Source organism: Colletotrichum tamarilloi, assembly GCF_030869305.1.
Source record: "Colletotrichum tamarilloi strain Tom-12 chromosome Unknown Scaffold_66.1, whole genome shotgun sequence".
In the NCBI taxonomy this organism is placed as follows: Eukaryota; Fungi; Ascomycota; class Sordariomycetes; order Glomerellales; family Glomerellaceae; genus Colletotrichum; species Colletotrichum tamarilloi.
Window position 1 is genome coordinate 1 of NW_026849448.1, and position 132,720 is coordinate 132,720.

The window sequence follows — 132,720 nt, forward strand, 5'->3', positions numbered from 1 at the left end:
CGAGCTTCAAGAGCGTCGATGTTAGCTTGGTTAAGGGTGCGCGCCAGGCCAACGGCAAGATTGTGGCGAGCAACTTCTTGATTCCTACCTCTGGTGAGGCCATTGGTGCCACCACCACCTGGTCCTAACCCTAACCCTAACCCTAACCCTAACCCTAACCCTAACCCTAATTCTTTATAGCTATAAATCTTAATAACGAGCTATACGGTCGCTCGTAATTAATTTTTTATAATTATAAATCTTAATAATAAGCTATATAGTTACTCATAATTAATTTTTTATAATTATAAATCTTAGAAAAGTTCGGTAGTTATGCGCGCGCTAAGGATTCTTTATAACTATAAATCCTACTTATTACTTATAATTTTTTATAATTATAAAAAATTATATTATTATTATACCTATATTTATACTTACGTACCCCTATATACCCATACCTTAGTAAATAGAAAAAGAGAACTTAAAAACTCCTAAGTACGTACTTTAATAAAATATAACGTTTACGCTTACCTAAGACTACATATACCTAGGCTTTTATTATAATACGTAACTTTTAATTATAATACTAAAGTTTTAATTATAATACTTAAATACTTCGGCTATAGCGCTTAGCCTTTAGCTATAATACTTATAATTTTTAACTTTTAATTATAATACTAAACTTTTTACTTTTAACTATAATATTTATAAGCTTCGGTTATAAAGCCCTATTATACTTTTAACTATATAGCTAAAAAAGCTTTAACTATAGTACTTAATTATTACTTAACTTTTTATTATAATACCTTATGAGCTTTAGCTATAGCCCTATTATACTTTTAGTTATATAACTAAAAAAGCTTTAGTTATAATACTTAACTATTACTAAACTTTTAGCTATAACGCTTTATAACCTTTAGCTATAACGTCCTATAACCTTCGACTATAACGCCCTATAACCTTTTACTATAACGCCCTATAAGCTTTAGCTATAGCCTTATTATACTTTTAGCTATATAACTAAAAAAGCTTCGGTTATAGTACTTAACTCTTTACTATAATAACTAAAAAACTTCGGTTATAGCTAGTTAGCTTTAGCTATAGTACTTAACTTTATATTATAATACTTAAAAACTTTAGCTATAGCTAATTAGCTTTAGTTATAGTACTTAACTTTTTATTATAATACTTAAAAACTTCGGTTATAGTACCTAACTTTTTATTATAATACCTACTTAAAAGCTTTAGTTATAATATTTAAAAACCTTAGCTACGGCGCTCTAACCTCTTATTATATAATTAACTAGCTTCGGTTATAGTACCCTTTTATAATACTTAGCTTTTTATTATAATACTTAAAAGCTTTAGTTATAATACCTAACCTTTTATTAATTTTATTATAATACTTAAAAGCTTTAGTTATAATACTTAACTTTTTATTATAGTACCCCGAGCTAGCCCCTAGCCGTTATATATAGCTAGCTAGCTAATTAATTTTTATTATAGTAGTATACAGGGCTATTTATAATATTACTTATGCCCCTATTGCCGCCTATACTTAGCTTTTACTATACCTATGCACGGGCTATATCGATATACCTAATTAGCTTTAGCTACCGCCCGACCTTCGGCCGCGCCGCGTATTAGGCCAAGGGGGGGTACGGAGCGACCCCTGGGCCCACGAGTAGAGAAAAAGCCAAGTCTCTTACTTTAAAGTTGAACCCCTAAGACAAGGTATACTTAGCAGACCATCCTGGCACGTCGGGTCCATCTTCCTCGGGAACGTTGGTGCCCCAACGTGACCGTCCTTGCATACACTCTGTGACCAATAAAACACCGCGGCCTCCGTCACTTACTTCTACTTAAAGAGGCGCATTGCGGCACGGTCAGGCAGCCAATGTTCCCAAATTCAGCCCTCAATGAGAGCCGAATCACTCATTTGCTATATTTGGGGCTCACGTTACTCCCTCGCTATCCCTTACCTCATCTCTGCGGTCCACACAGTTTAGAGTACCGGCAACATGGCTGAGCCGGCCGAACACGACTCCGACGATGAGAAGATCCTCACCTCACCTCCTCCCGAGGGATTCAGTCCGGAGGCCGTACGGAGATTTCTCGACCTCTTTCGCAAGGAAGACGCCCAGGAAATTCTTTTTCAATACGACGCGATCCTACCTCATAACGCCGAGTTCGACCAGCTGCTACGCTGGGTGACCGACCCCACTACCGGTGACACTGCCGTCCACGTCGCTGCTTCTGCTCGAAACATTGGTGCCCTCGGCAGCCACATCGAGAGCTTTGGCAGAGACTGGAGCGCCAATCCCTGGCTCTTGACGTGCTTCAGAGCCCCTTTTTTCCTCCGAAACAAGGCTGGGGATACTGTCTTTCACGTTGCGGCTCGCACTGGCCGTTTAGACGTCGTGAACGGAGTTTGGCGCGTTTTCTGGCTGCATCCAGGATGGAATCAACCCTCCTACGAGTCTGGGTCCGATGCCTACGCGCCTGTTTGCGAAGATTTAGGGGAGTTCGAACACGATCCCGAACAAATATCCGTCCCCGAGTACATGGTGGCCATTGTCCTCTTGGCCAGGAAGAACGGCAACGGCTACACCGCTGCCGACGAAGCCGCTGCGGCTGGCCATCATGACGTCGCGCAGTGGCTGCGGCTGATGCTGGAACGTCTCACCCTGGGCAATAAGAGAGCGACCGAGAGTAGGATGGCGAGGATGGAAGAGCTGGTTGACAACCGCTACGATATTGATGGACATCATGTTACGCCAGACCAGCTTCCGTATATTAGAAGGTGGACGCAGTTTCTTGACGGACGTGTCATTTCAGGTGACTATTGAGGAGAATTTGATGACTTGTATTATTTAATATTGCCATGTTTTTCCGACAGTAGGATAATACAAATCCGGCGGCATCCGACATGGGCGACTTGTACTCTTAGTATCCTCCTGAATTTGTAGACTGCAGGGCTATCGGACCACCCGTTGGGAAATGACCAACTAGCGGCTTTAACGCACTGATTTGACCTAAGACACTATAACTAACTCTATCGTAGACGCTGAATGTCTATGGCTGACTACTAAACAGGTGTCCGTGAGTAAAAATCAAAAATCTTGACCTGAGGCCTTTCATAATACAATTAGCCAGTCTACCCCTATTTCTTTAAGGTCCTCGATCCAGTTCCTACTCTCTCTGGTATCTTCACTATGCCTCTTATCCCAAATCATTTCTAAGGTTTTAAGTGCGTCTCTCGTAAGCCCCCAAGGCTCAGCTTCCCAGAGATCATGGAATCTTCTCACAACCCAGGCACGCTTTATACAATCAAACGTTTCCAGACCAGTAACGAAAGCTGGCCACGCGGTCGCTGTGAATAGAGCATCTCCCGGAGGAATTCTCAAAAGGTGGGTGATCACTTCCTCTGCTAGAATTTCCAGATTGTCCGGAAGTACTGCGTTAGGCCATAAAGCAAGAACAACGCGGGACAGATAGATACAGACAGCTGCCCTGTGTGCCGAGGCAATTTCAATTCGCTGAAACATGTCTGCGGCTGGTGAGCGTGACTGTAAGTCAATTGCCCAGGCAGTTGGCCTGAACGACCTTGCAGCTTGCAAGAGACCAAGCGCGTTGTGCCGTTTTGATTTGATAAAATCATCTGAAGACGTGATAGCGTCATCAGTCCTTAAGAGTTGAGAACCTGCTTGTATCAAAGGAAGCAGAGCAGCTGGAAACGAGGAGCAGTGATTGCCTTCTGCATCTTGTAGCAGTGATAAGGTAGTCATTGATAGCCAACTTCGTGGTGAGTAAGAATTTGCGAATGATGACCCAAAGAGATCGTATCTAGTGTACATCAAGTCAGCAGCCATCGATCAGGAGACATGGCGACTTACACTAAGCAGTTTGATATCAAACTGCTGCAAAGTGGACTCCATGCAGTCTCCGTTGCCATTGCAGTTGCAATGAGCTTCTCAATGATCACTCTGGCACCACTGATGTGAAACATCCAGTTGCCTTGCCCAGAGTCTATAAGCTCGCACGAAATGAGGAGGAGCACCACCGCGAGGATCAAATCAACGTTTACTGTGGCCATATCTTCCAGAGCAGACTGAAGCATACCGAGTGCCTGCTGCTTAGCCATAAGTGCGTCGTGGATAATCTCCGGCAGGTCCGGCCCGCATCGCTCCGTTAATAGAGATCTCCGTAAGCTTGTGCTCCTCTGAGTCGAGACTATCATGGCTGACATAACTGAAGATTGTGGCAGCCGTTGATAAGTGTTTGACATGTGCAAAGCTGAATTAGCGACGATGGTCTCCATTAAGATTGGCTGCTTATACGCAATCGCAATCAGCTGGCGGAACGGGTTTCGGTTCGGGATGTCATAGAGAACGAGGTCCCTGCAAACATTACTTGCGACTTTCAACAAACAGTATCAGTACGATGAGCAGCTGGAAAGGCGAATGCGACGTACAATAGGCCATATATCTCCTCGATCGATAGTCCAGACCTTCCGCAAGCGGGTCTATCAACGAACGAGGTAGTGAATGAGAAGATTTCGGCTCCGAACTGGCGGATGGTAGCTGGCGTGTAGACTCGATAGAACCCCACGATGCCTGTAGAGTTGAGATGGTATCTCTTTCGGAGATCTGCCTGGTTTTGTCGGATGCATCGGTCGCCAATTTGCCACGACTCGCCATTCCGTTTCCCCATCGTAATAAGACGCCATATCCAAGACACTTTTGATCTCTACTTGTGCACTTCAGGCAGTGCGGAACGGATCGGTCACATTTCAAGCGGCTACGCCTACAGTTATGGCATGCTCCCGATCTTGAATTCATCGCTTGACTTCAATCTTAAAGGGAGAAGAGATAGGTTTCCAGATTGAAAGAGTGGAATGGCCATTCGTATTTGCAGAAGAAGAAGAAGAAGATGTCGTGCTGAGCGTGAATACAGGTTCGAGATTTAGGGGGTTTTCCTTTGCTGTGCGGGGTACTCTTATCTTGCCGAGTTTGAGTAAACAGCTAAACTCTCACTCGTGCGTCACTCGTGCCGCCCGCAGTGTGGGGCACTGATTTTGGGGCCTCATCGCTTCTTCCTATCAGTCCCTCTCGTCGTCTAGTGTTACGGAGGCTACCGGCAACGCTCACTTCCACGCAGTGCCAGCCACCCACTAGCCATAAGAGGCGCTTTCAGAACCATCCAATCTGGGTGTTCATGAAGGCCAGTGCCTCAGAGGAAGGGCTGATAGAAGATCCTACTGCGTATTACGGAAATGATACATAGTACGTGGGCAGTCTATCACGATTCTGTATAGTCTGCAACCCGCTCTTTTGTCTTGAAAGGACGAGACACGTCTACCTCTACCTGCAATCAAACCATTGGAGTCTTCAGCAAAGGCACAATGAGCGTCAAGGGGGGTGGTAAAATTCCAATTTTTCAGTGGACATCACGTATGTGCGCTGCTGAAGCCGAGCTGTGAAATCATTCAACCCGAAAGAGCTAGCCATTTGCGCCTGTATGGTCTCGCTTTTTGTCTTAATTATGCAGTGACACTCGTTTCTGAATCCGGACTAATTCTGTCGGGTCTTTGCAGCCCCTGTTTCTCCCAGTTCTCCATGGCCTGCTCAAATAAAACCGCTTGCTCATCCCAGCCCGGCATAGGGTTGCACTTTCCCCTCTTCAGTCGACTGTCCATCGTCTCCGTGATCATCGCCTCCTCATCGATATCTTTCATCACGTCTTGCTTGAAGATGTAGGACCGGGTCTCGCAGTTCCGCCATCCCGTTCCAGGATTGAGCCAAGCATCCTCCCAATCATTGGTGAAGTAGTGTAGAAAGCTCCCGTGGCTGACGAGCACAACTTGAGGATCCGCATTGCCTCGCTCTGCCAGTTGGCGAATCTTCTGCCGAATGAAGATACGGACTTCGCGAGCTCGGTCTGCTATTGCGTTGCTTTCTGGGCTATAGCGAGTCCCCAAATCCTTCAAGTTCCAGTTGTCCTCAACCAGATCAAGGTTGACAGGCCACTTGGTTTCCGTTACTACATTGTAGAGGATTGTTGTATCACTTCCAGTGTCGCACGGGTCGTCCGAGGTTTCTTGGGCATCAGGAATGGCAATGATTTCGGGGTGACACTTCCGGTTGGTCTTCAGTGCTGGCTGAAACAATAGATAGGCGGACTGAAGAGTTCGGCGCAGCGGAGAAGCAAGGATGAGAGATATCTTCGACTGGTCTGAAAAGGTCGTCTGTCGCAAGGTCATGCATTGCTCTTCGCCCAAGGTGGTCAGGTAAGGGTCAAGAAGAGTGTAGCATCCACCGCCAACATTGTGAAATCCCTGTCCGTGACGGACACAGTGGACAATTGGTGGCATCTGGAAGGATTGAACAGTCAAGATCTATGTGGTGGAAAATCAAAAAGAAATGTAAGGATTAGATAAATGTCATGATGAGGCGCACTCCTCTTCATCAACGCCAGTCCGATGAATATATACAAGTCTAAACTGCTGAATAATCTTAATCTCCGCTGATACATCGGGATCTGAGTGAATGATAACAACACGCTCTGATATCACAAGGGCAACAACGGTGATTTCCGATCCGATGACTTGGCTCAAGGACGCCGTTTTTGATATGGGGATCTTGATCTAACACGAAAGCGCGATAAATCTTGGGCCAATTGGAAGGCAGGCAGATTAGTTGAGCTAGTACAACATAGGCAGCCAAGACACAAGTCATGCATTAGCGTTTTCTTTTTCCCCGACGTCTCTCTGAGAGGTTAGCTAGACTGCCACAGGTATTGGCCTGGCCAACTTCTGATGATGGCTATCAATCAGCCTCAAATCCTGGAGTTCCACCTCGTCAAATGTCCTGATTACAAATAAGCATGGTTACCACTTTACTTTGTGAAGATTTACAACGTGTAGTCTCTTTTATCTAGTATCATGTGAGGTTTCTTGTTCTGCTCTTCTTTAGCGATTGCTTTTCATTAGAGACATCCAGTGGCCAATATCCCAAAAAGTAGGGCTCGCTCATGCCTACCTCGACATTCGTCTCAATGCGCCCTCAGCGAGATGCCAACAACACTGGCTTTATCGTCGAGCGGTCGTAGCTCTAGAACTCTGGCGAAAATCGTTTGTCCCTTACCAAATGGCCGCCCGCGTCCGCAGCTGCATGACGCTGCCGAACATGTATCTGCAGTTGATGAGTCTTTCAAGCAAGCGTTGAGCGCCTCGGCCGTGAGCTTCCCCCGATCTTGACAAAGTGCTGTAGCGGAATATACCACGAAGAGAGGATTTAATTGGAAGACATATACATGTACAGTTGAGAACGGCTTGATTCTTCTTAGTGATGGACCCTTAAGGGGTCGTATCTCAACACCGTACGAAGCGGGCTGCCGTCTCGCGGTAAGCAGTATTGTCCGGCAGCAAGTGGGCAGCACCACGTGTGGCGCTGCGATAGAATACTCTCCATCTCCAGCGTACCCATGTCCCAATTCTTGATGCAATACTTCATCTCGGGCTTGACCGTCATCCTCCCAGAGCTGATTAGGGAGCTTGATATTCCACAAGGATCCAGTGTGTGGCCAGCGATCGTCATTCCCTCGTCATCGCCAGCAACTTACGCATCTTCGGCAGTCTTAGGGATATGTTGAGGGGTTAGGGGGATATCACGTCGTCATATGCTGTCTTCCCTAGCTTCTTGCCTGGAGTGTAATAAGCGGATTCAGCATCAATCCGCTGATGCTAAATTTCTGTGGTGCTCTACAAGGACTAGGCGTTGCGGCATCTTTGCCTACCGGAGCCATGCTCATGGGGTCGTTACATCATTCTGAGCCCCGCAAGAACCTCGTCTCCGCACATAGTGAACGGCACTTCAGCAATACTTGGTTTTTTGGTCGGCATTCTTGTGGCAGGGATCGTGGGTCAGTCCAAGCTATAGGGGTTTTACTTCTGGATTGGCGCCAATCTTAGAGCAGTGGCATTGTTAACTTCAGTCTTGTTCGTTCCGCGTCTGTATTCAACAGACCAAACCCCCAATCGAAGCCAAATTTGACTACCCTGGTGCCATAACCATTTCGTGCGGCCTTATTCTTGTCATATTCTTTATCTTACAATCAGCAAACACCCCTGCGGGATGGCGAACACCACATCTTTCAATTGGTCTTTTACTTGGTGTCTTGTCCCTCCTTGCTGCAGGCTAATCCACCTATATCGAAACGCGCCTCTCTTCTCAACCTCTCTTACCGGCTTCGGTCCTCACAACACCTGGGATGAGCCCTCTTCTTGAGACCCTCTTTCTGCTATACGACACTTGGGGGATCTTTTCTATATTTAGCACACGTTACTGTCAAGACATCATGACTGCAAGTCCATGACACGTGGTAACGTGGTATACGCCCCTCGGCGTTTCTGGTCTCACACTTAGCATTGTCGAAGGTTTCATCTTACACCTACTTCCAGTGTACGTGCTATTGGTCATATCCGGTCTGGGTGCTATAGGTTCGCAGTTTCTCATAGCCCTAATCCCGCCTAGAGGAAGCTACTAGGCATGGGTCTTTCCTGCAGTCATCTTGAGCACCGTGGGAATTGATCTGTAGACAATCTTGATGTGGTGACACCACCAGCAATGAGAGCTACGTCAACAGAGTACGCCGAGGACCCTATATAAATCGAGGCTGCCTTATGCCCGAGTCGTTTACAAGCGAATAGAAGCACAGTACTAAATACAACGGGAATAACCAATTGAAAACAGCCCGTGCCAACAAAAACACTGCAAAGTGCAAATTATTTCTAGATATGGTCTCCCTATTTTTGATCTTGGAACTAGTAGGCCTTATCCCCACGGCCAAACTGCATACTATTGATTTCACTGTGCATAATAACCCTTGGCTGCATCATTTACGCAATATTGAGGCGCCTTGAACCAGTGACGTGGCCATTGAGGTCGAGGTTGATTCTTTATTGGAGATTGGCATGCAGTTTGAAGGAGTTCTCGGAGCCAAACGTACGCAGTAAGTAATTGTACTCTACTCTTCCCCTCAGGTGTTAGATCCGACGACGCCTTTGAATTCACCGGGCCTCCATTAGATCGGTAATAAAACCCTTTCTGCACCTTTTCCGACCCACATGCTTCAGTAGTTCTGAATGCGCCGCGCCACGTAAGGTAAATCTTGCTTTTATACATAGCTAACGAATGACGCTCAGTTCCGACCCTCGATACTGCGTCCCCGCGGTCTGCCAATGCAGTAACGGTAGGAAAGAGGCATTGGAGCTCCCTGCTTCGACTCCAACATGAGATATTTACAAATAGATTATCTCAGTTTCGTCTCTTGCCCCTCGATAAGACCTAAGCTTGTAAATATGCCGGTGTTTACAAAGTTTATCTCCTGAGATTCTGCCTCAATGACTTGTAGTTCCCCTTGGTAATTGACGTTCTCGGGTGCCGGGCATATGATGCACAGGACCCAGTATGAGAGGGCCGGCAGAAATGTGCACACAAACCAATTCACATCATAAATGCGACGAAGGACCTCTGGTAGTGAGATTGAAGTGTAGATCTGACCGATCACTCCTGGAAGCGTGATTCCCATGAACAGAATCTGGACAACGACCGCACGCCAGTTGAACCCCGCAGAGTAGCGGTACCGTCCGTGGGGGTCGTACAGGCCCGGAACGTCCAACTTGCGCCGTTTGATGAACCAGTAGTCCGTGATCATGATGCTGACTATGCAGCAGATAACGCTGCCATACCCGTTCATAAACTGGAGGAACTGCGCTGCGGTGCTAACTAGCTTCCACGGCGCCAGACACCACGTTCCGATGATTAAGCATATGAAAGAACCTCGCCGCACGTTGATGTAGGACGGGAGAATATTCATGGCATCGTGACCGAAGGGTATCGCGTTGGCGGATATATTACAGGAGACCTGCGACAGGATCCAGAGGCAGCCACACAAGAAGGCGAGGAAGCGGCCGCCAGACCCGGTCCAGAGAGACAGCAATTCGACCGGGCTCCAGATATCGCGCGCATAGAGGGCGCGGCCGGCGCCGACCGTAGCTATGCCGAGGATTGCATAGATAGTTTTGACGATAGGGATCGTAAGGATCTGCGAAAACGGCGCATATCTGCGGGGTGGTATCATGAGTGTTAGGAATCTTGTAACCTTGATTTGATTAGGTTGCATAGCCACTGACCTGGTTTTACTCAGCCTAGAGTAGTCCGACATATTGATGGTCATCGTGAGCCAAGAGTTGGTATTGGCACACAAAGTCGACAGCCATATCCACGTTCGTGCAGACCCGTGAATGGTAGCCTCCTGCGAAAAGATATCTTTCACATTACCAGCCCGGGCGCATATCCAGATGACGGTGCCCACGGAAGTGGGAACGAGTAACACTGCTTTCCAGAAGAATAGCGTTCTGTGCAACATGTCAATTACACGCGTAGAGCCAAGGCGCTGGAGGATCTAGTGACAAATTCCTAGAAAAGGTCTTACTTGAGTTTATGCAGTGGAATGCAAAAGAATGGTACTTGAATGAGGAAGAACAAGAGATAAGACATCATCTGCAAGCTGGTAATACCGGCGAATGTAGGAAGATGATTCACAATCAGCCGGTATTCTGGCCATAGAGCGGCTACAGTCTGGTTCGTGTCAAGATGTCGATTACTTCCATCATTCTTGACTGATGCAACATGGATGCTTACCTCAGTCACTGCGAACGAACCGATCCAGCAATTCACAGAAAACCATATAATGCCCAAAGCGCCACGGGTGAAGACTACAAAGTAACCGAGATAGTATCCGTAGCTCGACCTGACAGCGATGGGGAATGGGATGTGGTAGTCCGTTCCCGGCGCGCCGCTCATCACTTCGGGTCCGTGTCAGCACCTAAGAGTTGGTGATTCAAAGGAGCGTGGCATCCACTCACCGGTCGGGATACTATTCAACACACCAGAAAGCAAGGCTATGATCACGGCATCAGAGGTGCTTAGTCCCACAATCATGGCTGAGGCTGCGATCTGCCAGGTCGTGATGTTAATCAGATCCGACATCCAGTAAGTGGCAAAGTCCCAACTGGTCCATGTGCGGAGCTCGGGGGGTATAGGTTCTTGGTCTAGAAATAATTAGCTCGACATGGCTCAAAAAGAAATCTAGTAGCATACAAGTGATGCTGTTTTTTTTTTACCTTTGTTCGATGCAACGCCTGGGGGCGCAAGTGAAGACTCCTCAACAGGCAGTTTCCACTGGATCTGGGAGACCCGACTCTTGATAAAACGATAGTGCTCTTTGCCGGATGCATAGAAGTTTGCCATCTTCAATGAAAATGTCAATTATTCAAACGAAATGCCGACAATTTCAAGCACGACGTCAGGACAACACCTACGCCGGAGTCTGTTATCGCATCATTTAAATAATAGTTGTCAATCCAGCCGTTGAAACTCAAGGGGGGAATATGATCGGAGAACACTTTACGCTAACTGATTGAACCTCGTATCAAGATTTGCTGTTTGCGTCCGAGAACGTTGCTGGATAGTCACCATGTTGATTGTCTGCTCTGAGGTCATTTTGGCCCGGGCATCGTATCTGACCCGCGGCCGAGATATTTTGGACCCAAAACTCGGCCGTGGTGACCCGCGGCCAACGACTAAAATTCCCGTATCTTCAGATAGCATTGATACGAAGTCTTATCTCGGTGTTCCAAATTGGGCATGAAATGAGTATATGTTAAAACGCAAGACTCGTAATGTTTGCTGACGGGCACCGCGCTCAAGTACATCACCCTTCAGTCTTTTCACCTTTGATCACGATTCTTTCATCATGGCCACGGACAACAGCTTTCCCGTCATAAGCTTCTCCTCCTATCATAATGAATTCGATGCTTTTGCTAGGGAAGTCTTCTCGGCCAGCCAGAATTGGGGTTTCTTCATCCTGACCGACCACGGGATCCCCCAAGTGGACGATATGTTTGACATGGTATGTAGGCGAATCGAGAACATGAAACCTGTGGTTCTTTTTGGCATCAAAAGTCTGACCAACTCCCCGTAAATAGTCTAAAGAGTTCTTCGACCTCCCCATGGAACAAAAAGCAACGCACATTATTGACGGCACACTAACAGGCTACGATGGCAAAAAGCTCACCACGTGAGGTTGACCCCTTGATAATTAGCTCTAATATCTAATCGGACTGAGCCTATAGATTTGCTGCATCTGAAGGCATAAGCTTTGGCATGCCAGCCGGCTCGGTTCTTACTCACACAAACCTGCCCAACTGGTGGACTGCGTCCAAGCGCCGTGATATCGAGAGTTTCAAGAGTAGCTGCTACGGCCTCAGCCTGGCCATCATCTCCACATTTGCCTCTCAACTGGGCATCGAGAAAACTAGTCTCACGAAGTTCCACAAGCAAAGCGCACCAGGAAACGTGTTGAAGTTCATCAAGTACCCCCACTTCGACGAGAAACCTGATGCAATCCCCCGCTTGTCGGAGCACACCGACTGGGGCAGCATCACTTTTGTTTTCACCGAGAAGTCAGGCCTCGAGATCCGTGATCCATCGAACAACTGGTTCCACATCCCCGTCATACCTGGCGGTGTTGTTGTCAATATTGGTGATGCGTTGTCGCTCTGGTCCAATGGGGCTCTCAAGTCAACAATGCATAGGATCAGTTGGAAAAATCTGGATATTGCGGAAGATCGGCTTAGTATTGTTTACTTCACCCATCCGAACAACGGTGAGCCTCTGAGACTTCTCTACATTATTTGGGGTGTTCCTACTAAACAATCCATGGCCCGGTAGACGCAATTCTTAGCTCATTGACCGAGAGCGAAAAGCCTGACGCCGAGGCCCTCCCGCTGACGTACGAGAAGTACCTCAAGATCCGATCGGTGTTAACTTACGGTTCACTCAGAGAGCTGAAAGATGGTGGGGTTCCATTTGAGGATATTGATCCGAGGGCCCTCGAGCAGGTGAGGGGCCTTTGTGTTGCCAACTCTGGCATCTTAGAGTCCCACGCTAGGAACAAGGCGGCGTAGGATTGAGCTGAGTTCCAGTCTGTTGTGAGAACGGGGAATCGTTTGTAGTACGAGACCCTACAGTCTCCTGCAACCAACAGGGGTTTGTGTGAATCCCGACCAAGGGATCCGGTCATTAGATAAAAGATTTTATATAGGATAGTAAATGAACAGAATCTATATACCATATCCTTCCAAGAATTACTCAAGACTCATGCACATACATGCTCGATAGCTTGAACTCCTAGCATGAGTATTTGACCTCTCTAACAACATCGGATTGTTCCGGACTTAGTTGAAGATGCTGACCCTAAGTTTCGACACTGAAATTAGCCGACCATTGCATCCAAAATATCGAGCTCTGCCATATCAAAGTCATATGCGTCCCATGGAAACAGAACTCCTTCAACGCCCAGTTCTTCGACAAACTCTTGACCTTCCGAAACTTCCATGGACAGCAGTTTTCGGACAATAGTCTTGAGGTCTAAATGCGCTTCCCCGGCAAGATCACGATTTGTGTCATCGAACTTGAGGAGTGAATCAATTAGAATGACGCCGCGGCGCGCGATGGAGCTAGAGAACTCCAGGTTCTGTAGCATATCTCTTCCAATCTTCGCCAAGCCATGGACCTTTGACCCATCGTAAGATAGTTCGTTCTCGCGGCGGAAGATGGATGCAAGTGCAAGAATAATGCAGCACGATACTAGATGAGTTGAGAAGGTCCACATGTGTCTCATGGGTACGGTCGATGGCTCATTCTGCCAGTTCTCTTGGTCAAGAATGCATCGTTCAGCTATCGCTAAACACGAGAGCTGAGTCATCGAACAGTCAGTTCACATCTGTGTCAGTCTTAGTAGGAAGTAAAAACATACCTGAGTATACGAGAAGCGTCTATCAGTAAAGCTCCGTAGTAAGAAATGACGATGAATAGAAAACACCTAAGAAAATTAGCTGTGATCTTTTATGCTCCCGGGCGGATTGCTCTCAATGTCTTCAGGATATTGGTCACGTACCTTGTGCGCTATAGAGAGCAACTTCGTTGACGCGACTTGTCTGATATACGATGGTAGTTCATGTGTCGACAGGTTGGGTCGAGAAGGGTCTCGAATGAAAGAAGGAAAGCTGACGTAGAGCTGCTTCAGCTCTCTATCGGCCCAAAGAACCTGGTCATAGAGCTTCTCCAGTCCGTCAGAGCTTTCTTCAGGGCTTCCGGTTCGGCACATTCGATCTTGTTGTTTCCAAATGATGACAGCAACTAGCGTTGAGTGGTATCTATCAGCTTTTGCCCGTGTGTGCTCCAAGTGTTTCACATACTCTGGGACAATGCATTCGTGTAGGTGCTCTGGGTGTAAACATTTCCTGGCTGGGCGACTATCGTCCCGTCGCCCGCAGGAAACTCCATTCGGTCATGACAGTTGAGAGCTTGTGGTGTATTGAATTGAGATGGATGGAGGAGGTATGTGTTTTGGTATGGAATTTGAAGCCAGTCCTGGCGAACAAGAAACCACCAAACTCTCTTCTTGATCTCCCTATTTATCAGGCTTTTCTTGGAAGTCTCTTGAGTGATCTCTGCTGCTGGATCGTGGTCTAGTCGATCTGGCCCGAGACGATGCATGTTGAGACATTGGGAGATTCGGATGCCGCTGGCAATCATGACACTGATGAAATCAGATTGGTCTAGGTTGTGGGCCACTTGCATCAATATGCAGATTGTCTGGACGGAATACACAGTGTGGATGGCCATGAAATTGGCATCGTAAAGGCTTCGTAGACTGATATCATACTGGGCACGAGCAGAGTCCCATCTAGCTGCAGAAAAGGTCAGAAACTCGAACATTGGTCCCGGACGGATGTATGGGCATCCAAGAGCATATCGAACCTGCGGCGTTGATCCCCAAGCTAGCCATCTCTGCTTCTTCCATGTGAAAGAATGTCGTCTAGTTTAAACGTTAACGAACAAGAAGACCCCTTTGCCGCTACCGAGTTGAAGGACTTACGCATAACAATGCGTGATACAGGGCCACCCAGGTGCGGTCTCGAGGCTCCTCTTTCAAGCTATCTTCGAACTCATTCAAAAAGGTTGGCATATGAACTACATTATGCATCCATGCAAGCCTCACTTCGTGGTAGACGAGTAGGCGGCGGGCTTCGTCGGGCGACAATATGGTATCCCAGGAAACATCCGAGGTGCCAAACTCAATTCCAGTGGCAGTGGTGGTACACGACAAGCTTCCTGGCGAAGTTGATACACGAGTTGTTGATGGCCTTGGTGGGGCTTCTGCCAACTTAAGAAGGCTCCGACGACCATGGGTAAGGAACTCGAGAGTCGCTGTTGCTTCTGTACTAGGAACGTTCAGAGTGGACTCTTGAATACTGAAAGCGGGTGTAACCCTCTGAGGGCTATGTGACGGTTCGAGAGAAATCTGGCTGCCCATGAGACGATGGTCCGACCCGTTCGGGTTTGACAGGCGAGTCTGGCGAGTCTGATGACTACCAGCGGGGGTGTTTTCCGCCGAAGTTGAGGGTTCCATGGGCAAAGGGTCTGAACAATCCAAACTGTTGTCTTTGCTGGCAACGATCACGGTTTCGCGATGGCATTTGGTCGCAATCCTTCGATCGATGCAAGAAGAACAGGGTATGGTCTTGGAGCAGCGAGTTTTGCGACGCGCACACTCAGTGCAGGATAACGCCTGGCGCTGACTTCTACGGGCGGACATGATACGAGGCATCACCACAAAGAATGCTTCTATCCACACTTGGCTTTGATACTCGCAAAAAGTTGGAAGGTGGGAGCGATTGCACGCCTGGGTTGCTGTGAGGTGGTTGGAGGTAATTACGTGTTAGAGGTCGGGAGGGACCATATCTCTTATCTTATCTTTGACTAATTGACTAAATCCCAGCTTAGGTACCTCAAGGTATCATCCGAAACCCCAGCCGTTCGCCTAAATGCTTTGCTGTTTGAGGTCCAGAAGTCGGAACTGCAATGATAACGATGCGAAAGAAATATTCTAGTAAATGCCCAGTTTTAGCGGAGGCTTTGGTCCTTGATCGTACACTTTTCTTGACTTGCTTTAAATCCGGGTATTGCGCTCGGGAGTGGGGTGATGCCGACTTTCGGCCGCGGACCAGATCTGGCCCGCGGCCGAGATTGGGTTGACCCCTCGCCCACCGATGCTTGCCTAAACCGCCTCTCGATTCTGCACAGTTATATATACATGATGCTGAACGGATAGACTAGACCGGTCGTACAGCTTTTTTTCGAGGTTATTTATCAAAGTGTAGTTTACACCCTTACTCTTCGTATATTGTCCAAGATGCCTATTCCCAGTATCGACTTCTCCGGTACGTTTCCGCATGCTCTACACAGCGTTCGCTCACTTAGTTAATATTACTTTGTAGCTGTATTCGCATCAGATGCTGGCGCTAAGAAGATTCTTGTGGAACAACTCGAGGCCGCATGCAGGAGTCATGGCTTCTTTCAACTCACAGGGCACGGCATTCCCCAATCTCTTCTAGATGCGGCTTTGGACCAGAGCAAAGAGCTATTCTCGCTACCGCTCGAGGTGAAAGAAAAGTATGATAAGAGTGAGTCTAGCGTTTTTTTAATTCGTTGCTTTCTTGCAGTCAACAAAACGGAATCCGAGGATGGGGCGCTAACGGGGCCATGTCCCTCTGGCTTCTAGATCTAGGCGGCTTCAATCGGGGATACGAACGCTTGCGATCTCAAAACTTCGAGGCGTTAGCACAAGGAGATCTGAAGGAAGGGTACTACTTTGGCAAGGACCTACGTATCGACAACCCTAAAGTACTCGAGCGCAAATTCAACCTAGGCCCAAACAAATACCCGAAAGACGTCACGGACCCCGTCCAATTTCGAAAGGTGATTGACGACTACCACGCCGCCATGTGCGTTCTCGCCGAGATCATCATCCGTACACTTTGCGCCACCATCGGAAATGATGATGACTGGGTTTCAGACTTTATTGACACACCCATCGCTGTTCTGCGTCTGTTGCATTACCCGCCTCAGGCCCCAAATGCCTCCGCAACGGAGCGAGGTACGTTTTGTTCTCTTCTTACGGAGTCTCTCTGTCTGACTCCGTTGTTCCTTGACAGGTATCGGCGCTCATACCGACTTTGGGGCCATAACTATTCTACTGCAGGATATGGTCGGTGGCCTGCAGGTGTGGGATCGCGCCTCCTCGGAATGGATCGACGTCAAACCCACAGAGGGTGCTCTCGTCGTGAACCTTGGGAACCTAATGATGCGCTGGACAAACGATAGGTATTTATCGAACCTGCACCGCGTCATCAACAAGTCGGGGAGGGAAAGATATAGCATTCCATTCTTTTTTTCGGGGAATCCTGATTTTGTGGTTGAATGCTTTTCGAAATGCAGAGGCGACGCAGGCCCTAAATATCCCCCGGTGACGGTTGGAGAGTGGATATCAGGTAGATACGCTGACACGTACGGTACCTCAAAAGACAACGCCTTCACAGAGCTGTCGTCTATCGATGCGAGTGCAGCATCAGCGTACAAGCCGAAGGAATAACGTCTAGAGAAAGTAAAGAGTGCTTGCTTCCTACACAGTTGGTCCTGTCATGGCATGGCTATATGTATGTGTATATAGACAGACATATAGTTGAAGGAACAATGATTAGCAGGGTCATCATGATCGAGGCTTTTGCTTTGTGTCACAGTTGATTGCCTTGACCATAATCTCAACGTCAGCTACACAATAGTCTACACATTTGATTTTTTTATAATGTAGAAAGGGTCGACTAGTCGGTTATTAACGTAATTCTAAGTAAAGTATTTGCACCCTGGCTGAGCTCCTCTTCTAAGTCCACGCTATGCTGTAGCCGGTGATGCACCCGAAGCCGGACCCAGAGCTGGTGCTGACTCTTGCTTTTCTTTGACCGGTTTTCGCCCAACGAGAACATGCCTATGCAAGTAAGAATAAGCCAGACGATCTTATAGCGGGAGAACTTACTGGGGCCAATAAGCGTGGATATTTCGGTCGTTTCCGTTCTTGCGGACTTCCATGAGAAAGACTCTGACCTCTTCGGGGCTCCAGTTCAAGGCACGTGTGAGGGGTGCCATCGTGATTGCCTCCATCCCCGTCATGAAATTTTCGTTGTTCCATGCTCCCAGCTCTTTGAAGTGTTTTTCTTTCGGCCAAGGGTTCGTCGGCCACTTGAAAGTACTTAGCGCCACATCTTCAAAACCGACCTCAACCATAAGTCCCCTCAGCTCGGGCGTATCAACCCATGCTGCTCCAAGCTTGATCGACGCTTCCATGAGATACTTGGACCAATCGGATAAAGCATGTTCGGGCTTCAAGGTTCCATCATCAGATTGAGCAAAAATAGCGGTTTCCTGAAGCTCAACATAACCACCAGGCTCCAGATTACTATGTTCGCACTGGTCAGCTCCAAGCTTCGTCGTTTCGTCTTGTGATCTACAAAGTGATCAGGCTTACTCGTAGCATCTTTGTAAGAAAATTCTCCAGTCTCTGATGCTAGACGTCATGAACCGGCTGTGGATGTATTGAAAGGGTTGTGAAAATGTCCACTCGTCTTCGATATCATCGACCTCGAACCTCACATTAGGAGGCACACTGAGATATTGGCATTGATGCTCGCTACGGAGATACCGACTTTGATTGAAACATACCTGCTAGGCTGAGTGGGAGAAAGGTCGATACCCAAGATATCGGCCTCCGGGTGGTCATCGCCAAACTGAACCGCCCAGATGATACCCGTGCCTGTACCGACATCAAGAACGCGGCCAACTTTGGCGTCTTCTCGACAGAGTGGAGCGATGCCAAGCTCGCCATCCATCGTGAGAAGACATAGGTGGTTAACCAAATCTATGGCACTAATTAGCGGAATGCTGACCCACGATCATGGTTGGAAATCAATACCAAGTCTATCAAGCTCGCGTTCATCGTTCGGGAACTGATATTCTAAAGAACAACTTCAGCAACCAAACTAATTGAGTCAATCTCAAAACCCACTTCCATCCTTGTATCGATGATAAGTACGACCATTCTCACGGCGATAGTCTAGGAGTGAGCTGCGCAGACTAGTACTAGAGGACGCAATGCTCTGTTACAAGTTCAGTGTCTGCAGCATCAATAATTTGCAGAAATGGCCATACTCACAGTCCCCATCTCTGAACGAGAATCATCTTGCTATAGGAATTTCATCAGATACAAGGTATGCCACTCATGGTGCGGTGTGTTAACGAACCTCCTCGTCAGCAGCGATCTGAACCTCAAAATCCTGAGGTGGATTAGCCATGATAGGTTACGGTGCTGAATCTCAGTTCAGACAAAAAGCTCCGAGTTTGGAAAAAGGGAAAGATAAATGACAGAGGAATATGACAGATTCGTCATGGCGGGTGGACTAATATAGGGTCAATGTTGGACCTCTTTTTGGCGCATGCAGCGCCGCCTTTCTGCACCAAACACTCAAAAAACCCCATGTCCATAGGCTGCTGAGTGGGCACGGATGTTTCCCCGCGCGAATAGAAGTTTAGCCGCCTGATGCACCACCGAAGTTCGCATGTTTGTCACATTCGATATTGGCGGGGCTATTTTTTGTTATTGGTCACAGCTTGGCCGGGGTTATAAGTCGTACGCAGGTTGGTGTGGAGTTTGTGTCTTCTTAATGCGGCATTGTTGTCGTACATAGTGCTGCCATGTTAAGAAGACCCGCGTCGATAGGCAAAACAAAGCAGGATATAATAGATACTACTGCCCGGTGTTAGAGCCAAGTCCAGCATTGTCCGACAATATGACATTCCCAGGATTGGCTCTCCCCCCGAGTTTAATGGGCCCAGTAATGAGGCTACCTAACCTTCCAAAAAAGAAGAAAAAGTAATCCTCTATTCGTTGGCAGAAACAAACACGAACAGCCTATACCACGAGATCATAGTCTATGTACTGCCCACTACCAGAGTATCTCCATCTACTGACGTATGCTGCTGGTTTTGGTTCAATAGCTTGACCATTTGTAGTTCCATATACTCCAATGACAACTCCCGTGTATCCACCGCTCACTAAAATTGTCCCGGCATGCCCAATTATTGTCATGTCAACAGCTTTCTGGTTGCATAGAGTCGGAAACCCAGCCATGAATGTGTAATGCGTCGTGTCCGATGCCACAATCTCCAAGCGGATTGGCGTGCGGTCTTGGTATTCTGGTGGCAGGGCTGAAATAACCGGTTGCGGCACGGTGACATTCTCGTTGCTACTGTATGATTGAATTTGAAGTAGTTTGCTGCCGTTTGTCTCGTTGTTGTACGTCACACCAAAGTCAATGTGTCTTTTCTCGTCCAGGTAGACAGAAATCCCAGCCTCTTCTCCAGGCAATTGAGGCTTAAAGTCTAGATCGACGCTGAATGAGAAGAGTGTTTCTGTCTGCCTGCGACCGACAAATGTGATGTCCTTTGTCAAAGTGCTATTCGGCATAATCACCGACGATAAGTTTCTTGATGATAGCTCAAGTTGTAATGTATTTGCATGTCCCTGGGGAGAAATCGAGTACGCTGACTCCCTTGGGTGTCGGATATGCACCCAATGTGAGGGCAGGACCGATCCAGGCGCAAAGTCGACCACATCAACGCCATGGTCAATCCTAGGTATACCACTGGAGTTGATATATGTGCCAGGAAGTGATGCCATCATCTGTCCTCTAACGGGTTCGAGCAGACGAGGCCACAGCCCATCACCAGCTGGCCAGGAAACCGGGAATAAGAACGTCTCTCGGCCCATGGGGTACGTCTCGAACTTGGCTCCTGAACGCACCGCTAATGCGACACCCCACCAGTGGCCGGTTGCTTTATCTTGGAAGATATCAGCATGGCCAACTGTTTGTATGTATGATGAGTTCAAGTGCTCGGCGGCAACAATTGGATTTGCTGGGTTGCCCTCGTAGGGACCATAGATAGCGCGGGAACGGGAGACAGAGCCGCGATGAGATTCTTTAGTACCTCCTTCAGCAACAAGGATATAGTACCAGTCGTCTTTCTTGTAAAGGTGTGGACCTTCGGCGGTTCCCAGGCCGGTGCCATTCCATGCGTACGAGAGATCCCCAAGAACCCCTGTTTCGATGTCAATGGTAGCCAGCGCAATCGCGGTGCCCGTAGATGAAACAGCAGCCCCAGTGAAATAGACGGTGTCATTGTCATCGTCGAAGAAGAGAGAAGGGTCGTAGCCGGTGAAATTGAATTCAGTAGGAATGCTCCATGATGATGCGTTGAAAGGATTATTTGTCGAGAATATGAGGTTTCGCATGGCGAATTCCTTATATGAAGTGATAGACACGAAGGTAGTCGTTACATAGAAGGTTTTGTTGTGATGGCGAATTGTTGACGCAAACAAGCCATCTTGGCCAGTTGGCGCGTTTTCCAGCTGTGGAAGCTGCTCGCGTCGATTGAGGACATGACTAGCAAGCGTCCAGTGGCGCAAATCTGTGCTTGAATAGACTGGGACACCAGGAAACCATGTAAAGGTTGATGTTACGCAAAAGACTGTCTCATCGACATGAACACAGCTTGGATCGGGGTGGAAGCCAGAAAGTACGGGGTTGAAATAACTGGCTTCAACTACCGCAACCAGGAGATAAACCAGAGCTATTATTTTCATCTTGATAAGGCCATGCTCGGCTCTCCGTCAGAGCGATTTCCGAAACCAGTGGTTTTGCACGCGAATTTATATTTGCTGAGCTCTGGAAGGCTGTATAAGGTAATACGAAAATGGATGGATACGAAAATTGAGTACGAATGAAAATACGAGTGTAACATCAGCGCGGGGCACCACACTAGTAGTACGCGGGGTTTGTTGAATCGATATTCCTTCACAGCTGCCGAGATGGGAACTATAAGGCGAGGCTAGCGCATGAAATGGAACTCGGCACAGAGAGTAAGATCGACCCGGATTCTGAGGAACCTCCGCTACGCGCATCCTTGAATGCTAAATCAATTTACCCTTCTCTGCATCTCCAACTAACCGCGTGCTACTGTAGCTACCACGCTATATTGACAGCCTCTTGTACTCGATGGAATAGTGCATGTCTTTGGGGGACGTAAGCCAGTGAATTAGATTTCGCATTCGAATCACACAACCAGCAGAGGTCTGAGGTCGACCAGAAACCCGCGCGGATTCAAACTTTTACCGCCACTCTACTTCTAGGAATACATAGCTAGTACAGAATGCACATACTCAAATGAAAAGATCAGTTTCTCCAGCCGTTGGGGCCACCCCAAGTTCCTTTGACCATGGAGGTGTAGTAGACCCACGGGAAGAAGTCCTTTTTCAAGTGGTAAAACGCACGTCTAGGAACTGCTTGGTCAAATCCAATAAGGTCGCCAAAAGTCTCCTTGGGAACTCCACCATACTTGAACTCGGCAAGCAATAGTTTGCCATACTCGGTAGGAATTGGGCAAGAGGTGTAGCCATCGTACAAGGGTTGAGGCTCGGCGCCGTCCAATGACCGCAGCAGGTTGCTGACAAGAATCGGAGCCTGAGATGTGATTGCTGCAGCAGTCTTAGAGGTGGGTAGACTAGATGCATCACCTGCCGACCAGACATTGGGGAATTTAGTGTGTCGGGTTGTTGCTTGATCAACACTGACATAGCCGGCAGCATCGGCGAGAGGGCTGCTCTTGACAAAAGCATGGGGGCCCATCTTCGGGACGACATGCATGAGGTCAAACTGCTTTGTGACCTTTTCCTTCCCGTCAGGACGGCCGAAGGTGGCTTTGTTACCATCCACGGAGAGGAGATCGTGCTGAAAGAGTCCCTCGACGCCCCTTTCCTTGCGCAATTCTTCAAGCTTTGCGCTGTATTTGGGGACACCAAACATGGTGGGAAGGCCAGTGGCAAAGCTGATCTTAATGGACGAGCTTGCAGGGTCGTTGGGGTTATACAGGCCGGCACGCTTCCAGTGGTCGAGGGCAAGCCACATGATCTTCTGGGGAGCGCCAGCACACTTGATCACACCGGCGGGTTGGGTAAAGATTGCGTTTCCCTTCTGAAGTCTTCCGAAAGTGCCGAATACCTTGTCACAAGTATCATAGCCGTAAATAGAAGACACAAGGGAACCGGGGTCTGCAAGAGCCTCGGGTAAGCCCTTGACGCTGCCGTAATCGATGTTGATACCAGGAGCAACAACGAGCTGCTCGTAGCCAAGTTTATCGCCATTCCCAAGCTTGATGTTGTTTTCCTCGGGGTTGAAGGAGCTTACTCCCTGCTGGTAGAACTTGAGTTTGGGGTCGACCAGGCTCTCAAGGGGCCTCCGCAATTCTTGTTTTGACTTGAGGCCACCGCCGACCAACGTCCAGCCTGGCTGATAGTGGTGCCATTCGGCCGGATCAACAACAGCAATGTCATCCTGAGAAAACCGGCCGGACCGCAACAACTGGTGGCTAATGGTCAGACCTGCGCTGCCTCCTCCGACGACAACAACTTTGTGGTTCCGAGCAGCGGAGCTCACGGGGGCTACTGTCGCGAAATTCCGAATCTCAGAAGCCTTTGCAACAATCCGGGCGCGGCTGGCATGGCGCGATGCCAAAGTCGCGCGACTAGCAAGCATTTCGAAGTAAATGAAGAAGGAGTGCTGTGAAAAGTTTGCAGAACAGGTGATGGCGGTATTTTTTTAGGGGAGGGTTGGACCACGAGATGTCGTGATGATAAAGCACAGAGATGAGCCAACTCAAGTAAGTATGGCGCCTGAAAAGAAACGGGGTGCGCCGACTGGAAAATGAAAACGCCGAAGCTTAAAAAGAGGTGCGGGGCCCACTCCACTGTCGGACCCAACAGACGAGTTAAATTGTCAGGATTGCAAGCCGCGCCGAGCATCCCCCGACAGCCGTAAGTGTCCGCTAAAGAAACTTCCTCATTCCCGGGCTTGACATCCAGTTGGGCTTCCTTCAGTGAAAGAGCCGCACCGGCCGGCCGGCTTGTCGGTGAGACTAGTCGGCGAGAATGGTCGCCGATTTCATTTACAACTCCCCGACCGGCACGGGCAACCGCCGGGTTGCAGTGGGGATCTCGTTCGATGTTTAAACTTTCTTTCGGTTGCTCCCAGTATTAAAGGTTTCGGCTGATTGACCCCCCACCACTCGGTCCATTTACATTGTGCATCCTCAACTTTTAGTTGCATCATTGCCTCCAGCAGCTTGCATCGCCAAACCCCACTCGCTCTCTCCTATATTCACTGTCGCGACTCACCTTCGAAATGACACCCATGCGCGCGTGTGTGAATAAACAAGTCCAGTCGTGCTGTCTATCGTCACCAGGGATTGCAAAATCACCACTCATCCGAATAACTTGCAGCACTCAGGTGCGTGCTGTGCATGACACCAGGGCAACCAGGGCCGTCCATCCAGATGCCTTCCCTGCGCGTCGGCCTGCCATGTTACCAAGTGGCGGCTTTGCAACCCCCCTCTCTAAACGGCGGAATATCTCAAATGCGATAAGTCAGTCCGGAAGATACTCATACAGCACAGCCCCTGTCGATACCACACAGCCTGTCATTCACGATGTCTTTGAGTCAAGGACAGGAACCTGGCAATACGTCGTTGCAGACCCAGCGACGAAAGCTGCGGTCATCATTGACCCAGTCCTGGATTATGACCGCACAACTCAAATTATCACCACTTCTTCAGCTGACGAGTTGCTTCGATTGGTCGAAGAAAAGGGCTACCGAGTCTTGCGGATCCTAGAAACTCATGCACATGCAGATCACCTCACTGCAGCTTCGTACCTACAGAAGCGCATCGCAGAGGAGCATGGTAACAGGCCACAGATTGGCATCGGACGGCGCATCGGACAGGTACAGGACTTATTCGGCCAACGATATGACGTGCCTAGCCAAGAGCGTCATGGTGCTTTTGACAAACTCTTTGAAGACGATGAGAGTTTTAGCATCGGTAACCTGAGCGCGACTGCCATTCATCTCCCCGGGCACACGCCTGACCATCTGGGCTATAAGATCGGAGGTAGGGCCCCTGGGACGCCACGTTATCATATTTACTTTTGCTGATGTTCTTGACAAGACAATGTGTTCTGCGGTGACTCCCTTTTCCACGTGGACATTGGGACTGCTCGATGTGACTTTCCTGGGGGAAGTGCCAACAACCTTTATCACTCGGGCCGCAGGCTTCTTAGTCTTCCAGACCACGTCAAAGTTTGGACAGGCCATGACTATCCCCCGGACGATCGAGAAGGCCCAGTGCCATGGATGACAGTCAGCGATCACAGAAAGCTAAACAAACACTTACGGGACGGTATCACCGAGGAGGAATTCGTTGCGCAACGCAAAGAGCGCGATGCTAAGCTCGGTGAGCCAAAGCTACTTCACCAGTCTCTGCAGACAAACATCCGAGCTGGCAAGCTGCCACAACCAACGGCTTCTGGGCACCGTATGCTTCGTGTACCTATGAAACTTGGAGACCTGCAATGGTGACCAACAAGATACCGCTGGCCGCGGTCGGGAGCGTGAACACTGTGTCAGTTATCTACGGAGGCTAGCGCCGCCAGAATGGGCGGTTTTGAGTGTGATGGGGATACGAAAGTTGGTGGCGATCATCGAGAGCCTCATTCCCGGCTACATGTAATGGTGATTGGGTTGTTGATGTACCATTGTGGCATTGCCTTGAAAACTATTGTACCTAGAGGGGAAGGACGCGCCCGGGGCGCTGAGAACGTAATGAGTGGGCTTGTAAGGAAACCCGATTGGCAAGGGAGGGGAGTGGTTCTTTGATCGCACTGGCCCAACTTCTTATTCCGTCGTCAATGTAATACAAGCAGATAAATTCAATTCTTTTGGTATTTGTGTTGTTCTCACAAAGGCAACGCAGAGAGTAAGGCCAAATGCCACAACAATGGTCGAAGCTTAGGGGTAAGGTTTGACACGCGCTTGATACACCTATTGTATAAGGCACGTGGGCCACTGTCAATGTAACAACACAACACAGGCCTACAAGCGGGGAGGCACAGTAGCTAAACTCACTGAGCTTAAAAGTGATGAGACCATTCCGGTGGAAGCAATTCTTGGCCGAGCCGGTTCACGCTTGGCCTTTGCAATTAAATGCCCTTGTGGGGGAGTAGCCTTTTTCCATGGGCAAACAGACGCTCTGGGCTATACTACAAGGAAGCCTAGCGCAAGGAAAATCATGTCTAGCAGTGTTTTGAACCCCGTCGAGGTGACCCCTGTCAACAGAATCAAAGACAACCTCGAAACCATTGAAATTGAGTAAGGGCAAAAGACGCCCAGTGTTGGGTACTTCAGGTTCGTCTCACCAACGGCCCTACCGAGGCGACCGACTTGAATGAAAAAATGGGAGGAGACGAAAAGAATCAATGAAATCATTCGTTGCAGCGTTCGATCCGGCTACCCGAAACGTTCTGAAGTCTATGCGCAGCCCATTTGCTGTACGTGAGTTTGGGCCATTTCGGCCATCGCATTGTTTCACATGCCGGTGCGAACATCAGATGAGAACCGATCACACACAAAGAGACTCAGTCGGCATCCATGCGTCGGCTAGATTGCCGGGGGATGGAACCTCAGCAACTTCGGATTGTGCTATTGATCTCGAGTCTGAACGAGGCGACACGTCATGCTCACTCCAGAAACTCAGATGAATCATAGCTAATTTATGTGGCATGTGCAAACAAAACCCCTCTCGTCCGCTGTCCAGCTGCAAATCAAGCCACACTCACGGAGAATTATCACGTTTTTACAAGGTTTCAATGTCACCGTTGGGGTTCAGGCAACACTGCCTTGTGTGATCGCGCTCTCCGACGCTGCTGAGTCAAAGTCGATCGTCAGTGGCACCCGATCAATCCGAGTCTTCTCACTACAAACACGGGGCGACACCGGATAACACTATTGCGTCGTGTGGATGGAATCGAGTACTAATGAGTCAGCACTATGAGGACGCGACGACTTCAGTGCCGCCGCTCGCATTGCCACCAAAAACAGCCCCTCAGAAAGCCAATCGATTGTATCCCGTACTGTCTCTTCTCTCGGTAATACTATTATTCATTTCGGCCGGGGCTGGTATAGCTTTATCAGCTGTGGTCTTGTTCCAGGATCTCGAGTCAACAGAGGTCCTCGATCCTCTTAGCCGAGCTGTTTTCTTCGTTGCTTCCTGCATGAGTCTCGTCTACGTCTTCACGCATTTAGTCGCTGGACGAACAGCGTACATCAAGAACTATGGATCTCCAACTAAATACGGCAAATATGTTGCCGGCTTTGCCTTTTTGCTGGCTAGGCTAGGTCTTCCCGTTTGGGTGGCAGCCATCACTTTGTCGATATTTGTGGCTGTGAACATTGGACTGGATCTTTCCAAGGGGGTTCAAGAAAATCTCCCATGGCTAAATGTCATAATCAGCATATCTTCCTTGTGAGTGATTGAATCCAAAGGGACTGGATGGTCAGAGCTAATACCTTCACAAGGTTTTCTCTCGCAGCAGTACTTGCAGTTATTGAGATGGCAGATCGTCCATTCGCGACTCTAGGCATTTCTCAAGCTTGGTTCATTCGAGGCGAGGATCCACTAGCATGTCCTGATGATGACGACGACCTTGAGCCGGGAGTCGTCTATATGACGCCGAGCCTCCAGGAGAATATCGAGAAGCACGCCGAAAAGCCCCGTGTGCCAAGCAAACCCCAGAAGCGAAAGCGCAAGACTCTGACGAAAAGGAATCCTCAAGAGCCTCAGCGAAGAGCTTTGTAAGTAACTTTACTTCTGTTCATAATATGACTGAAGACTAACGAAATTGCTAGACGCCATGCCAGAAGCATATCCATGCCAACTCCCTTGAATGCTGTCTTCGGGGACCGCCCTGGTGCCGTGATGCCCGACTCTCCGGTGTCCTCCAGTGCATTTGCATGGAAGCCACCGACGAGGGATGGCGCGACACCAAAAGCAGCCGGGAGAGTGGCACTCGATGATTGGGTTACGTGGCGTGAACATGCCAGTATGCGACAAGGGGATTCCGACATATCCACCAATGCCTCGGCACGGCCTGGCGAAGTGATTTTGCCATCCATGCCTCGGCAAGCTGAGTACTCTCCGCGTAGTCAGGCTCTACTTGAAGAACAGGGGAGGTATGATTCAAGAAGATGGACTGCTATCGGCATGCAATCACCTCCCATCAACGGTCGATTTCTGGATATTCCATTCAGAAGGCCGCTGACTCCATTGATGACCATGGAAGAAGAAAACAGACTCGTAGGGCGCAGACCTTCGACCCGGGATGGGGATTGGGAGGCAAACTATCATTTACAGATGAGGCAAGCTAGCCAGCCAGCAAGTTCACGCACCACGACGACATTTAGATCGTCTCGTTATGGTCTTGAGGCTACTCCAGACCATCCTCCTTCACTCCCACACATTGCAACCCTCGTAACCAGAGCGGATGGCATTACCAATAGCATTCGACCTGACAGCAATGTATTGCCAAACGAGGGACGACGGAGGCGTAGGATATCAAGTGTCAGTTCTCTTGAGGGGCGACGTCTTACGTACAGGACAGAGAGTCGAGTCATATCTGAGCAAAGCTCACGGCCAAGCACACGTCCGCCGAGCCAACATCCGTCTATAGCAGCACTAGCTACACGACCTGCGAGCCCGACATCGACGGTCCGGTCCATGAGATCCGATGTGCACAACTTTTCCAGGCCTCGAACCTCGGCAGCTGCTAGAATGCAGTCAAAAGTTGCTAGGCGTCTCCGTGCACTCAAGCAGCAGGAGACCGAAAATGCCAGGCGGTCCCAGGTGGAGGGACCTCTCCCGGCGTCTCCCAGCTCTCCGATTTCTCCTGCCACACCAAGAACAGTCCGAGCCGCAGCGGTGAGAACTCTTCAAGACAGGCTCGGTAAGAGGAATCTCAAGAAGCAAGCGGAGGAAAGCCCCCGCCCCGCAACTCCGGAGACACCACGAACAGCCAGAGCCACGGCGGTCAAAAATCTACAAGAGCGGCTGGGAAAGCGAATGATGCGGCGAAATGGAGAAGAACTTGCCCAAGCAGTATAGTAGTTTAGTCGTTCTCGGCAAGCACCTGGGTTTTGTCGAAATAAACGTAATGCAAGGTGACGTTAGAAGTATATGAGTGGGCGCAAAGTAATTAGTAACTAGATCAATTACTTCTTGGAGACTTAGAATCTCTTGAGATTGTATTGAACAAAATTAGAAGGAATCCAATAATCATGTTTTTGCTATGCTTTCTGTTGTACTCATTCAAGGGGCCACCAGGGCTCCTTGTTGTTTCTTCCAAGGCCAAAGTTCCCAAGCAAGCAACCCAAAGTCTCGTCAACGAGAATGAAATAATCAGAACGATAAGACACAGCCACTAAAGAGGAGCACTTTTACAATGCTCGCCTCTCCTCTAGAGCCCCAGCATCAACCTGCACACCTGACTACGCACCCAGCTCATCGCTATGGAGACCCTTCTCGGGGGCTGTAGTATGCTCTTCCCTGGAGTCCTGACTTTTCGTCCCTAACTGCAAAGTCTCTATCCCATAAAGCCGCCTCTATGGTCTCATACGCAACATCGACGTGCTCTGGAGTTGAGTCGTCAACCTCGCGGTCTTGAACAATCTTCCAGCCTGCGCGAGAGAATCTGCGGCGGGTTTTGTTGTTCATGCCTACCAGCCTAAGTGACATCTGTTTTCCTACATGCTGTTTCGCTCCCTCCTTCAACTCAGAAAGTGTCTGTACACCGGTTACGTCGATAAAGGGGACATGTGTCAGGTCCCAGACCATGACAGCCATCTGCTTGCTCGAGGGCATCACGTTGTCTCGCTTCCGCAACATTTCGATGCGTTTAGACGATGCCACACTCCAAGACCTATCGACTGATTTGCTCTGTGACTGATCCCCAACCTCTTGTCGTTCAAACTGTACTTTAACGGACTCAAGCACTGACTTCTTGATGCGGCCGGCGTTTGGGAAGAAGATCGAGTCGGTGAAACTGACCAGCATGGCGTCTTCGGGAACGAATGTATCTTCTGCAGCAGAAGACACAGCCGCCTGCTCTCGCTGAATCGTGCGATTCTGGCCACTTGTAGCTGAGAACGTCTTGACCTTCGGGAATGCGGATCGAACCAAGGTGTATCCTATGCTGAACAACACCGCAAAAGCAATGCCCATCTCTGTAGACACAAAAAGTGTGACCCAGAAAGAGAGCATCGAAGCTACAAAGTCCATGAACGAAATTCGCCAGTAACGGTAAAACACGGAAACAGGGCCAATGATGTGTATAACGGCCATGATCTGGTGAAATTCTGTTAGCTTGCGCCGATATAAGAAAGGAGGGGCATTTCGAACGTACGATAATTGCGGAAAGAGTAGCTTTGGGGATCCAAAACAGAGCTCCTGAAAGCTTGTACAAGGTAAGCAGAATAAACCCAGCGGTAAAGGCGCCGCTGAGCGGACTCTTGACACCGCACTCTGAGTTCACAGCTGTTCTTGACATGGCACCGCCCACGCTCATTGCTCCAAAAAGGCTGTTGATTGTGTTTGTGATACCGAGATAACAGAGCTCTTGGCTTTCGTCGATTGCGTAGCTGTTCTTTCGGCCAAAAGCCTTTCCGATGGCCAGATGCTCGAGGGCTGAAGCTACGAGAGGGGCGATTGCTCTGGTGGTAACCTTGGACACAAGGTCTCCGGCAGGAATCTTTGGCGCTTGAAGACCGTTGGCCTTAACCTTGCTGATAGCCCACAAGGGGTCTGCTCTATCTTTGTTGACTAGGAAACTGATTGTCGTGTGGATGAGCAATAGGATGACCGCTCGGCTACTGCAGGCGAATTTGATTATTGCGCTCTTCTTTCCCCACTTCTTTCCAATGAATTCGAGAATGTACAGCATTAAAATGCCACTGAATCCAATAGCGATAGTAAGAGGCTCCATCTCCGGGATACGTGACAGAACGTTACTGATGATAGCCGAGGTGCCGGAGGGAACATCGCTAAGGCCAACAAGCGAGCCAACCTGGCCCAAAAGAATCGTAATAGCAGCTGCAGACAGAAATCCAGAAAGAACAGGGACTGAAATGTATTCCAAGATAAAGCCGAGTTTGAGCAGTCCAACAATGAGCGAGTATATGCCGACCATCAACGCGACGGCTGATGAGATGTCCTGAGCAGCAAACCCTTCCGTCTTGAGATCCGTTATAATCTCGGCGGTAAGGAGGCCCATGATGGAAGTTGGCCCGGTGGAGAGGTCTGAGTCAATGTTAGAAAATGAGTACACCTGAGCATATTGGCCGTACGCACCTTTCGAAGTTCCCATGAAGACGTAAATAGCAGCTGGTAGCCAGCTAGAATAGAGACCAAACTCCCCGGGGATTGTTGCTATCTTCGCATAAGCCAATGCTTGGGGAATCATCATGACACCAATCGTCATTCCTGCAATAAAGTCGGATAGGAGCCATTTCGGGTGATACTGCGGAAGCCACTGAACAATCGGAACTTTCTCGATGAGATACTGTCCGGTTGCTTGGGGCAATCTTGGGAGTCCTGAGGCCACCTTTCTCCGAACTGTATTGATAGTGCTGTCTGTCTGGAAATCAGACTTGGCTTCCTCGAAGAACTTCATGATTATTGCCGTCAAAGGGTGTCCCCCTACAAAAACGAATTCTGGCAAGTGATCAAAGCAAAGAGAGAGAATGTGTCTGTTTTGTAATCGTCAAGGTCGAGACAGCACACCTCATCAAACGAACCATGATCTTCGACGGTAAGAGCTATACCTTTTATCGGATGTGTCTGCGTGAACGGCTTTCTTGCCGTGCGGTCAGACTTCATACTTTCTAATGGTAGACTGCGGCAATCTACTACCTAGAAGGGGCGAAGTATTGGGATGACTGATTTCATGCATTAAACTTTGAGTGGCATTCCGATGCCAGCTGCGGCGAGCGAGCTGCCGGGACAACCCTTTCTCGTATTGATGTTCCAAAGTATTCCGATGCCAAATTAAGAACTGTGCGTCTTTCTGGTGTGTGCTCCCATTCGATGATTGGCCTTGGCCTGTTTGTCTCTTTATTTAGCCACGGCGAAAGCTTGACAGTCAGCGGATAGCAGATATGATCCTGAACCATTTGAGTGTTCAGTAGTCTCCCTGTCAAGTAACATGTCGTTCGGCATTTAGTGTGGTGCTGGATAATATGCTTGAGATGGCTCTTGCGATTTGAATATTGTTCACGCAAAGATAACTGCTCCACATCGGCACTTGAGATCTCCATCATATGCGCCAAGGATAAAACGCAGAGTGGGTTTGGGTACCCCGGGACGGGGGTAGCCGACGGGTATATGCAGCGGTGCTATCAGAGGTGGCTTGGACTTGGATCAAAGAGCTTGACTGGTTCAAGCTTCAGATGAAACAGGGAGTCCCCGCCTCGATGCGGTACAAACGCAAGTCAGTTATATGGCTATGAGCCCCGCTGAGGAAACATGGACGTGTTTGGCGGTTCCCAGTATTCGAGATCTTTGTGAATGACTGGACTGGGTCACTTTCTTACTGGTTCGCCGTCTGATGATGTCAGTCGTGATCACTTGCCGCCTCTCCAGGGCGCACTGGGAATGGACATTCCAACACCCGACGCCAGGTTGCTTCACAACTTGAGACAGATCATGATCTGCAATTTATTTTAGAAGAACGCTTTTCAGGGTTCCTTTGAATAGGGCCGAACTCCCATGCTCAAGCCTGAATCTAATCAACCGATCCAGCCAGTCTGGTAGTAGGGGTATGCTCTGTGTCTGATTGGCATTTGAGCTAGAAATCGGTTGGATTGGTGGTGAATAGGGGATAGCAGTATTGCTCATCTAGCCTCAGCTGGTACTCTTCGCTTGGAGAGGTCTCCTTCGTTGTAATTACGTGTATCTTTCCCATCGCCAAGTTGGCGCAGATAGAACCCGCTGTCTGCGCCTAGCTACCTCAAACTTGGGTCTCGTTGAAGCTAATGATACCAAACATATGCAGACTACGAATTTTGATCACACTTTTTGACTACTTAGTCACTTCATACGTCCAAACATCCTGAACTCTGCTGAAGGAAGAAGGTCTGGCGGATAATTGAACTGACGTGAGTACGTATAACCTTACGGTTGGCTGACATGAGCCAGGAACAGACCCCGAGTCAATTCCAAGGATGCCGAGAACGGCCGGTTGGCTGAGTTTATCGTTCCAGAGATATGATTAGATGAGCGAATGAGGATAAGTCGCCGGGATCTCAACAGATGGTTCCAAAACCCTGATGCCGATTACAGGTATTTAGCAGTTACAGCACCAAGTGGTATTATATCTTTCGAAAAGCGAGCATAGCATGTTATATTGCGCCAGGGTTAGAGTCGTATGCTTTTGCGTCTTGCAGCCAACTACTCAAGGAGAAGTTCCAGGTAGGTCACATTGAAGGTAGACAGGAGACAGACAGCACCGCCTGTTGCGACAAAAAGGGGGGTACAGCAGCTCGGGATCCGAGCGCAGCGGTGGGCGCGCCGGCAGTCTCTTTCCTCCGGCACGATGCAAGGCCCTCCAAGGCAAGTTGAACATTAAGATGGCATAATCAAGGTTATTTTCGTGTCTATACAGTTTTGACCGGGCAGTCCTACTCGGCTGCGGGGGTGGATCTTCAGCCATCGTTTGATTGATATGGTATTCGCCTTCAACGAATCGTTGTCTTTGCCTATAAGGCACATGGCAATCCTTCTACTTTGTCAAGATCAGTGGCTGTTATGGTGCTTTCCTTGAAACATGCACACGTTCTTGAAGCCGCTAGTGCACTTGCTACGTCAATGATAGGTTGGAGCGCGGTTAACCTGGCGGCCCCGTGGTTGGTAGAACCGAGATTATCCTTGAATCACAGAATAGGTTGCTTCTCCGTGTGGGGGGTCGGATCCGGCCAGGATGGAAGGGTGGCACCGACAGAAGGCTGCATTGATGCGCCTCAGGGGCTTCAGCTGATATGATGGGCTTTTATTACTCCACTAACCGGTGGGCTTAGGTACTTAGCGGCGCAAATCATGGAGTGCGGAGCAGCGGGACAAAAGCTTAGCTTCTGCGGGGGTTCCTGTAACAGACCCGGCCAGTGACTATTCACACTGAGGTGAGTGGAGGAAGTCGGGGAGATCTCTGGACATCGAAAAGCAGCTCTCTTGGAGATCTTCGATTGCGTACAGACGTGGATTTATTTTGGAGTCAACGTAGACATAGAACCAGCTGACGGTACATGTTGTTTTGTCATTTCAATGATTTGGTACGCCCGTACGGAGTATAGTCTGGCCGGATGTGAGGCGGTGCTTCGCGTCGACTCTCACTTCTCCAGCTATGTATTTATCATAAACGGTGACAACATGCAGTTCATTGAAAGGCTTACGCTGGCTTTGTTTTACTGATCTGAGCTTCTCTGTACTATCCGTCTGGTGGATACCCCCTTGAGTTCTTCTCGTGCCTTTGAAACCTCTTGATGTTTGACCAGCTCCTGGGCCTTAGAGACCATGGTACATGAGCTGTAACTACGTATATAGAAGTCACAATCAATAGCTTCTACTCACAGTTTAACCCGGGATACTCCCATCTTCTAATCGAACGATTTGATGTCATAGATATGGGCTGTGTGTCTAAGATAATGAGGCTTGGTAAGGGGCTAGCTCATAGTTGTTGTTTGATCTATAATTGCAGAAAGTAGAGGAAGATCGAAAGAAAACGTGGATAAAACCGGATTGATGGATATTGGTTGAAAATGAATTATCAATGTCTGTTTCTGTGCTGAGCCAATACACAATTCCCCTCCCTCGTTGATGCCGTAACCTCATGTACTGGACGACTGCGCTCTCAAACTTCTCCTACCATTGTAGAGCTCCATATAGAAACTAACACCGGTATTATTCCTGAAGCCTCCTGGGAGGTGAAACAAACTCGTAGCGCTCCTGAACAGTGACTTTGGGAGACCACGGCTCAATCTACTTCTTGCAAGGTAGCCACTTGATATTGATCTGTTGAGTAAACGCTACCGTGGCATCATCGTCGGTGATAGAACCGTAAGCCTGGGAGTTCTTGGACGTAAGAGCAATACGGTTGTTGACGTTAAGAATGCCTGTCGCGCCGCAAGGCGAATAAATGAGAGCCGCAGTAGGGATGGTGTCCTGTTTGGTGTAGACCTGACCATTAAGCCAAATGCCACCTCCGGTGATGGAAGTCTGCGTTGTAGTAGTGGCTGCAGCGTCTTGAGAGAAGAAGTACGTCGAGTAGAATGTTCCAGTGACCCCTTCTTCAAGCTGAGCATATCCATGGTATGTGCTGTCCACAAGAGCGAACTGAAAACCACCCGGATACTTGAGGCTAAGGTGAAGAGCACAGTTCTTGGAGCGCTCGGCTACCGAGAGTCCCGGCCCAATGTAGGTTTGAAACTTGTCGAAGCCAAAGGTGATGACCGTACGGTCTGGAGAGATCGTGGTTGAGACGGAGCCTTGGGGGCAACCACTTCCCGAGAAGCTTGCGCTGACGATCTGGATCTCCTTGGGATCAGGTGTATCAGAGGCTCCAGTCGGCGCCAGGGGGTTGGCTACCGCCTGCACCGCCAGGAAGAAAGCAAAAAGGCCCTTCATGCTGAAGTCTGTGTAAGGTTGTGAAGGGTATGAATGAACGATGCAGTGTCTCTGGTGATATCAACACCTGTGTCTAAGTAGTTTCGATAGAGCAGTGATGAAAAACACAGCTCTCAGGTTGGTGTTGATCTGGTGTATTTATACCCATATCGACGAGGCACACATGATAGCTTGTGGGCTAGAGTTATCAAATGGTGTTGACCCTCTTCAGTTGGTCCTCCTCGAGCCCGAGGTCAACTGAGCCTGCCGAATACGAGACAAAACCTCACAAGTGACCTTCTCACAGTGCCAAGTTCGCTTAGTAGTAGAGCTGTTCCTGAAGTTACTCAAATACCAGAAGTTGACTACACGATACATCAAAGAGATTTGGTTCAAACCGCAATCACATCGGGCGGGCGAGCCTTAAGCGAAGACCAAATTGAATTAAATTGCTCACAGAATGATTCATCAGCTGACAGCTATACTAGAACGCCACAAATTGGGATTTGATTCTCTGGACCAGTCGTACCAATGATATCGGAGCAGGTCATATTCGGTCTAGACAAACTAAGGTAAGATACGGCTAGGGATGCAGCCAGAGTTCTTTTGAGAAGTAAACTTGATGAATGCAATATCCACCACTTCGAGAAAGACTTTTTACCACATGAGAAACTACAGACGATACCAGCCGCTTCCAACAATGTTACAAAGGCTTCTCTTGATGTCTCGGCGCAACGATGGCCAGCTGTCAGAACTTGGGAGCGAAGAAACCTCTTAGCTGACCACGCTTACGCATTAATGATTCCAGCTGATGCCCGAGTTCTTGGCCTTGAAAAGCTGAGCTGAGTCTAATGCGAGCCTTCTTCAAAAGGGGAAGTTGCTTTGCTACGCGCAAAGCCATACCATGTTCTGAGAACAGTAGCGGAGGCGCCAGTGCTACGCATTGTTAGACCTACATATTGCTTTGGCCAACCGAGGTGACATCGCTCAATGTGGCGAGCATATAAGTCTCAGTGTCACTGCACTATGTTTTGGCGACAAAAAGGTCTCTACTCGTTGAAGGCGAATTTAGCCTAGAGTCATCCAAGTTTTGCCTCATTGTGTGCTCATCGTTATCTAATGTAATTGGCCAGGATGCACTAACTTGCAGAAAGCGGCTTTTATCATTCATCCAGTAGCGAAATGTTAATCTCTTGGATTAACTTTGCTAGGCATCAGGCACTCTAGGAGGGGGACTCTGCACAAGAAGCCGCTCGTATTGTGAACTTGGGATCCCGGCAGCCATTGTCTTGACCAAATTTTGCTTCTGGGGCTACCGCAGTCCGAGACAAGGAAAGTGCTCATGGCCTCTATTTAAGACAGTGTAATTCGTGTTGGATCGTGGCATAATGGTACCGCTCAATAAAACTCAAATAAAACTCAAAAGCTCACGCCTGGCATCAAAGTTCCCTAGCCTAAATGTATCATCCAGAGAATGGCAGCCAGAGGCCATGCGTCAGTCTTGGACTACATTTTGTTTTCGGCTACGGAATGTTGCTCGGCTTGCGATATCAGTCAAAAATGTCAAGAGCTTCGGAAGATGTATCCTGTGATGATGTGTCATAAGATTCCTGGATGAACTCCGGCTATATCTAATACCAGCAAAGCTATTTTAGTCAAATTCATCTAATTCCTCATTACATTGCTCAAGATACCTTGCCTCACGAGCTCTCAGCTTGCTTAAGAAGACCTTCCAGGTTAATGCTCTTGGGCCGCTCAATGGGTAGTCCCAATGCTCGGTCCCAGATCAATTGAGCAAGGGGTCCCAAGCCACGGGAGACACCAAAGGTGGCGGTGTAGTACAGAGTCTCGTGGAAGCCATAGTGATGGAAGAGGACTCCAGAGCTTGAGTCGACGTTGGGGTAAGGGTTCTTGGTCTTGCCGTGCTTCTTGAGCACTTCGGGGGCAATTCGACTGTTCTTTTCCACCAGTTGGAAGACGGGGTCTTGTGCGATCTCAGGTCGAGCGGCGGCATAATCCATCAGAGCCTCGAACCGAGGGTCGGGTTTCCGCAGGACAGCGTGGCCGTAGCCAGGGACAACTCTGCCGGAGTTGAGGGTGGACCACAGGTAATCTGTGACGTCTTTGTCAGAGTAAGACGAGGGAATGTTGTCCTTCATCTGTAGAATCCACCGAAGAACCTCTTGCGCGGCAAGTCTATGCGGAGGTCAGCATTGGTTTGTCAAAACAGCAGCAATCGGTGGTGACAACATACCCATGAAGAGGACCCGCGAGACCTTGAAGACCAGCGCTGTAGCTTAGGAAAGGATCGCTAAGGGCGCTGCCAACTAGGTGAGTGGCGTGGGCGGAAACGTTACCGCCCTCATGGTCCCCGTGGAGCGCGAGATACAGTCTGAGGAGATCTTGGAAGTTCTCATTCGCCTTGCCACCTTTCCCAAGCATGGCAGCAAAGTTGTAAGACCAATCCTGCTCCAGGTCTACTTCTGCGGGCAGAGCGCCGCCGCCACGGTAGGAGTTCTGATAGATCTTGGCAGCGATCGTGGGCAGCTTGGCCAGCAGCGAGATGGAGTCGTCGAAAGTAGGCTCCCAGTAGTCAGCCTTGTTGATACCCTGCTCGTAGGCCTTTGCAAACTTGGAGGTGTAGTTGAGAGCAGAGACGGCAATGGCAAATTGGGTCATTGGATGGAGGTCTGTGGGGAAATCGTCGAGAAGCTTGTTGACAAAGGCGGGCAACTGAGCTTGCTCAGCCAATTCGCGGGAGAATTGGCGAACCTGGCTTGTGGACGGGACCTGGCCTGTAAGAAGAAGCCAGAACATGGCCTCGGGCAACATTTCTGTTCCAGTCTTTCCCTTGGGGAGCTCTTTTTGACAATCCTTGATGGTTCTGCCGTGAAACCGAATGCCCTCATTCGCATCCAAGACAGATCCCTCCCAAACCATGGCCTTGAGGCCTCGCATGCCACCAAGAGTATTCTCGACCTTGACCTCCCCAATGACCTTGGACGAGTGTGCCTTGACCTTCTTCAGAAGTTCCCGCTTGGCGGGAATGACGCTCTTTAGTGTGGTCTTGAGGTCCGGTTCGGAAGTTGAATACTGGCGCGCATTGAGGGCAGAACGAGCTGCCAGAGGCTACGGGTTGTCAGACCATAATCGTCCAGCGGTACGTTGATTGCTGTAGCTTCGACTTACCCTCAGAGCTCCAAGAGCTCTGGTACCCTTTGTGATGTTCATAGCCATGGCTGCCGACCGAGAGAAATTCAAAGGGAGGATCAGCGACGGAGAAGTGATGGGGAGGGGTAGAGGACGAAACAAGGTGACCGGGAGAGGCAACAGTAGTTGAATGGCTACTGAATCAATCGGCTGGATCGGGCCAAAATGATTTGAGGAGTACTGGAGGTAGGTAGGTAGAGACAAGCAGCTGGTGATGAAATTACTGTAGGAGGAGAAACTTGAGGAAGAAGAGTCACGAGCAGACGGGCGAGGAAACTTCACATTGTGCCGACCTACTAGATAAGCAGGTACCGCAGCAGGCCGAGACAAACAGCTTGACCCGAGGTTGGGGAAGCCTGGGTGAGCGGCACTGACCTACCCCCGCGGGAGAGGGGATGTGTAAGTCAGCGTGCTGCTGCACTCCTCAGACCGCCGCCAGCCATGTACGGGCAAGGTAGTAGGTATGCCGGTCCGGTGCCTTAACATTGAACGGTAGGGAAACTACCAATCCCATGTTAAGCGGGCTACCTTGGGTTGTGTGCCCGGTACCTACCTAGGTAGGTAGATATTGTGGCTAGTAAGACGCTGGCGGGGTGGTCTTCAAGGCCGGTGGGGGAGTGCACTGGAACGACAGGGGACGGGACCCCAGCTTTTTGTCCTCCTCCTCCACGTTTGGCACGGGCAGTACGGGTTCCAGCGGCCGGAGCGTCATTGCCCATATCCCGTGCGCCGTGAGTGGCCGGGGAAGTTCACAGACCCATATTTGCTTCACCATACGTAGTACCTAGCTGCTTTAACATCAGTCCTTCCCCACGTCGCTGGCACTGTGAGTCTGTGGCCGATGAGGGGAAAAGAATGGGCCGAGGCAAGCCGACGCAACTGCGGACCTTTGGTCTTGTCAATTGGCCAATGAGAGCACTTCACATTGGCCTTGCACGTGGTGACATTCGTCTTGCCGCTGCTTACCAAGGCTGTTGATTCGCTTTTGCCCGGCTAACACTCGCCGAAGTTGAGCGCTCCCAATTGCGCCTGTCCATTTCCCACGTTATTCCCATTCAGCTACTCTTATGTAACATCCTTTGTCCCGAGTACCGAGTCGTTGCCTCTCGGATTTGCTTTTGTAGAAACCTGCCTCGCCGGCGATACGACGCTAAACTCCTCGTAATAGGCGGGCATCATCGCTCTGTAGACAATACCACGACCGGGGCAAGTCTTGCAGATTCTATCTTGTGCTTCTCCGTCACACTTTGCAGCATCTCGGTACTCCTACCTCCAGAAGAAAGAAACACGACAATGATGCGACGAGCTGCTGCGCGAGCAGTCACCCGGAGGGTTCCTCTCATCAGCCCGTCTTCAACACCTGCTGCTGCTGCTGCTGTGCGCTATTTCTCAATAACAAGGAGAATGGCACAAACACCCAAGAACCTCTTCTCTGCCTCCGCCCCTCCCAGCGATAACTTCCAACTTCTGGCCGAGTCTAAGAAGGCCGGTACTGCCGAGGATGAACTCTACGAAGCACAGATCAAAGAGGTTGAGGCATGGTGGCAGTCACCGAGATATGAAGGCATCAAGCGGCCATACAGCTCAGCCGATGTGGTTTCCAAGCGCGGTTCGCAGCATCAGTCATACCCGAGCTCCGTCATGGCTAGAAAGCTTTTCAACCTCATCAAGGAGCGGGAAGCTGAGGGCAAGCCTATCCATACGAGTACGGACGCTCCTCTCCCCACCTCTCTATAGATGGGCACATGCTAACCGCCTATGTCTTGTAGTGGGCGCCATTGATCCTGTTCAAATGACCCAGCAGGCCCCTCACCAAGAAGTCCTGTATATCTCAGGCTGGGCCTGCTCCTCCCTTCTGACCTCTACCAACGAGGTTTCCCCCGACTTTGGCGACTACCCTTACAACACCGTTCCGAACCAAGTCCAACGTCTCGCCAAGGCGCAGTCAATGCATGATCGGAAACAATGGGATTCTCGGCGGAAGCTCAAGGCCGAAGAACGCGCAAAGACCCCGTATATTGACTATCTACGACCCATCATTGCCGATGGCGACACCGGACACGGTGGTCTCTCCGCCGTTCTCAAGCTCGCCAAACTTTTCGCAGAGAACGGTGCCGCTGCGGTGCACTTTGAGGATCAGCTCCACGGCGGCAAGAAGTGCGGCCACTTGGCTGGCAAGGTCCTCGTCCCCATTGGCGAGCACATCAACCGCCTCAACGCCGCTCGTTTCCAATGGGACGTCATGGGCTGCGAGAACCTCGTCATCGCCCGCACCGATTCGGAGAGCGGAAAACTCATCAGCAGTGCCATTGACGTCCGCGATCACGAGTTCATTCTGGGCGTGGCGGACCCAAGCTTCGAGCCCCTCGCCGAGACTATCCAGGCCATGGAGGCCAAGGGCGCGGTTGGGGCCGAGATCGACGCTTTCGAGGCCAACTGGGTCAAGAGCACCAAGCTGGTGACCTTTGACGAGGCCGCCGTGGCGCATATGAAAAATGAGGGTGTCTCCCAGGACAAGATTGACGCGTATCTCAAAGCGACATGCTCCAACCGCGATATGGGAATCTCCCAGCGCCGCAAGCTCGCCAACGAGCACACCTCGACACCTGTCTACTTCTCCTGGGACGTGCCCCGCACGCGCGAAGGCTTCTACCACTACCGCGCCGGCATGGACGCCGCCACGAAGCGCGCCATTGCCTTCGGCCCCTACGCTGACCTCCTGTGGGTCGAGACAGGTGATCCCAACGTCAAGGTCGCCACAGATCTCGCCAGGGCCGTCCGCGCCGTCTATCCGGGCAAGGGGCTCGTCTACAACCTCAGCCCTTCTTTCAACTGGATGGCACACGGATTCACAGACGAGACGCTCAAGAGCTTTATTTGGGATATTGCCAAGGAAGGATTTGTGCTGCAGCTTATATCGCTTGCTGGCCTGCACTCCAACGCCACCATCACGAACGAGCTTGCGAGGGATTTCAAGAAGGATGGCATGCTGGCGTATGTGAACATTGTGCAGAGGCGTGAGAAGGAGGGTGGCTGTGACGTTTTGACGCATCAGAAGTGGAGTGGCGCTAGCTATATTGACGGAATCCTCGGGGCTATCCAGAGTGGCAGCTCGAGCAGTAAGAGCATGGGCGAGGGCAACACTGAGAGCCAGTTCCACTAGAGAGCCATCTATAAAATGCATGTGGGCGGCGTTGCGGAAATCTTCTAGCGTTTTCAGGATATCAATTTGTCGTTTCTTGATGTACACCTCTCGCCTGCATATTCCGTGTTTGCCTGCCTGTAGATGAGAGCCTGGGCCAAAACACGAGGTCTCGCAGACGGAACAATATAATCACTGGTTTTGTGAGCTTCAAGAATAAATGCTTCAATTTGTCTATGCACAGTGTCATCATCATGGCCTTTCGGCCGTGTACGCCCCAGTCTCTTGCCCAGCGCCCTAAACTCCAACCCAATACGGTATCATATCGCGAAAATCGGATTCAAACAAGCAGCGCAACGCAACCATTACTCGAGGCTGGTGCGGCTAGCGTTGTTGATGGGGGCAGGCGCCGCGGGGCCCTCGGGGGTAACGTAGGCCTTGGTCATGCCGCCATCGACAACCATATCGTGGCCGTTCACGAAGCTGGACTCGTCGCTGGCGAGGAAGAGAACAGCCTGGGCCTGCTCAATGGCCTCGCCGAAGCGGCCGGTGGGGAAGTGAATCTCGCGGCGCATGCGCTTGGGCACGTCGTCGCCGAGCCAGTCCTGCAACAGAGGAGTGTTGAGAGGCGCCGGGCAGAGGGAGTTGAAGCGGTAACCCTCGCGGGCGTGGACCATGGCGAGCTCACGGGTAAGGGCAAGGACGGCACCCTTGGAAGCGGTGTAGGCAAGCTGGGGAGTAGCAGCGCCGACAAGAGCGACAACTGAGGCGGTGTTGATGATGGAGCCCTTTGTCTTCTTGTTGCGGCGGAGGGCGAGAACGGCGTGCTTGCTGCCGAACCAAACTCCCTTGACGTTGATGTTCTGGGTCAGATCCCAGATCTCCTCGGGGGTGTTCACGGCATCGTCGTCCTTGGCGTGCATAATTCCGGCATTGTTGAAAATAATGTCGAGTCCACCCCAGGCATCAACGGAATCAATGAGGGCCTTGACCTGGTCTTCCTTGGAAACATCGGTAACCTATTATGGCGAAGAGAAATCGTTAGCAAATTGAATGGAACACTCCCAGTCGTTGGGTTTCGCGTTGTGTCGTGTGACGAGGCAAGAAACGAGACAAGATAAATGGCGGGGCATGGCGGGGTAATTTTTTCTTTCGCGTTGTGCAATGTGCAGGTGTGCTGCTGTTGTCGCTGTGTCCAGCGTTGTGCAGTGCATTGCTGTCGGCGTTTGATTTGATGCACGCCGGAGCGGCGGGAATGGGATCTTCCAACACTTTTCATTCGCAGCCTGACTCAACGTACCTTGGTCTCAATTCTGGCCGACGGGAGCAGCGACAGAACCTTGGCCTTTGCCTTTTCGAGTGCCGGGGCAGAGATATCGGCCATAGCAACGCTGGCACCCTCCTTCGCAAAGAGAATGGTCGTCTCCAAGCCAATGCCACTGTCACAATTGCTTGTCAGCTTATCGGATCCTGTATGCCATGTGTGTATGATGCGGTGAACGCCCAGCCACTGGGGACTCATCCCGATGCGCCGTGCTGATAAGGCGCCTCTGAGACCATGAGGGGGGTTGCAACATTGCATTGGGTGACCTTACCCAGCAGCGCCAGTGACGACGGCGTTCTTGCCAGCCAGGCGACCTCCAATCTCAGCAGGAACGGAACCCATTTTCAAAGGTGTTGATGTCTTTCGGAGTGTGTCTTTTTGTTGTTGCTGTGATGTTGAGTCGCAAGTCACAGTTGGTGAATCGCGAAGTGGCGGAGGAACGAGTTGGGGTTCGAAGGTTTTGATGTGGTAGTCAAAGTCCCGTTGATAGCTTGGAGCTCTTAGTTGAAAACAAAGTGTGTTGATGAGAAGAGAGAAGAGCAGGACGGTCACCACGATGCGATGGGCACGATGTGTTTAAAGAAATCAGCAAGACGGGGCTGGTCTAGTAGAATGGAGCCGAAGAAGGATAGAAGGCCGTCGTCTGGCAGAAAATGAGTCAAGGAAATCCGGGGTCCAGGCCACTTGTTGCCGCCCTGGCCAATTTCCATCGACTAAGACAGAATGATGGACGGGACTGCTAAGATAGTCGCAAACACGGAGTAGGCACTGGATACAAAGCGCGCAAGCGCGGTACGGATACATATCGAGATACGCCAGACATCGACGCCCACCCCCTTCCTTGCTCACGATTAGCTGCTCGAGCCTTCCTCTGGCGAAATTGATCCGACAACGGCGCATCGGGAACACCATCTCGGCTCCCATATGTGACACGGGGTGACGGGGTGCAGCCAGGACCGTCCTAGGTTGGCAGGTTGGGCAGGCAAGCTGCGCATCGTTGCCAGGGCCATGGTGTCCCTACTCCATGCCGTGCCTGTCCAGCTGTACAGCCCTAGGGATGCAAAAGAAACGGCTTAGATCGTGATCGATAAACCGTCCGTCTGCCACTGATCAGAACGGAGCTTGTCGGTCAACGATAGGCGGCATCGCATGCGTTGGTGGATTTCCAAATACGGAGCATAAAACGTGTCGACGGGCGCAAGTTCCGATATCGCGTTATCTCTTATCAGTGGGTCAGACCGCGGCGTTGCATGACGGACGTCCAAGTCAGGAACCAACCCCTCCGTGTCTGATGGAGGGGGATTATGAGAGGGAGACACTGTGGTACTCCGTACGCTGGTAAGGTTGGGTGAGGTGTCCGGCGGCGAGAGGGTGAGTCGAGCGAGCGCTACCTCCCGAGGCTGGCTGCATCTTTCGCAGGATGCGTTATCTCTCTATCTTGGAGATATAAGAAAAACCCATCATCGGTAGACGTTGGATAGGAGTATGTAGTAGAGCCAGTTGTGGAACAAAGGAACGAGACCCTATGTGCATGGTTCCGAGAGTGCAGCTGGATTGGTGAGCTAAGGCGAATCCAGGCCAATAGCATCGAATTGCGAGAGTTAAAAGCTCAGAATTATCGGACTAGGAGTACAGACCAAGAAAGGCACAGACTCGGGATCTGCTGGATTGAAAGTTGATCAGACAAGTCGCCACTGAGCGTCTCGTCAGGTGTCAAGGTGTGTATGTGTTCGTACCCCGGACGGTGTGAGATTGGGCGGCATGGCGGCAGAATGCAGGTGGTAGAGTGAATACGGTGTGTGCCTGTAACCGTACCATCCGGAAACACTTGGTGACTTGGGGAATTCAAGGGCGGAGAGAGGCGCCAGGCAAGCGAAGCGGTAATGGAAGCGGTCAGTTCGAGCCCCTCCACACCTCTCAGGCTCACATCGTCATGTGGGCAGCCGGGGGCCTTGACGGTGAATGAGAAACGTCCATGTGGTGTTTGAGTCCGGACGCATCGGAGAAACCATTACCATTCACAAATTCATCATTCGTGGATCGTGGCAGATCGCGGCTCGGGACCGCGCTGAGGGGTTCCCCAAGTCGAGGGGCGGCGGTGCCGATAGACGCCTGGCGTCCGGGGGGTGAACCGTGTGAGGGCGGCGGTAGAACATTGATTTCAGTTGAGCGAGCAGGCGGCAGTACGAGAGCTGGAGACGAGGATGCGCAGGTACTCGAGTAATGTCATTGTTGACAATTGCACAGGATCAAAGAGGATATTTGCCGCGCTGGCGACAAAGAAAGTTGCGCAAAGAAAGCTGTGTGCGGTATCAGCGGACAATAGAACATGACAAGGGTGGGTAGAAGCGAAAGTAGTGGGCTGTGGAGGCGGCAGAGGGGTCATTGACCGATGAAGTTGAATCCCCATCGTGAACCCCTCCAATTCAGAACTCCCCGCTGTCGGCAAGTCAAGCGCGGAGGATCTGGCCGTCATGGGGCCAAGAGATCTATCTGGGTTCGGGGATGTTCCTTTTGGCATCGAGCAGCCGGGTGCCGCGGTCTCAGGGCAATCAAGCAACACAGCGCGGTAGCATGCGGGATGGGCAACGGTTGGCGTGGGGTAAAATTGGCGTTGATGGGTTGGCGACAGTGAAGAAGCTCACGATGAAGTAGCGATGGTGGTGATGTTGTTGACTGGAGAGGGACTGAGAGCAGTTTGCAAGTTGTAAGGGAGGAAGACAGGTGGACAGAGATGGAGACAGCGTGCGAGGAAGCATGGAGAAGATATTGGTCTTCACAAAAAATCTCTCATACTCACACAGTGATGACTACCAAGTTGTCGCCAGCTGCAACAGCAAGTGGCCCCAATGGCGGTTGAGACAATTCCATTATTTTTGTCACAATCCAGCAATAGCATCCCAGACCACCTGGGCTCCTTCCTGTGTCCTGCCCATCCAGGCTTTGACTTACCTAAGACACGCATCTACCAGATGGAAGGCGCCCATGGGATCCTGCGCATTCTGGCCGAGGGAGGCACGGGAAGAAGTGCCTGTGCCTGAGGTTGAGGAGACTGAACGAGAAGACCCATCAGTCATCACTGAGCTGAGGTGGGAGGAGTCGTGGCCCGGACAGTGCGTCCCTTGGGAACGTACCGCGGTCTAGCCACCTCAGCCCGATCTTCCAGGTTGCCTGCGTGACTGCCGCAATGACGCGCCGAGAAAGTCAGCGTCCCTCCCCCTCCTTCCTCGCTCTGTGCCGCTGGGTGCCGCTCACCTGCTAATGGTATCCCCGCGTCGAACCGAGAGGTAGGTGCCCGGGAAGCAGACGTCGATTGCCAAGGAACAAGATACATGGAACAGGATGGGAAGCAGCTCACGCGGCTCGATACCTTCCACACTCAAATCTCAACGTGCTCAAGGTAGGATGTAAACAGATTGGCGCTCCGGGCCTATGTCATTGCTCAGTCGGAAGCGTTAGGTAAACCGTAAACCGCAATCAAGGGTAAGCGCAAGGCAATGGAGGGCAAGGTTATTTCCAGGTCGTCAGTCGTCACTCGGCTTCCCCAGCTCACCCAAATCCCCAAATCGCATCATTCCATTGGCCGCGCGCTCCCTTATCGGCGGGACAATCCACACCAGTTGCCGCAGACGAGGGAACCTTGGAGCTAGCCCATGTATATGCTCGCCTACAGTTCTATGGAAAGATACTTTGGAGCAAACATCTGGGGGTGCGCGGGCAGTATGCAGCGGCGCTCTCTTCCTTGCTCTTGCGACTCTTGCTGCTGCTCAATGCTCGCTCACTCCGCAAGTCCCTACCTACCTTACGTTCCCACCTACGGATAACATACCTCTCCAAAGATACGATAATTGCTCCGTACCGCTGGCCCTACACGTCTCTTTCCGCGTTCCCTCAAGATCCCGACCTCAAGTCCCTCAAGTCCATCCGTCTCCAGTCTCTCGGCTTGCTCAGGACCCACGATCTTGTTCCGCCTCGGTCTGTTCCTCGTGTCTCTTGCGCGCTCTCCTGAACATTTTCTTTTCCTCTCTCCCGCCCTCTGCCACGGCCTACTTCTAGACATCCTCATTTATCAGTTCGCACGCACGTAGAAAGCAGCAAACACTTCTTTCCTCTCGTCCTTCTGCCACGACAGACTTTGCTGCTACCACACCTCCAACTCCAACCCCAACTCCAAGCCGCGAGCTTTCGTCCCATCCATCGCCATCCAAAGTCAATTAGTAGCTTCATTGCATTCGCGCATTCTTACCATCTTATCTTAATCCACAATGGCGTCGTCCAACGAAGCCGTGACCATCGAGTCGCTACCCGAGCTTCTCAAGAATGACAACAAGGTCAAGCTTGCCGGTATCGATGTCGACGGCATGCTCCGAGGAAAGCTGGTGTCCAAGAACAAGTTCCTGTCCGTCGCCAAATCAGGCTTTGGCTTCTGTTCTGTCATCTTTGGTTGGGATATGCACGATATGACATACATCAAGGAGCTCAAGATCAGCAACGCCGAGAACGGCTACCACGATCTGATTGCCATCCCTGATCTCTCTAGCTTCCGCCGCATCCCCTGGGAGGATAATGTGCCCTTCTTCCTCGTCAGCTTCTTCGATCCGGATACGCAAGAGCCCATTTGCGCGTGCCCTCGTGGTCTGCTAAAGAATGCTCTGGCCAAGTTGCAAGCCAAGGGCTACGGTGCCATGGCTGGAGGTCAGTCTGCAAACACGCTCCGTCGTTGCTCTCCTTTTGGAGAAAAGGCAAGCTAATCGCGTGATCCCACTCAGCCGAATACGAGTTCTACCAATTCAAGGCGCCTACGCGCACCGCCGAAACCTCGAGCTCAACGGCCGGATACTTGCAAGAGAACCCCCCGCAAGCTTTGCCGTCCTTAACAGAGGGCATGTTTGGCTACAGTTTGACCCGGACGGTGCACAACAAGGACTACTTCTATGACATTTTCGAGACTTGTTCTCAGTTCAAATGTGATATCGAGGGTTGGCATACGGAGAGTGGCCCTGGTGTCTTTGAGGCCGCGCTTGAGTTTGGAGAAATCGCACAGATGGCTGACAGAGCCAGCTTGTTCAAGTGAGTTGGCCGGTTCGTTTAGGCTTGCATCTCACTGACCGTGGTTCTCACAGGTACGTTGTCAAGTCGGTCGCAACAAAATACGGCATTACGCCGTGCTTCATGGCGAAGCCAAAGCAGGGCTTGCCTGGAAACAGCGGACACATGCACGTTTCCATTGTCGATAAGGATGGCAAGAACCTTTTCGCTCGGGAGACGAAGGATGAGAATGCGCCATACCCCGACGTCGCTAATCTCTCCGATCTGGGCCGGCATTTCCTGGCCGGCTTGCTAGAGGGTCTTCCAGATGTCATGACCATGCTGGCACCCACAGTCAACTCCTACAAACGCCTTGTCGAGAACTTTTGGGCGCCAGTGACAGTATCATGGGGCTTGGAGCACAGAGCAGCATCAATTCGCCTCATCGCCCCACCAACATCGAAGCCTGGCGCAACGCGATTCGAAGTTCGTGTTCCGGGCGCAGACACCAACCCTTTCTTCGTTCTGGCAGCAATTCTCGCCCTCGGATGGCGAGGCGTGGAGAAGAAGCTGGAGATCCCCGTCCCGCCTTTGGGCAAGGGCGAGGATGTTGGCGGTAAAGCTGACAAGGGCGTGCGGCTTGCAAAGAGTCTGCGTGAAGCAAATGATCGATTCATGCGAAAGGAGAGCATTGCAAGAGAAGTGTTCGGTGATGACTTTGTCGATCACTTTGGCGGAACCAGAGATCACGAAATTCGGGTCTGGGACGAGGCCGTGACAGACTGGTATGTGACAACCCTCGGAGTAACATCTGATGGCGATGAAGATGAACATGGCTAACGAAGTATCTACACAGGGAAGTTAAACGGTACATCGAAACGGTCTAGTGGTCGGGAGTTTGGCGGAGCGCGTTTTTCAACTACCTACTTGTTTGGACTTTTTAAGATATTTCATCCCATATCGGATCAGCCTGGGAAAGACGTCAAGCCACGCGACTATGGAGCTCGTCGAAGCCCTTGCCGTCTCACGAGATGGACTGGGGTTACCGTCACATCTCCACTTCCCTTGCCTTGGCTGCGCATCCTCACCTACCTTGCCCGGCGTTGTTCAAAGGGACCCTATCTAGATACCCTCTTCAAATGCCGACATATTGATATACGTATGGAGCAGCGCCAGCCGCGGCTATTTAGCCATCTGATATTGGCTGGTGAAATCATGTTCGAGAAAGGCTTTCGCTGTGCAGGGCGAAGGATAGCAGGGAGGCGAGGTTGATTGGTGGTATGGGATGCGCCTTTTGTGACAACTTGGTGCGCTGGTGCATAACGGTTACGAGCGAGCGAACCACTGATCCAATCCCGGAAGGGGAGCGCTCGAAGCTTACGTTGAGACCCATTGCCTCTAAGCGGCGCGTCGAGGTACCTTTCAACTAGGCCGTACATGCAAATGATGTGATGGAGCTGGCGGACGAATTGTTGGCTGCTGCGAGCGGTCATATCCCTTTCATTGGCTCGCGATAGCTGAGTTGAGGCCTTATGTCGGTCAAGTTCGCCGCCCGTGACAAGTTGGAGACGTGAGTCAAGAGAGAGGCTCAAGTTCGTTGCAGCGGCGCGACCCCTCTCCTCTCCTCTCCTCTCTCAGAGGCAACACAACACAGTGGACGCTGCAGCAGCAACCGGCATCTCCGATGCGGGTTAAAGCCCGGTGTCCGTTCGTTCTCAAGCTGCACTCTGCAAGGTCCTCTTAACCTGTATAAATGAAAAGCCAACGACCGGTGGGGTGGGAAACATTGTCTTTGTGGGCAGCGTTGATGGTGGCCCAATAAAAGAATCGACAGAACATTTACCAAACACCAAATGCCAAGTTCTGTAGGTATTTCATTTTGAGGGAATTAAATTTCTAAAAACCATTAACTACGACATATTCCAAGTGACGGGGTTCTTCTAAGAGGACCATCTCATCAAAACATTGCCGTTGACGTCAAGTACGTCAGTAGGAGCTGATAAATTGATTACCAGAGAGAATCCGGATCATGATGCTTGATAGTCGTCGAGCTATTGGTTTGCGTTGCCTCACCGCATTGATGAACCCATTTTTCATTTCGCCAACTGCCACATTCCATTATCCATGTGCCGAGCTGGGCTGGGCTTCTGGAAGGAAGGGAAGGGAAGAACAGCGTCACTTCAGCTAAACCACCACAGACAATGGAGCAGCGGGCTAGCTTCTGCTGTATCCGCAGAGGCTAGCGTACATGATTGCCACGCCGTTAGCTCCATTTGACAGGCAAACACAGCGTGGCACCCTGGGCGGTTGGAGCTCCCAAGGAAGGCAAGTCGACCACGGCCCCATGCCCCCCTGCCTTGTTCTCCCTCGTGGCTTTGGTGGGCAGCGTGAAGATGCGAGCAGTTCATACGGATACGGGTCTTCAGGACCTCTTGCCATCGGGAGACTTCCGCTGGAGGATAGTTGACAAGTTACAAAGCAACGGTCATCACAATGGTCTCTCGTTTCGCGGTGGGTCTGCCGGCTCGGACCGGGCTTCCTGCAGAACCTAAGACAGCCCAGAAACCAACGATCTCTTCGGTGGAAGTCGAGGGCAGGCGAGGAATCAGTCCCAGGACCGTTCACTGTTCACCGCTCTCGAGTCCTATCGCCCACAAAGTCTACCGCGTTGGCAAACGAGTCTTTGTGGAAAGGAGCGAGCAAGCGCCCTTATGAAGCATCCTACCGGCCAGCGTTGTATCCCGCCAGGGCCATTCTAGACCTTCACATTTGGGGTGGCATCCCGATCCTTGGGAGAACGCGTTGAGACGTGCTTTGACTGGGCAGTTATTTCAGAGTACCGATAGTGTACTGTACAGTGCTTAAGGTACTCCCAAGGTAAGAAGACATCAGTGACCGAGGTCGTGAAGAGAATGCCGGGTTGAGCTTGGCTCCGGTTGACCCTGGGACATGCGAACAAGGTAGTTCGGAGGCGTGCCGCATCCTGGTATACCGGACGGCGTGAAATGGCAGAGAGGCTTTTAGAATTCCTTCTGCAGAATAAAAGAACAAGAAAGACAGGTGAGGTGGGAATTACCTCACGCACAAGGTGAGTATCCGACTCAGGATCCCTTGCGCGGATAAGGATACTGAGTCGCCAAACTGACGCCCTTGCGCGTATGATACGGGAGCTCGAGAGAAGATGAAGTTTTAGATACCCTAAAGAGACATTGCTGGCGTAAGCCCAGTTTGTAATGTAGGGAGAGTGTACCGGGATTTGACCCGATTTGCGTTTCTCTTTGGCAAGTGTTTTTCACAAGTGTTGCCCTGAAAATCATACCCGTGCTTCAAGCTCGAGTGCCATGAGTACCCTGTCTCATTCTCTGATCCTAGCACTACTATCCGTACAACTGCAGGCAAGCTCAGGCCCTGCCCGTGTGGACAAGCACAGGGTAGGGCAGGTTACGATTTGAGAAGTTGAGATGGCTTGCCGCAAAGAGTAAATGCAACTTGCCAGCCACAGCCTAGCCGCCCCGTTGTTTTCTTGGTCCCTCTCTGCATGCATGCATGCATGCACATCTTTTGTCGGGGGGAGAGGGAGGGGATTTTTCAACAGCTTGAATTTTTTATGTTTTTTTCCTCTCTCACGTTTTCAAATTCTCCATGGATTTCACCAATTCCTGGGCGGCACATGCTATCCCATGCTCCATGGCCCGCCGTCGACCGCCTCCCGCACTTCCCATGCTGTCTCCTCTCTAGCCAGTGGCTCCTTGCGGACAAGTGCTCCGATCAGAAGCCAAGTGTGATTCGATGGCGTTAGGTCCTGGCAGAGGAGCAAGGGGAGGACAGAGAGTGAGAAAGAGAAAAATGATGCACTACAGGTGGAGGTTCCATCCATCGAATCCCGTCCAAGTCAAGCTCTGAAGTATCCCGCGGTAAATGACCATTTCCCTCATGAGGTCCTCCCTCCCCCCTTTCAAATTAGCCTTTCCCGTCTGGCCTTGTGCATTGCGTAGTCCTCGTCCCCTTTGTTCTGCCATCATCCTTTGTCAACATTCAAGAAGCCAACGGGCTCCCCTTGTCTTTCGTTTCCTAGTATCCTTCATCGACTACCTCACCGGTTGTCAAGAGGGTGAATACAAAGACATCCGCCAACCCTCGACAGGAAAAACCACTTCATGTATCCATATTGATACTCTGTGCGTAACCCACCTTCCCCGCGCTGATATTGGCCTGGGTATTTCATCTATCATCTCTTGCGTTCCCTCCTATTCTCCTTTGGGGAAATTTCATTAGCCATCCCACGTGTGGCTATATTACACCCGAGCCGGCCGGGCCCACGATTGAGTCCCCATTTGGGAAATCTGGCGAGCGAAGACAACATCCGTGGAGTGAGTCGCTCTAAGAGAGTGACGGAACACTAAAGTTTCTTTGCAAACGTAGAGACGCGATAAAGATACGACATTGGCGCCAGCTAGAATTGAAAGAAAATCCTGGTGACGGCTTTTTGGCGGAGTCTTTTCTAAAGCTCGGCGAAATGGGTGAGGACGTCGACGCTGTTGGCGACCCCGGCATCGGCGATGGCCATCGACGCAGGGGCGAAGGTGCCGGTGCCACAAGAAACCGGACGGACCACAAAGAACGGAGGAGGCCATCTCGAACAGATAATACCCAAGATGCCCACGACAGCGACGAAGACGACTCAGATGCCGGGTCTGATTTCAGCTCCGTCTCTGTTGACGAGCTCCCGCCCATCCGGGCTTATGGTCACACATACCACGGTTCCGGTGTATTACTAATGCCGAATGACGAATCCGAGCGAGCCCGTCTAGAAATTCAGCATCAACTATTCAAGCTATGTCTAGAAGGTGGTCTGACGGCGGCGAAGCTCCCCAAGGACAGACCTCTCAACATTCTTGACATTGGTTCTGGGACCGGCAATTGGGCCGTTGAGATGGGCGAGCAGTACCCTCTGGCCAAGATCATGGGAATCGACATCTCCGCCGCGCTCTTACCCACGACTGTACCGGCCAACGTCGCCTTTGAAGTAGAAGATGCAAACCATGACTGGGCTCGTGAGAAGGACAGCTTGGACTTTGTGCACATGAGGAACCTCGTCGGCGGGGGCGTCTCGGACTGGAAGGCGCTTTTCCGGCAAGCGTACGAACATCTCAAGCCCGGTGGACAGATTGAGTTCGCCGAAGTGAGGACGAGGTACTTCGACCTCATTGACAGCAGCGGAGACGAGCCCATTGCGTCCACGGCTGAAGAGGAGAATCACGGCGGGATGACGGCATGCCGCGAGTTCGAGGTGCGGTTCTCGGAAATGGCCAAGATTGCAGGCGTGGACTTTGACCCGACGCCAAAGATTCCCGCCATGTTTTCTGAGGTTGGTTTTGAGAAGGTGGCGCGTTGGTCGGATCTGGTTCCCATACAGGCTGTGGGACATGATGAAAAGATGGTCAGAAAAGGAGCACAATTTGCTCAGATGCTGGAATATGGTATGTTCAGAGCCCGTACTCTTAACAAGTTCAAGTTTCCTCAACTAACATGCCACCACATCAGGCTTGGAGAATTACTCGTTGGCAGTCTTTGGCAGGGGTGGTTGGGATGAGAACGATACCCGGAGTCTCCTGAAGAGAGTCCACAAGGAGTCGCGCGATACCGCAAACGAGGCGTATGGCAAAGTGTAGGTGTCCCGGGATACGAATGTGATTTCACTGGGAAACCGCTGACTGACTTTTACTATATAGATCATTTGTCACGGCGAGGAAGCCTTTTTGATCGGGCTTGACCTGATCGATTCTATCTACTCTGTATAGAAGAATGGGCTGGATTATACCCATAGAGAATACTTACCTACTGTAATGAACTCACGTCACTTGGATTTATATGCATTGACTTACCGCCAAAATATTTGAAGCATCCCACTCCTAGTCCTCTAGCACTCTTCCATTCACACACTTCGATGCTGGCATGAACTACCACACCCCGCGGGATTTGACTAACCCCGCGGTCGGTCGGTCGGTTATCTGCCGATGTGATCCCTTAATCGGACTCTGCGGACCCGAGTCAAAAACCCTCGGTCTTTCCTCGGTGCCAACCGGCGGTGGCTCTGGTCGAGTCTAAATATGCACTCTAAACCTCTGCAACCCTCCCAAAACTTCCGATCAGCCTCCATTTCGCCCTTTATCCGCGTCGCCCCTAAACCTGGTCCTGACTGCCACACCGGCGCACGCTATGCTTAAAGAGATCCCACTTGGCTCAAAACAAAATGTGCCGAGCTTTCAAACCCGCTACAGAAACTCCCGAGAGGCCATGATCCCTGAATGTTTCACTCTGCCTGCCGCTGCAGCTAGCCTACGCGCTGCAAGGTTGGTGGTTCAACGTGCCTAGACCCCCTCAGTTCACCCGATGCCCAACGCTGCCTGTTTTTTTCTCTATTGCAACCTTGTCTTTTCTGCCCAGACGCCTGAGGAAATGCTTTGCGTTATCCAGTAGAGTACTTGCTGTTGTGGTATCATCAAATGATGCGTCAACCAGCTGCCACACTACTAATACTAACGTAAATGTAGTATTTCGACGATCATGCACCACACTGCGCAAACTCTCATCGCTGCTATGAACTGACGAGTAGCCTTGAGATGCCCCATGCCGGCCTCTCAGAAGGACCCAAATACTCGAATCCTACACTGAAAGATGCTTAATGGCCAGTAATATAAATTACCGGTTGGAGCGTCGAATCGTGCCCAGCCCACTTCTACCCAGTGTGCTGTGTAAGCCTCATGTCAATCCATGGGTCTAAATCGAGTCTAACTGGAGTCTAAATGGTGATCACTGCCCGTCCATTGGGCATCATCATGGATGCTTCTTTTGGGATCTCTGTCTCCTTCGCAGCCAGTCACATAGCATGTGGGTTTACGAGGCATAGCAATAACCGCGTAAAAGTCTTGAAGCAAGCACATGAACGTCAAGATTTTGATAATGGAGGCCTCTTGAAGGCTTCATCCCAGATTCGCCCGCCAGCATTGTCTCACATGAGGTCGTCAAGTCTTTGATGAGTGGCCTAGATATCAATGGTATTGTTACTTGAATTCCAGATTATCCTACCGTACACCATTGAGCTGGGGAGCAGCGGTCTCCTCTGTCAGCACGTAATCCCTCACTGCACCCTTCCAATCACTGATTCTCACGTCCTTGATCTTGACCACGATGACTCGTACTTCCTCACCGGCGACAAAGCATCCTCTGCCACCATCCTCGGCCTGAACACTTGGGTTGAAGCTCTGGCCTTCGTCAAATGTGTTGTTTTCCAGGTGCGCCTCGCGGTAGAACTTCTCCTCTTCCGAACCATTATCAACCAGTCTGGCAGTGCCATTGATTGTAGCACTAATACTAGAGACCGCCGCGGTGTTGAGATTCAATAGGAGGGATGCAAGGCTGGAGCGGTGCTCTGGGCCGGGGCTGCCGCCTGAAGGCCGTCGGCCAGACGTCGGCGGCCGATGGGAAGACCCTGAACGAAGCCGTCAGCAATCTTGACGAACACGCTACCACAATAGAGCTACAACATACAGTCATGTACCAATAGAGAAACGTTGGGATTCGAAAGAAGGTTCTGTGTTTTTCTCGAGGCGGGGTTCGTGGTCATGACAATAACGGGACCGGCCGAGTGGTTCGAGGATGGCAGATAGGTGTAGTTCATGAGAGAGACGTTCGGCGTGTTTTCGGTACATGTTGCTAGGTGAAGCTATCGATGCGGCAGTCTCGTCAGCTACATTTCTACATTGGTGTTGTGGTGAAGAGTCATCGCAAGGCTTGAATGAGGTGGGCAGAAGAACTAAGAGCTTACGAATCGAGCATTCTCCAAGCATTGTACGACTTCTTGAGGAAGAGTTGCCGTGACTTGCTTATTGGTTTCGCCAGCCGAAGCTTCGTAGTTGAGAGGGACTTGTTGATCCATATTGATGAAGCTGTTCTTGACAGTGTGTGTAGGTTGGTAACGTATCGTGAGCTTCCTTCGAAGGAGCCCTGTCTGGATCGACCGGGCTGGAGAGGAAAGATGGGCGCAAGGTCCCAGCCCACGCTGACTAATGCGGGGCAGAGCTATCGGACCTTCCATGCTCTCGCGGAATGACGTCGAGGAACTTGCATGCTAATCTTATCAGCTGTCGCCTTACCTAAGGCAGCTTGGGGGCAGCTTACCGGACCTGAGCACGTCCCGCCTGAAATCCGGGGTCGCCTTTCAGCGGCTTTCAGCACCCACGGCTATTGTCGGCACCACTTGTTCCAAGATGATCGAGCGCAACAAGCCGAAGCTGCTTTGAGACCTCGGGTTACCTGGGGCACTCGCAATGAGCTCTGCGCTTTCCTCCTCTGCCATCAACTTCGCGTTCTTCTCCTCCTTTCCATGAACATTCAATTGATACCCCAAGCTTGAAATCCACGTCACAAAGCTTCAGTCATCCATCATGCGTTCCATGAAAGCGAAGCACCGGCTCGTCCGACCCCTCCCTCGGCTCCTCTCCACTGCCGCTGGCCAGACGGTGCCGGCTTCGAGCCAAATTACACCCATTACCTCTCTCCTTATCGCAAACCGTGGCGAGATTGCTCTGCGAATCCACAAGACTGCGGACAGGCTAGGAATCAAGACGACGACTATCTATACAGACCCCGACAGCAACAGCCAGCATGCCGCGTGCTCCCCGCATTCCTTGAACCTGGGCGACGCAAGAGCGTACCTAGACGGCGAACGCATCATCTCCCTAGCCAAGAAGCACGGCATACAAGCCCTTCATCCCGGCTATGGCTTCCTGTCTGAGAACTCTCGATTTGCCGAGAGATGCGAAAAGGAGGGCATCGTCTTCGTTGGACCTCCGGCGCAGGCAATGACCGATATGGGCGACAAGGCACGAAGCAAGATCATTATGACCGACGCCGGCGTCCCCTGTGTTCCAGGGTACCATGGTTCCGATCAGGGGGAGGCACAACTATTGGAACACGCAAAGAATATCAAGTTCCCAGTGTTGCTCAAGAGTGTCAAGGGCGGTGGTGGAAAGGGTATGCGCATCGTTATGACCGAGGACGAGTTTGCCGCCCAGCTTGGTAGTGCTCGCGCCGAAGCCCGCGCATCCTTTGGCGAGGGTGGCGAGGTCATGTTGGTGGAGAAGTACATTGTGCGCCCTCGCCATGTTGAGGTGCAGGTGTTTGCGGATAAGCTGGGCAATTGTGTTGCTCTAGGGGAGCGTGACTGCAGTGTACAAAGACGACACCAGAAGATTCTTGAGGAGTCTCCAGCGCCGGATTTGGACGAAGAAACTCGTCTCGATCTTTGGGAGAAGGCTAGGAAAGCTGCTTTGGCCGTCAACTACGTTGGCGCTGGCACTGTTGAGTTCATTCTTGACAAGGACACTGGCGACTTTTACTTCATGGAGATGAACACCCGATTGCAAGTCGAGCATCCCGTTAGTGAAATGGTCACCGGCACCGATCTCGTCGAATGGCAATTCCGCGTCGCTGCTGGCGAGAAGCTACCTATGACACAGGAGGAGATCGTGGAGAACATCAAGCAGCACGGTGCAGCTATTGAGGCTCGTATCTATGCCGAAAATCCGGAGAAGGGCTTCATGCCTGATTCAGGCAAGTTGATTCACCTCACCACGCCGAAGACGAACGAGGACATTCGCATCGACGCCGGCTTTATCCAGGGTGATACTGTCTCGGAAGCCTACGATGGCATGATTGCCAAGTTGATTGTTCGCAGCAAGGACAGAGAAACAGCTATTCGCAGGCTAGAACTGGCTCTCCGTGAGTATGAAGTCGTCGGTCTCAGCACCAATATCGAGTTCCTTAAACGTCTTTGCCGGTCCCCAGCTTTCATAGAAGGCGACGTCGAGACAGGGTTCATCGACAAGTGGAGAGATGAGCTTTTCAAGCCGCGGCCAATCCATGACGAAGTCTTTGTCCAGGCTGCCCTCAGCTCGTTATCCCCACAACTATCACATGCTGCTCCCCATGGAGGTAGCTTAGGCTTTGGCGAGGCCAGCACCCTCAGCGAGCGCAAGTTTGCCTTCAAGGTGCTCGATTCATACAGTGAGCAAGAGGGAGAAGTTGTTGAAGTCAGCATCACACAAAAGTCCCATCAACTCTTTGAGGCGCGTGTAACAAGGAAGGGAGAGGAGCCGCCCAAGGTTTTCGAGAACCTCATCAGCGAATTCCAACCAAAGTCGTCGTCAACGAATGCGTTGACAACTTTCTTTCCCAACGAGAGATTGGAGTCGACGGTTGTGCAGAGTTTACAGCATGAGCAGGATACCAAGATTGCTGTGTTCCAACATGGCATCAAGACCGAGCTTTCTCTTCTGCCACCAAGCTGGTTCGAGAAGGCCCTCGGTTTGAAGGAGGTTACCGCGTCTGTCGTTGCACCAATGCCTTGTAAGATTCTGAAGAACGAAGTGGAAGAAGGGCAAGCCGTAGCAAAGGGAGCTCCGTTGGTTGTGTCAGTACCACCCGACCCAAGACCGCTGTCACAAGATGATTTCCAGTGGCTAATTTTGACACACAGTATCGAGTCTATGAAGATGGAGACTGTTATTCGGTCACCCCAAAACGGCGTGGTCAAGAAGCTGGCGCATAAGGAAGGCGTGAGTAGTCCTATTTTTCCAAAGTTGCACGCCCCTCACTGACACTGTCTTAGGATATCTGCAAAGCCGGAACGGTCTTGGTACAATTTGAGGAAGAAACTACAAAAGAATCATGAGCGGGCGGTGATTGATTTACAAGAGAAAAGGATACTGGTTTGAAGTTCATACAGCGAATAGGCTAAGATTAACGATTCGTTTCTATTGCAGAGGATAGGTACTTGTGCCAAGTCCTTTGTCGACCCAAATGTGCCTACTTAGAGTGTCCCCTTTTGAACACAATTAGTGGAAGCTCTGCTCTAGATAAACACTCAGTTTCTCCAAGCCTTCTTTCAGCACTTCTGTCCGACATACGTAACCAAAGCGCATTTGGCCCTTGAAGTCAACGCCCTCACCAAAACAGGTAGACCCAGGCATTATTAAAACCCCAGTCTCTTTAAGGATTTCAAGACAGAACTCGTCATCTCGAACTGGTTCGTCGCCTCTTTGAAAGCCAATCATTGCCGTTGTACCGGCTGTGGGCCTTACCCAGGAGCAAACAGACTGGTGCTTCTTGATAAAGGTCTCGAGGATCTCAAAGTTTGTCCTTGCAAGCTCGATGTTTCTATTGATGAGGTTTGGTCTGACCGCATCCGAGAGAGCATAGCCGGCCACTTGATCGTCTAGCTGCGAGACGCTGATGGTCGTGTAGTTCCGCGCACTCTTGACGGCCTCAATGATTCCAGGATCTCTCGATGCGATCCATCCCACGCGGATGCCGGCAAGAGAGAAAGCTTTCGACATACTCGAGGTAGAAATGGTTCGGTCATAGCCCAAAGAGAGGATCGATGGGGGCATGCTTTCTCCTACAGGAAGGCTGTGGAAGAGGGGTCGATATACCTCGTCAGCCATGACAATGATGTTTCTCGACTTGGCAAACGCGATGAGATCTTCTAGAACATGCTTAGGCGTAGTGACACCAGTGGGATTGTTGGGATTGTTGATAATGATCATCTAGTCCTACGAGTTAGCCGTGGGTACTACTCGTCTGAAGTATGGTTGTATTACCTTGGTATTCTCTCGCACCAGGTCTTGAAGTTCTCGGATGTCCGGGATGTATCCATTCTCAGCCTTCAATTTCCAGAGGCTCACATCAGCGCCCAAGCTTTTGGGAACTTCGTACAGCTGTTGGTAGGTCGGGTATACACAGATTACATGATCATTCTTGCCGACGAGGGTGTAGAGAGTGAGGAAGTTGGCAACGATGGCTCCCTGCGTAATGACGACTTGATCGCTGGGGAGAGAGCCCGAAACATCGTTTGCGTACATGTTGGCGATCTGCTGGCGCGTCTTCTCTGATCCGTAAATGGCGCCGTAAGTCATTCGTCGGGTTGCAATGTCAAGGGGGCCCGCAGCCGACTTGTCGCTCGACAGCTCTGTCAACTCCTTGATCGACACAGACTCGCAGCATGTTTCGGCGATGTTGAGAGCACCAGGCGTTGTCTCGAGACGATCCATCCATTCTTCTACCTCGAAAGCTTTGATCTGGACCATGACGTTGGTTGATGTTGTGAACTGGGCCTCAGATTTGATGTTGCAGCTTGTACCAGTGCTCTAATTCACCGATTGGAGATGATGTGTTGGTTGAAATAGCCCAAGACGCGTGTCTTTCGCTCTTCTTCTCCTCATTTCACAACTGCGGCGCTTTGCCCAACTTATATTCTGCGTCCAGCGTCAAGCATGTCTTGACATATCGTGCGCCCTTAAGACGGGGCGAGACGTTGGGCCGGGGCGAAGTGTCTCCACCTCTCGTCACCGACTGGGAAGGAAAGTCGAGACGAGAGCGAACATTGTAACAGCCCCGGTTCAAACTTCTCAAAACTCATTCGCTCTCACTTGATTAGCACTACTAAGCAACTAAACTGTCCACTGCCACGTATAAGACAAGTTCAAGATACATACAACTCATTCGACAAATCAGCGGCCAATGGCCTACTTCAATGGGTCTAGGGTTGCACCGACACCGCGGCCAGGATTAGAAGGAAGGTAGAGTCGAAAGCTCGGCCCCATCAAGCCACTGCGGTGTTGGACTTTGACGAGAACCTTTGAATAGCTTATCAAGTCCCCAACTATTACTTTTCCTCGTCTCAAACTTGATGAAGCAAGCCTGGAGCAGCAGTTGGAGAACCGCATGGTCTTTCCTTTCTTCAGCGGGGGATTTCTCGCATCAGAAACAAGTTTATATGTCACTTTAATCAGACTTTCACATTTTGCGTGGTACTCAAGCCGGCGCCATGGCTTGCGCAGCGCGCTGGTTATCGTGTAGTTTTCTTGTGCTGAATCAAGATCTTGAGAACCATCATTGAGAACTACACAAATATCAAAGTTCGCAGGATGTTGAAGCGTCTTCCACTACATAGTGTTAAAGAGGTACGTATTCGGAAATAGCATCAAATGAACGGTGTTTTAACGACAAATCGATCTGCCAGAAAAGTAGAACATAATTGAAGAAGCGGTAAGGGCCACAGAGGTTACATTTGTGATGGTTCTAAGGTTCTCCCGAGCTCCACAGAAATTCATGCCGCCTACCTAAAGTAGGTAAGACATTGAGGCGATTCTTTCATGTTCGGAGGACACATGTGACAGGTACATGGACTTCAGAGGGCCCTTCTCCCAAAGCCTAGCCAAATTATTTTGCGAATACCATCCACGTTGGAAATTGGAGTTAGTATGTCGTCTTCGCGGACTCCAAGGCGGCCATCCGGCATAGGGTCATCCTGATTTATGTACCCTTCGAGCCCTGAGACCCGTCAAAATGGGCGTGACTTGACCCAACTGAATATACATTACGTCGATAAAATGCTACATCGTTGACAAAACTTGAAACCCCATTCTAAAAACCTTTCGGACTGCCGACAGCCGGATTTGAAGACTTGGTACCTTGTGAGATCCACACACGTCAATAGTCACTCCAGCGCCTGTCTTTCAAGGTTCATAAGCCATAGGTATCACTACTTGGGGGCTCTTCCGCCGTTCTCCCGTCTTTCCACCAGTCTTCCTGAGACAAGAAGGTGCTCTGTTGCCAGATTTCAATCCTCCCACCTCTCCTATTCCTGTATCAAACCATCAGCCGCCAAGATGTCGAGTTCACCTCTAGAGAAACATGACACCATGTAAGTCTCAAAATACATCCATACTTGGTCAAACAATCAACTGACCGTCTAAGTTTCAAGAGCGGCTTTGAAGTGGGCAATGCTGTCGAAATCAGTCGCCATGACAATCCTCGCCGCAGTGAAAGCCAGATGGTCACTGGAGAGTAGGCTACCACCAAGAAGCCCGGTCTAATCTTATGCTTCTTACTAAAACTACGGACTCACAGGCCGAGCAACCCTCTTGAAGGTATTCCCCGAGAACAGCTCAAGATCGATGCAAGACTTTTCGCTATCGGCCTAGGCCTTCAAAACGAGATCACCTACTTCGAAAAGGGGGCGTTGGCTGCACAGACTCCGAAAGCCTACGAAGACATACCGGAGCTAAATGAAGAGGACCGACTCGTTCTGAGAAACGAAATCGAGCATCGCTGGAAGCATCCCAAAGCTCTCTACTTCACCATTCTTATGAACTCGGTGAGCGCAGCAATACAGGGCTGGGACCAAACAGGGTCAAATGGAGCAAATTTATCTTTCCCACAAGTATTTGGGATTGCGGACAAAGGCGAGGCCTGCTTAATAGCCGGAACATGTGCACGAAACTCCTGGATCATTGGTGCCATCAACAGCGCGCCGTATATGGCTATTTGCGTCATGTGAGTCCTTCGCCAATTCCATAATGGACATATCACTGACTACCTGTGCGTACTAACAGCGCTTGTTGGCTGTCTGATCCCGTCAATAACTGGTTCGGAAGACGCGGTGCAATCTTCCTGGGCGCCATCTTCAGCATCCTCGGCCCCGTAGGCCAAGCCCTTTGCCAGACTTGGCCACAGATCTTGATCTGCAGAATTCTTCTCGGCATGGGAATGGGACTGAAAGAAGTTACTGTGCCCGTATTCTCGGCTGAAAACTCGCCACCTAACATACGTGGAGCTCTTGTCATGTCGTGGCAACTTTTCAGCGCTTTTGGGATCATGCTTGGATTCCTTGCAAATCTCGCTCTGGTTGGGTTTGGGGACATCGCCTGGAGACTTCAACTTGGTTCCGCCATGATCCCCGCAGTACCTTTGCTCCTGGGAATCTACTTTACACCTGAATCACCCCGCTGGCTATTGAAGAAGCGCAGGTTTATTAAAGCCTACGAGTCACTCCTGAGACTACGTGGCAACAATTTACTCGCCGCTAGGGATCTTTACTTTGTCAACGCTCAGCTTGAAAAGGAGCAAGAATTAGTGGAGGCTGACGGGCTTGGTGACAGCAACTTTCTCACCAGATGCGTGGAGTTATTTACCATCCCCAGGGTCCGTCGGGCGACACAAGCATCAGGTATTATCATGGCTGCTCAGCAGTTTTGTGGAGGTAGGACAACGTACTCCCGAAATGTTCAAGAACGCTTGACTAACAACCGCAGTCAATCTCATGTCATTTTACTCCTCGACGCTCTTTGTGGAAGCAGGGGCAAGTAACACCATTGCTCTTCTGGCATCATGGGGATATGGTATGGCAATGTTCCTTTTCGCGATCCCGGCTTTGTGGACCATTGATCGCTGGGGCCGCAGAGCCCTGCTGTTGATCACCTTTCCGAACATGTGCTGGGCTATGCTAGCAGCAGGCATGGCCTTCTACATTCCGCAGAGTAGTCCCTTACACCTCGGCGTTATTTGCTTGTTCATTTATATCTTCGCCGCATTCTATGGTCCGGGAGAGGGGCCAGTGGCGTTTGTCTACTCGGCCGAGGTTTTCCCTCTATCACATCGTGAGGTTGGCATGGCTTGGGCCGTCGCAACGAACAACTTCTGGGCCATCGTCGTGGCACAAACATCCCCGCCACTTCTCCAGTCCATCAAGCCCCAGGGAGTCTTCACACTTTATTCTGTCTTTGGCGTTATATGCTTGATTCTCATCTTTCTATTCCTTCCAGAGACGAAGCAACGCTCTCTTGAAGAACTTGATGACGTTTTCTCGGTTTCTACCAGGCGGCATGCGTCTTATCAACTATTGGAGGTCTTGCCATGGTGGTTTAAGCGCTATATCATGCGCAAGAGAAACGAGCCTGAACCTACGTTATATCTTTTCGAAGTGGAGGAAAACATTGAGTCGGGACCAAAGTCCTAGACACATGCTGAATGAAGGCGGAATAACACATAGATATGAAGCTTTGCGGGGATAACAGGAGCGAAAGGCTTGCAGACTTTCTTGCTGAGGGCCAAGAGCAATAATTCTTTTGGTTTTCACTCACATCTTTCATCTTCTTACGGAGACGGCTTGAAGGACAATAGTGAGATTTTGGGATTACAATATCTGGATAGAATCTAGCCGAATTTTTCGGATTTACAGAGTAATTCGTCTTTACGCTAGTTGGGGCATCGGTATTTGAAACGTAAACCACCTTACACACCTTTGAAACACCATGATGATAGATTTTGTGAGCCATTTGTGATGGTTCTGACAGATGCTACGTACCTTATCCATTTCACTGGGGGACGTTGAAAGGAGAACATTTCACTTTATTAGTCTTAGCCAAGGAAGCTAACGTCGACCTGCCTGTTCGTATAGTTATCGATCCAGTGGCCGGCACGTTATCCTTGTCAACCTGGAGCATGTGAGTCAATGCTCAGCAACAGCCTATCGCTAGTTTGATCGCCGCAACCATTTTTGGAATGGCCGGTGGGGTTTCGGGATGTTAAGTCTTGTACAAGGGGTTCTGTTCATGCTGCCTGCCGGATTAAACTTTTTAACGAAGTGAACCCACACTTCTGCCTAAGTCTTTCACGATATACACACAGAATTTCAGGGGTTCCTATTACTTCACAGGTAGTCAACACTTAGAAATAAACATATATAAAGTATTTTACCTTACCTATAGACTGTGCAGCAACAGCATCTCACCAAGCCTCTTTATTACAACACGATCCATTCTTCCACATACCCGTCTACGCTATGGCCACTCAAGCCTTTAGCAGTCCCGTGCCTCTCACGTCCGACGAGGAGGAATTCATGAAGCACGAGCACGAGCGTGTCAAGTTGACTGACAGTCAACAAAAAGCCTTCGACATTTGGGCTGGCCCGAAAGACCCCGACGTGTCTGATGCGAAATATTGGATTGAAAAGAACACCGAGCTCGATTTCAATGCCTTCTCGTTCAAGTGTCTCAACCTCCTCATTAAGCAGGCAGTATGGAGATACCACCATTGCTCATTCAAGGTGAGCCTCTAGAGGCCTGAAGTCCAGTCACGATCACTGATGCGTTTCAATTGACTCTGAAACAACTGGTTGTCGAACGTCCCGGGGCAGGTCTTAATCTTGGACATATGCCCAGTCTGAAAGAGAGATTTCCTGTTTTGTTCCTGGGCGAATGGGAAGCCGTCACGCTTCTGGTCCGCGAATGTTGCATGATGAGGGTTATTAACGAATTGTCTGATAAACCTCAGTGGTGGCTCAAGGTCAAAGACGACAGTATTGCTACAAAGTGGAAATCGGAGGCTTTGACAATCGACTGGGCATCGTATATCGAGAATGCTCACTTCACTCCTTCTATGGCCGATGCGGTAAGGTGACTTGTGTCTTCATTATAGTATATCAGCGCTAACGACCTCCAGTGCATCAGTGAACTACGGAAGAAAGCGGAAGTGTATGAACAGACAGGGCTTATGCCGGTCTACGATTACTGCACTGCCGTCATCAAGTCTGACAGCATCCTTACCCCCGAGTTCGCCAAGTGTATCCAAGATGCTGTCAAGCCACTTGAGGATGTCCCCTCAGACTGCAAAGACTGGCACCCTAACAGTAACGATCAAGTCTTGGATTTGGTCCATCCCTCCCTCTGGCCTTTGGTATACGGTAGCTCTAAAGTGCTTCATGATCGCACAATCGGCGTTGATGACGCTCTTGACTACTGCGACATGGGTACTACAATACGCCAGCCGACAAAGGCGGAGGCTACACTATCTCCTGCCACTTCTTGGAGGAGTACTTCGAGAAACCAGGTGTTGAGTAGGGAGTTTCAATGGCTACCATGCGATGTGGACCTCGATCGAATCACAGGAAAAGCCAAAATTGCAAGCTACATCAACAACCTTCATCCTGCAGAGCAGGCTCACCTCTATCCAATCATCGAGAAGCTCATTGAGAAGTCTTTGCCAGCTTGGGATCTTATCTACAACTGGGAGGATAAGTTTGCGATTCAGCGTCTCGTAACATCCAATGTTCAGAAGCCAATGTGCCCTTGTCCGGAAATCTGCGGTCGACGCCGTGCATGCAGGCCCCAGGCACGTCCTCTCGCCGAGGGAGAAGTCCCACGAAACCGAAAGGATCTGGGGCGTAACGCTCGTGACAAAGCCTGGTTCAGAGAGACTCATGGCCCTGCGCTTCCTGACGCTGACCCCGAGGCCAAAGATTACGTCAAATTCGCCGCCTCCGACATCAGAAGCAGTGGCTTCTTTGGATGCAAAGACAGCTGTCAAGTCATTGTCAAGTTGGCCAATATCCATCTCACGCCAGAGAACCCTGAATACAAAGGTGGCTCTTGGCATACTGAAGGTCTTCTGAACGAACATATTGTCAGCACAGCACTGTACTACTACGATTGTGAGAACATCACGGACTGCACTCTCAACTTCCGGACATGTGCCAACAGAGAAGACCTTGACGATTCTGGCTCACGAACCTCGCTCGACTATGAGCAGTACGACTGGTGGAGTATCAAGCAGGCATTCGCAATCGAACCTCGTGGCCACACATTTCAGAATGTGGGATCAGTACAGACCAAAGGCGGCCGGGCATTGTTCTTCCCTAACCTCCTCCAACATCAAGTCTCTCCCTTCAAGCTGGCAGATCCCTCAAAGCCTGGCCATAGGAAGATTGTAGCTCTTTTCCTCGTCGACCCAGCCATTCCTATCATCAGCACGTCTAACGTGCCGCCTCAGCAGAAACACTGGTGGCCTGCTGAGCCTAAGACTGGTCCATTGCCCGCCCCAGCATCAGATGACCAGGGATTGATTCAGTGGAAAACGGCTCAGGAAGAATGGGTTGACTCCGAAGACGCTTGGTTGAAGGCTCGAGAGAGTTGGGAACAGAGCCTTAGCAGAGATAAGTGGCCCATTGGAATGGAACAGGCCAAGGAGCTGAGGAAGGAGCTGATGGCTGAAAGAACGTGGATGAAAGAGAAGGAGGCTGATTGGCTCAAGACCGAATGGAACTTCTGTGAACACTAGCTTTAAGTTCTTGATTTTTAAGAAGAGACTCAAGTATACCATGGTCTAGACATACTTGCTACGCTTAATTCGCGATAAAGTTCCGATTGGCTTGCGTTTTATTTGGCCTAGCTCCCTCAACACCACGCGACGACTCCTGCAATATCTCTACATTAGCCACTCGTGGCGAATACTTGTCCATTTTGGCCCATTTCGGGGTGTCGGCCGGTGGATCTCTGTAGTGAAATCGGAAACACAAAGGGACACCAAAGGCGGTAACCCGCTCGAGATCTCTATTTCTGAAGTTTCGTATTGTTATGTGCCTTATCAATGTCAATATGGGAGACCCGCCAATGCCGCGAAGGCTAAACAGTTAAAGACTATCCTTCTCTATGTGTATACCATACCTCCATTCGCACAGATCGTGTCCCCGGTCACCCAGCGCGATCTTTCTTCGCACAAGAACACAATGATATCTGCCACATCCTCCTCCGTTCCACATCTGGGCTCGGCAGGAACCTTCTTATTCTGTTCTTCCATCCTCGCAAGATGCACAGATCCGGCAGCACGGTACATATCAGTATCGACAGGGCCAGGGTTGACTGAATTCACAGTTACCCCGTATTTGTGGCCCAGCTCTGTGGCCCAGACCCGTGTCAGACCTTCGACAGCAGCTTTGGATGCGGCATAAACGGATTGAGTCGGGTAGCCACCGCGGGCAGATATCGAAGACAAGTTGACAATACGACCGCCGCGGTTGATGTGAGGTAAGACGCTTTGAGTCATAAAGATGACTGCTCTGACATTGACTGCCATCAGACGATCATAGTCTTCAATTGTGACTTCTTCGAGTGGTGCGTTTCCTCCGACGCCCGCGTTGTTCACCAGAATATCGACCTTGTCGGTTTGAAATTCTCGAAGAGCCGCTTTCAAAATAAGAGAGGGAGCCTCAGGAGACGCCATATCGGCACGAATGCACGTCACTCGAACCCCGAACCCCTTTACTTCCTCAACCAACTTTAGAGCAGCAGCTTCGGATGAAGGAGAGACATAATTGAATGCAACCTGCACTATGTTAACATCAATATTCTCATCACAGGTCGACTCGGTTAAGATGAGGCCGTTGTGGATATACCAAGTAAGGAAGCTCTGATTGATCGACCTGGTAATCTGTTTCGGGCAATAAGATCAGGACTTACACTTGCGCCTTGTTTAGAAAGAGCTCGAACTATGCCAGCACCGATTCCTCGAGCCCCTCCCGTCACTATTGCGATCTTTCCATTGAGAGACATGACGATGACTTGAAGTCCAGTGGTCGTATATCTCGAATCACCCTTTTAGCTGAAGGGGAGACTGAGAGATGGTCTTGATCCTTACTCTCAAGTTCTCTTGAGGGCTTGTCGATTACGATCAAGGGCGAGGTATGTGTATAGAGAGTATAGAGAAGATAAAAACCCCAGGCTTGCATAGGCTGCGTGCGGGGAGTCGCAGTGGGCGGGGGTTTCCGTCCAAATCAACAATGTGGCGGAAACCCAACCGGGTGACAGTGCGCCGAACGTGGGGTAGTGGTGACTTGAGACGGCGCCGTGTATGGTGTCTTGTGAGGAGACGATGTGTTTGGGCCAATTTGTTGAGGCTGCACGAGACGATCTAACGTGAACGACAGGGCCAGCGAGCTCGGAGGGGGTAAGGGAGGGGTAAGGAATTCCGAAGGTGATGCAGCCAGAAACGATAGACATCTAATCAAGCTGCCCACCTTTTTGAGATCAGATGTACTCGGTATATAACAAGCTGGCCGCACTGAGTTGATGTTCCCACCTCACTTCCTCATTGACACCCACGGAATCTCGAGTCCCTGGCCTGTATTGGCCATCAAAATCAGAATCATACTCATCAACCACTTATGCCTGCCATGGATACTTCAAATGCAGTCGATATCCTTCGCCGAAAACCCGGAAACCTTGCAATCTATACTAACCCTGAACATGAGCTGTATCTCAAGAAGCTCGATGTTCCGACCCCAAGCGAAGGGGAGTGCCTCATCCACGTGCGAGCAACTGGCATCTGCGGCTCCGATGTTCACTTTTGGAAAGCAGGTCACATTGGCGAGATGGTTGTGACGGGCGAAAACGGGCTAGGCCATGAGAGTGCAGGCGTAGTTGTTGGCGTAGGACCCAAAGTGACGAAGTTCAAGATTGGTGATAGGGTAGCCATCGAGTGCGGCATCCCTTGTATGAAGGCATCGTGCTTCTTCTGTCGCACAGGCCGATACAACGCCTGTCCAGAGGTGGTCTTCTACTCGACGCCCCCATATCACGGAACCCTTACCCGCTACCACGTGCACCCAGAAGACTGGCTTCACAAGATTCCTGATGGAATGTCATATGAAGAGGGATCTCTTCTCGAGCCACTCTCAGTGGCTCTGACAGGGCTCGAGCGATCCGGCGTTCGCTTGGGTGATCCCGTGGTTATCTGCGGTTCCGGTCCCATCGGCATTGCCACTTTGCTGGCTGCTAGCGCAGCAGGTGCAAGTCCAATCGTCATTACGGACATCAATCAGACCAGGCTGGACATGGCGAAAAAGGCAGTTCCTAGAGTACGAACTGTGCTTATCACTGCTGGAAAGGAGCCGCAGGCAACTGCCGAGGATATCAAGGGAGCTCTCGGTCAAGAAGCCAAGATAGTGCTAGAATGTACTGGCGTTGAGTCAAGTGTGGTCACCGGTATATACGTAAGTAATCTAACTTACACGAATTGTACGTTGGACGGGGATACTTGTGCTGATTAAACTCTGAAGTCTTGCCGATTCGGCGGCATGGTCTTCGTTATCGGTTGCGGTAGAGATTTTGCCACAATTCCCATCATGTACATGGCTGGCAAGGAAATTGAATTACGGTTCCAATTTCGCTACCGAGATATCTATCCTCGGGCCATTGGCCTTGTTGCTGAGGGAGTCATTGATCTCAAACCATTAGTCACCCATCGGTTTGCTCTTGAAGATGGTGAGAAGGCCTTCAAAACAGCTTCAGACCCTGGTGCTCTGGCATTGAAAGTTCAAGTACTTGACGATTAGAACCCAGGGCGGTAGTACTCAAGCTCAAGCTTTCTGAATTGTATCTTCGCTCAAGGAAGAGGTTCCGCCTGGACGTGAATAGGGGCTGCAGGTTCGGTCGCGAAAATGTGCAGGCTGCAGCGGCGACGTCCTAGTGTCTTTCTATATCTCTCACAATTGATTCGAAACGTTGAACTCTCATTCCCCCGTACTACAGTGTTCTCATATGCCCAAATATAGCCCTGCACGGCGATAAGTCATGCAAGGAGCAGAAATCTAGGTTGGCCACGGCTCAAATCAAAAGGGCACATATCCCTAGCCGTGACATTGCATTTCTAGGAACACTGTTGTCGGTACCATGGTAGTCTCTTTCCCTCCAGCATTCCTTCAGAACTCGTAGGACCGTATCAACGTTTGTAAAACCGGAACCCGAGCTTTCAAGGATTCCTTCAATCAGATTCTCGAAGAATGGTTGTTGATCTGGGGCTGCCATTGCTCCAGCGACGCACATAGCCCATGTTACAGGTTTCAGAGACAGGCCATCCGGCACACTTTGAAGAGCATCCATAACGCCAGATACTGCGTTATGAATTGTTTCAAGCGCGTTTTCTGGTGCGTCTTCTATGTTGGCTGAAATTGTGTGCAGTTGTACAAGGACTGCCGTTGCATATATGCGGGTAATCGACTGCGAGATTAAGGCTGAATCGGGCTGACCGGACGAATTAGTATCGTTCCATACCCCATAATATTGAGAAGGTATACTAGGTACCTTTTGTTCTACCCCCAAGTATCCAACACCATCTTCGAGACGTTTAGTGATGTCTGCAATTTTGCGGCTCAAAGCTCTCGGATTCATCTCTGCAACTTGTGCCTCTAGCGAGGCTACATCTCCGAGAGCTAGCATAGCCCAGTTCTGGCAACCCATGACACAGGACACATCGATTTCTTCGTGGCTGAGCCACCTTTGATAAGGTAGCCTAGGTGGTTCACCTGTAGAAACACACGACAGAAGCTCGAACCAAAGTAGCTGTGACACATGGAATCTGATGGCCGCACTCATAATCCTCTGGAATCCAGTCTCAATTCTTGTAGAAGATTCGGACCTTCCTCCCACGCTCTCCAAGTCAATTTGACCTGCGACCAATACAAGAGCGTTCAGATGTGACTGCCAATTAGTGGTTCCTCCTTGGAAGACCTAGCCACTTTAGCATTAGCAGGGTGCAACCATGGGTTCAACAAAGGTTGGAAGAGTGGATACCTCGAAGCTGATGAGGAAAGTGCCACAAGTAAGAAACTCGACGCGATGTTCGGGATGGCTGGCGAAACCATCTGTCTCGCAGCGAATGAGAACTTGACGGAGTTCTTGCATCGCATTGGTGTGATACCGGATAAGCTCTGACTCCATTTCCTCTGTCTTACTTTGCAACATAGCGTGTTGGTGTAGAGCGGATAGCGTAAAGGCGGCTTGACGAAGCGGCCCTTGCTTGGACAGAAGCCAGAAAAGCCATCCTCGGCCACCGAGTGCTGGCTTATCCACGTAATAGGCGTATTGGAGGGGAAATATGTAGTCCAGATAATATGTCAGGAGCTCAGCTTCACGATACTCAGACCCGCCTGGCGAAAATATTGCTGACTCTTCGAGGGTTTCCCCAGAAGGCTCCGTTACGGCTCTGGTTGATGAACGTGTGGAAGAAGCCTGCAGTTTTCGAGTTCGGCGGAAGTTCTGTTTCACAGCATGCTTGATGCGTTGAAGTTCCGCCTGTAGCTTGACAGGGTCCTTGACCCAATCAGGCTCCGTTCCATAGCCATGGCATACTATGTGCCGATCTGTGCATTCTTTACAAGTCGGAGTTGCTTCGTCGCATTTCCTATGGCGAATACGACATGTCCAACAACCACCGCTGCTACGGCCCAGGGGTTTGGACATTGTTGCGGGGGTGTCTCTGGACTAATCTCGGGGTTTCGGTTTACCAGATTCATCGAAAATTTCCTAAGAAAAACACTATTAGCCAGACTCCAAACAAGTCGTATTGGCCCGTCAGCGGGACAAATTTGCTCGGGCTGTTTTGTCGACGTTCGTCAACGTCTTCATTTGCGTCGGTTAATCTTTCCCAACCCCCCGCATTAGTAGCCCTGCAACCGAGACTGTCTCCACAATTCGCGCTCTTGTAACTCGGGAAGGAATGTCGAGCCGTACTTTAGGAAGGAAAGTCGAGACGAAAGGACTGCAATTGGTCCGCAGTCAACAACGCTCTTGTTTCTTAAAGTTACTTAATTAACAAAGCAGGCTAAGAACTGACTAGAAGTGTGCTTTCTTACAGCTCGAATATTGATCCTTCAATTATCTCACATTTCTGCGACTCTGAAACATATTTTTTTTATTTACTTTCTCTAAGAAGAAAATCAAATGAGTAGATCGTCTGCAAGCGTATGTCGACCACCAGAAGACTGCGATTGACCATGCCTGCCTAGGCATTTATAATCGTTTGTGGTCCATTCATCGTAGACAAGTATCCTCCGTTTTCAAAGGTCAGTATCACGTTAAGATGATGATGCAGGATTTATGCAAGCGGCGCAAGACATGCCTTTAGATGTGAAAGCTGAAGAAATTGATAAAATCTCTCAAAGCGAATGTTGGCAGGCTTAGCACAGACAAATACATTACGGTTCCATATTCGAGGGTTAACAATTCCTTTCCATTCTCTGTCGTTTCCACACTGATTAATCCACTATACGAAATACAGATTACAGACTAAACATTCCATTAGACTCGACTTGGCTCAGCAAACCCTCCTCAACCTGCACACCCAAGTTGGTTCAGTTGGTACCAGCTGTATGCTCTAGATGAGAGGCACAATAATAAAAGGAAAACCTAGGCCTGCTTCTTGTTGCGGTCGCGGAAGTGATCTCTGGCCTTGTCGCGGGCAGCACCGCGCTCCCGGTTGGCGCAGAAGACGTAGTTGCCACGGTTTCTGTCGCAAATCTCGGCGCCACGCTCTGTGCGAGTGTTATCATTTTGCCTGATTGAACCAGCATTGAATTATGTCTGACTTACCATAGGTGATGATCAAGTCCTCACTAGCCGCGCAGAAAGCAAGGTCATCGCCCTTGCAATTGGGGTCGTGGTCATCGCGGCCACGGTCACCATCACGACCACCACGGCCTCGGTCACCATCGCGGTCACCATCACGGCCGCCGCGTCTGTCGCCATCACGATCGCCATCACGGCACTCGCGGCCTCTGCCGCCACGGTCTCCATCGCGTCGGCGGTAGCATTCGCAGCGGCGCTCTCTGTAGCCGTAGTACTGATCGATCTCGCATCGTGTAATTCTGTCAAATTCGCGAGCCAGCTCGATAGCCAGCTCCTGCTGCTCACGAATTGCGCAGAAGAGCCTGTTGCCTCCATCGTTGGCGAAACAGAGCCTGTTCTTCGCATCTACAAGCTCCATTAGCAAAGCTGACTGAGGCCTGGCTCATGATGCGTTGAAATAATTTACCGTAGCGAGTAAACTCCTTGACACTGCGGCCGCAGTAAAGTTCGTCGCGTTCATCGCGGCATTCTCCACGGGGAAACGCCTCTGCTTTGGCCAGCTCGGCAGGCTGCTCAGCGGGCATAGCCGCGACGCAGCTGATGCCAGTGAGGGCGGCAACGAAGAGCTTTGAGTAGAGCATGCTGACGATCTAAGCGAACCGCAAGTGCTGGTATCAAAAACCAAAGGTGGGTATAATTGGAAGGGTATCGTGAGCTTGAACTGATTGTTGTCTTGTCTGTCTGGTGAAGAGAAAAGAAAGCAATATCTCACGGGGGGTGGTGCCGTTCTTTATAGTCTGGGATCACTTCAGTTGTAGTTCATCTTTCCCGTGAATTGTCGCCTGCCGAGCAATCAATGGACTGTTGACGCTCGCATTGCACCGGGTCTAGTTCGTCGACATACTCAAACGTTGTTTATCCCTCTGGCATCCAAGGATGTCCATTTCTCCGACGCATCCGTAAAGAGCTACCTAAGATGGGCAGCTTTCAGCAAGCTACCTCGATCGGCTTTGCTCCGAGGCATCCTGAGTTGTCTCCCACAGATCGGATGAGCTGCAACCAGTATGCGCCGTGGGTTTGGTGACTGTCACTCACGAACTGGCGGAGTATCAAGAGCAGAGGCGTCCTACAGAGATGACATGTGTTAGACAAAGGTCTAACGGCAGCATGCCGATTGTACCATCATGTTCATGAAAGTTGTCCAGGATTCCTGGCAAATGGACCAGAAGTTCATGCCTCCACGTTTGGCTTGCTACGCTTGATGGTGTGCCATCTAACTCTATTCAAGCTGTAAAGGGGGGAAGTGGTCGCATGGTGCAAGCATAAGATGGTTGCAACCTCTACAGTTAGGAAGAGTCGAAACTTTCTAGCTAAGCTGAGCCAGGCAGCTTGATTCCATTTCGGAAATCCTCAACTTGGGATTGACCCTTGGCAGTCCGGTAGGTCTTCCGAACAAGGATGGGTGATAATGCGCCCTCAAGCAACAAATGTGTAAGTTTCTGGTACCTATTCCACGTATTAAGGTAGGATCATCTCACTGCCATACCCGACTACCAGGTCATTTCTGTGAGCGATACTTAAGTATAGTTCAGTCATCAGTTAGCGTTGTTGCTTCACTGACTGTTCAGTCTTCAAAATGGAGAGGTCACAGGATCTATTCACCCTCCAGGTGGATAAACCATCTTGCATTAGGGACTTCTTGCACACATCCCATTAGCAACTGGACCGTATCCGCGAGATGGCCCTTGCTATACCCGAGCTTTCCTGCACCATGCCAATTTTCGACTCAACTGCTGTGCAAACTAATGTGAAGAAACATTTCATCTATCATAGTCGGCGTCCGGGGAGAACCGATCCGTGCCGCTCCGTCCCTCTGATTGGACTTCGTCAAAGGCGACGGCAAACATTCCACGCCTCAGAAACCGCAAACCTTGCCCATTAAGCCATTGTGTTTCCTGGGCGGAAGGTTCATGGCAGATAGACTCTGCTCATCTCCCGCTAACCCCAAAAGGCGAGCTCGACTTTGTATATGCTGTCCAAGTACCCTCGAGGCTGTCTTTGATCAGGGCTTCAATGGCAGATCATCGTGTGAGATCGAGTTCAATCCCTGTAAATGAAAAGTGTATGAAATTCCCTGACGGGTAAACCTCGTCTGACACGCATCTATTCAGCTTTTAACACGACTTGTCTTTCTAATCAGCGTCACGGGATAGTCCCCGATCTGTTGCGACTCCCGAGAGCTCCGCATGCAAACTTCCCAGCATCCCAAATCGTAATCTCAATGTACGACTATTCGGTAAAGGAGGTGTTCGGAATCGTTTTCATTATGAGATCTTTAACCTTATGGGAACAAGGTTGGGGTTTGAAATGATATCCTGCATCTGCGGCGCACAGTCAATCCAAAGCCTCCACGCGAGCCATGCGCTACACTGTGACTGCACAAACGTCGGCACGAACCACACTCACAGTTTGGAGAGCACAGCACAGCTGTTCGATTGATTCAAGATTGGTCAAAGTTCAGTTCGTCTGGTATGCGTTGAAAGTTACAAACCAAACACTTTGCACCCCCGCAGAAATGTTTCGGCTTCTAGCATTGGTCTAGACCTTGAGCAAACTGTTGCGACTCGCGCTGATGTTGTGCTTCTGGCATGAACCACTGTTTGTTTGGGAGACAGAGGTTTTTAATCTCCTCACATTCCTGTCGATAACTTTGCTGCGTATTAAGCTTCTCCAACGTGGATCGCCTGAACTTCTCATCGGCGCGAAGAATGACTTGGGCAGCTTTTGAACCGCGAACAGTCGATCTGTCCTATAAGATTGTGAAGTGAAATCAAGGTCGACCAATGAATGAACAAGCAGGCCTCGCCAAGAACTCATGGCATTGAACGCTTCCATGAGGCTTGCATGAACGTTTCCACCAACACCCTGCTGTGAGGCAAGAACTGCCGTTCCTGGTGATCGACGTGAGCAAACTTCATGCAAACCGGTTCACGAACAGAACACTGAAGCGATCTACCTCGTAGTCCCCAGCGAGGCTGTTCACACGCCATCGCAATCCGGGGAAGTTTCACTAGACCAGAAGCAACGGAGACGGATTTTGAGGGAATTGATAGTCGGGTATATCGTTTATTGAAACTCGTTAGCCCCCACAAGGAGCGAGACACCTAGAGGATATCTTGGCACCAGTGATGTACATATCAAACGCCCATCAAGGACTTTCTTTCTTTACCTCCCTATCGTATCGTCCGCTCGAGATGAGAAAATAAAAAAGGAAATCGCTCGGATATTCATGCAGGATAGCTCAAAAGAAACACAAGAAGGCCGCAAGTGCGTTGGCGGAAAGAATGATAAGACGTTGAAAAATAAAAATGATTGGGTATCGGCGCTACCGGAAACCTCCCTGGGCGCCACCGTTGTTGAAGTATCCCTGATTCGCGCCTCCATAACCGCCATTGTTGTAGCCTTGCTGCGCGCCGAATCCATGGTCGCTGTATCCATGCGAAGGCGGGCTCATCGGCGGGGGAGGGCTTTGTTGGCCGTCAGGTGAGCCGAGGCGAGAGTAACCTCCTTGCGATGCGCTACGGCTCGGGGCCATAGGCAGGGGACCCGAAGGCGGCATTCCAGGGCTTTGGGTACGCAAGGGAGACATGAGCTGGCCGTGGCCATTCGGGTTGTCGCTATATGATCGCATGCCAGCTGCAGCACCAACCCCAGCGGCGCCCGCGGCCATGGGCGCGGCACCCCACGCGCCCTTTTCCTGAGATGCCGGGATGCTGTATGTGTTCTCCTGGACCATGCCGTTCTTGCTGAATGCGCCAGCATTGTACTCGGTGCCTGTCGCGCCAGCAAACGAGTCAGGGTCGACGCCGCGCTTGTGGAAGCCCTCAAGTTCGAGACGCTCTTCTTCGGCTCTCTTGGCGGCAAGGCTTGCCTCGTTGGCACCACGTCTACGCTGGCGGATGAAGTACCAGAGACCAAAGGCAATCAGAGCACAGCCTACGCCGACACCTCCAGCATATACAGCCGTTTTGGCGGTTGGGCTGAGCTCGTTGAACTTTTCGCTCACAGACTTGCTAGGTTCCTCCAGAAGAGCTTCCTTGACAGTTGAGTTGCCGCTGAGATTTGAGGTTAGCATGGGCTCGGTTGTCGTGCAACAGTCCAACGAGTGCGACTTACGCAGCAATTTTGATGCTCTCCCAGGAGCCCGTCTTGTCTCCAAAAGAGTACTCCTTTCCGGAGCTGTAGTCCGTCACCTGCGCAGACTTGACATACATGGTGTACGGTCCGGCGGCGTAATCGGTGTCACCTCCAGCCCATTCTCTAGTACCCGCAGCCATGCGGGGATCTCCACCAGCCCAGATACCGAGACTGAGGCGCATGGGAGTCTGGGGATAGGCCAGGGAGTTGTTGGCGTCCTTGGGGAGAAGAGTGCGAACGTTGTTGCCGTCGACCCACCACTCGAGCTTCTCCTTGGTCCACACGCAGGTATAGTTGTGAAAGTCGTCCTGGATGCTACCCGTCACAGGGTGCTCGGCACCGTTGTGCCAGTCCTGAACACCTTTGCCGAAAAAGTTGCTCAAGGCGTCGTTCTTTATTCCAAGGAATTCCCAATCAACCTCGTCCAAGGTGTCGCTGAGCCACATCATAGAGCTCACAATGCCCTTTCCCTTGGCGGCCCTCATGTGGATCTCAGTACGGCCCCAGAAGAAGTAAAACTTGGATCGAATTGTCGGAGAGTCGCCTTGCTTGCTAATCGTGAATTCCGCGCCATTGTCCGAGGTGTACGTAACGGGGCCAACAGTGGTTTCCCAGGCATCAGTCGAGGGAGTAGAGTTGAAGTTGAAGTTGAAGTCCATGCCAAAAGCCGGGTCGGCAGGACAGGTCGTGTTCATCGGATTACATTTCGTCGAGACTTGAGCGACCGCGGGCTGGGCAAGCGATGCCAGCACCGCCAGTGCCGAAAGAGTGTATTGAGACAGCATTGTAAGGGAGTGTGGATGGAAAATGATCCAATTGGACTTCCGCAAGGACGAACGGTTGTCGAAATGAGCGTTTCGTGACGTTTGCGACACGTTCAGTAACGTCAGAAGTCTGCAGAACACGGCGCGCCAGCGGTGAGGTCTTCTTTATAACAAGAGAGTGACAGTAGTGAGAGACAAGGAGTATGTGTTGTCTGAGACGGACGGATTCACCAGGCTCAACGTCGCAGACACAGACCGGGCTGTTGGAACAGAGGGAGAGAAAGTTAACCTCTGGTGGAATGTCGAAAGGAATGGCGATGGTGGGGTTCAAAATCCAAGAATTCAAAAGCTGGGAATGAGTGTGGATATGGGTGTTGGTGTTCGCTATTCAGATGGGGGCAAATGGCACGCATGGGAAGAAGCCGAAAGCACAGACTCGGGAATTGAGTTAGGGACTCAATCAAACAGAGAGCAATGATAGGAGGCAACCTCATCTCAACGTGGGCAAAGCGGAGAGACAGATGCAAGACAAGCCAGGGGATGCCGGGCGCGTGGCAAGCAGCATGTTGATTAAAGGGGGTGCCAATGTCTCTTTCTCCTCTTTGGGTTCTTGGAGTCGCATCTGCAACGGGCAGCGTTTCCGCACCAGCGCCAACCAGGATTAGCGTTACAACTATCGGTCGAACCAGAGGCGAGCAGCATTCTAGGGCCCGGTTCGTTGTGGCACCGGTAGAGCAAGGTTATCAGAAAGGAAATTATTCGACATTCGCCAAACGGTCAAGCGACCGACTGGGAAACTCTCAAGATTATCCCGAGATTGTTGGTGGGCCTGCCGGAGGAGAAATGGCACCTTGGGCCGGGGGAAACGGCTGTGGAGATCTGGTGAACAGCGTCATGGGCGGTTGGAAAAGCGATCAAGTATGAGGCATTGCGAAGAAACTGCGGTCCGCGTTTGCGTGCGCTTCCGGGCACTCTCTTGAGTCGTGATCCTCAAGCAAGCGGTTGCGCGCATCGAAGGCCTGTTGGTAGTTCAAAGGTCATTATATGGATGGCCATGTGAATACCCATCTTAGGTGATACCAAAGAGGGCCCGCTTTAGGAGTCGGCGATCACACCGCCGTCACGTAAATCTTAAGGCACCTGCCCAAGCTGGAAGCATGAAACAGCATCTGCCAAGCAGCCGGGTACGGCTTGCAGTGGTGTTGTGTGATTTCAAGCCGCATCTGAAAAGATAGTTGCGACTGCAACTGGCAAATGCGCGTTGGAAAGGCGTTAGGTTCCCGATAACCACGACTTTGTCGTCAATTCGATATCCGCGCGGTGAGTGATAGGACTTCCCCAGCTTTCGAGCATCGTTCTCCAAAAATACGACCGAGTTTCGTTGTTGCTAGCATCTTGCCTGTTGATCAATGACAAGAATTGTCGCCCTACACAAGCCAGCTTGCGGGCCAGTCTCGAGACTGCAACGGCGGGTTACTAATGCTTAATTTCAAGAGAGACGCCTGGCCAGATCTGCTGCAGCTGTGATCCGAAGTGATGATGGTTGTAGAGCGATGGAACTCTCATGAGGAGCATAGCCAGGCGTCTAGTGACGACTCAAGATGAGCGAGAGAAGCGCGGTTGAGGAGTAATCGAGGCGGGATTGGCGTTGTGAGCTGTGGTGTCGTCGATTTGGATCTACAGGCTTGAGATCTGGCCTGAGCGACTCGGTCGCTGTGGGTCACTAATGGTAAAGATTTTCATCCGCAAATGAGCAATCGTAGTGTCTTGTTGTTGCTGCGACCCGTTTGGTGGGAAACACTGTAATAGCGTTCGTCGATGTGCTGAGTTGTTTGCGAAACTTCAATCATGGAAGCGTCGAAGGTTTGCGGAAAATGAGTGAGACAAGGAGCATGAGGACAAAGTAAGGTGAGTGAGTAAGGTGGGAAATAAGGTGAACAAAGTGAGATGAGTAAGGCTGCGTGGCTGCTAAGGCAAAGGCAATTCATCGGGTATTCGGCGCATGGCGGGCCCAAGCGTCCGGGTCAGGGCCGGTCGAGAGACCCACATCCTTAAATGACAAAGCAACCGCTAAAACACAAGATTTTCCGCCTTGTTCGGTTACCGCGTGATACAGTGATATATGTACGGCTTGGCTAGACCGATATCGCTCGTCAACCTATGTCAAGCCACAACGAGACATTTTCTGAATCACACTATCACTCGATGTCCTCACTCGCGTCAAGAAGCTGCAGTAACGAGACTCTAGCTCATCAATGATCCAAGACTCCGGAGGTTGACTTAAAGACATGCTCTTTCTTAGTATGCACAATGCCAACACCAATTTCGGCAATCTATCCGTGCAAAAACCCACATCGTCCCCGAACTTCACCAAACAAACGTGATTCTCGGCGGCCCAGTCCGCTCCCGATTACGCGGCGGTGGATTCCCTCAAGAATGGACGCTTACCCGAGACGTAATAGTGGTGCAAACCGCCCTGCAACGACATGCTTAGATGCGATAACGCAATCCCAACCCCAGACAAGGTCTGCGGGATGAGCCCATGAAAATTTCAGCTGTTGTTTGTTCAAATACTGGGCCGACTCCTGGCTTCTCACTGAGTCATCTCCCTGTCTAACCTCGAATTCACCCTTCACTCAACGTTCGCAAAGCCATCAAAGCAGCCGACATGAGCGCGCAAAGTGATCTGCAAGTCGCAGACTCGTCTGACACCGATGCCGGAAATGAACAACCAAGGAACGAAGCTCAGCGGCGCAGCTTCGGTGACTGGCTCCGTGATGATGTCAACATCCGCTATACCGATATCCCAGTCCTCGCTTGCTGTCTGGTGTCCGGCTTGTGCGACAGTGTAGCAGTGAACGCAGCTGGTGTCTTCGTCAGTATGCAAACAGGTAAGAGCCTAGCTATCAGGCAGGGGAAGCGACATGTGATACTGACCTGTTCAAAGGAAACACCATCTTCATGGCTCTTGGCGCCTCGAAGCTTCCGGCTGGCGAGCCACTCCTCTGGCTCAAGTCCCTCAGCTCCATCGCCGCGTTCTGGCTTGGGTGCTTCTTCTTCTCCAAGTCGAGACACATCCATCCCAAGCGCAGAAGCACTCTCGCCCTGTCGTTCCTTCTCCAGTCGGCTCTCGTCTTCCTTGCCTCCGCCTTTGCTCAGACACGTCTCATCGCCGACTTTGGGAAAGCCTCGGTGCAAGGCTCCGACTCGAATCACGAATTCAAGACCTCTGAAAACCCTCTTGTGATGGTCCCCCTTGCGCTTCTGGCCTTCCAGTTTGGCGGACAGATTGTGACGAGTAGGATTTTAGGATTCAACGAAGTTCCTACCAACGTCCTGACCAGCGTCTACTGCGATCTCCTCTCCGACCCAAAGCTCTTTGCACCCCTAAAGGAGAACCCCAAGAGGAACAGGAGGTTCTTGGCCGTCGTTTTGCTTGTTCTTGGAGGTATTATTGGTGGCTGGCTGCAGAGAAGTCGGGCTGGCATGCCTGGAGCTCTTTGGATCTCTGGAGGAGTTAAGTTCATCATTGCCGTCGCCTGGATGGGCTGGGCCAGCAATGAGCCGGCTGAGAGCAAGCTGGAGAAGGGCGTTAAGTCATAATTTAGATACCCGTCTAAGCCATAGACTGTTAGCAGAATAGATTCCTCCCTCGTGGGAAAGTCTCATTGTAGAATGCGAGCGCTTCTGGTGGGATATATGATGGTAAGTCTCGTGTTTTTGCGTGTCCCTCAAGGGCTAGCCCGACCATTCAACTGAGAGTAGTCAGTGTAGTTGTTGGCTCGGACACATCCGTCTCCAGGGAAACTCTCAGGGCTCACTAACTGCCACTCCAAGACTGATTTACGTACATATGTGCACTACTAAAGGTTACGGTTGTTCTAGTGCCGCTCCTATTTGATGTATGCATACAATACGTGACAGCTGTGAACCTTGACCGAAGTATCACGTAACAGCTTTCTCCTAGTCAAATTGGGAATTCGCGTTAGCGAACGAGCTGTTACGCGCCATGTCAGGTTGTAGGGTCTTTTCATCCAACTTGGCAAGATTGATGGGCTTGAGGTCACCATCTAACATTACTAGAGGCAGAGACAAAACTTGACAAGGTTGCTGTCTACTGATGGGTAAACATTTGCCACAGACAGTAGCAGCATCTCGTCAAACTGTTGTGTGGGACGACTGGCTATGTAAGTCGTCTCAGCATATGTCGTACTCCGCTGAGACGATGTGATCCATTGATATCGCTTCAAATCTGCCGATACCAAATCTTCGATATGTAAGGTAGACCAAGCCACCCGCTACGGGCTCTCGACCGTTGTCTTCTGTGACATTTCGGCGCACTCCGGTGCGCCAAACACGGGGTCTTCAATGATACTCTAATGCATGAACAGTCAATCAGACAGCAAGGAACTCTCAACTTGTCCTTGTTTAAACGAAGACTTCCCCACAAGCCATCCCTAATCAAGCCTCATAGGATAGCTTCCATGGCTGACATGCTGCATCGTCCGCTCGGCGCCTGGGTCCAACCAAGAATGGCCCACCCCAGACGTAACCCACATGCCCGGATTCAAGATTCGCGAGAACCACGATCAAGTCTTTTGACCATCTTTCAGGGTCGCTTGGACGCCAGCGCAGGATCCCTACCTACTATCTATTGCTAAACCGTTGTGCTTCTCGGTTTCAGAGTGAAGATTCGCGATAGCAGCCATTGGTAAATCATAGCGCTGTAGGGCAAGCCACAACGTCACGGTCATCCGTAGCAACCATCCATAGTGTCTTGCACCGTTGGGACCGCAACCGAGTCTCGGTCTGTGAACGAGCGCCAGCTCATCAAACTAATGGGCACACGACCGTCACACACGCCGTTAGCCGAATTCTGGTGCTTCCGCCATCTCGTCACCAAGAATGGCCCCTTGCATCGCAGCACAGCCTCCTTGGCGTCTAGAGGCTAGATTAAACGCGCCGTCCTACTGAAGATATGAGATGTCATAATCGAGATTGTCCTCCCCTGTCGACTTTGCATCACTCTATTCATTACCAAACAGATCAGGGCCTGGGGGAACGGAAGGGCAAGACATTTCTGAACAAGACCCTGCGTGACCTGAACGAAAGAATCTAGGGGTCCTTCCACAAGAGGCTAGCCCGTCGTCATCATTAGCCTCTCATTGGTTGATTGGCCATACCTCGACCCCTGCACTGCAGCCTTCCCTTGCCAGCTTTTGACGTCACCGAGGACGGTGATCTTGGAGCGCAGATCACCGACAAACAGGTTTGGAGTCGCACGGCACCCAACCACCAAACCCGCCAAATGGCGTCTCAATCGGATCTAACAGCTAGTTGTCCTTCGAGGAACAGGAATGAGTGACGGACGGAGGGCATCCAAATGACCATCTTGGCATCATTGTGCAGCATCAATCATGCCAGCCTGCCAACAATGTCTGCAGCCAGGGTCTCGGCACGGGCGTCCGCCCAAACGACGTACCTTGCGGTGAGCTGTAACAGCAGTAGGATTGCCATAATGTCATGGATGAGGATGAGGAAGAGGGAGGATCAGGGGAAAGGTTATGAGAAAGGAGGAGAGATAGATATAACCTCCATGCTCCTCCCGCCCAGAGTCTTGTGTTCCGTCTTATCCAGCATCCTAAGCCTTCATAAACAGAAGCACCCACACCACCATCCACACTCTACAACCTTATAGGCGAAAACAAGCCTTTCGCCAAATCATCCTAGCAAATTATATTCCTTCCATCACAAAACCTCTATATTCTCAAAATGCCATTCTTCGGAGGCGGCCGTCGCGAACCCTCTCCCGAACCAGTTCGGGAGCTGACCCCACCACCCTCAGAGCCCCGCCGCACCGGCTTCTTTGGCTCTCGCCGGGACCCTTCCCCGGAGCCAGTCCACCACCAACCCGTCGCCGAGCCCGCGCCCCGCAAGCACGGCCTCTTCGGCTCCTCTCGCCGTGACCCTTCCCCCACGCCGACAGCTCGCACATCCCGCACCTCCGCGACCTCCCACTCCTCTTTGTCGTCAACTACCTACCACACCTCCCCTGATGGCCACCACACCGGCGGAGGCGGCCTCTTCCGCCGCTCCACCGACGCGTCGTCCGGTCGCCGGGGCGGTCTCCTGCACAAGTTTGGCGGCGGAGGCGTAGAAATGGACCCCAGCATCGTGCAGGCTCGTGAGCGCGTCATGGGCGCCGAGGCGGCTGAGAAGGAGGCTGACCGCGCGCTCATGGCTGCGCGGGAGAGCGTTGCTGCTGCGAGGGCTGATGTGCGAAGGCTTGAGGAGGAGGCCAAGGAGGAGGCCAGACGGGCCAAGATCAAGCAGTACCATGCCCGCGAGGTTTCCAAGCGTGGCAAGGCTTTGGGACGTCACGGAGATTAAAGTCACGAACGTGAGTGGTGCGGTTGAGAGAAACCCAGCAGTATTTCTTTTGTATTTATGAGTTCATGATCTGTATCATGGCGAACGTCGAACAATACGGAGTTGGAAGAGCGGCACAAAAGATTTCACACGATGTATTACTACTATAACACGCATGAGCGACGGTTCGGAAACGCAAACATTACCTATATAACAAGTCGAGAAATGAACTATTTGACGAACACAAGATCAATGCTTGTGACGCAAGGATATTGATGCCGCAATTTTCATGAAAGCGTTCTTGAGGTCCTACAGAGAGCTTCGTCAAATTAGGAAGACAAAACTTGGCCGACAGGAAAAGGTCTGAGGCATGTCTGACAGTGCTGACAAGCTGACAAGACCCCTCCATGATCTGCCCGCCGTTCTCCAGTTCTCCAGTCCGACTGCAACCGGAGAATCTACTCAGCTCCGAAAGAGTCAGCACGGATCGGGGGTGTTCCCGGAACATCCCCTCGCAAATTCTCAGCCTTGACACCCGGCCGACACCACTCATTCCTCCCCTCATCCTCTGGCTCTAACCGGAGCGGACACGAGAATCTGCAGCGTCAGATTCCTTGCTGCCCTAGCGATTAGGTTCTCGGAAGTTTCTTACTCAAGGTGACGATCCGTGACGCGAAGCTTTTTAATAGATTGACCGCAACTCCGAGTCCGGTTCATTGCAAGTAAGGTGGTGGTGGTGGTGGTGGTGGTTGAGGGGTTTACTGATTTCCAAGACTTTGAGCATAGTGACAGAGTTCATTAGGGGTCATCTATCTAGTGACAACCTTTCTCGCTTGCTTGAGAATAGGCAAATGGAAAAAAAGGCCAGAACCCAATTGACTGCTGCTGCTGAGCTTTCATCCGAGATTTCTAGTACCCTGATCCAATACCTCATGCCATCCACCTGCCACCTGCTGAGCACGCCGTTCCTCCGGCCGTGCTGTCCTTCTGCGGATGCGCTGAAGACCGAAAGCGACAAAGGGAATGAAACCTGATCCTCCAACCCTGTATGTGCATTGTGAAGTGAAACGGGTATTTACATTTTTGGCTCAAAAGTGGTCAGTGCCCAAAGGTATCAAGAACTCATGTCGGCGACACAATCCGTAGATAGCCGCCGAAGTGAAAGGGAAAAAGGTCGCGTCTGCCCAAGGAGCTGGGCGGGCTGTAATAAAAGACATAGGTTAAAGGCCGAGATGCAAGTCGAGGTTGGAAGGTCCAATCCGTAGGAACGCCGACGCCTTCCAAGTGCCAAACACTGAAAAAATGGAATTCGAATCCGTCCGAAACAAGGGCCGCTCGTTTGATCGTGGTCGTAAGAAGATGAAGAACGATCATGGCAAGAAATGGATGCACCACGGTGTTGTTTCTCACATAATGATGCACTGAGACTCTTCGCGATCCTTCTTGACACTGAGGGCGACGCGAGCGGCCTCGGTGAAGGCCTCGTTGACACCGCGGTTGCGCATGGCAGAGCACTCGAGGTAGCGGAGGGCATTGATGCGGCGAGCGACCTCCAAACCCTGCTCGTAAGAGATCATGGGACGCTTCTCTCGCTGCTGGCCCTCGGCGGCCTCCTCCTCCTCATTATCGGCCTCGCGGAGATCGCACTTGAGGGCGACGAGAACCAACTTCACGCCGGGACAGTTGTCGGCGATCTCTCCAACCCACTTGCTCTCGACGTTCTCGAGGGAGTCCTTGCTGTCGACGCTGTAGCAGAGCATGATGAGGTCGGTATCGTCTGCGCCTAATTAGCAAGCGACTTCTTAATTCACCCAATATTAGAATCCCGTACCGTAAGACAAGCTGCGGAGTCGGTCGAACTCTTCCTGGCCAGCGGTATCCCAGAGGGAAAGCTCGATGTGGACACTGTCGACGAAGATGTCTAGCAATCTCAGGTCAGTTTTCAAATCGGCAGAGGGAGGATCGCGACGGAGGCATCTTCCGACTTGCCGCCTTTCGCTGGGAATCGAGGCATCGTACCATGGACGTAGTTCTCGAATACAGTGGGCTCGTAGACGGTCGGGAAGTAGCTGGGTCAAGTCAGCAAGAGATGCGCAATTGGAAACCCGGAAAAGGCCGGGCCCTAAGGCTTAAGGGTTGAAGGAGATAGTATTGGCATTACCCTCTGGTAAAGACGTTCAACAACGATGTCTTGCCGCACGCGCCATCGCCACTGCAGGTCGCAAGTCAATTAGCCAAACACTCCCAATCGCAGCCACCAAGAAGGCAACACAAAGAGAAGGTCGAGGAGATCTCACAGGAGGACCAGCTTGCGCTGGACGGTCTTGTTACCACCGCACAAAGGCATACTGGGTGATCTGAAGGAGGTGGATTCGGTCGGGTTGTAGGAAGTCGGTTAGGGAGGGTTGATCGAGGTGAGGCGAGTCGGTGCGGTGCTGTACGAGATCGGTTTGCTTGGTTGTTTGTGGAAAGCAGAAAAGGATGCAGTCGGCCAGTAGGAGGAATCTGGGGGGAGAGTTCGTGGTTCGTCGGTCGATCAGCAAGGGGAAGGTACCAGAGATGGTTCTGGGTTGTTGTTTGGAGGTGGGTTGGCACGGCTGGTTGGTGCGCGAGGTGGTGGTGAAAGGAAACGGACAAAGAAAGGCCGATGGACTTTGGGGTAACTGCCACTGGAAGTGGAAGGGAGGTAAATTGATGGTAACGCAGGAAGGAAGGCACGGTACGGTGCGGTCCAGGTGCAGGTGCAGGAATAATGGAAGGGAACGGTGGGGAACAAAAAGAGCAAGGAAGGTCCAAGGCCCAGTGCTCTTTCCGTAGATGCAGTGCAACAGTGCCTCTTTTCGCTGGAGAGGAAAGTGCCAGGCAAAGCGGAGTGGCTTGGGGGATGGCTGTGACTGTGATGTGAGGCAGAGGAAAGGCAGGCGCAGAGCAGGCAGATAAGAAGAAACAGATGGGAGAGAGAGGCAGGCACTGGAGACCAAAATGAGGTAAAAGGTGCAAGTGTGAATTTGGGGTGAGCAAAAGATGCAGGAGCGGGAAATTGAAATTGGGTTGGAAGAAGGTGCGCTGCTCAATTGGCTGAGGTCATTTCAGAGGGCCACTCAATGGAGTAGAAAAGAGCAATAGCGGACAGGGTTAGGCACCTCTTGCCGGGGTGAGCCTAGGAGGAAAGGAGACGGAGGAACACAACACTCATTGCCTTTTTGGCGCTGGGCTGGAAATGGACTTTTGGGGACCTGAGGAAGGAAGCCACCCAGCTGGATAAGGTAGGGACAGGCAGGAGCCACTGGGACTTTGAAGATGGGCACCTTCCCAAGCTGTTACCTAAGAAACCTTTTGCTCTGTGTGGGAAAAACATTGATATACTATCATCATCATCATCTTCTTCTTCTTCTTCTTCTTCTTCTTCTTCTTCTTCTTCTTCCATGGTGATACACTTCAGCACCAGCCAGACCAGAGCAGAAAAGGGGACCAGCGCAGGGAGGCTGCGTGATTGCGTACTCCGTCACTCGTCGTCACTCAGTAGACTTGGACGAATCCACAAGGACCGGAATGGCGAACCTCATGAATGTCACTGACTGAGCGCCTCCACCGAGCTACGGAGGCCCCTCTACCAAAGAATGCCCTGAGCACACATACGGACACTCTACGGATACCTACCTGTCCAACTTGACACGCTTGCTCCGTTATCGACCAGGAGACCAATCACTTGGGCTGCGACTCCAGTTTGCAGCGTACGGATATCTACTTCTGCCTCCGAAAGTGTACGAAGACGCTAAAATATCCGTAGATGCGAACTGGGAAGAAACAACTTGAACGAGTGGAGACTTCCCCGCCACACAATTGCGCGCATCTGCACCCACTATCGAGCTGCAGACATGTCACGACAGGGAAATCAGATTGAACTGCGCGAGAAAAGAAAAGAAAATCCCTCCCAATAAGCCATTAGTTGTCCTTCGTCCCGAACGTACCCGCAACCTCCAACAAAGTCATGAAATATCCCTCTCACAAATCACCAGGATGGACGCCATGAAGATGAAGAGGCTCGGGGCATGGGCCAGTGCGCGTCCAATGTGAGCTGAGCTGAGGCCGACTATGAGGTCTCGCCAAAACGGCATCATTGATCCAATGCTTTTCCAGCTTAGCCTTTTGGCTTTTCTCCCCCCCCCCCCCCTGCCACAACATGGCCGAGTGGCGCTTGAGGGCCCCCGGAACCCCTCAACTCGAGTCCCGTCAAGGCCGTTCTTGGTAAGACAGCTGAGCGGAATGGGGCAGACAAGGTCAACGAGGGGCACCAGATACTCACGTATAGGAAGGCATCGAGGGCTATCTGGTACAAGAGAGTGTTCGGTACTGGACGCCAGAAACCTCCGCCAGAACTCGGTTGCGCTGTAAGCCGAGTCCACCTTATCTTCCGCTCTTTCGCCCGGCTGCGGCACCTTTCGAGAACGCCAGTCATACACGATTCATCGTCAAATCCCCCGACCTCTATCCACACAAACCTTGTACCTCCGTCTCACTCACAGACGAATATGCAGCTCCAATGTATGCTGAAGCCATCACGATATACTGGCCAAAATTTGAAGTGAGAATACGCAATCCTCTGGTTTCACCTCATAAATCCCGCCGCTCAACCTCTACTTGTCGTGGGCTGTACGACTCGCTGCGCCGCTCACTCATCCCACCCATCGTCATTCGATAGTCCACACTGCAACGAACCAAGGAAGGAAATCCGATATCCACCTCTGTTAAAACAAACGCTCTCCACTACTCAAACAAAAAAAAAAACTCCATCGCTAGCCAAGGAAGCACCGCGCCTTGTGGCAGACTCATCCCAGCGACACTCCCGCCGCAAAGCGCCGGAGCTCGACTCGCTGGAAGCCCCGAGAGCGGCGCCTGTTTTTCGGATCGAGGGACATGGGCGAATCCACCACACCATTCACCCTAAAGGCAAAAGGCCCGGGCCCGTGGTTACTCCGTGCGAAGTGAAGGTCTTTGGGTCCTAGGTATTCGGTTCGATTGTCCTCGTTATTCCCTTAAGGTACCTTATTCAGCAGCGCTGCGAGAACCCTCAGTTGACTGCAGTGTCTGAAGGCATTCCGGGATCATATTCTGCCCCTCTTTGCAGCTCATCAACACCCCTCATTACCCCTCATCACTCCATGACCTTCCCCATCAGTGAGGCAAAGGCAGCTGGCATCGTCAGCCTCACTGACAACGCAACCCTTGCGCAACGGAACATTGAGGCACAGCCAAGAATCGTGACGCATCATCACCCCTTCGCCAAGCACCCGTTCGCCGCTCCATTGTGCTTCGGATCCTCAACCCCCCTTGTTGCGCCCGACGACGCCTCCCGCACCCAGTCCGAGTGCCGTTCCCCCGGATACCCCACTGTCAGTGCTCACTCGCTGTTTCTCACAAGGTCTTATGTAAGATTGCGTGCCACCGTATCGTGAAGTATACGATTATTGTTCAATTTTTCTACTTGTTCGTTACACGGCAACGTTCGTCACCGTGTCTTGGGTATCCATTACAGCGTTCCATCACCCTGTGTGCAGCCTGCAACATGCCTCGCATTCTAGAATCCATCCATGACGTGCAGTCGGCGGCACTAAAGCTTTCATCCCTTTCTTGCGCCGAATCCATGGACACGCTTAAGCACGTCCTCCCTCCCTTCCGTCTTCCGGCAGCGTCCCATCCCGACTTCGCTCCCGCCGGGCCCGACCATGCATAGGCGATCGATGGCTACTGCGACCCAGCTCCGTTCTGTCGGCTCGCACGGCGCCCGCTCTTTGGCGCTCAACCTTTGCCCCGCGAATCCTCAACCTCCGCTTCAGGTTTGCCCCGCAAGCTGGTAGTTTGTGTGGTATTCAATTTGATTCGGCCAGGTTTCGCCGGTCCTATCGCATCCACCCCTCAGTCATCGTCTCTCTGCAGACCCTGCCTACTACGGCCCATCCTCTCCCCGAGGCTCATGTTGCCAGCCTTCCGATGCAGACTGTTCACAAATTGCCTGTCTCCAAACTTGGATAATCGTTCTCTCGCCTGATCATCGGCTTGTCGCGCGGCGTTCTCCCGTTCTTCAAGCGCAGCCAGTCGGCGCTCCCGATCTGTGTCGAGATCTGAAGCGGCTGCCTGCATCGCCGCCAACTTGCGAGCCCTTGCCTCCTCAGCGCCCTTGTCATCGACCTCTTTGCCGCTACTGGATCCATTGGTACGGGCGGCAGGTCGTCTGTCAGGCCCTTGCCGATGATTATCGTTGTTTCGGCGACCCCGGGAAACTGAAGCCTCTCCGTCCCGGTCGCCGCGCCTGTCGTGACTTCGTGGCGATCTCTCCCGTGGCCTGACGGGTCGTTCGTCCTCGGACACTGAGTCTCGGCGCCGCCGTTCGCGGTCGTCACGCCTGTCGCGTCGATCGCGTCTGTCGTAATCGTCCTTCTCGCCAGAGTCGCGTCTTCGAGGAGATCGGGATCTAGAAGTGCGTCTGCGCTGGTGGTGCCTGTCTTCTGAATCGCTGCGTCGACGCCGCCTTTCAGAGCGCTCTGCATCGTCATGGTCGTCTCTCCGACGGCGCGGGCTTCGTGACCTTGAATAAGATCGCCGCCTCTTGCGGTGTCTTTCCCGATCGTCGTCGTCATTCCGATGCCTGTGGTGCCTTCTCTTGTGCCGCTCCTCCTTTCCTTTCGACTTTGATTTATCGTCTGCCATACCCATGGATGCAAGTAACTGCCGACGCTTGATGGGATCATTCATCATGGCTTCGTAGGCGGCCTGCTCCTGTCGCTTGATGGCAAGCAGGGGGTCTTCTCGAACTTTGGCTGCTGTGTCGCGTGCGGTGTTGGCCGTCTGTAGGGCCATGAAACTCTCCTGCCCGGCTTGCTTCTCCAAGTTCTTGTGTTCCGTTCCCTTGAGCAAGTTGTCGATGCGGCGCTTGCCTAAGAGGTAGCTCTCGCGCTCCTCGGTCGTGCCGGTCTGTCCATCGGTAGGTCCGCTGTAAAGAAACTCGACGCGGTCGACTCGTTTGGTGTGCCCTGCAGCCTCGAGCTTCTTCTGGAGTTCTTCGCGCTCGCGCTCTTCCTTGAGCTCGTTGATGCGCTGCTGTGTCTTCTTGCGCTCATCGAGGGCTTTGCGTTCCTCTTCCCAGACCTTGGCCTGGTTCTTGATGAGAGAAGGGTGGAAACTCTTCTTCAAGTTGAGATCGCCACCCATCTTGCCGACTGCTTAGTCGAGTATACTGGAGTATTCGTCGACAATTGTTAGAGAATGGGCCAAGCCGGAAAGTGAGTCGCGTGGAAATCTGTTGGAGATGTAGGTTGTTGGGAGAGATGGAGGTTGAAACTAGGCAGATGAAAGTCAAAAGGCTGGCACGGCTGGGTTCGAGTCAAAAAAGCCATGGAAGCCAAAAGTCGCCTCCGTTCATGTGGCCAGTGCGCAATCAGAGGCCGTTGGTGGGTCTGCCAATCGATAAGCTCCCCCCGCCTTCCATTCATTGTCCACCACAGCTGCACCTGCCTGGAACTGCCCTGCTCATTGTCAATCAGCCTTACTACCTTCACGTTCAATTTCCAACGACGAACAAACCTACAAATTCTTCCACCACACCTTTTCCTATAGCTATTCTCCAGTCCAGTCACCAAAGCGCACTCCTTGCGATCGCCTTCTCGTGAATACTCCACAATCCCCTCACGCAGTCAAGATGTCTGACGACGAGGACTTCATGCAGGAGTCTGATGAGGAGCAGTGAGCTTCCCCCAGATGGGCCTGTTAGCTATGGGTTTTGTAGCAGGAACCGCCGAGACTGACTAGGCGCAGGTACGACTTTGAGTACGAGGAAGACGACGATGAGGACTCCGGAGATGTCGGCATCGAGAACAAATACTACAATGCGAAGCAACTTAAGCTTACCGATCCCGAGGATGCTATTGCCGAATTCTTGGGCATACCACCGTTAGAGGAGGAAAAGGGCGAATGGGGCTTCAAAGGCTTGAAACAAGCCATCAAACTCGAGTTCAAGCTGGGACAGTATGAGAAGGTACAACCAATCTAAACTTCCTGAAGAAAGTCCTGCTACCAATAGAAGGGAAATACTGATTTCGGAACCAGGCGACGGAACATTATGCCGAGTTGTTGACCTACGTCAAGTCGGCCGTGACAAGAAATTACTCCGAGAAGTCGATCAATAACATGCTGGACTACATTGAGAAGGGATCAGACAGCCCCAAGGCCGTGGCGTGCGTCGAGAAGTTCTACTCGCTCACACTCGAGAGCTTCCAGAGCACAAACAACGAGAGGCTATGGCTGAAGACGAACATCAAGCTGGCCAAACTCCTCCTCGACCGCAAGGACTACAACACGGTCACTAAGAAGCTGAGGGACCTCCATAAGGCTTGTCAGAAGGAAGACGGCAGTGACGATCCCAGCAAGGGCACATATTCTATGGAGATATACGCCCTCGAGATCCAGATGCACGCCGAGACCAAGAACAACAAGCAGCTGAAGAGACTCTACCAGCGCGCCCTCAAGGTCCGGTCCGCTGTACCTCACCCCAAAATCATGGGCATCATTCGCGAATGCGGTGGCAAGATGCACATGAGCGAGGAGAACTGGGCCGAAGCCCAGACGGACTTCTTCGAATCCTTCCGCAACTACGATGAGGCCGGCTCGCTCCAGCGAATTCAGGTGCTCAAGTACCTACTTCTTACGACTATGCTTGTCAAGTCTACCATCAACCCGTTCGACTCGCAGGAGACCAAGCCGTACAAGCAGGATCCCCGAATCACTGCCATGACCGACTTGGTGGACGCGTACCAGCGTGACGACGTCCACGCCTACGAAAATGTCCTGCAGAAGAACCAAGACATTCTAGCCGACCCATTCATCGCTGAGAACATTGACGAAGTCACGCGCAACATGAGGACGAAGGGCGTCCTGAAGCTGATTGCACCGTACACACGAATGAAGCTGTCATGGATCGCGAAGCAACTAAAGATCTCAGAGCCCGAAGTTCAAGACATCCTCGGTTTCCTCATTGTTGACGGCAAGATCCAGGGCAAGATTGACCAGCAAGCCGGCACTCTCGAGATTCAATCGGACGCGGACAGCGATCGTACCAAGGCTTTGTACGAACTGACGCAATCTGTCTCGAATTTGTACACTACCATGTTCAAGGAGGGCGAAGGCTTCCGATCTACCGAGTTCCCTACCGATGAGCAGACCATGGAGATGATGGGCGGCGGTATGACCCCAAGAGGCGGCGGTCGTGGACAGCCGCGGGGCGTCGGACGGAAGGGTAAGGGCGTGGTGCCGTCAATGTGGACATGAGAAGCATGAGTATACGCGCATGCCGCTTGATTACAGCGGGAGATGAGCATAGCAGGTAAAGCTTACGACTGGCCATTGCACCATAGCTGCTCGGTCAGCTACGTCACAGCAGGGACGGGGACGGAAGTGCTCAGACGAAGAAGGAAGACGATGCCATGGCGGCCTCAACAAGCATAGGAAAGGAGTAGAGGCGTTGTCAAAGTAGCTCATCAGGCCATGACAAGATACCAAAAACCATGCAATCAACATTATTAGTCAGAAAGGAAGGATATATGCTTCATCAAACACCTCAAGTAGCACGTCGAACAACCGACGCAAAGTATGGATGTAGGCAAACCCGTGGACAAATACGGTTCAAAGGCAGCTTCCCGCTGCGGGTGGCTCAATTCAAAGAGCTTCCAAGATCTCGTGGAACGCTGGTGACGGGATACGAGGCCGAGGGAGCAGGAGGCGATGAAGGAGGCTAAGCGTGGGATAAGTTATCACGTCGCACCACGACGACGCGAGGGATCAAGAGGAATTGACTCCTTGGCTAGGAGAGGTATAGGTCCTCTCGTGCATCTCAATAGAGGACAACACTAGCACACTAGATACGTATGTTGATTCATCACCTCTTCGGACTCGTAGATCCCGTGGAGGCAACCAAAGAAACCGAAAATACGAAGAGCCGGACACGCCTAAGGAATCTCCCAATTCGATGTCCCTCAACGCTAGTAGACTACGCGATGGTGTTTTTCGCCATGGTGTTTTTGCGACGATCCAATCCAGACCTCGGATCTATCATCCAGCCTTTGGGCTTCGTTCCGGAATCTGAGTTCCGGAAATCTCATTTGTCCATAGGAACCGGAATACGACCATCAATCTCCCCCGCGACACAATGGAGGGGCATCGAGCTGACCAAACAGCAGGGGAAAAAAGAGTTTGGACACGCAGACGATAGACTGGTGATCAACTTATTTGGCTCTCACTCGACACCGCCATCACCGTCCCAATTCGCAAATCAATAGGCCGAAAAGGCGCCTGACCGATCGATGCAGCGGCAGTTTGTCTTGTTGGCCGCGGCGCAGTCCCCCAAACGAGACGCAGACGAGATGAATCTGGCCCTGTCTTGTGTGGTAACCACCACCAACCTTTATCGATTTTCCCGTCTTCAGACCTTCACCTTGCAGCAACGATGTGTTGGTGCTCAGCTCAGCTCGCTTGCTTGATTTGCATGGCCCACGTCGTTGCTCTCGACGTAGTTTGACTGACAGTTTGCAATTTACCCAGCCAGACATGGGCGCAGCAGCAAGATGGGGGGGGGGGAGGGACACCGCGGAGACTGAAGGCAGTGAGCCGAGCCAGAACGCGAAGCAAATGGAAGAAAAGAAAAAATTCTGCACCACCATCACCCACAAGTCTCCATCGCTCACCCCGTACTCTTCGGCGTCGTGTCCGTAGCCGTCAAACGATACGACACGATGCTGGCGCGGGATTGTCCCGATGGTTCCTGGCAGCGTCGCATAAGGTAGAGAGAGACAGTGGACCCGGAAAGTTTTAGTCGCCTTTGCCCTGGTTCGTCAAGGTAACTTCAACTGCAAGTCTGATGAACATTTTGCCCACAGACTTCGCTTCCCGTGATGTGCTTTATTTTATCGCGGCACGGAGTATTTGCCTTAGCCTTTGGAGTAACATCTCCAACAACATCGAACCATCAATAACCATCCCACTTGCAGATCACACTTGGGCTGGTATTATGCAGTCGAGTTTCATCCCCGGCCCGTCTGCTAGATGCATAGATGGTGGTTCATATCGTCTCCAAAATACCACTGTTCAGGTTGCGTCGCCTTGCGTCTAGTTCGGACGTTGACCACTACCCGTAGATTCAGTGGTGGTGATTGACCAGGCGTAGCTTCTGCTCCGGAATCTAGATCTTTCACACTACACAGCATGAAGACGCTTTTTCAACCTTCTTCCTTCTGCTTCGTTTCTGTGAGGCCAGTCCAATGATCGTGATCCGCCATCATGGCAGATCGCCATCGCCTCCCTGCGAATGGAGACCTGGCCTAAGGGGAAGCCAATTAAATGACCTTCATTATGCGTCCTTCCGTGGCCACCACCATCCTGCGTACTGTAAGTACATCACACCTTCGCGGGCTCGCGAGTAATGGGGGGAAAAAAGCCCAGGCGTAGCAGGGCGATTGACGAGCCGCTTCATCCACTCAAATGCTCAAACGACACCTGCATAAGCCGCGACAAGGGCGAATCTGTGGTGCGCCACGCAGGCGGCAGGTGGGCTGCAGAGAAGCGAACGAGCGAGTGGTCTGCTTTTGTTCTCCGCCTCTGTCTCTCCTCCTGCTCCTCTTTCTCCTCTTTCTCTCGGCCGATTACTGGGCGAATGCAGAGTGGAATCCGTGATGGAGTTGGCGGGCAAATCTGGCTCAAACATCGGAGAAGCCTGCGTGTTAACGAACCAAAGCCTACTTTCGATGATTGGATGTTCCATTCAGCGAATACAAGAGACGAGAAGGCCATGGAGTGAGCAGATAGAGGAATCCGTGGTAGGTACTGAGCAGATTCACGGCCAGAGCAGTCAAGACTCAAGCGGAGGGAAGCTGATGTGACATGTTTAGCAAGTGTGTGTTTGTCTGCATTATGGATGCTTGCATGCCGAGAGTGTAATTAAATTTGCTTTGTGCCTCAGACTTCGCCTCAATACATGACGGATATCGATACCGCGTACTAGTACAGTCGATGACCCAAGCGAATGACTACACGTCCGCGATGATCAAGACTTGGGGGCACGGGGGTCGAGGTGTTGTAAAATATTCTGCTCATGGCAAACGTGTCTCTCTCGCATGGTGCCATGGAAGATCTGACAGAATTTGAATTCGCGGGGATGTTTGAGCCGAGCTTGGCTGGAGAGATGCGCCACGAGCATGTTTCTGCAGCTTGCCGCAACACTCACTGGCCCTCATTGGCGGTTGAGAGCAGGAAGCGTGTTGTACAATGACGATGGCGATTTTGTCAGGCACAACTGCAGTTATAAAGAACGATTGCAGCTGATTGTTGGAGATTACGCCGTAAACCATGTCGATTTGTGGCTATCCGTATCCCGTATGCGCCGAACATCTCACTCCCTGTCGTGCTTGTTTGCCTTCCCGCCGCTCTGGGGTAGACTAGACAGGTTGATCAACGCAGGCATGGCTCATCGAAGACGGAGCCGTCCAGTAAAGTACGAATGAGCGACATGGTCAAAGGCATATGTCCACATCGATGAGATTTCAATTTTGACGTTGGCTCGGTCGTGGACCTTGATCAAAGGATGAGGCGATAATAGCGGGCTCCGTCTACCATTGAACAAGCGATCATCCTCTACATGCGCACGCAGGGGTCAGAATTTTCTGAAGGATGAGCTGTCATATCGCCAAGGCCGGTGGTTATTTTGGAGGCCCTTTGTCGGGAAAGGGCAGAGGAGTATTTCGTGCAGTCCCAGGTGCGTATCTGCATGGCAAGCTCCCGAGACTGGGAGTATTCAAGGGGACCAAGAGGAAGACCGCAGAGATAGCGGATATACGGAGTAGCCATACTGCCTCAGTGCCGACGCCATCAACCATTCATTCGTATCTCCCACTGCTCAGGATCAGGTCCGAAGGACTCCGTAGAAGACTTGTAATGCATCTGTCATTCTTCGCGCCTGTGGAGACGGGACGGAGCGAACGTGGGACGGGACGGGGTCTAAGTGGGCGGAAACGTAGCCGATGCGACGCTGCTGGCGATTGAACGTTGTTGGCATAGCTCGCTCACGATATGCTCGGCGGCCCAGCTAATGTCTCCAGACTCAGAGCTCCGAATGGGCCTCCTTTGGAAAAGGAGACATCCCAAACATCGTCTTTCACGGAGTGTTGTTGGTGGCATCGGATACCGCAGTGCCCGGCCTAGACGATTCCCCTTCATCTTGCAATCGATCCACATCTTCTTCACATGCCCTTGACTTTCTGCCGATGATCGAGCAGTGGACGAGGCCCGGTCAAGATGCTGTGCTATTCGTAGTCTCCTGTTTCCTCAACCATACAGACTAAGACGAATCTGCGATAGCGTCAGAGGAATACCAGGGGCATAGGGCTTGGGGCAGCAACGTTGTTATCTTGGTCTAGTCTGCAGAGTGCCAGAGTGCAACCAGTCTCTCTTGAAAAGTCCGTAAGGAGCGCTGCCAGTTAGTCACCCATGCTCCTCCTCCTCCTCCTGCCGAGAAGGTGCTGGAACCGGCTCTTTTGTTGGTATTCCAAAAGCCGGGATCAAATTGTTTCCTCTCATCTGGGAGGCTCTCATCTGTTGTCTTGCCTGCCGACGCTGTTTATCGCCCATTCTTTCTTTACCTCTTCCCTATGTTATGTGGAGAACCCTGCAGAAAGCCGTGCAGAGCGAACGAGATTCTTACTCTGTTTCCAAACGCAAGACATGTAAGAAGATGTATCGGATCTCCATGGCCGCCTCTGCCTTGCTCCGCCTGGTACGAGACTGGTGTGCCTGGCCCATTTGGTACAATGAGCTTAATGGAGCAAGAGAAGAAGAAGAGACTGGTTCAAGCAATCTGCAAAGGTCGGTAAGGGTCCTTTGTCGCGTGCCAAGTCCTTGCGATTTTTTGGCTTCTCAGAACCGACTCGTCTTGACAGAATAAATCTCAGGAGGCTCAGAGAGTTTCTCGCTTTGCTCGGGACGTGCATTTCAAGTCTAGTCTGTCCCATATCGGAATATGTTGCGATCTGTTCCAATATCAATGTTTTTCGGTAGCAGAGGATATTGAACTCGTTTGGGTGAATGAGAAATGACCCTCGACGTGAGCCACTGATTCAAGATTGCGCCCACCGGGAAACGGGGTATGTAGATCCCTAGGTGTCCCCACGCTCCATGTTGCCACAAGACCGAATTTGCAAAGTTGACATTGTCGAGTTTGCTTTCCCCTAGACAAACCGCATTCTCCAAGTCAAGGTCGCTTGCGGAACAGGCCGTCCAGAAGCTCCACCAACCAATCTTAGCTGCATGGAAGGTGAATGGACATATCGTGGTCGTCTGGCTTTGTTGGATCATGATCAGTGACCAACATACTTCTTGACAGATGCCTGCGAAACGTGTAAGCGTGTTTGGCGATTGATTTGTCGAATCGAAAGCCATTCATCCCGATGTGTCACGGATCCCAACTATTCGGTGACCCTTGGCGTCGGCTGCGCCGCTCGTTCGCCTTGTCTCAAGCTCAAATTTGCGCAACAAAGTACCTTCCATCACCACATTACGATTATTGTTGAGTTGGTTTCGGCAAGAACATTGGCCCCTGGCGCCAGACACTAGGCGTTGCTCACAAGGTCAAATTGGTCGCGAGGCTGCTTTGGAAATCGATCACCCCCAGAGTCTCAGGGTGGAAGACGGTGCGCAACGCAGGTGCGACGAAATCCCGTATCTACGACATTGTCTTAGTTTTCGACAGGTTGGCGAAAGGCGGGATATTCACGGCAGCGTCTCCCGCAAGGGGAAGTGTAAGACATTTGCAGTTGGTTGGGGCCAAAGTACGCAGTCGGAGCTACTTGATAGTCTCTTATTTCGGCCGTTCTGACAAGCGGGCCATGGGCGGCATGTGTGGTCGGTCGATGTGGTGAGGTAAGTGATCGACAGCGTGAGATGTCGTCTCCCTGCACCACCATGGAGTCGGTGGAGATGATTTGCCATAGAACAGGAAAAATTCGATATCACGGCATCCATTTCTGACACGGGAGTCTTGGAAACCGGGCAGATACACAGTGCCCAGACGGATCTCTCGGTCCTGGTAGCCAGGGGTTTCATCAACTGCCAGTGAACTCGACTCAAGGTCTACACTCCATTTTGTTGTCAGAATGATTCGTGTCTCTTGCTTTAAGTTGAAGAGTTTGGATTTGGGCGTCCCGACCATCGCTACAAGACGGTGGTCGAGTCATTCTACTTCGTAAGATCCTCGCAAAAGCTGAGCTGCAGGTCAGGCACTACCTTAGATGGAGATCTCACAATGGTGTGTGTAATATTGCGAGGCGTTTTCAACCTATGGTCAATGCGATGCAAGACTACACCCGAAGCATGATCCAGCGTGGTGCTCACGGAACGTGTCATTGAATGTCCACCAGCCTTAGGTGATGATCCGTCCGCGGAGAGAGCTAGCTCAACATGATGTCAAAGTTGCCCGTGGAAAACGTTTGTCCGTAGTGCAGCAGCCGAGCACACCGTCGCAGCTAAAGTGTGCTCGGCAGCGGCCGCCATCGGCCGTCAGCCAGTGACTGGCTTAGTCCCTGCAAGGCAAAGTGTGGTGGGGTGTGGCGGGCTAGATTTGTAGCTTACTTTACGGATAGTGTAAGCCAGTCTCGTGGGAACTTCAGTGCTGTTAAGATAGCACGTAAGCTTCAAAACGACACCATTGGTAGGACTTTGAGTTGTTGGGGATAGTAGTTTTAGACTCTGAGCGGTCAAGATGCTGAGGTGATGGCCAATCGACGGACAGCGGCGGCCCTCGGAAACAACAGCAGAAAAAGGAAAGACCCAGCACGGCGATTTGTCTCTGACGCCACGAGGCATGTGTTGGAATGTCGTTAGCCCACAATGCTGACGCTCCTTGTGGTGGTCGTCCCGCTTTCCCTTGCGGCTCGTTGGCCGTGAGCCCAGTTCTCCTTCCAGCCTGTGATGTGCGTGTGTGCCTATGCTAAGGATCTCATGCTGGAGGTAACCGAACAAAAGGGCCAGCGAGAGAAGAAGCGAGGCGGTGGGACATGCTGTTTTCATCGTGGCAGCATTGGGATACGCTCTTGTTCAGTCACCATCTTCCCCAGGAGTCGCGCTTCTTGGACCTTTGGCTGCCAATGATCCACATAGTCGCCCATACATTTGATTGACATCCATGACAGGCGATGGCATGCTCGGCGCGTGTGGCTATCGTGAGAGACGCTGTACCTTTGTGAACGGATGCCACGATACTTATTGGGCGGAGGCACGATGGATAAGGTCGGATCGCACCACAAGCATGTGTCTGGACCATATTACATACATACTACGAGATACATGAGCTTCTGGTCACGATGGTTGTGTTTGGACGTACCTGGTATGGATAGCTTGTCACCTCGTTCGGGGGCTTGTGGAGGCCATCGCATCTTAGTCTTACCTCCCATATGATGGCGCTAAGGAGCCATCGAGGGGTGCCACGGCCCTTTGAGTGGTCTCGTCTGGCCCGCTGGATGCTGGTGATGCAGTGCGGCATGCTGATGGGAAATGCTTGTGCCAACCTGGAACCCTGTCCTAGCATGCCCGCAGCCCATCAACGTCGAGGCTTGGTCCAGTCCCTGTTGAATGTCTGTGGGATGGGCACGATGAGGGGAGGATGGGCGGGCTCGCAGTGGAATCCCCAGTCAACCTTGTCCCTTGCTAGTGGGAACGGTGAAGGACAGGGCCTATCCCCGGTACCCTCTTCCCCTAGAATGCCACCCTTGTTTGTATGTCGGCGTCTTTTTGATCTTCTTGCTTCTCCAACGGGCTCGCAGATTCGCAGGCTCGCAATGTCCATGAGGCAGGTGTGTGTTCGCTCGTTAAAGGTCAATGTGTCTCCTGCGCAAGACATAGAGGTCGGGCGCTGGGAAGGATTCGTGTTGATGTTGCTCAGGCTGTATAGGTCTTGGGCACCTCGTGAGCAGACTACTTTGTATGTAAGGAAGCACATGGTAATTACCTTGGCTTTGCAGAGGCATTGATTGTATGTGCGTGTGTGCAAATGGCGACCAGGCACGACTGTTTGTACTTGGTGGAAATAAGAAACGAGTCATCCACATGGAAGATAAGGTGGAACTCAAATAGTGTTCGCGCGCAATATTCAGAGGAACGCGAGGTGCAGATACCTAAAGGAGACACAGAGACGACGTCGAAGACGGAGACGAAGGAAGAGAGAAAGAGAAAGAGAAAAGATGAGGAGTCTCAAAGCGACAAGCCTATCTACCTTACCTTAAGGCAAATAGAGGTAGGTACCTCGGGTTATCCGTATCTTCCTCCTGTCTCCAAGGTACCCAAAGTGCCTTCCATACCTTTAGGTAAAGTGAGGCAGGTTCGTCACCACGGCAGCTTGAGGCTGAGGTTGTTCTTGCTTCTTTGATATCATCTTCAGTAACGTCACGGGGCGGACCTGCCGCGTGCTGAGAAACCGCAAAGTAAAGAGGAAAGAACATCCGATCCTAGGACCAGGTTCCTCCCCAATCTAGGTACCTCAAGGAACCTCAAGACGAGGTAAGCAGCACCTTGGCTCTGCTCTTGGGGGCAGGTTTTCCCAGAGAACTTCAGAGAACCTTCATCTCCATCTCAATGACGCATCTCCAGGTCCTTCGATTGACGTTCAGTCTGTGTTGCTTTCCAAGATTCCTTGCCTCAAGGTATCAGAAAGATGCTGCTTCATATCTTACATCGGACACTAGGCATCCCGTGTGTGTTCGAATCTGCGCAAAGAGCAAGGTACGTATCACCTCATCCAGGACATTCCCAAACTAAATTTCCCAGGTTTTTGAAAGACATGCCGCTCCCGTGGCCCCTCGTGCGGGTACGCAATATTGCCATGGCATCGTTGACCTACTTTACGACGGCACACCCGCAGCACCCTATCCATTACCTATCGACTTCCCATGTTGTACCTCTGCCCGCGACCAATCCATAGCAGACGGAGAACCCACCGACCGTCAACTGAGGGATTGTCGACCAGTCCAACAGATTGAGATGGCCAATCGACGTCCACGATTTAGGGGAAACCTGGCGCCGACCTGGCCAGACCGCCGCAGTCTGCCTTTGACGACCAGGAATCCAGGACTCTAGGAAGCACGCCTAGGGCCGACTGCAGACCAGGATCGTTGGGCTCGCGCTCTTGTCTCTGTATCTCGTCCGACTTTTCCTTTGTCTCTTCCCTCTCTCTTGTTCTGCGGCCTATCCTTGACCCGACGACCCTCGAGCCTTGTCATCTGTTCGAAACGGTACCTATCCGACGATGCACACAACTTCTCGACCTATCCGCAACCCTCGTCTTCTCAGTCTTCTCTTGCTGTGCCATTTTGGCGAAATCCGCACACTCTTGGCTGTTCGGGGCCGACGATTCATCTGTGGGTACCAAAAAGAGGTACCTGACATTGCGATATACCGCAGTAGAAGGAAAAAGACATGGACCAGGGGGGGGCGTTTTCCCTCTCTCAATTGACGCCGCTCGCAATGCGCCCTCACAACTCACCATCCGCAGACTGGACCTCAATTAGCAATCATGTACACTGGACGTCCGTATCCATTCCCGTCCCCGTTTTCCCCGTCATCCCCGTTGACAACGTTCCCATCCCATGTCTATCCGTATGTATTCTGGATGCCTATGCCCCCCCCCCCTTGCCCAGTCTCATATCTCGTCACTGCCATCACGGGCGGTTTGCTGAGCGCGATGCTCTGCGTGGTCTCTGGATATCCCACCATCGGGATCACAAGTTCACAACCACCCACACAGCACGCTACGGATACCATGTCATGTCATACATAGTACGAGTACTTACCGGACTATGCAGACTTGTATCAGAACACCAGCCAACCATTGTGAGGCACGGCACCCCATATTCAGTACTTGCCCACTGCATCACACAATGAAGCCTCGTTGAGTTTGAAAGCTACAGTATGTACTACGTACAGTACCGTACGGCTACGGGTACTTTGCCCCTTCTTTCTTCTTTCTTTCTCTATCCGTCCATCTCCAAATGCTCTGCCATGGCCCATTTCTATCCCCTGGCTTCCCTTGCCTTACATGGGATGCATGTATCTGTACGGATACCTGATGTTTCTTACATGGAGTTTGCAACTCTCTCGGCCCAAGTACCTACCTTACCTCCACGGATGAGTACTCAGTCATGGACGGCAAGGTACTTTCGCCTTGCTCCAACTCCAGCGCCGGATGATGCCGTCCAGTTCCTCTTCGTCTTGTCGCGGTCCTGATATTGTTGTTTCCCTTGAACATCCCTGTCTCAATGCCGTTGCCGACGTTGTTGCACCTGCACATGCGGCTGCTTGTGCCGTTACTCCAGTCTTGTGTCATGCTAGCTCCCATCGCCTGTTCTTGGTGCAACCATGGTTACCTACCTACTTTGATCCCAGAGCAAGATACGATACGGATACGCTGCCTGTCTTTTTGTCTGCCGGGCCTCATCCACCTTGCCGACGCGTGTGGACGCAACACAAGTTGACAGGCTCGGAACTCTGATTATCATCATTCGCTCCTATGTTTTCTCCCGTCCATTCCCCTAGTACTTACACCTGCTCTCCTCCCTTCTTCTTTCATCTTCCATCTTTTTTTTTCTCTTCCTGGGAAACTCGCCTCTCGCCTTTCACCTTGCTCTCCCTTTTTCTGCGAATTGCCATTGGAGAAGGTTGACAGACCAGCATACCTACTCTGTCCCCTAACCAGCTGCTAGCCATCTATCACCCATCGTGTCAACTTGACCGCAGCCAGGTAGGTAGACCCTCACCTACCCAGCCACCAAGCCATCGTCAGCAAGCAGGCAGTACAACCGCGATACCGGGCTCGACTGCCCTACCCTACCTGTACCTACCTGTACCTACCTGTACCTACCTTACTCTCCGATCTCCAGCTGCGGCACGGCACTGCACACTCACATCACATCACATCGAATTCCTCCACATCCTCTGTCATCCGCCATTCGTCGGAGGCACCTCAGCTCGGCTCGCCGAGAGGCCGGAATCAAGAACCAAAACCCAGATCCAGTCGGTCCAGGACACCCATTCGAGCTGTATTCAGCACGGCAATGAGCACCACCGCACACGCCAATTGCCAAATCCAGACAGGAGGTCAGACTAGGCTACAAACCACCAAGACATTTTGGCAATAACAGTCTTTGCCGCAGGCAGTGACAGGCACATACGGAGTACTTCCTATTAGTCTAAGGCAGTGAGAGTGTTAGCATCGGACCACCTCCACAAGCGAAGCCCGGACCCCAGAGTCGATCGCACAAGCTGGCTTGCTCTCGCGACTGTCGCAACGAGGATTCACACCAAAGGAACGTCAACGTCCAAGGCCGCGCAGACGGAAAGCACAAGGCCAGCCAGACGCACCCCGGAAAACCATAGGTCACATTATTGTTCCTTTTTAGCCCCTCGGACGGCCATCGAATTTCTGCACTACTATCACCCCTGTTGCGGGCCTTTCTATTCGTCATCTCAAGCCAAGCTGCATACAAGCGGCTCACTATTGGGGGGGAGGGAATGTACTAGTCGGGTTGCTTTTGAGCTGACCTGACCTGATCCCCGACCCGATCTAGAGGAGGAGACACACACACACACACTTTCAGAGACAGAGCAAGGAAGAAACAGAGAAGCCGAATACCTACCTACGAACCTGTCTGGCTCGGCCTGGGAATTGTTTCGACTGTATCTCTGCGTGGTAGGGTAAATTAGAGGGGCGGCCCGTCCTTCTACTTGTTAATTGCCGTGAGCTTTCCTTACCCCGTCGTTGGAATCTTGTAAGAGTTCCTTCTGGAGAGCAGATTGGACTGATTGCTGTCTGGCTCGTTGGATCGCACCCGTCACATCGTCCGACTCCCCCGACTCAGACTCGACTGGACGCGACTCAACTCACACTCGCCTCGCCCGTTTTTCAGTCATCCCCTTCCCTCCCTTTTCTCTCGTCGTTTCAGCGATCATCCCGTTTTCCTTTCTTTTTCCTTTGCTTCCACAGTCTCTGGCCGTCGTCCCCTTGTGCCAATCACCTCAGACCGACTCAGGACCGGAGACGCGGCATAAGACATACTGCATGAGTCGTCAGCAATAGCGGCATCAATAGCAGCAATATAGCCGGTAGCGCCCACAGCGCCCACAGCTGCTGCATCGCACCGAACCGCACCGCAGCGCGCAGCGCATCACATCAGGTATCTTGGCTGGGTCTTGGAACGACAGTCAAGAGAGACACAAGACAAAAAAAAAATCAGCCTTGTTGAGACCCTCGAGTCGGCAAAATCAGACGCCAAAGTGCAGGGCATAAGGAGCGAGAGCGCAAGCGAGGCCATGTTCCAGCCTCAACCAACGCCTTTTGCGTTTCACGCCTCGGCACACAACCCATACTCTCACGCTCATCCCCACGGTCATGGTCAAACGTACATGCAAAGCCAGAGCGGCTCGCCGCAGGATCACCGGCCTCAGAACAGCGGAGGCTATAGCATCAGCACTGGGGCAGCAGGGTTAGGAGAAATGATGATGAGGAACGAAGAAGGCGGAGGAGGAGCAAGAGGAAGAGGGGTAGGAAGAGTGGAGATGAGGATGAGGATGGGTATGGCGGGCGATGGTGTCGGAGGAGGTGCATCTCACGACGCCGGCATTGATACAGGAATGGCGGGCTCACATTACGGCTACTTGTCGTCAGCGAGAGCAGAGAGGGGATCAGGAAGCGGCCCTATTTCTGGCTCTGGCTCTGGCTCTGATTCTGATGCTGTTTCTCGTTCTGGTGGTCGAGGCCATGGACATGGTCTAGGTCGAGGTCATGGCCAAGCTGGAGCTGTTGGAGCTGGCATGGGAGCTGGAGCTGGAGCTGGAGTGGGTTCATCGTCGGGTGCATCGTCGGTGGGACTGGACAGCATGGGTAACCCCCTGGTGATGGGCGGCGGTGGTGGTGGTGATGGTGGTGATGGTGGCGGCGGCGGCAGGCTAGGGCTGGGGATGGGGATGGGGATGGGACAGATGGGCATGGGCATGGGCAACTTGAACGGCATGGGTATGGGCCTGGGCCACAGTGGGCTGTCCCTGTCGGCGCAGTCGCAGCCGCGGTCGCAATCACTGTCACAGTCGCTATCTGGTGTTATGGGGATGGGCGGGGAAGCTGCAGGCACACACAGCCTGAATGCTGCGTCGTCGCCGGCCGGACCTGGAACCTCGCTAATGACAGGAGCAGCACAACAGCAGCAGCAGCAGCATCAATACCAACAGCGCCAACAACAACAACAGTATCCTGGGCGGCAACAGCAGCAGCAAAGACAGCTAGTCTCATCAGCAGCAACAGCAGGAGCAGTGGGAGGGCCGTTGGCGACAACACTAATAGCGGCTACAGCGCCTATGGTTGGCCCCGGCCCGGTCGCCGGCCGGGCTCCAGCTGTCACCAGCACCAGCACCAGCACCAGCACCAGCACCGGCACCACTCCCGCATCGCGCGCAGTTCAGGTTCAGGTTCCTGTTCCTGTTCAGAGTCAGGTTGCTGCACTTGCACATCATCATCAGCAGCAGCAGCAGCAGCAGCAACAGCAACAGCAACAGTCTCAGTCTCCTTCATCTGCCTCCACTCCTCCTCCTTCACTACTACTTCCTCCAACCACCACTTCAACCACCACCACCAACGCCAACGTTGTCTCTGGCGTTTCCGCCGTGGCTTCGGCTGCTCCTTCTGCTGCCCACTTGCACCTTAACAACCACCATAACAGCCCCGGCGCTGCTTCTGCTCCTGCCTCATCCTCCTCCGCGTCTTCTTCCTCCTGCTCCTCCTCCTCCTCCCGCTCCCTCTCCCGCTCCTCCCACCCCCATTCCCACTCCCACTCCCATTCGTCCTACGGATACTCCCACGCCAACCTTTACTCCAACCACAACCTCCTCCACGGACACCTCCAGCAGCAACAACACCCTCCTCCTCCTCATCCTCACCCCGGCGCCTCTTCTTCGACAACATCCTCTTCTTCTGCCTTTTACACCACCAACTCCAACGCCAACCCAGGCTTCACAAACACCGCCGCCGCCCTCGCTCCTGATCACGCCCACGCTCCAGCCCACGCCGTGAGCAGCACTCGTCGTCCTTGCGCCATGGAACCCGGCGACCCCTCCGACGTTGCCGCCCAAGAAGCCGCCGCTCGGGATTATCAGCCACAGCTCCAGGTGAGTTGGCTCGCCACCCCGACTCCGGGAGACGCACGCCTAGCTCCCGTCGCCGAACCCCCCAAGCTTCGACTGCTCGTGCTCGTGCTCGTCCTCTCTCTTTTCTCGCCCTCAACCCACAAGAATCTCACAATCCTCTTTGAGTCCAATGCTATTGAATCCAATACCATTGAATTCCATGTTTCCTCCACGTCCAAAGCTCCCATCGAACCCGAATCCTTACTCGTCATACACACCCTGCCACGTGCAACGCTAACACGGCTTACGCCCTTTTCTAGGGTTTATTGGTGGGCGACAAGATTACCAGCGACGCCATAACCGACGAGTACGCCAAGGCTGACGAAATCTATATCGCAAAGACCATCGTGAGTCCCATGCCAGCGTTCCTTGCCCAGGGGATGCATACTCCGCGCAGTATGTTGCACCGGCTAACGTAGTGATTCTGCTCGTTTTACCCACTTCAGAGCCTTCCCCAGACATATTCTCACTATCGCCCTGTTCAAGGTGACGGAAATTGCGGCTGGCGAGGTGAGTTTACCTTTCACGATCCTGACCACCATCACCACCACCAATATTTCCTTCTACCCCGCATCCCCGCCCCTCGAAAGGGTGGAAGGTTCCTGGGAAATCACTTCTTTTCAAGCACGCCACTCTTCACCTCGACTCATGTCGGCGCACATGTCCGTTGCTTGGAAGGGGGAACACTGCTTCACTTCAGCACTCAAAGCATGTTGTAACTAACACCATCTCTCTCTAGCAATCGGCTTCTCCTACTTTGAGCATCTCATCAACAATGGCGACCAGCATCAGATCCTCGGCGAGGCCGCGCGCATCACGAGCTTAAATCAGTATCTCCTCAACGTTGGCGGCTACGATCGGATGTTGTTTGAGGACATGGTGGAAGAGACGATTGGCTTGTTAAAAGATGTCGCCCAGAATATTGCCAACCCACAGCTAGCCATGGGCATCATGGTCCAGCGCTTCAACGACCAGGGCTCTTCCAACGCCATCATCTACCACCTTCGCTTGTTGGCGCTCTCATGGCTCAAGGGAAATGTTGAGCTCTACGAACCCTTCATTCCCGCCGAGACGGGTATCATCGGCTATTGCGCCGAAATCGAACGCCCAAACAGAGAGATTGACCATCTCGGCATCATTCTGCTCGTTCAGGTGCTGCTAAAACCCATCAACTTCGTGCTGGAGATTGCGTATCTGGATCGTAGCCCAGGAAACCAAGTCAACATTTACCGCTTTCCGGACGAGGCCAATGGTCAAGACCCTGCCACTCTGGGCCCCATCATCTACTTGCTCTACCGGCCCGATCACTACGACATTCTATACAAGTCGCCTCCGAATCCGCCACCCTTGAATCTTCAGGTTCACCGTGTTGGTTCCTTTTCTCATTCTCAAGAGATTGCGAGCGTGGGTCCTCCTTTGCACAGCTATTCTCTCGACTACGGCCCCCTGGCCATGCTGCCCGGATTCGGGGGCCCGCCCTCGGGCTTGTCTTCCGCTCTGTCTTCGCTCGGCTCGCCCACATCTACATCTCCGCTTCCAGACGCCTATGACCCTTCACCTCAATCTCCTTGGCTCGCGACGCCGTACTCTGATCATCACATTCAGCAGCAGCAGCAGCAGCAGCAGACGGCACCAGCCCCTCGACCGCAGCCTCAAACGCCAGCTCGACCACAACAATCGACGCCTGCCCCTACGAAGCCGTCGCAACCGGTTGACTACCAGCTCAGATTTAGTCACCAGTGCTGGCATCTCAACAACACCAGCTCGGCGCAACCGTCAGTGATACCCGGCCAAGCCGGCTTCCATGAACCCAGCTTTACTACCGCAATGTTCAAGAACAGCCATTTCAACAAGGCACACTATAATAATCCTCACTTTCATCCCGAGGAGTGGACTCCGGACGATGATGGCCACCACGAGCGGCTGCCGGCGCCCAAGAAGAAGGGAAGGGTCAGGTTGGATCACTAGGCAAGGCAATCACACAAACGATGGGACCACTGTACCATCAGCCATTTCGCCAGTGATAAGTTGGACTTTCGCCATGGTCCATGAGCATCAGGGGGCAGACCGCCACTGCGATTTCCAGGAGTGTAATGGAGGGGGGCGGGGGAACAAGGCGGTGTTACTTCTTTCTTTTGGCGGTCTCTGGGGGCCCGCATTGTGGGAGAATTAAAATATGCCTTGATTTGGCTCATTGTGATTTTAGTGTTTTGCTCTACGCAGATGGGAAAGGCATCATGATTTTATGATGGAGGGCTTCATCTTCTTCACGGCTTTATTTGGCGGGAGGGTTCGCTCCTCGGGTTGATACTCATCATAGCATCGGCGTTGATAATTAATAGTACTCTCTAGTGCGCAAAAGTCCTCTGCCCCTTATGGTCGTTTTGAGTAGGTATTGGACTCCTGTATCGTTGGTGCGGCGAGCTTACAAGGAAAGTAGAATCTTTGCCTGCCGCGAAAACGGGCTTGACATGGAAACGTGATGGTCGATCTTTTGCCGCCCCCCCCCCCCCTTCCCCTTGCCCCGTCTATGGGGATACATCTGCAACGTCGTTCCAAGATGATTAATTGTTGTGGGTGTGTACAAGAACTATGTATGTACTGCACATGTGGGTTATCCAGGATCTCACACACGTCGGCGTCTGCGTCTGCGTCTGCGGCTAAAGAAAGGTTGCCACCTGGCACCCCTGACATCAAGCATGCGACAAACGCCCCGTTCAAACTCTTGACCTCTTTTTTTTTCTTTTTCTGACATGGATGGCGTGAAGGCGTCAACGGGGTGAGATGTGAGGTGTGAGCTTGAGGTCCCACGGGTGGTGGGGCTTGGCGCGGCATATCATGGACTTTGCCCGGAGCATGGGGACGGGTGGGCATTGCATTGCATTATTCGATTGCTAAGAGAGAAACAGATTGGAGAGAGAGAGAATGCGGCGGTAGAAATCCCGCAAAGAGTGAAAATCGGAGTTGGATGTCATCTACCTGGTTAGAAATGAGTATCTGTACTGGCTCTCGCTCTCCATCCATGTCTATCTACGCCCAACTACCTGCAAACCTTTGACGGCTGGGGGGTCCCGCTTGGATGGCGCTCTTGTGGAAGAAAAAGCATCATCCTATGGGGTTCAGCCATGCCACCACGCCCCCGTCCGTCCTCGGTATGCTCCGGAGCAAACGTTACGGGAAGATATGCGTGGCAGCTTGACAAAGTGCGAGCTGCCAAGGCTCTCGATAAGCGTGATATCGACATGGTAATCTACAACCAGTAGCTGGTTGCAGAGACTCAATGGCAGTGAGATATCGTATTCGTGATATGTAATGCCGACATACCTACCTTGCTTTGCCCCTCCGGTCTGCAGAGGTGATGAAGATGCTTCGCCACGCAAGACCGAGAGGTCGTCCTGGCTTGGCAGGCTGGGATCTGATATGCCAAGATATAAAAAAAAGGTGTTTGCTGATGCAGATGGGGGTATCATAATCGACAATGTCCGGTGAGGTATCCTCGCCCCCGCCGCACCGGAAATAATCAGGCTCCCAGCGAGCCGGAATTTGATACCCTACGTTCTGGTTCTTCCGGGAATAAGAAGAGAGTGCGAAAGGATATGCTGACCCGGGCCGACCACGGAATGCGCGTCTCCTTTCAACAGGTGCCGTTCATAGCGAACGGTCCGGTCAAATGCTGGCTGCCCCGACATCCAAAAGAGGGGCTCAGAATTTGATGGCTGACGAGCAGAGGAAAAGAGGCGGGCAAGCCACACGTTGTGTAACCCGTGATGCACTCCGGTCACCAGCATTCTTGCTTCTGGCCGTCGTCTTATCCATGGGCCAGTACCGAGGCGCCACTCATAAACAGATGGCAAGTTGGCCAATTGAGGCAAGTATTGAGGATACGGTCATCCAAGTAGTTGATGCACTGTCGTCGGCGCAATGCCGACTCCGAGGCGCTTTGCAAGCTCCTCGGCCCACCGGCGAGCATACCATTCTCTCTTCGTCTTGCCATCGCCAGCAAGACTCAACTGCCTCCAGGAATCCTCGCCGAGTTCGGCTCTTACACTGGTGGCGGTTTTACCTTCGAGTCCGCATGGCACGAACCTCGCCCAAGGATTGAATGCCTCGTCGCCGTCGACGGCAACGTCCACGTTGAGCGCCGTGCCGAGCCCAGAGATATGACGGCGAAGGTGAACACCCATGGCGGCAATCTTGCGCTCCTGCCCTCCTGTTCGCTGCCTTGCGGCCTCGGCCCAAACTCCCGGATCGTCCTCGGAAAGGTACGTCTGGACCCCAGGTCCATCGGCGAGGATCGCTTGTGTGGTCTCCTCTAGAAGTCGCGCGTAGGATCGGACGGTCAGGCGGGGATAGTGTTTGCTGTGCAGGTCCAGTATCGGCCACAGGACGACCTGCCCAGGTCCATGATATGTTGTCAATCCGCCGCGATCTGTCTCAATGACTTCGGGCGTGAATTGCTGCTCTCCTGAACTTGTTCCGCCATTTTGCTCCTCTGCCGCGACCTTCGTCTCTTCGATGACAGTCAAAGGCTGTTGAAGTCTTTCCAGCTGCTCGGGTAATAAGGTCTTTTGGCGGCGGCCAAGCGTATACGTTGGTGCCGGAGTGAAAGATAGGACTAGCGGCGACGGAGCGCGGGAGTTCGGCGCCGACTTCCAGTCGAGGAAGACCTGACGTAAGGCAGTTTGAAAATTTGAAGCCGAATCATACGATGGAAAATGTTTCGAATCAGAACCGTCGAGGTGAAGGTGTCGCAATTCGCTCGGTTCGGCGCCGTCGTCCTCAGGGAAGACCAACTTCGAGATTGGCGTTGAGGAGCTCCATCTTGCCTGTCGCAAGATGATACCAGGTATCTGATTCGCTGAGCGTGTCAGGATTGGAGTTGGAAATGTAGAAATCCGGTATGCGGTTTGAAGGGTCCCCATCGGCTCGCGTGTTGTCGGAGGTTGCTGTGGACTTGAACGGAGTTTGTCGACGAAGATTGTGGCTGAGGTGAAGTCATACGCAAGCTGCCCGGAGCTTGAACAAAGTTTAGCGGAACGAGCCAGCTGGAACTGTCATCGGTACGTATCTTATCGATAGAGTTAGGTTATCGGCAAACGCACGAGCCACCTTCCGTCATAAGGTAGGCACCGTGAGACGGGCGTAGGGTTCATGATCCTTCAGAATCCCCGGTCTGTCACGGCATACAAGTCGTTTTCTGAGCAATCGTTATCGATAAGGTGTGGCCTCTGTCTGCGCGGGTCGCCTCACACCAACTGTCACGTCGTCAAGTTCATTCAGCTCATCGGTACGCTCCTACGGCTCTTTGTCGTGCTAGAATGGGAGTGCTTTCACGATTGCCTCAAGGTCCCTCGGTATGTTGCGGCTTCATTGCGAGTCGGTTCCGAGTCGTCATTGTGTCATCTGTATAAGATAGGTAGCTCTTGTCAGCTCGTGTCCGCGCTGCATGTGCGTGCCATTGGACATCCAAGACAGGATGCCGTAACTTCCTTGAGATGGTGAGACACTTGTGCGCTTTTCCATAACTCAATGCCCTCCTAATGACGGCTTGCCCTTTCCTTGGGAAGCATGATGTCTTTTGTCCATCGAGCTCTAGCCCACACATTAAAAACCAGCTGGGCCAGGTTCGCTTTCTTCCAGCTATGATACCGTCACCCAGCACTTCATGATGATGACATTGAGATGCCTTGTCAAGCTGACAAGATGTTTCGTATGGAGCTCGAAGTCTGGTCGTGTGCCGAGCCGTCGCCGGCGTACGACCAAGTGGGGTTACCGGATGCACCGAGTCGATCTGGCGCCGATGGTCTCGAGAGCATGACGGACAAGTCAGGTGTTTCTTATTTGTCAGTTACGAAGGGACTTCGAAACGAGAGGTCTTCTAGGTTGGGGCCCAATAGCGAGGAGAATCGAAACCGAAGTCGAAGTAAGCAGTGCGTCTGTCAAGCTGCGAAGGAGAAGTCAGAGTTCCCGTCCCATCCGGCGGGTGACGCGAGAGCACCCAAGCTAAGCCTCTCTGTGTGCGAGCTGGAGGGTGGAATATTTGCAGCACGGCATCTGAGCCACAGTAGGACACATCGCCTTGGTCCAGGCCGCGCAAGATATCAAAGACAACAGAGCAATCCCGATATGATGCCATCGATTCCCGCGAAGACAGGTGGGTTGGTAGTAGTTCAAATGTCAAGATGCAGACCACCCCTCACACGTTGGACACTCTGTGAGCTGCGCCAGACGCGCAATTCTCGGAAAGTTGGGCGAGGATGGCGGAAGCAAGGTGTTCGGTCTGCCTTGGCATGCAGAGTGCTGCTGGACGGACAAAGACCCTGCATCTAGCAGTCGGAGAAGACGAGCCACTCAACTCGAGGGACAACGTCCGGCATCTCGTCCCATGGTGTTGACAACAGAATAGGTATTAGTGGTTTCAGTAAAAGGGTGAGCAATTGTTCGGGTCCAGCCATCCGCTTTGGCATGCCGCATGTGAGGTTTTCATCGGATGGGTGGGAGTTCAGCAAACGCTTGGCCGAAGCACCAGACGAAGAAGCCGCAGCCATGTGCTTTTCATCCGAACCGAAACAGAACCTAGGAGGATCCTGTAAGGATATCCGTACGGAGCACAGAATACTGAGATGCAAGTTGACAGTCCCAGGCCTTATTTCGATGAAGCATCCGAGCGGAAGATTGCCAGCCTTGTTCGGAGCCTGAAGAAGATTAGCGTGTTGACGATCACGACCGAAGGAGACGATGGAGCCTTGGAGCCTTGGAGATGCAAGCAGCCAGCGAGGGGTCAGAGTGCGAGGAACTGAATCGTGACGAAGGATGTGGTTGGCCCGGTGCGAAAAGAGAAAAGCCAGGGGGGAGAAGAGCTGGAAAAGGATGTTGGATGACGTCGTGGCAGGGTGGGGGCTGGGCCGAGGAAGGTCCCTGCGCTGGCAGTCGGTGACTGGCGTGCGCGACGAACCACAGTGGCTCAGGAGAACCAGGCGCTAGGGGGGCGGTCCAGCGCTGTTGCCCAGCAAGATCTCGGTTGACTACGGGTTCACCGTGTGCGACGGACTATCAACTGTATGCTTAACGTGCAGAATCACGTACGTATCTACAGTCCGTCTGATATTCTGTACTGTCATGTGGATCCCGGCAGTGGCTCGGTGGTGTCGTCATGGCCCACCCGACGCATGCGCTGTTCAGCAGGTGGGCAGCGACCAACACCGGACCCAACTCCACGAGCAGCAAGCTCAGCTGCTGCTTCCTTCCATCCAAGGCTCCAAGCAGCCAAAGGTCGCAGGAGCTACGCTCAGTCAGGGCCTCACTTTACACAGAGTAGGTAGGTAGTTACTGCAAACCGGGGGTCTCCTTCTCTCCCCGCTAGTTTGGCTTCGTACCCTGGTACCTACCTTACCTGAAGTAAGGTAGGTACTTCGTACTCCGTACACGCAGTCCCGAGTTTGGTTTGGCGTCGGCTGTCTGAAATTCTGAATTTGGTTTGCATCATCTGATTGCTCGCCCGTCGTCCAATTCTTTATCCCTCACTTTTCCCTCCCAGACCCCCGATCTACGGATACTCTCGTCTCCTCTACAAGCTCAGTCTTTAGGAACACTAATCCTGCACTCCCACCAGCCTTGTTACAATCTCGGTCCGCCTGTGAGCCGCTTAAGCTGCCTTACAGAACCAACAAGTCGGTCAAACGAATCATCCAGACAGCGAGAGACATCAATAACCCCGGCATCCCTACCTCTACCCTTCCTATAGTTCCCTCCAAGCTATCACTGTCGGGTTTTGAACAAGGGTTAGAAGCAAACGGAAAACAACCCCAGAAACATAAATCAGAGACAACCCGCCTCAGCCTGTCATAGCTCCCTCGTCCCTCTGAAACACTTTTTGCGAATCCGGTGAGTTTTCCCATTGCTTATCATCGACGCCATAGCCTACCTTTCCCCAAGTGACGAGTGTAGAATTGCGATTGTGTATCCGTACACACCCGTACGCCATCTACTTTGTCCTTCCCAGACCAAATCTACTACTTCTCCATTACCTTGCATTCCTGCACAACCCCGGCCACCCAGAAAAGACACAATCGCTGAGTACAAATCCCTACAGGTCTCCGCCGACCCTCTCCTCCCAGCCATCGCAAAGAATCGCAAACACCACCCTTCGGAGAACAAAAAAGGCAATCCAACGAACAGCCAAACCGAATCGCAGCAATGGTTAAACGTGAGTCCTCTATCCTTGTTCCCGCCCTTGCGCCGCGAAACATACTCCAAAGTCCCAGCTGCAGACTGACACAGCATCATTCCAGACGCCCCGCTCGGCACTGCTGCCATCGTTTTCCTCTCGGGCGCCATCGTCCTGCTGCTCTTCGTCATCCTCTCTGCTGTCCGCGACGCCGCGCCCCTCAACAACACCTATTTCCTCGAGGCTGACACTACTGGTATCACCGGCGCACGCAACGGACTGACGCGGTGGAACTACTTTTACTACTGCAACGACCAGAACGCAGAGTGCTGGGGTGCCTGGCCTGCCCCGGCCTTTGGCTGGGCCTGGGGCCGTGATGCGGCCAACGTTCCCACCGGCCTTTCAGGTAGCCACGGAGGCGGCACCACCAGCACCGAGTATTTCTACATGTGGCGCTTCGGCTGGGTCATGTACCTGATCGCCCTCTTCTTCATGGCTCTTGCCTGGTTCGCCAGCTTCCTCGCATGCTGCGGTCGTCTCGGCGCCGCTGTCGCCGGCCTGGTCTCCGCCTCGGCTCTCTTCTTCTTGACTGTTGCCGCCTCTTTGATGACGTACGTCCCCCAGTCATCCATCGTCTCATTTTGTTCGCAGTGACTGACATTTCTCTATAGCGCAACATTCGTCAAGGCACGCAACGCTTTCCAGGCCGAAGGTCGTGAGGCCCACATTGGCACCTACGCCTTTGGCTTCACCTGGGGAGCCTGGGCCGCTCTTCTCATTGCGACCCTACTGTTCTGCATCGGCATCCGTGGCGACAAAGGCTACTCTGGAGGCAGCCGCTTCAGCCGCAAGCGCAGCACTCGCAGCCGCCAGTCGTTCGACGTCAACAGCAGCCGCCGTGTCAAGGAAGACTATGCATAAGGCAGCTGCTGGCCTTTCACAGCAAAGGAGCACCACGAATTTTTCCACAACAATTCCTCATCGTGGGCACCATTCCAAAATCTCAAGGATGTTGTATTAATGATATGTCCATCGTGTGTATGTTGTACTTACGCAATAATGTTATCTTGTTTCTGCATTTCGCTGGCGTTTTGGAAGAGCCACATTTCATGCGGTCTTCCCAAGATGGATTGATGGTCAACGTCTTGTCCATGGCCTTGGAGTTATGCGTCATTAGTACCCGGCTCCGACATGTACCGCTCTTTAGGTCTACTCCAAACTAATAGACTAATGCCGTAAACTTTGTCACTCCAGACCACTTGAAGCGTGTGCCTTATGTTTGGCGATGTTTCCTCCAACGATGAGAATTTGCAAAGTATGAATTTAAGAGTTATGAAATTCTCGACAGCGAGCCCTCGTACGCTGTATGAAAACTGAATGACTGTCATGCTCCTATTTGTGTCGCAACTTTCTCACCCATGAGTATCGATCCACTTACCTTGTCCTATCCTGACCTCGCTACGTATCATGCGTAGGACCGAAGAGGTTTGTATGCTTTCAGAACCCCTTTTCGATTGGATTACGGCGTAGGACAGGTTTCTCTAGGCAAAGTTACTTCTTTATTGACTGGGTCGCTCCATTATTTTAGAAATTATCACTCAGAAGGGCCCATTGCCTCCCACCAACTCTGCTCACATGCATCAGGTCTTGTTCGCGCTGCTGCTTGTCTACATGCTAAGTCGGACCACACGTGTACACACACACACACACACACACGACACAGAAGTTTTCGTCGATTGCATCTCGGGATCTCTCAACACCTCAGTTGCCTTTTTGTCATCTTGAAGCTCTTCTTTCTTTCTGTCTCGTTGTCATGCCACCCAGCCCCTCCGTCGTATATGCTCCTTTCGTTGTAAATACTCCCACGCCTAGTAACCCATCATGACCATCAATCCGTGATTCAAGGAAAAGGGGGAGTGACAAAATTGCCAATCAAGAAAGGGAAACGCCATCCGTGTCGTATACTGGACGTTTCCAAAAGGCCGTGGAGCCTATCACTCAACGCAAGCAACGCAGAAGAAACCACCCCAATTGTCGAAAACAAACACTCCTTGCCAACCAGTAGTATATGCTGATGATGCAATGTAGAAATACTTGGATTGAGGGTATGAGACAAAGCAAAGAAAAAAAAAGATGAGAAGTGCAAGGGGCCGAATAAGAAGACTAACGAAGGCCAGCTCGGTCAGCATGGGAATTTGTGAATGTCATAAACCTCCCCCGCCGACAACGTGGCTTCGGCCAACTTTTTTATTTTCTCTCTCAACAACGCCTATTCCAGCATACCACCAGCTCCGACTACAGGGCTCGCGGCCGGGGACTGTAATGGAGCAGCGTGTAGTGCCGGTTTGGCGGCCGGAGCGATGAGACCTGCGCGCTTCCGCTCCAACACAGACTTGACCCAGTCTGCGACTTCTTCATCCTCGGTGCCAGACGAGAGGGAGAGCTTGCCGACGGCATCTGCTACGGCCTCAGCCTCCTCTCCCTCTTCTGCCTCCTCGGTAATCGTCTCAATCTTGGAAAAAGGTGCCATCCAAGGGTGTTGGAGCAGCGCCGCATAGGTTGGACGATCCTTCGGAATCTTGTTGAGGCACTTGCGGACAAAGTCGTGTGCGGTGCTGGAGTAACCTTCTTCTGGCAGGCCTGGGGGCTCTCCCTCAACAATAGCCTGTCACCAAATTAGCTCGCGTCTCTCAGCAATCTTCAGTAAACTTACACTCAGCTGGCTGAAAATCGTCGACGATACCTCTGGCGGGTAGGGGTACCGTCCCAAGGCGCACTCGATGACTGTCAAACCGAGACTCCAAATATCGCTCTGCACGCTGTATGTGCCATCGGCGCCAGCCGTCATACCTCCTCCTGAGATACGTTCTGGTGCCATGTAACTCTGGCATCCAATGTTGGTTTTGGCGATACTCGCAACAAGGTTTCCACTGACACCAAAATCGCAAATTTTGACTTGGCCTCTAGTATTGGCCAGGATGTTGGTGGGTTTGACATCACGGTGAATGATGTTATGCTCGTCCTTCAAAGATTTGAGGCCCATCACCGTGGAGTATGTAATCTTTTGTAGCACGCCTTCGGGAATACCACCGTCGTACAGCTTGTCGATCGATCCACCGTCCATGTGCTCAATGCACATATAGACGGCACCTTCTTGGAAGAAGGCTCCATAAAAGTCAATGATGTAGGGCGATATACACTCGTGTAGGATAACGAGCTCCTTGAGAATGGTCGTGAACTTGGCCTCTTCCAGTTCTAACCGAATCTCCTTCATCGCCATCACCCTGCCGGTACCTTCAGTGGATGCTGAGACTGGTGATGACTCGATCGATGTGTCGGCATGGCGGAGGGGTGATGGGTCAGACTGTGACGAGTTCAAGTTCGGGTTCTTGAAACCGCCCAGTCCAGATCCAAACCTCGGTACTCTAGGCTTTGTATGCCTCACTTTGTAGACGGTACCGTAGTTACCCTTGCCAAGCTCGTCCAAGACCTCCACTTCGTCTAGCGAAATGGTGAAAGCTGTGCCATTGGCGAAGTTAACACCGTTCTTGGTGATAGTTGCAGCACCGTCGAACGTAATCCACCCCTTCTCCGAATCAATGTATTTCTTGAATTCGTCCATCTTAGATCCAGTCGTTCCGTTAGGTGCACCGCTCCCATTATTGGAAGGACCGTGAATATCAGACAACTTCGGCGCGGTCGGAGAGGCAGGCGAAGGACCACCGCCCATGTCGGAAAGTTTCATCATGGGTCCACGCCTGGCAGCAAGAGATGGTTTCGTTGGGATGACCGGGGCAGAGCGTGGCATACCACCAGGCGATGGGCGAACCATACCAGCAGGCAGCTTCAGCCCTCCAGGTATTCCGCCAGGTAACCCTCCGGGAGAGCCTTGTCGTGGGACTGGAGATTGCGGCGAGCTTGCCATATTATTGGGAGGGGGTTGTGAGCCAGCAGGCTTGCCCATGCGCTGAGCGTGAAGCGCCCTTGCCCTTGCCATGACTTCGTTCATGGCACCACCACCCATGCTCATCATGGAAGCGGTAGGAGGCGGACGGCGTGCGTTGCTCAGCATGCCCAACGGTGTCGAAGACGGAGTCATATTTTGGGGATCGGAGACGGTGCGAAGCGACGGGAGACGTTTGGGCACTTCTGAAGGGGATTCCGAGGGGCCTTCGAGTGGGGTGCTGGCCTCGGAAGAGTCGGCGGAACCGGGCGACGTAGGGCTGCCGAGTCCGTCCCTATCGCCAACGTAGCCATCGGGGGTGGCAGGCATGGAGTCTGTAGTATTTAGGTCCGTCATTGCGAGATGTGAATTGACCTTGGCGGTGACCTGATGCTATCGATGGTCGATGGGAGAGGGTGGGCGAGTGAGTCGACTGCAGGCAATGTCTCGGATGACTCTATAGCATGTGCGGCAGGTGATGGACCGGGACGGTAAGGTGCGGGAGGACAAAAGTCGGGCACGCGATAGATATCGAAATATCGTCAAGTCGGGTCGCACGCGGGGTGCTAGGGAGACAGGAGGGTCGATCGCTCAGAGGTAAGCGATGGCAGAGGATCGAAAACTGGAGGGTTGTAGCGAAATGCTGCCGCGGGGTCTAGACGCGGCGGTTTTGGTAGTGTGGCCTGCTGCGCAGTCGGGGTCGGGGTTGCGACCGGGGCGGTGGCAAGGGCAAACTCTAAGTCGGAAAATGGCAGAGAATGCGCGAGCGGGCTAGGCCGGCCAGTCCGATTTTGTTGAGCTGTAGCGGTCGTCTGATGGCTTACTGGCTTGTGAGTCCAATGTCCAATGCTGAGCAGAGGAATAGGGAGAGGAGAGACGGATGGTGAAATAGAGAGAGTGAGACAGAGAGAGGAGGGTACGGAGAGTGGTGGGGCGAGAAGAGAGTGAGTGAGTGAGTGAGAGCGATGAGAGAGGAAAGAAGAGAATATGCGAGGGTGGATGCGACGTTTAAGGGGAGGGAGATAGATGAGGGAGGCTGAGGTATGATAAAGAGAGGAGGATGGATAGGTATCGAGAAGAAAGGTAAGGTAGGCAAAGCGAGGTACGGATAGAGAGACCGACACATATGATGTCCTCGTTGGACCTTCTCTGTCGCTTTTGCTCTATTCAAGGACCCAAAAAGAGGTTGGCGGCGGGGCATGAATTAGACGAGGGAAAATGGGTTCGAAGTCGCAACGCAATTTTGGTGCAAACGTCACAAATGCAGCGCAGCCCAGAGTACCTTGGCTATCTGTCGTCGAGTAGGGGTACATGGGACCATCCGCGACGCAGTAACCTTAGTCACTCCTCCACGGGCTGAAGAGAGCACTTCAGCAGTGAGTGAGGTGGGTGACTCGTGAGAAATTCCAGGCGGGGGATTACGGACTTGAGGTAAGGTACATGGACGTGCCTGCCAGGACTCAAGAACTGGGCAGACGATGGAGCAGACAGCAAGGTATCTGCTCCATCTTTCTTGTACCTGTACCTTCCGTCCACTGTGGATGCACCATACGCTTGTACCCATCCAGCAAGGTCGACGTCTGCCTCTGCTTCTGCCCCGGTGCCTGCCTCTGAGCAGCATCGAGCAGAATTGCGGAAGGAGGAGAAGAGAACCCAAAGGGCATGAATGCACCGCTTGATGGGAGAGAGTGAACTGGGATTGGACGGGGTCGGGAAATTGAGGAAACTTGAGGCTCACCAATCAACCAATCTCTGGTGAAAATCTAAAGACCGAACCGTAGTGGGTGTTGGATGCCAGAGGTCAATGCCTTGTTGCTCTGCGCGTGTTTGTGTGTAGGGCATCCGTCTGCGTGCACGGAAAGAGGCCAAGTGATGGACGAGTTCAGATGGGAAGAGGGGGGCGAACTAGTAGAGCATATATAGAATCTACAAATCTATTAGTCGCTGATAGATAGAGTTGCACGCTGCAGCAGGGCAGAAATAGTCGAAAGATATGTGGGATGTGTCAAGATGAACGGGACAAAAAAAAGGCAAAAAGGGCACTTTGGGCGCCAACGTCCAGGTTGTGGCTGTTGAAATTGACCTTGACGTTGACTTCTATTCTGTTAATTACGGTACCTAGATGGAAGATCCAGGATGCAGTCTCCGTAAAACGCGGTCCATACTCCGTACCTTACTCCGTAAAGATACCTTACATCAATAGCAATCTCACACCGGGCATTATTGACGGTACGTATGCCCAGAGACACTCAATTCCCGTACTTTTGGTAGGTATCTCAGCCGCATCCAGTTAATGATAGCAAAGCGGGCAGGTAGGTAGGTACACCCCTATGTGCCGGAACGTCTTCTTCCTGCCTTTACCTTCCAATTGCCCACTCAACAAGGTACATCGGTACGAAAATCGAAACTCGCCTAGAAAGAGGCAGAAGAGGCTCGTCGTGTCATCCACAATCAGGTCAGGTAGCACCATTCCGGTTCCGTGCTGTTCTTCTTCGGTGGGACCTGACGGCTGCCCGGCAGTCCAGACTTCAATGTTGGTCAGTCAATAGCACTCAATAATCTGAGGGTCTAAAGGGAGGAGATCCCTGCCTTGGCTTCACAACTACAGACATCAGGCAAGGTCAGGGAAGGCAGCTTGGGCAGATGCGCCGCAAAAAGAAACAAAAACCACATATCAAGCCTTCCCGGTGTGCAATAGCAGCGCAATGGAACAGCAGCGCAGCGACAAGTTCTCTCTCAACCTAGGCCTCGCAGCACTCTCCCGCGTCCCAAGCATGAAGGGAAAACATCCATCCATCCATCCGCCCTGCCCTGACTCCCTGAGCCCTGAACGATATGCACATCCGCATATGCAGCGACTGTCCCTTGGAGAGCACCGCCACCTGCATCACCGCCCAGTCTATCCAACTTCCTCTCGGCTTCTTCCAGGACATCGTGCATCCGGTGACAGCGGTCTACTCCAATCGTTTTCCAAGAGCTACCCACGCATCGTCAGTCAGATCTCACCATTGCGACAGTTCGACTACCTATCTCACACTGCACCAAACAATGAGATGCCCTGCGTCTACAACGACAACCAGCAGCCACCCAGAGATACTTGTGTGGCTCGGCTGTCGCAAGGGGACCAGGCCCATGGAGTCATTCGAACCCCCCCCCCCCCCTAAGCAGGCTCTGTGGCCCTTTAGTGAGCATTGCAGGGGACCATCAGCAAGGTTTTTCCGCACATCACCTCTCGACGGTGGACGCGCCTGCATATGTGCTCCATGCATTATGCTCCATCTGCTAAGGATACTCGCTCCAGTGACGGGAATGACTGAGCTAGCTTCTGTACATCAAGAGTGAGAATCACAGCGCTAATCTCATCTTGCGGAAACCTGCTAACTTCGTCGCGATGTTTCTGAAAATAGCACATGCAACGGCCAGAGTGATGTAACTCGCAGCTCGGAACCGAGCTGGTCTACAGACCCCTACCTCAACCAAAGCGATAGTAGCCACCAAGCAGACGAAACCCAGATACAAGCAACGGACGACTAGACCGTTTCTGTCTTACACCGCAACAACAGCTGCATTTTTCTTTCTCGACATCTTTCACGATCCGGCCCCCACAAACACAGCACATTACATAGGGACGCATCGGCCATGACTTCTGGCGCCCGGCGGAGGGCTTGCCTGTTGAAGGCAAAGCAAACGATTGGCGAAGGCGGCACCGTCATGCGGTCGAAGCACCCACCAGGAAGGACGACGACGGGCAGTCTAAGATGAAAGCTGCATATTCCCCCGTTGACGCTAGTCTCTTAGACCGCAAAGTACCGTGCCGAAGCAGCGGCCATCTGAATTTGCGCATGGCATCCTCGACCTCGTCGACCAATGATCGAGCCGTCTTGATAGAAGCCCTTCGAAAGGGCAGGACTAAGGTAGGCTTTGTTCTCTGCTTGGTAGGTCTCTGTTGGAGAATGGAGATTGGAGAATGCTTGCCTTTGACAAGTTTGATAGTGAGGGCCCCTCAGCGCCAGTGTCATCCATACCCCGGTCACTGATCCTAGCCCCCTCTTCCGGCGTCCCGCAATTCGTCAATTTGCTATGGGGTCGTCACTGAGGAGTGATGACGTTGATGGAGTAAGAGGGAGTTCCACGAGTTGCAAAGAGCAACGCCAACGACAGACTGAGAAAAACTTGTGGCTTGAAGTTTTGAACGGATGAGCGTAATTTCCCGTGGGAGGCTCACTACACTCGCGCTACTGGCTACTTAGCCCGTACAGCGTCTCCTGGTGAGGTTCAACCCCCACCGCAACTCTTCGTCGTTGAAGCACGTCTGCCCATCGCGGATCGGGGATGGGCAGGCTGCTGACCTGAAAAAGTATAGGGTTGTACACAATGCCATCCGATGATTTTCCTAAATCAAGAGAAGGTCGAAATGGGTTTTGCATCATCGCTATGCACTGGGTATTAGGAATTCATGGAAGAAACGGCATGCCACTAGGACGATTTCCCATCGACTGATGACGTTTTCTCCCGTCGTCCAGAATATGCGTACGATACGTACTATGTACATTTGCTTTTCCCAGAGAATTGAACAGGGCAGCTTTTTGGGTAGGGACCTAGGTACTTCGATGCCTTATCTTATCAATAACAGCGGACAATTACCTCCGCCTGACATCATCGAGGTACGAAATTCTTCTCTGCGTTCCGTCCAATCGTAGTTCGACCGGAACCTCGCCCGCGTCTATGCGATTCGCTGACGTCTTCGTGCTGCAGTCCAACAGCCAAGGTGCCTAAGTACCTTAATTGTTAGGTAAGACGTCGTCGGTCGGAGCGTCTGAGCATCTCGAAACCACCACGGCTAGGGCGGGCGTGATCGCGGAAACACAAGATGCCAGCGAGCAAAATCCCATGACCTGATCTGCGAGATCTGGAATACGGAATCTAGAATACGGTGAACGAAAACAGAATCCAGACTATGGGCACGTTTCCTAATCTCATCCACAGCCGCCACTCGCTACGGCCTACCCGCGATCATCGCCTCACAGCCCCCCGGGGAAAATATGCAGTTTCAAAGTCTAACGGTCCACGCAGTCGAAAGTAATTCAAGGGTCCTCTAATTTTTTTAGTGTTTTGATGCCCTGATGCCCAAGAGAAAATGTTACCCTCCAAAAAGATCTGCCTCTTGAGAGGACACACCCAGAAGAGCCAACGCTGGATGCCGCGCAAACCGGACCAATCCTGTCGCGCAGTCGACCGGAGCTCTCGCCGATGGTCGTCGAAAGTGGCAAATGCTGTCAAAACAGAGTATCCCATGGTAAACTGTAGTTCAGCTCGCCAGGGAAGGCCCTGCAGAGTCAAGGAGAAGCGTAAATTCAATGGCAAGCGGCCTCCGAGATGTTGCAATTGCCGACCGTATCTCCTATCAATTCCGCGTCTTTTGATTCAGTCTACGAACATTTGTAATCGTCTTGTTGAGGTTGTTGACTTTGTCGATATCTGGACCGGGGAGAAGCAGAGCGAAGAGGATGAACCCTCTGTCGTCATCAGCCACATGGTTTCGCCACCTGCACTCTGCTCATCCGTCGTGCCACAAAGCAACCACAAGCACCGTAGAGATTATCCTCGATTCTCCACATCTGTCATCTGTTTCACTTTGATGTCTTGTCCAGTCTTGTCCAGTGTGACTCTTCTTTCCCCCACGCCGCTTGTCGATCACCTCCTTTGGTGCAAGTGTGTGTAAGCTCCTGGGCTCTGCTGACAGCTTCCGATAATCTCGATGTCGAACAAGACCGTAATGTTGCCCATCTCGGGCGCATGATGTGATGCTGATTGATATCATGCATCTAATTTTTGTGCATATCACTTGTTCATCAAATCTTTCGAGGTACGTAGCCGAAAGTCTGGCGATTGATGTGATGCAAGTTGTAGACGTATTTCTTGTTCATCCTCCGAATAGCATGTCTATTACGTCAAGGTCGCAAGCTAGCACAAGATGAGACATCGAAACATCAACCACAAGCATGGCATTACTTTGGTTGCTTTTTGGTTGGTTTTTTTTTTTTTGGTTTGGATTGAGAGGGAACTTTCAGTGCTGACGGCATTGAAGCCTGGACGATGGGTTAGTCATACCGTCTGTAGATTATTAACCGGGAGTATTGAAGCATCGTGAATTAAGTGATATAATTTTGAAGATTGCAGATGGTGTTCACAACCAACCGGACCAACTACGGCAACCGATGTTGTTTCCCTCATGTCGAATAGCCCAGTGCACAAATCCCCGGACTGAGTACACTTGTAATCTATGAGCCATCTTTCGTGATGTGGGAATAACTGGGTGATAATAATTACCTTCTGCGTAGATGAGCTATTCATTAAGGTGTTGAATACTTGAAATAGTCATTGCATTCGACATTGAAGATTCCCATCACTATTCGCACACCCGTCATATTTCTCGCGCTCTACGGGTCTCGATATATTTCGGCCTCTGGTTATATCGATGTACGTCTAAAAGCCCTGAAGAAGAGATCCTGGATAGGCTACGCTCACCAGCGGAAGGAGAAGCTGAATATGAACATAAGGCATCTCGGGCAAGCAGTCAGCCCGATATACCCACGTGGTCGGCGCTGTAGAAGGAAGGAACGGCATTTCACCCAAAGGCTACCTTACGAGGAGCAATTGATTACGATCTTGGGCTGAGAGTAGTAAAATTAGATGGATGTCTTCATTAATTCATTCGGAGATTGGTATTGACCATCTACCGCGTTGTCTATGATTCCAGCATACCAGCCAAATACAGTCTACGATATCCATCACGAGAAGCTTCCCCATCTACCTTCTCAACCGCCGGCATCGAATTCTAGATGACGGGTCGGACCGCTGCCACCAGACAGGAGAAGTGATATCGCGTGGTCATGATAATTAAGAGGAATGTCCTTAGACTTGCCCGCATCCAGAGATTGTTGGAAAGGCTGCCTCATACTGCCTATCTCATGTCAATATTCTTTACGTTTACCTGCGTAAAGGGGCAAGCGATACAAAGCAGGTGCCCAAGGCGGGGATCTAAGGCAGGGATCTAAGGCAGGGATCTAGAGCAGGAGATCTAGAGCTGGCCTTCAGGAACGGGAAGAAATCACACAGAAGAAAGAGACGCTGGTTGATGGAAATTGGCCACTAGCCATCGTTTTCATGAATATGTATGTAAAGGAAGGAAGTCATCGTAATCTCACAAGGGTTTTCATCACCTAGATATTCAAGTTAGTATATCGAGGCCGCGACGATGCCAAGTGGGCAGTACTGACCTCCTTATGGGAATGGTGAAGCTCTTGCCGCAGCTCAATCTGGCTCGTGCCCGATCTTCGTTTCCTTCCTTCCTTCCGTCCAGAATGGGATTCTTAACGAGACGGGTTAGGCTTCTTCATGAGGACAAAGTCCTCCTCGACAACTTTGTCGTCCTTGGCCGGCGAGTCCTCGTAATAGGGGTCCCAGCAGTCGTCATACTCATCATCGTCCGCGGTCTCGAGGGAGCTCGCGTGCTGAGGGCGAGGCTTGATGACGCGACGAGGCTTCTCGTGCTGCTGCTGCTGTGCGGTGGAAGAGAGGGCAACTTTGCCCGCAGGGCCAGCAGACTTGCTGTCCTCGTTCTTGGGATCGGCCATCTGTAGAGTCTTCTCCTCTTTCTGCTTCTTCTGATCGGAGGTCTGGTTGCTCTTCATATTGGGCTTGCTGTTAGTTTTGTTGTGGTGTGGTGTATAGTAGGTGTCTTGATTGATTTTGTATAGCAAGGTGAAGGATTTTGAGAAGAGGTTTTGTTTCTTCGATGGTCCTCGACGAGACGAGAAGGTGAGGACTCTCAAGGCTGCCCGATCAACCGCATTATCGTGGGCCTCAGGACGTCTTTTGGGCCCGTTATAAGGGTTTTGTGTGAAATGCGACATCTTTAGTGAACCCTCGGCGCAAATAGAGACATACTGGATCGGGAGAACAAAAGCAACCGGCCTGCTGCCAGTGCTCTCTTCATCGTTCGGAAGAGCGAGTCCCACGGCAATATGTCTAGGTGTTATCCGTGATGTACTCAATGATTTTGGACAATGACTTTGAACGTCACCAGTCAACCTGAAGCTGCTGGTCTCGCTCATGAGGAACGAAAGTTATGAGTGAAAGGCCGAGAAATAGCTAGTTCATTGCTGCAAAACACTCATCTGCCTGCTTCAAAGGATGCTGAGACGGGCCCTGAGCTCAACAGCTGGAAAAAGGAGCAAGGAACTGAGGGCATCAGCACATCTATCTACCAAGTGATCGCCTTCCTAAGTACCTGCAAGTGCAGGGCTTTGACGACGGGAGATCGCAGAACCTGCCAAGAGGCATGTTCGATACTCAAAGGACCATCACAGAATAATCGAGAAGACTGTAGGTAGCATCAAACGTTTAAGCTGGCCGAAATACCGACGAGATACCGCGCATGGTTGGAAGCAACGGGCAATGTGGAATATGTCTTGGCGATCTGATAACAAAGTCATCCAAAGTGTAGCAGCCAAGTCGTTTCTGCATAGCCTCATGTTCTGTGTTTGTATTGAACCCAACTTGGCGCGGTGAAAGTCTGATCTCCCGGCTCAAGATATCTTTTCTCGTCATACATTTGACACGACCGCACAATGGACTGAGAGCAGTAGCCTGAATATGGTAGCTGTGGTCGAGAAGCAGAAGGCATTTACCTTGATGGAGCATCTGTGCGTACGTTTAGTAAAGCTCAAAGCTACCGTTTCCATCATGGGCAAAGTTGAGGAGAAACGGCGGGGTGATGGGGAATGCAACAGCCTCACTTCGGATGTGCATGCAAAAGGGCGAAGTAGGAGGGCAAACGCAGCCGAAAGTTCCCTCCCTGAAGTCGCTGCGGACCGCGGCCACGAAGCTTAAGTTGCTGGCAAGACCCTTGAATAGTTGGGCTCCGAGGCAGCTTGGCGGCGGTATCGGGGCTAAATCTTGACCGCACAGCCCGGGGTGCGGGAACTATCAGCGCAGAGATGAGATGGCGAAGCAAGCGTTCGTTGATGGTGTCTCGGCAACAGTGTGACTGAGGAGGTATTCTCTTACATCCCATATCTGGGAAAGAAACAGGCAAGATATTTGTGTGTTGGAAAAAAACTGGGTTCCGCCGTGTGCTGGATGGGAGGCTAACAGAGGTGAAGTTCCCGAAACGAACGTGTGCTTCTCAATCGCTGCAACCTGACGTACAGCATGCGTACCTGCGGAACGCGGGAGGCGATCTGATGTTTCTGTGGGTGCGGGTGCGGGTGTCTCTCGGAGGAAGATCGTCAGGTGTGGCATCCCATGCCGAATGGATACTCTCTGGTGTATCCGTACTCCGTGTACGGATACTCTGTATGGAGTAGGTATAGACTCATAGAGGACCATTCAAACAACGTGTTGGTAGGTATCCGTGCTCGGTGGGTGTACTGCCGTAAATGTCGTGAATGTCTGGCGATGCAAGGTCGTGTGCCGATGTGCAACATTATCAGACAACGGATGAATCAAGAAAGATGGGGGGCGGAAAACCGGAAACGGCCAACGGCAGGGGATAGACTCCTGGAGCTAAGCAAGGGACGGGCGAGAGAAACGGTGGTGAATGGATGGATTGAATGTCGGCTTGCGTCGCAGTCGGAGGTGTCGCAGCAGCTATCGGTAAGGAAGAAGGCCAAAGGCGAGGGGCCACGTCGGGTCCGTCATGTCGACGGGAGCTGGCGACGTCAGGGCAATTTCGATTTCGATTCGACGCCATTGCCAAGGCGCCGTGTAATACACTGCGCCTGTTGTGCCAAGAGCCAGTCGGTCAGTTGGTTGTTCTGTGAGGCGCTTGCTTCTGGGTGCATATTGATGATGTGCTTCCTGTTGGACCTGTTTGGTGTTCTTTTTGCCACCAGGACATACAACGCAGCGGCTGCCTCCCTCGAATATCTCTTGTGGGCTCGCATGGTCTGTAAGAAATGGAAGAAGTTAAGTTGATGAACAACTTGATACATACCTACAAGTATGTAGAAGATGGCAGTGCACAGATGGAAGGGAGGGAGATGGGAGCCTACCACATTAAGCGTACTGCTAAAACGGAGCAAGAATAGCCGGGGTGCCTTGCATGCAGAGTTTTGCGGGTTGCAAGACCCAGCAGGAAGCAACAGGGTGGTGGCAGCTCAGTTTCGGCATGAGTTGCTCAGAGGCACAGAATGGAGACTTGCTCCTGCTGCTGTTGCTGCTGAAGCTGGGAGCCCGGCGTCATCGTGGGCTCATTCGCGCTCCTGATTGGGCGCCAAGTGTTTCTTAGCGGGAGGTGTCCGTCACCTTAGTGCCTTCCACTACGCAGTGGGTGGGTGGCTGCCAGTGTGCCAGGTTGCGGCTTGTCGCTGAGTGTGTTGCACATCCCCACTGGGGGGAAGGTGTCAAGGTTGCGTCGCTGCACCATCTGCGTAACTGATACGGTCCAGTCTGAGGTGGCCTGGGAGTCTGGACCTTACCTTACTGCGTAAAGCTGGACAAGAACAGGCAGTAAAAGTATCCGTAGCAGGCAGAAACGGTAAAAACAGAGGTGACGGAATCTGGGGCTGTTCCCAAACAGTGAGCTGTCGCGCTGAAGTGGCACACTGCGAGCCGCCCTCATCCCTGGCGACCTCAGCCTGGGCAGCCCAGCCCAGCCCAGTTGGTACGCCGCCATCGCCATTTTTTTGCGCCGTGATTAGCTCGCCTCGACTACGTATTTTTCTTTCCTTTATCAATCTACCCACTCGGACCAACCTCATATCATCGTGCCTTCCCTTCTGTGGCTGAGAACTCTCGGTCCTTCTACCCATCACCTTTACCTGTATTCTGCCTTTCCCTTCTTCCATCTTTTCCCCCTCCCACACCTTGTCCATCAACTTGATACCTGCACGTGCTTCCTTTCCTCAACGATTCTCTACCAAACGACGAGCAGCGACACCAATACACTAATACTACCTACTTTCGCACTTTCCTCATGTCTCTTGTCGCCAGAGGATGAGAGCTTGGTCGCAAACTTCTGGAAAAGGCCGAACTCTACTGTGGAGGCCCGACACATACCACCGATAATCCCGACATCCAACCAAAAACCCGATCACCGACTTCAACACCGTACCTTACTCTTTCAGTTGCGATCCGTCCCATCGCCGGCTATCCGAAACATTCACATCGCGCTGCTTGGGCCCGATTACAAGGTCAACGCGCCGCGCCAAGCCTCTTGAGAACCTTCCATCAGCTTTGGCCGCTCAGGACCTCCGTCCTGAAGCCCTTTCTATCTCCGCCGTAACCTTCCTTCAACCTCGACATCCGCAGTCTCCGTCTCTGCGCTCTCTTTTAATATCCACGTCCCAGAATGGACCAACAATACTTGACGTCGCCGACGTCGTTTCGACTGGCAGACATGGCTCAAAACGTATACGAAATGCCCCTCATGGCCATGAAGAAGCCTCACGATTCACACCCCTCCATGGGTAACTTGGTTCTTCTCGTCTTCGAGGCTGTCCTCGAGGTTGTGTGCGTGAGCTTGCCGGGCTACATCATTGCCCGTCTTGGCCACTTTGATGCTGAAAAGCAAAAGTTCTTGGCCAATCTCAATGTCATGCTATTCACGCCTTGCCTTAGTATGTCTACAATTCCACCTCGCCTGCACGATAGTGTCCAAGTAGCCTTCCTAACAGTGTTCACAAGTCTTTACCAAGTTGGCTTCGCAACTCAATGCCGACAAGCTCCTCGATCTCGCCGTAATCCCCATCATCTTCATCATTCAGACTCTTGTCTCCTGGCTCGTCGCTACCGGCGTCGCCCGCGGCTTTGGCTTCAACCGCCGCGCTACTAACTTTGTCACGGCCATGGGAGTCTTTGGAAACTCAAACTCCCTGCCCATCTCTATGATCTTGTCCCTGTCGCAAACTATCAAGGGGCTACACTGGGACAAGATCCCCGGGGACAACGATGACGAGGTTGGTGCCCGTGGTATTCTATACCTCTTGATCTTCCAGCAGCTCGGTCAGTTGGTGCGCTGGAGCTGGGGCTACCACGTGCTGCTTGCTCCCAAGGACAAGTACCCCGAGTACCAGGACGAGCGCGTCGAGGAGGGACAATACCCGGGAGATCGCGAGACCGCTCCCCTATTGACCGAGTACGATGACGGCACCGCTACTTCCCGTAGTCACTCGAGTGATGACCTATCCAACTATGAGCCGGCCGGTCGCACCCCTGTTGCTAGCAGATCCAGAGCCTCCCCCGCCGATACCGAAGACGAGGACGACGACTACCTTCCCAAGAAGCCGATGAAGACCAACGGTCTCGCACCCCTCAATGGTAACCATCCCGTTTTCGACGGAAGTGGCGATGAGATATCGTCCTTTCCCCGCATTCGTAACACGGATGAACCCGAAATCCCCGAGGGAGTTAAAGGCTACCCTAGCCGCATTAAGAACGCCTTCAACAACGCCGTCACCTCTGCTAAGGAATCGACATCAAACTTCTTTGCGAGAGTCTACAACAGTTTGCCGACCCCCTTCAAGACGATTCTCTCGGCCCTGAGCCGCTTCGCCGGCAAGTTTTACAACTTTTTGTGGGAGTTCATGAACCCGCCTCTGTGGGCCATGCTTAGCGCCGTCGTTGTTGCCTCAGTCCCGGCTCTGCAGAAGATCTTTTTCGAAGAGGGATCCTTCATCAAGAACAGTTTCACGGATGCTGTT

The 132,720-nt window shown here is 51.7% G+C and overlaps 48 protein-coding genes across 48 annotated transcripts in view, besides 2 other annotated features; 22 read left to right on the plus strand and 26 right to left on the minus strand.

Moving 5' to 3' along the window:
• Window positions 1-18: 18 nt before the first annotated feature.
• Window positions 19-81: a sequence feature (Short protein (CTAM01_11684, KAK1487651.1) was converted to a misc_feature.).
• Window positions 82-2,000: 1,919 nt separating this feature from the next.
• On the plus strand, window positions 2,001-2,828 carry CTAM01_11685 (uncharacterized protein; the record flags this gene model as incomplete). Its single annotated transcript, XM_060527695.1, has 1 exon — window positions 2,001-2,828. The coding sequence occupies one exon, from the start codon at window positions 2,001-2,003 to the stop codon at window positions 2,826-2,828; it is 828 nt and encodes a 275-aa protein (XP_060377599.1).
• Window positions 2,829-3,871: 1,043 nt separating this feature from the next.
• On the minus strand, window positions 3,872-4,692 carry CTAM01_11686 (uncharacterized protein; the record flags this gene model as incomplete). The annotated part of the gene is made up of 2 exons (XM_060527696.1): window positions 3,872-4,379; window positions 4,454-4,692. The coding sequence occupies 2 exons, from the start codon at window positions 4,690-4,692 to the stop codon at window positions 3,872-3,874; spliced, it is 747 nt and encodes a 248-aa protein (XP_060377600.1).
• An 829-nt stretch (window positions 4,693-5,521) lies between these two features.
• On the minus strand, window positions 5,522-6,352 carry CTAM01_11687 (uncharacterized protein; the record flags this gene model as incomplete). Its single annotated transcript, XM_060527697.1, has 1 exon — window positions 5,522-6,352. The coding sequence occupies one exon, from the start codon at window positions 6,350-6,352 to the stop codon at window positions 5,522-5,524; it is 831 nt and encodes a 276-aa protein (XP_060377601.1).
• A 2,939-nt stretch (window positions 6,353-9,291) lies between these two features.
• On the minus strand, window positions 9,292-10,218 carry CTAM01_11688 (NCS1 nucleoside transporter; the record flags this gene model as incomplete). The annotated part of the gene is made up of 2 exons (XM_060527698.1): window positions 9,292-10,105; window positions 10,175-10,218. The coding sequence occupies 2 exons, from the start codon at window positions 10,216-10,218 to the stop codon at window positions 9,292-9,294; spliced, it is 858 nt and encodes a 285-aa protein (XP_060377602.1).
• Window positions 10,219-10,947: 729 nt separating this feature from the next.
• CTAM01_11689 (oxidoreductase) lies at window positions 10,948-13,012 on the plus strand (the record flags this gene model as incomplete). The annotated part of the gene is made up of 6 exons (XM_060527699.1): window positions 10,948-11,036; window positions 11,481-11,561; window positions 11,754-11,955; window positions 12,032-12,123; window positions 12,179-12,711; window positions 12,777-13,012. 6 exons carry the CDS (start codon window positions 10,948-10,950, stop codon window positions 13,010-13,012), a joined length of 1,233 nt encoding a protein of 410 aa, XP_060377603.1.
• Window positions 13,013-13,320: 308 nt separating this feature from the next.
• CTAM01_11690 (uncharacterized protein) lies at window positions 13,321-14,828 on the minus strand (the record flags this gene model as incomplete). The annotated part of the gene is made up of 4 exons (XM_060527700.1): window positions 13,321-13,694; window positions 13,864-13,882; window positions 14,005-14,246; window positions 14,306-14,828. The coding sequence occupies 4 exons, from the start codon at window positions 14,826-14,828 to the stop codon at window positions 13,321-13,323; spliced, it is 1,158 nt and encodes a 385-aa protein (XP_060377604.1).
• A 1,477-nt stretch (window positions 14,829-16,305) lies between these two features.
• CTAM01_11691 (uncharacterized protein) lies at window positions 16,306-17,544 on the plus strand (the record flags this gene model as incomplete). Its single annotated transcript, XM_060527701.1, has 4 exons — window positions 16,306-16,333; window positions 16,391-16,576; window positions 16,681-17,049; window positions 17,108-17,544. The coding sequence occupies 4 exons, from the start codon at window positions 16,306-16,308 to the stop codon at window positions 17,542-17,544; spliced, it is 1,020 nt and encodes a 339-aa protein (XP_060377605.1).
• A 299-nt stretch (window positions 17,545-17,843) lies between these two features.
• Window positions 17,844-19,297, minus strand: CTAM01_11692 (uncharacterized protein; the record flags this gene model as incomplete). The annotated part of the gene is made up of 8 exons (XM_060527702.1): window positions 17,844-17,937; window positions 17,986-18,405; window positions 18,475-18,612; window positions 18,669-18,864; window positions 18,919-18,960; window positions 19,012-19,102; window positions 19,159-19,188; window positions 19,247-19,297. The coding sequence occupies 8 exons, from the start codon at window positions 19,295-19,297 to the stop codon at window positions 17,844-17,846; spliced, it is 1,062 nt and encodes a 353-aa protein (XP_060377606.1).
• Window positions 19,298-19,914: 617 nt separating this feature from the next.
• CTAM01_11693 (beta-xylosidase) lies at window positions 19,915-21,294 on the minus strand (the record flags this gene model as incomplete). Its single annotated transcript, XM_060527703.1, has 1 exon — window positions 19,915-21,294. The coding sequence occupies one exon, from the start codon at window positions 21,292-21,294 to the stop codon at window positions 19,915-19,917; it is 1,380 nt and encodes a 459-aa protein (XP_060377607.1).
• A 940-nt stretch (window positions 21,295-22,234) lies between these two features.
• Window positions 22,235-23,593, minus strand: CTAM01_11694 (Sulfide:quinone oxidoreductase/flavo-binding protein; the record flags this gene model as incomplete). The annotated part of the gene is made up of 1 exon (XM_060527704.1): window positions 22,235-23,593. The coding sequence occupies one exon, from the start codon at window positions 23,591-23,593 to the stop codon at window positions 22,235-22,237; it is 1,359 nt and encodes a 452-aa protein (XP_060377608.1).
• An 822-nt stretch (window positions 23,594-24,415) lies between these two features.
• On the plus strand, window positions 24,416-25,468 carry CTAM01_11695 (metallo-beta-lactamase superfamily protein; the record flags this gene model as incomplete). The annotated part of the gene is made up of 2 exons (XM_060527705.1): window positions 24,416-25,001; window positions 25,059-25,468. 2 exons carry the CDS (start codon window positions 24,416-24,418, stop codon window positions 25,466-25,468), a joined length of 996 nt encoding a protein of 331 aa, XP_060377609.1.
• Window positions 25,469-27,611: 2,143 nt separating this feature from the next.
• On the plus strand, window positions 27,612-29,045 carry CTAM01_11696 (uncharacterized protein; the record flags this gene model as incomplete). Its single annotated transcript, XM_060527706.1, has 4 exons — window positions 27,612-27,739; window positions 27,794-27,987; window positions 28,091-28,117; window positions 28,618-29,045. The coding sequence occupies 4 exons, from the start codon at window positions 27,612-27,614 to the stop codon at window positions 29,043-29,045; spliced, it is 777 nt and encodes a 258-aa protein (XP_060377610.1).
• Window positions 29,046-29,447: 402 nt separating this feature from the next.
• Window positions 29,448-31,608, minus strand: CTAM01_11697 (sulfate permease; the record flags this gene model as incomplete). Its single annotated transcript, XM_060527707.1, has 2 exons — window positions 29,448-30,284; window positions 30,343-31,608. The coding sequence occupies 2 exons, from the start codon at window positions 31,606-31,608 to the stop codon at window positions 29,448-29,450; spliced, it is 2,103 nt and encodes a 700-aa protein (XP_060377611.1).
• Window positions 31,609-34,967: 3,359 nt separating this feature from the next.
• CTAM01_11698 (uncharacterized protein) lies at window positions 34,968-35,612 on the minus strand (the record flags this gene model as incomplete). The annotated part of the gene is made up of 1 exon (XM_060527708.1): window positions 34,968-35,612. The coding sequence occupies one exon, from the start codon at window positions 35,610-35,612 to the stop codon at window positions 34,968-34,970; it is 645 nt and encodes a 214-aa protein (XP_060377612.1).
• Window positions 35,613-37,291: 1,679 nt separating this feature from the next.
• On the minus strand, window positions 37,292-38,828 carry CTAM01_11699 (2-methylcitrate synthase; the record flags this gene model as incomplete). Its single annotated transcript, XM_060527709.1, has 3 exons — window positions 37,292-37,787; window positions 37,846-38,720; window positions 38,781-38,828. The coding sequence occupies 3 exons, from the start codon at window positions 38,826-38,828 to the stop codon at window positions 37,292-37,294; spliced, it is 1,419 nt and encodes a 472-aa protein (XP_060377613.1).
• A 1,266-nt stretch (window positions 38,829-40,094) lies between these two features.
• Window positions 40,095-41,964, plus strand: CTAM01_11700 (isocitrate lyase; the record flags this gene model as incomplete). Its single annotated transcript, XM_060527710.1, has 2 exons — window positions 40,095-40,506; window positions 40,571-41,964. 2 exons carry the CDS (start codon window positions 40,095-40,097, stop codon window positions 41,962-41,964), a joined length of 1,806 nt encoding a protein of 601 aa, XP_060377614.1.
• Window positions 41,965-42,308: 344 nt separating this feature from the next.
• CTAM01_11701 (short-chain dehydrogenase) lies at window positions 42,309-43,609 on the minus strand (the record flags this gene model as incomplete). The annotated part of the gene is made up of 3 exons (XM_060527711.1): window positions 42,309-42,962; window positions 43,244-43,382; window positions 43,539-43,609. The coding sequence occupies 3 exons, from the start codon at window positions 43,607-43,609 to the stop codon at window positions 42,309-42,311; spliced, it is 864 nt and encodes a 287-aa protein (XP_060377615.1).
• Window positions 43,610-45,285: 1,676 nt separating this feature from the next.
• CTAM01_11702 (uncharacterized protein) lies at window positions 45,286-45,423 on the minus strand (the record flags this gene model as incomplete). Its single annotated transcript, XM_060527712.1, has 1 exon — window positions 45,286-45,423. The coding sequence occupies one exon, from the start codon at window positions 45,421-45,423 to the stop codon at window positions 45,286-45,288; it is 138 nt and encodes a 45-aa protein (XP_060377616.1).
• A 2,109-nt stretch (window positions 45,424-47,532) lies between these two features.
• Window positions 47,533-49,182, plus strand: CTAM01_11703 (glutamine synthetase; the record flags this gene model as incomplete). Its single annotated transcript, XM_060527713.1, has 4 exons — window positions 47,533-47,962; window positions 48,037-48,337; window positions 48,391-49,080; window positions 49,152-49,182. The coding sequence occupies 4 exons, from the start codon at window positions 47,533-47,535 to the stop codon at window positions 49,180-49,182; spliced, it is 1,452 nt and encodes a 483-aa protein (XP_060377617.1).
• A 1,327-nt stretch (window positions 49,183-50,509) lies between these two features.
• CTAM01_11704 (uncharacterized protein) lies at window positions 50,510-50,734 on the minus strand (the record flags this gene model as incomplete). Its single annotated transcript, XM_060527714.1, has 1 exon — window positions 50,510-50,734. One exon carries the CDS (start codon window positions 50,732-50,734, stop codon window positions 50,510-50,512), a length of 225 nt encoding a protein of 74 aa, XP_060377618.1.
• A 2,077-nt stretch (window positions 50,735-52,811) lies between these two features.
• On the plus strand, window positions 52,812-54,058 carry CTAM01_11705 (methyltransferase; the record flags this gene model as incomplete). Its single annotated transcript, XM_060527715.1, has 3 exons — window positions 52,812-53,775; window positions 53,840-53,963; window positions 54,028-54,058. The coding sequence occupies 3 exons, from the start codon at window positions 52,812-52,814 to the stop codon at window positions 54,056-54,058; spliced, it is 1,119 nt and encodes a 372-aa protein (XP_060377619.1).
• A 1,322-nt stretch (window positions 54,059-55,380) lies between these two features.
• Window positions 55,381-56,393, minus strand: CTAM01_11706 (pyridoxamine 5'-phosphate oxidase; the record flags this gene model as incomplete). Its single annotated transcript, XM_060527716.1, has 3 exons — window positions 55,381-55,787; window positions 55,847-56,021; window positions 56,124-56,393. The coding sequence occupies 3 exons, from the start codon at window positions 56,391-56,393 to the stop codon at window positions 55,381-55,383; spliced, it is 852 nt and encodes a 283-aa protein (XP_060377620.1).
• Window positions 56,394-56,742: 349 nt separating this feature from the next.
• Window positions 56,743-59,030, plus strand: CTAM01_11707 (carbamoyl-phosphate synthase subunit L; the record flags this gene model as incomplete). The annotated part of the gene is made up of 3 exons (XM_060527717.1): window positions 56,743-58,769; window positions 58,836-58,914; window positions 58,968-59,030. The coding sequence occupies 3 exons, from the start codon at window positions 56,743-56,745 to the stop codon at window positions 59,028-59,030; spliced, it is 2,169 nt and encodes a 722-aa protein (XP_060377621.1).
• A 163-nt stretch (window positions 59,031-59,193) lies between these two features.
• CTAM01_11708 (aspartate aminotransferase) lies at window positions 59,194-60,444 on the minus strand (the record flags this gene model as incomplete). The annotated part of the gene is made up of 2 exons (XM_060527718.1): window positions 59,194-59,904; window positions 59,959-60,444. The coding sequence occupies 2 exons, from the start codon at window positions 60,442-60,444 to the stop codon at window positions 59,194-59,196; spliced, it is 1,197 nt and encodes a 398-aa protein (XP_060377622.1).
• A 1,584-nt stretch (window positions 60,445-62,028) lies between these two features.
• CTAM01_11709 (uncharacterized protein) lies at window positions 62,029-64,157 on the plus strand (the record flags this gene model as incomplete). Its single annotated transcript, XM_060527719.1, has 5 exons — window positions 62,029-62,063; window positions 62,117-62,206; window positions 62,270-62,695; window positions 62,755-63,401; window positions 63,454-64,157. 5 exons carry the CDS (start codon window positions 62,029-62,031, stop codon window positions 64,155-64,157), a joined length of 1,902 nt encoding a protein of 633 aa, XP_060377623.1.
• Window positions 64,158-64,883: 726 nt separating this feature from the next.
• On the plus strand, window positions 64,884-67,255 carry CTAM01_11710 (uncharacterized protein; the record flags this gene model as incomplete). Its single annotated transcript, XM_060527720.1, has 3 exons — window positions 64,884-65,216; window positions 65,474-65,590; window positions 65,642-67,255. Coding segments are annotated over 3 exons (2,064 nt in total), but the record flags the coding sequence as incomplete, so codon positions are not given.
• A 369-nt stretch (window positions 67,256-67,624) lies between these two features.
• CTAM01_11711 (uncharacterized protein) lies at window positions 67,625-68,197 on the minus strand (the record flags this gene model as incomplete). Its single annotated transcript, XM_060527721.1, has 1 exon — window positions 67,625-68,197. The coding sequence occupies one exon, from the start codon at window positions 68,195-68,197 to the stop codon at window positions 67,625-67,627; it is 573 nt and encodes a 190-aa protein (XP_060377625.1).
• Window positions 68,198-69,137: 940 nt separating this feature from the next.
• Window positions 69,138-70,307, plus strand: CTAM01_11712 (L-arabinitol 4-dehydrogenase; the record flags this gene model as incomplete). Its single annotated transcript, XM_060527722.1, has 2 exons — window positions 69,138-69,965; window positions 70,032-70,307. 2 exons carry the CDS (start codon window positions 69,138-69,140, stop codon window positions 70,305-70,307), a joined length of 1,104 nt encoding a protein of 367 aa, XP_060377626.1.
• Window positions 70,308-70,578: 271 nt separating this feature from the next.
• On the minus strand, window positions 70,579-72,213 carry CTAM01_11713 (uncharacterized protein; the record flags this gene model as incomplete). The annotated part of the gene is made up of 3 exons (XM_060527723.1): window positions 70,579-71,019; window positions 71,056-71,481; window positions 71,545-72,213. 3 exons carry the CDS (start codon window positions 72,211-72,213, stop codon window positions 70,579-70,581), a joined length of 1,536 nt encoding a protein of 511 aa, XP_060377627.1.
• A 945-nt stretch (window positions 72,214-73,158) lies between these two features.
• On the minus strand, window positions 73,159-73,958 carry CTAM01_11714 (uncharacterized protein; the record flags this gene model as incomplete). The annotated part of the gene is made up of 3 exons (XM_060527724.1): window positions 73,159-73,283; window positions 73,342-73,722; window positions 73,784-73,958. 3 exons carry the CDS (start codon window positions 73,956-73,958, stop codon window positions 73,159-73,161), a joined length of 681 nt encoding a protein of 226 aa, XP_060377628.1.
• A 2,744-nt stretch (window positions 73,959-76,702) lies between these two features.
• On the minus strand, window positions 76,703-78,299 carry CTAM01_11715 (glycosyl hydrolase family 16; the record flags this gene model as incomplete). Its single annotated transcript, XM_060527725.1, has 2 exons — window positions 76,703-77,432; window positions 77,494-78,299. The coding sequence occupies 2 exons, from the start codon at window positions 78,297-78,299 to the stop codon at window positions 76,703-76,705; spliced, it is 1,536 nt and encodes a 511-aa protein (XP_060377629.1).
• A 564-nt stretch (window positions 78,300-78,863) lies between these two features.
• On the plus strand, window positions 78,864-79,202 carry CTAM01_11716 (uncharacterized protein; the record flags this gene model as incomplete). The annotated part of the gene is made up of 1 exon (XM_060527726.1): window positions 78,864-79,202. The coding sequence occupies one exon, from the start codon at window positions 78,864-78,866 to the stop codon at window positions 79,200-79,202; it is 339 nt and encodes a 112-aa protein (XP_060377630.1).
• Window positions 79,203-80,946: 1,744 nt separating this feature from the next.
• On the plus strand, window positions 80,947-81,881 carry CTAM01_11717 (uncharacterized protein; the record flags this gene model as incomplete). The annotated part of the gene is made up of 2 exons (XM_060527727.1): window positions 80,947-81,169; window positions 81,226-81,881. 2 exons carry the CDS (start codon window positions 80,947-80,949, stop codon window positions 81,879-81,881), a joined length of 879 nt encoding a protein of 292 aa, XP_060377631.1.
• Window positions 81,882-84,050: 2,169 nt separating this feature from the next.
• On the plus strand, window positions 84,051-84,668 carry CTAM01_11718 (uncharacterized protein; the record flags this gene model as incomplete). The annotated part of the gene is made up of 1 exon (XM_060527728.1): window positions 84,051-84,668. One exon carries the CDS (start codon window positions 84,051-84,053, stop codon window positions 84,666-84,668), a length of 618 nt encoding a protein of 205 aa, XP_060377632.1.
• A 1,385-nt stretch (window positions 84,669-86,053) lies between these two features.
• On the minus strand, window positions 86,054-86,994 carry CTAM01_11719 (GTP-binding protein RHO3; the record flags this gene model as incomplete). Its single annotated transcript, XM_060527729.1, has 5 exons — window positions 86,054-86,424; window positions 86,479-86,568; window positions 86,667-86,716; window positions 86,809-86,859; window positions 86,945-86,994. 5 exons carry the CDS (start codon window positions 86,992-86,994, stop codon window positions 86,054-86,056), a joined length of 612 nt encoding a protein of 203 aa, XP_060377633.1.
• A 2,185-nt stretch (window positions 86,995-89,179) lies between these two features.
• CTAM01_11720 (uncharacterized protein) lies at window positions 89,180-89,349 on the plus strand (the record flags this gene model as incomplete). The annotated part of the gene is made up of 2 exons (XM_060527730.1): window positions 89,180-89,192; window positions 89,234-89,349. 2 exons carry the CDS (start codon window positions 89,180-89,182, stop codon window positions 89,347-89,349), a joined length of 129 nt encoding a protein of 42 aa, XP_060377634.1.
• A 460-nt stretch (window positions 89,350-89,809) lies between these two features.
• On the plus strand, window positions 89,810-90,505 carry CTAM01_11721 (uncharacterized protein; the record flags this gene model as incomplete). Its single annotated transcript, XM_060527731.1, has 3 exons — window positions 89,810-90,076; window positions 90,184-90,197; window positions 90,307-90,505. The coding sequence occupies 3 exons, from the start codon at window positions 89,810-89,812 to the stop codon at window positions 90,503-90,505; spliced, it is 480 nt and encodes a 159-aa protein (XP_060377635.1).
• Window positions 90,506-90,563: 58 nt separating this feature from the next.
• CTAM01_11722 (uncharacterized protein) lies at window positions 90,564-91,856 on the minus strand (the record flags this gene model as incomplete). Its single annotated transcript, XM_060527732.1, has 1 exon — window positions 90,564-91,856. One exon carries the CDS (start codon window positions 91,854-91,856, stop codon window positions 90,564-90,566), a length of 1,293 nt encoding a protein of 430 aa, XP_060377636.1.
• A 487-nt stretch (window positions 91,857-92,343) lies between these two features.
• CTAM01_11723 (COP9 signalosome complex subunit 2) lies at window positions 92,344-93,968 on the plus strand (the record flags this gene model as incomplete). Its single annotated transcript, XM_060527733.1, has 3 exons — window positions 92,344-92,387; window positions 92,460-92,679; window positions 92,751-93,968. 3 exons carry the CDS (start codon window positions 92,344-92,346, stop codon window positions 93,966-93,968), a joined length of 1,482 nt encoding a protein of 493 aa, XP_060377637.1.
• A 1,356-nt stretch (window positions 93,969-95,324) lies between these two features.
• Window positions 95,325-95,408: a sequence feature (Short protein (CTAM01_11724, KAK1487691.1) was converted to a misc_feature.).
• Window positions 95,409-99,303: 3,895 nt separating this feature from the next.
• Window positions 99,304-101,220, minus strand: CTAM01_11725 (uncharacterized protein; the record flags this gene model as incomplete). Its single annotated transcript, XM_060527734.1, has 2 exons — window positions 99,304-99,405; window positions 101,125-101,220. The coding sequence occupies 2 exons, from the start codon at window positions 101,218-101,220 to the stop codon at window positions 99,304-99,306; spliced, it is 198 nt and encodes a 65-aa protein (XP_060377638.1).
• Window positions 101,221-106,037: 4,817 nt separating this feature from the next.
• On the plus strand, window positions 106,038-109,871 carry CTAM01_11726 (peptidase C65 Otubain; the record flags this gene model as incomplete). The annotated part of the gene is made up of 4 exons (XM_060527735.1): window positions 106,038-108,110; window positions 108,164-108,250; window positions 108,350-108,413; window positions 108,643-109,871. 4 exons carry the CDS (start codon window positions 106,038-106,040, stop codon window positions 109,869-109,871), a joined length of 3,453 nt encoding a protein of 1,150 aa, XP_060377639.1.
• A 1,919-nt stretch (window positions 109,872-111,790) lies between these two features.
• On the minus strand, window positions 111,791-112,825 carry CTAM01_11727 (uncharacterized protein; the record flags this gene model as incomplete). The annotated part of the gene is made up of 1 exon (XM_060527736.1): window positions 111,791-112,825. The coding sequence occupies one exon, from the start codon at window positions 112,823-112,825 to the stop codon at window positions 111,791-111,793; it is 1,035 nt and encodes a 344-aa protein (XP_060377640.1).
• A 3,274-nt stretch (window positions 112,826-116,099) lies between these two features.
• CTAM01_11728 (SUR7 protein) lies at window positions 116,100-116,991 on the plus strand (the record flags this gene model as incomplete). The annotated part of the gene is made up of 3 exons (XM_060527737.1): window positions 116,100-116,109; window positions 116,195-116,681; window positions 116,742-116,991. The coding sequence occupies 3 exons, from the start codon at window positions 116,100-116,102 to the stop codon at window positions 116,989-116,991; spliced, it is 747 nt and encodes a 248-aa protein (XP_060377641.1).
• Window positions 116,992-118,339: 1,348 nt separating this feature from the next.
• CTAM01_11729 (uncharacterized protein) lies at window positions 118,340-120,370 on the minus strand (the record flags this gene model as incomplete). Its single annotated transcript, XM_060527738.1, has 2 exons — window positions 118,340-118,735; window positions 118,784-120,370. 2 exons carry the CDS (start codon window positions 120,368-120,370, stop codon window positions 118,340-118,342), a joined length of 1,983 nt encoding a protein of 660 aa, XP_060377642.1.
• A 463-nt stretch (window positions 120,371-120,833) lies between these two features.
• CTAM01_11730 (uncharacterized protein) lies at window positions 120,834-121,214 on the minus strand (the record flags this gene model as incomplete). The annotated part of the gene is made up of 1 exon (XM_060527739.1): window positions 120,834-121,214. The coding sequence occupies one exon, from the start codon at window positions 121,212-121,214 to the stop codon at window positions 120,834-120,836; it is 381 nt and encodes a 126-aa protein (XP_060377643.1).
• A 2,069-nt stretch (window positions 121,215-123,283) lies between these two features.
• Window positions 123,284-123,547, plus strand: CTAM01_11731 (uncharacterized protein; the record flags this gene model as incomplete). The annotated part of the gene is made up of 2 exons (XM_060527740.1): window positions 123,284-123,351; window positions 123,421-123,547. 2 exons carry the CDS (start codon window positions 123,284-123,286, stop codon window positions 123,545-123,547), a joined length of 195 nt encoding a protein of 64 aa, XP_060377644.1.
• Window positions 123,548-127,386: 3,839 nt separating this feature from the next.
• On the minus strand, window positions 127,387-127,707 carry CTAM01_11732 (uncharacterized protein; the record flags this gene model as incomplete). Its single annotated transcript, XM_060527741.1, has 1 exon — window positions 127,387-127,707. One exon carries the CDS (start codon window positions 127,705-127,707, stop codon window positions 127,387-127,389), a length of 321 nt encoding a protein of 106 aa, XP_060377645.1.
• A 3,662-nt stretch (window positions 127,708-131,369) lies between these two features.
• Window positions 131,370-132,720, plus strand: part of CTAM01_11733 (membrane transporter) — a gene marked incomplete at both ends in the record, with an annotated part of 1,828 nt that continues 477 nt past the window's right edge. Inside the window, 2 exons of the mRNA XM_060527742.1 lie at window positions 131,370-131,637; window positions 131,705-132,720. The exon at window positions 131,705-132,720 is cut by the window's right edge and continues 356 nt beyond it. Of these exons, the coding sequence (XP_060377646.1) occupies window positions 131,370-131,637; window positions 131,705-132,720 (1,284 nt within the window). The remainder of the gene's footprint in view (window positions 131,638-131,704) is intronic.